The sequence below is a fragment of the Corapipo altera genome, unplaced genomic scaffold, assembly GCF_003945725.1.
Source record: "Corapipo altera isolate COAL_440 unplaced genomic scaffold, ASM394572v1 0, whole genome shotgun sequence".
In the NCBI taxonomy this organism is placed as follows: domain Eukaryota; kingdom Metazoa; phylum Chordata; class Aves; order Passeriformes; family Pipridae; genus Corapipo; species Corapipo altera.
The window spans coordinates 71,389,192-71,511,087 of record NW_020884872.1 but is presented as its reverse complement, the minus strand read 5'-3'; the positions used below and the strand labels follow the sequence as shown (position 1 = coordinate 71,511,087).

The 121,896-nt window shown below is 39.0% G+C and overlaps 2 protein-coding genes across 8 annotated transcripts; one reads left to right on the top strand and one right to left on the bottom strand.

Annotated features, from left to right (window-relative positions):
* Positions 1 to 1,096: 1,096 nt before the first annotated feature.
* Positions 1,097 to 69,173, top strand: WASF3 (WAS protein family member 3). 6 transcript variants are annotated; one of them, XM_027652012.1, is made up of 10 exons: positions 1,097 to 1,194; positions 20,913 to 21,004; positions 43,308 to 43,450; positions 50,337 to 50,471; positions 53,822 to 53,975; positions 54,842 to 54,959; positions 62,820 to 62,986; positions 63,661 to 63,924; positions 65,543 to 65,913; positions 66,614 to 69,173. In XM_027652012.1, exons 3-10 carry the CDS (start codon positions 43,318 to 43,320, stop codon positions 66,769 to 66,771), a joined length of 1,500 nt encoding a protein of 499 aa, XP_027507813.1. In that variant the 5' UTR covers positions 1,097 to 1,194; positions 20,913 to 21,004; positions 43,308 to 43,317; the 3' UTR covers positions 66,772 to 69,173. The 6 variants fall into 6 exon arrangements, with proteins under 6 accessions (XP_027507813.1, XP_027507776.1, XP_027507785.1 ...); XM_027651975.1 differs by lacking the exon at positions 62,820 to 62,986 and adding an exon at positions 60,846 to 61,021; XM_027651984.1 differs by lacking the exons at positions 1,097 to 1,194; positions 62,820 to 62,986 and adding exons at positions 1,929 to 1,993; positions 60,846 to 61,021.
* A 22,026-nt stretch (positions 69,174 to 91,199) lies between these two features.
* On the bottom strand, positions 91,200 to 102,539 carry GPR12 (G protein-coupled receptor 12). 2 transcript variants are annotated; one of them, XM_027651952.1, is made up of 2 exons: positions 102,443 to 102,539; positions 91,200 to 101,816 (listed from the first exon to the last, which is right to left on the bottom strand). In XM_027651952.1, the coding sequence occupies exon 2, from the start codon at positions 101,802 to 101,804 to the stop codon at positions 100,800 to 100,802; it is 1,005 nt and encodes a 334-aa protein (XP_027507753.1). In that variant the 5' UTR covers positions 101,805 to 101,816; positions 102,443 to 102,539; the 3' UTR covers positions 91,200 to 100,799. The 2 variants fall into 2 exon arrangements, with proteins under 2 accessions (XP_027507753.1, XP_027507763.1); XM_027651962.1 differs by having other exon boundaries at positions 102,426 to 102,525.
* Between the last annotated feature and the right edge of the window lie 19,357 nt (positions 102,540 to 121,896).

Here is a 121,896-nt window from a genome sequence, read left to right as displayed (position 1 = left end):
AAGCCATGATCACTGTGGAGCTCCTGAGCTGTCTGTTCCAAATAAAGGCCAAGCAAGCCTCCATTGATCTGGACAGCCTGCTGACCTGGGCAGGGCAGCTGGTCATGATCTCTGTGAACTTGCTGGATTTGGGGGTATTTCGTTTGTTATCATTATTTATTGGAGCAGCCCGAGCCATTAAAGTTCGCTTGGCAATTGTCCTACCAACCCTGCCCCTCCAAAATCTCATTCACATGATAAAGTCTCACTTACTTTTTTTTTCTAAAGGCTTTGCAGAAAATAACAAAAGCCCCCCTGCCACGGGGATAACCACAAAGGATGCGAACCCGCGCCAAGCAGGAAAGGGCACATTGTTGGGGCTGGGTCAGCAGCTGCAGCCCTCGCCAAGCACCTGCCCTGCGGTAGGGTGCCTGTCGGTATAAACGTGAATGTCTCGGGGGCCTGGATGACCGGGAGTTGGATTCAGCAGGAATTGGGTCGCAAGGGCAAGCAAAGGGCAACGGGGGGGGGGATGCCTGTGGAATGAGGGCAGAGGTGTCTCTTCTTGCGAGCAGAAAAGGGGCCGGGAGGTGGCTGGGTGAGAGCACAGACCCCACGAGCAACGTGGGGGAGACGCCAGATGGCCCTGGGGGCTGCGCGGGACCGGGCACCGCTGTCCTGCCGCCGGGGCCGGGCGGGGAAGGGGCAGCTGTGGCGCCGGGGAAAGAGGTGGCTGCTCCCGAGAGGAACGTGGGTCTCGGGAGCCCGAGGACAGCCCCCGCACAACGGCGTCTCGGGCCACCGAGCGGCGACAGCCAAGCCAACGCTGGGCTGGGCTGGAGGGGAGGAACGACGGGCACGGCCGAGCGACCAGCGGGAGGGAGGAATGAGGGCAGGAGCGAACTGCCCTCCCCGGCGCTCGGCCGCTCGCGAGCCCCAGGTAGGGCTCACTGATTGACAGATGTCCCCGCCCTCCCGGCGTTCCCATTGGACACTGTTCACGTCAATCAGCGAGCGGCGCGGCCGAATCCTGGTTCCCATTGGCGGATCTCGCCCCGCCCCCCGCGGTACGGGCCATAAGGGCTGTGAGGGGGCGGGGCCCGGGGCTGGTGGGGGCGGAGCGGCGGCGGCTTAGCCCGCGAAGGCGGTGGCGGCCGAGGCGGCGGAGCGGCAGCGGCTGGAGCGGGATCGGGATGGGACGGAGCGCGGTGCCAGGTGGGTGCGGGGCTCTGCTCCCGCGGCCGCCGCAGAGGGAGGGAGGGAGGAAGGAAGGAAGGAAGGGCAGCCGGCGTCTTTCGGAGGGTCTTTTCCCCGCCCGGGAGGGGCGCGGACGGGGAGCAGCCGCTTTTTAGCGGTCTCCCGCCCGCGGGGATAATCCCGGCGCTGCCCTGCGGGAAACCCCTTTCTCCTGCCGGCCGCGGCGGGGGCGGCGGTGGGTCGCTCCGGGGCTGCAGGCTGTGCTCCGCTGGCCGGGCTGGGCTGCCCGTCCTGGGGCCCTCCCGCCTCAGCTTTGTTCGAGCCCTCCCGCCGGCCTCGGCCCCTCGCCGGAGCCGCGGGGCGCGTCCCTCTTCCCCCGCTGGTCGGGGTGGAGGAGGCTGTGGAGCCCCCTGTGCGTGGGGCCGGGGACAGGCCCCCGGACTGCGCCCCGCAACCTCGGGGCGCTCCGGCCGGGCTGGAGCGGGAACACGGCGCCCGTTCCCGGGAGCCGCCAGCCGGGGGCTCGTTCCCCGCTCGTGTTCGCCCCCCACGAGTGGCCTCGTGACATCGGCAGGGCTTTCTGATATCCAGCGGTCTTCAAGTGCTTAGAAATAATCGTCTTTGGCTTTGAAGGGCGCTGGGAGTCCTTGACAGCTCGGGAACTTTTAAACCCTTCCCCTCCCACCCCCGGTGGTTTTTTGTGTGTTAATTGTTGAAGTAAATGTGTCGCTGAGAAGAAGCTAGGAGTCTGAGTGAGTGCAGGCGTGTGAAGACAGGGATTTATCTCGGCTGAATGTCTAACACTGACCTAAAAGCAGTTAAGAAATGCTTTATTTATTCTTTTTCTTCTCGTTTCTGATTCAGTTCAGTAATTGCAGATAACTTAACAGGAGAAGGGCTGATAGTTTTAGGTTGAGCAGCAGTCTGTGAAGTGGGGCCAGTAGTTGAGTGATAGGTTATTGGATGCAGTTGTGAGGTTCCTTGATAGAAAACACTTCAAAGCACAAATGGTTTAGTTTGTGTGCTGCTTGTGCAGGAATGGGAAAATGCTGTCTAGCTGTGGTTCTTTTGCCTCTTTTGTAAACTGCAGGGAATAAGGGGAACATATTCTTATTAGAAAAAGATGGGGACAAATTGTGAAAGCAGCCAGGAACTTGAAGAGACTTTAAATCCGGGGACGAGGAGGTTTGTTTTGTCTTGCCTATTGTGCAAGACTGGCCCATTTTTTTTTTTGTCCTTCTTTTTAAAACTTTACATAAGGAATCAAAAAATGTTACATTTATAGCAGACTGTTGTTTTGACTTTGCCTGATACAGTATTTTCCATAAGCTAATGAGTGTACTTGAAGAAAGGAATGAAGTAATGGAATAAGACTGCAGTTCTTATCCTCCAGCATGCTGTGCCACACCACAGTGATCTGTAGTTCAGGTGGTAAATTATTGGCCTCCAATATATGGAGGCTGACGTGATATGGAATAATTATATTAGACTAGTGCTCAATTTGTAAACATGTTAGATTGAAGTTACAGTTTAGAGTACTTGCAAACTTAAAGGATTCAAGATTCAACCCTGTATTTGAGCCATGGAATTGAGCTTTGTTGTTATGTTACAGCTTTTTGCCTTTAAGTTCTCATCAGAAGAAAATATGCTAAGATGGAAGGACAGTTATCTGCTCACAAGCCCTAAGTCATTCTTACTCAGTAAGAATGCGGCTTTCACTAAGTCCTTCAGAAAGAATTAGGATGTTTTATCTGTAGCTCTCCAGTTGAGACCAGGACCAGACTATGTTCCCTTGAATGGTGTGGGAACTGGATTTGTTTCCAGCTGAATTTTAGGGATGAGTTGTGCAAAGCAAACTTTTTCTGTCCCTTGCTGGAAGATTGCTTTTGTGTTTATATAGCTAGCAGCAGTATGAATGGAGTTATTAGGCAGTGAACACAGAGGTTTTGTTGTACATGAAATAATATATAATTGAGCCAGCGCTCTTCTCATTTTCCATGGCTATTTTCTTCAAATAAAGAGAAAATATAAAACATTTTTATAATCAGATACTGAAACAATAGTCTTGATTATACACAATAGTTACTGAAATTGAATGGTCTTTGTTAATCTTCCCATTTGTCCATGCAAGTATTAAAAAATGAGTTTACATGTCAGAAATAGAATCAGTCGTGCTTAAAAAAGGTATTTTCATAGCAGGAATAAGTTATTGAGGCTTCTTGTTTGATTTAGATGGTACAACACATGACATTTGGTAGTTAATAACAGCATAAACCTGCTTTGTTTTTCAGTGTATGCCTTGTCTGTACAACATGCCTCAAAGGATTATGATTTTAGGAGTAGCAATATAAACTCCTTAAGGATCAGCTGCTCTTTGGTATCCCTACTTCATCTTAGGTTTATTTGCATTATTCTTCAGTGAGAAGGTACATGCCATATATTTTTCTGAAATAAGAATAATAGTGTGTGTGTAATATTCCTGTATGGAGGAAAGAGGAAGAAAAGCCATAGTGTGACATATGATAGGAGTACTGTTTTGGAGTTTATCATACAGCAATTACAAGGACAGAGTTTCTGAGAACCTAACCAAACTAGAGCAGATACTTTGGTGAAGAATTCTAGAAGAGCTAATGGTAGCTGAGTGTTTCAGTCACTGTATCAGTCTCACCTGGACGGTGAATTAGCTTTCATGCCTTTGCAAGTCTTCCTTTTTTGATTAAACTTCCTGCATGGATAGTCACATCTTAGTGGACTCTTTGTTCTTTTCAGCAGCCTTCTAGAGCTCTCTTGACTGCTTTTCCTGAGGAAGGAGCAAGAAATATTGCTGTGGTTAATTGCAGTCTGCTCTTGCAGGCCTGTCTTTACTTGGTGTGTATTTAATGTTTCTTGTAACTGAGCTTGAATCTGATACAGGTTGTATAATGCAGCCCTTTTTGGACTTTTTAATTCAAATGTGATGTGTTATCTTCCTGATTCATGTGTGGCTCCAGTTAAAATTTTTGGACTTGTAGTCATTACTGTGACTTATCTTTATATTTTATTTTTGCTTGCATTGGATGCTGAGCTACAGGCTGTGTATCGTGAATTACACTACTGGTGTAAGTTACTGAATAGGCTGTGTGTGTCCAGTGGGTTATGATATGAAGTTTTGTTAATTACTTCAGTAATGGAAAGATAGTAGTATACAGTACTGATGGGGAGCAATTGGTTTTATCAAGCTCATTTCATAGTTCTCTAACGTTAATGCCCTTCAGTATATGGAGATCATTGAGAGGATCAGATTACAAATGTCTTCCACGGTTGTATATAACTGTACTTTGCCTTCAGAAACTCCCCTGTACAAGGAATATGATGGGTCACAGGCTGACTGCTTATTCTCTTAAAAGAAAAGATAAAAAGGTACAGGGTGAATGATAACTTCTGCATATGGAATACTCACATCCAGAATACCTGTAATCTAAGAAAAATCAGTGTCTCGACTAAGAATTAAATTGAGGCATCTTGAGCCTTAGTACTTACATTCTCTTCTGAGGATTTAGTCTGCCTTTAGAGGTAATAATGAAAATAACCTGAAGCTATGCCAGGTTTATTTGTTCAGCTTCAACCAAGTGCTTTCCTTCACATTTAACTGTTATTTAGATCTAAGTGTTCAGAAGCCAACCTGTGGTAAAAGCTGTTGAAATATTGCACTGGGATGTGGGGTTTTTTACCTGGAAAAGTGCTGTTGTTTTTCACCCCTCTTTTGAAAACTTGAATAACTGAAATATTTTCAGCTACTGACAGATGTAATTTCTTCTTCTGCCAAAAGGGGACACAAAATATTTGGGAAGAAATTAAGCAATTTGTTTGTAGAAACAGCTGGAGCTCAAAATGGAAGTATTTGTTCTGATTTAGGCTGTAAACTTGGAGTTCATCTTGTTTGATTTCTTTATTTTTGGCAGGTGAGATAGTTGAAGGCTTGTTGGTATGGTGAGCATTTGTTAGCTTTGCTTGGTTGTTCTTTTTTGAAAAAATCTGACTTTGTGTTGAGGATTTATAGGTGTCTTGAATTTCAACACATTGTGAATTAGTTTTTTCTTTCACATACTGAAGTATTCTGCCATTAAGCTGAGGTTAATTTCTGGGTTTAAAATTGATCCAGAATGTTTGGTGGTTTTTTTTTTTTTTGGTGGACCTCTCTGTTTAGCAATATTTTAGTTACTCCTTTTCAAGATTCTTGGAAGTCCTTCCTACCTGTTAGTGATGAATATAATGTCTTTATTCTAATGGAGTGTCAGTATCTGTTCAGAATTCATGTTTTACAGTCATCATGATTGATATAAATAGAAGTAGCCTATGCTAAGGCAGTTGTACCTTCCATTAATTTGTTAAAAGTGAGTTTTAGGTTGACTTAAATGTATTTTTCTTCAGGAGAAGAAAACACCTGAAATTTTAAAATGTTGTGCACAGAATTACAGGCTGGCTTTTTTTCTCTCTAGTTCCACAGATCAAAAATCCATTTTACTGTTTCGTTGTCATGACCTTTTATTCTGCATCCCTATTGTGGAAATATGCCTGTTGCAGAAACTATAGAAAAATTTCTTGAGCTAAAACTCTATCAAGCAATGTTTACCCAGCAGCATGCACAAATAAATTTACATAAAGTAAAAATATTTATTACCTTGAAGTTCAAAGGTAATAAATAGGCAGGGGTTATGTTTCCTCTTACACTGGTATAAAAGCAGAGGAAGTTCAGGTTGGGTGTTAGGAGAAAAGTTCTTCACCAAGAGTGGTGGTAAAACACAGGGAAGTGGTTCTGACCCTAAACCTGTCATGGTTTGAGAAGCATTCAGACTAGTTTCTTAGGTACCTGGCTTAACCTTTAGGTTGCCTTATGTGGAGTCAGGAGTTGAACTTGATGATAGTCATGGGTCTCTTCCAACTCAGGATAATCTATAATTCTGTAACAGATAAAAGATATAATATGATAGTATTTTAGAGGGCTTGAGTTTTCACTGACTGTTTAGAAAATAGCATATGAAAAATATTTCCTTTTGCTCTTGATACACTCATAGAAACTAAAAGTGAAAAAACACCTCATCGGTGAAGACTGAAAAGCATGTATAATCTCATAAAAAGTGTTTTATTCAAGCGTGGTTGCCAGGGCCAAAAGAACATAATGTTAAGGCTGTGTGTAAAGGACAGTGAGTATAAGTTGTGAATTACTGGAACTCTGCCCTATTTATAAATGGAGAACATTATACAAAATGTGACCATCAGGACTTTTTCCATGGATTGGTTAACCGGTTGTCTGCTTGTCACTTGCTGTGGAGCGAGATACAGTTGACAAAGCTTTTGGTAGGATCTGGGGTTCAAATTAAATCTGGAGGTGAAGTTTGTTTCAGTGCTGAGGACTGTAATGGCCATCTTAGTCTGAGTATTCTCTTATTTGAGGGTTTATAGTTAATATATGCAGTGATAGCTGATATATGCAGCTGTTGCCCGCTCCTCTCTCTCCAGCAGCTTTTTCTTAGACCTAGCATTGCTGTTCTTGTTGCAGAGCCTTCCTCTTTGTCTTTTCTGTTGTGCTTCTGATGTCCTGTAAGGTAAGGACAGTGGTGTTTGGGTCACTGTTTTGTACCTGAGCGGAGAGGCTGGTTAGAGCAAGTGAGGAGTATATAACCCTTGGATCTGTGTATCACTCCATAAAAAAAGGTTGGTAAAGGTGCAAACAGATTCTCTTCTGCATGCCAGTGACTTGGAAGATGAAATGGCATTAGGACATGGACTTTCCTCGTAGCCAAAGACCTTAATACTTCAGCTGATGGATCCCATGTTTCTTGTGCATCTTCACAGTGGCAATCACTTTGCTCATAATAAGTAACAGTTGGAGAGCTTGTGTGTGTAATTGGTGATAGGCATAATACACCAAAACATGTTAATAGTATCCAGTGAACGTTGGAATTGACATCTTGATGTTTGTTTTGAAATCTCATAGTTGAAAAGGTCAGTATCTAGTGATGCTGAGAAAAACCATTCATCTGCTGTGGACTTGGTTTTGTCCTAACAGAGCAGCAGGCGGCTGTGGGGATAAAGTGCTAAAAGACGAGGCCTGCAAAACTTGTTTTATTTTGGAGCTTCAGGCAGCCTTTGGAAACACTTCTTTGAGAAGTTCTTCTGCCTCATTAAATGTGAATGAAGAAATGAAGTTTGAACTTCTGAATTAGAAGGGGGCTTTAGTGGAAATTTGGCTTTTTAGTTTGTTTTTCTGCAGTGGTTAGAACTTGCCAATGAATTTTCTATAGAATGTTGAAATTCTCTGGAACTTATATCAGCACAGGTTTACTGTAGAGTTATTTCCTGGGAAAGTAATGTTTTTCTTTTAAAGCGTGGCTGCTGCTCTGAATGCTTAAACAGCTGCAAACATGGACAAGAATACATCACTTCAAATGAAGCCTTTGATTTTATGCTGAATTTGAAGACACTTTTGTGTGTGTATCAATGTTTTTTGCACACAGTTGGAATATTGAAGTTTCCTCTAACCTCTGCATGCCAATTTAGGAGCTGGAGTGGGGCTGCAGTTTTATCTTAAGTTGTGTTTAAAGAGGATGTCTTGCTACAGTTATACAAGTAGTTTGGTTGCAGTTTCAGGTTATCTAACTGAATAGTAGGAGAAGGCTGTTTACATTGCCAGACAAGCAGATGTGCAAGCCATGTGCTTTCTATCCACCCTTCTTCTGGCAGAAAGAACCAGGAACTAACATTTGAGTACCTTTTTTTTTTTTCCCCTAGATGGAGGAGATCCTGTCTCCTTCTGCTCAGTCAGCTTGCTTCTCTTGAAGCTTTCTGTTTTTCAAATCCTACCGGTCTTGTACATCTTCACTGTAGCAATTGCTGTGTATTTATAGCAAGTCAAGAGTTGTAGAGCTTGTGCATGGTAAGCATGAAATACCTGAATGTTGAACTGATGAGTTACAAATGCCTTCAAGAGCAGTGTCTGAGAATGCACTGAGTATAGCCTTCCAGCCCTCAAAGGAAATGTTGCTATTGTAGCATTTGCCTCTGTCATCAAACACTGCTCATACTCTTGTAGACTATCTTGAAATTTCAAATATCCTTTGATTCAGGTTGAGTAACTGTACACAATCATAGGGATAAAGTGAGGAGCAACATCTAGTTATAGCTCAAGATAATAATGCTGTAAAAACAGGCCTTGATGTCTAGCTACTGAATTTTTGTGCTGGATTTGCACTGCTAATGACAGGAAAAGCTTCCATGTTGCTGGACTAATAAGTTGTTGAGTTTTTAACCTTAAGGACTTTTATTATCCTGAATTAGCTGCATCTGAAATACTCATCATCATGGCTAGGCCTCGCGAACAAAGATTTGGGATCTGAAATACTACTGTAACATCATTGGGATTCTGATCCTACTTTTCTAAAATACTTGCTATTCTACTGGAGAAGGTACATGCTTTGTGAAAGGTTTTTCTGGTTGCCATACTAACAAATTTGAGGCCCTTGAAGTTTGTATGGATCTGCAGCTTGCGGTCATGCTTGGTCACTCAGCTGGTTTGATGCTGGAGCAGGTTTAGCAGTCTTCAGTAATTTCTGTATCTTGGAGGGTGATGGAAAGATTCTGTGCAATGGGATTTTTAACTCTACATGCAAAAACTGGGAAATGGCAGGTAAAACTCAACAACTGGGGAAAATTTCAGAACTTGTTGTTGTAGATATTTTAAGTGGACTAAACATTTTACATTATTCAGTAAATTGGTCCAGTTACTATTTTTGTGAGTTATTAATGAAGGACAAAGTCAAATATTGTAGCATATCGGACCTTTGTCTTAAAATTGTGGCTTTCTGAAATGTACAGAAATAAGTCTTATGAAGTATATAGTCCAGTTTATATGTTTCTGTTACTTGTCTTGTCTTTTAATCTGAAACTATTGAGGCAGCAGTGAAATAACTACCTTTGTTGGGGGGGTAGTATTGCTGCCTGTGACAACAGCAGCTGAAACCCCAAATCCATTGCTTTCTGTCTCTGTCCCATGTTTTGAGATGAAGCTGTTAATGCTCTTTGTGTGCTACTTCCTCATTTGCATTTTCTGTTCCACTTCCTCCTGCTGCAAACTCTCTCTAGTGCATTTCTTCTGAAGTCTTCTTTTACTTCCCTTTGAAACTGTCTTCTATATCCTAGTATTTCCTGTAAAAAAGAAAAACATTGTGATGAATTTCTGCTTCATGCCATTTCTAGTAAAACCCACAGATTCCTTTTTTTTGAGAGTGAAATACTTGGAGATGTAAAAAAACCAAACCACAACAAAAACCCTTCCTACTGCCACATCCATCCTTGAAGAAATCTAAAATGGAGGGAAGTAGATGCAACACATGAAGTGTAAATCCTTGCCAAATGCAAATCCTTCCTCCCTTAACCGAGTGAACTGCTTACTATCAAATTTCTTGAAGCCACAGAATGTTATTTTTGGCAGGAACATCAGAAAGAGTATTCTTTCTTTTAAACAGTTGTTGTTTGGAAAATAAGCATATGTTTGGCATCATCATGGATTTCTAAAAGAGGAAAAAGTGGTTTTATTTTCAAAACTTGTAGTAGAACTGTATTTTCAGCCGAATCAAATGTTAAATGCTTCTGGAATCTTAAATACAGTAATGTGTCCGTACAGTTGGTTCTCAAAGTTGAAACAACAAGCAGTTAGCCCTGAAGCTGCTAAATGCTTATCAAAGCTTGACAAAAGTTTCCCTCAGCCAAGTTAGCTGAGGAAGTTAGAGAAGCTCATAAGGAGCCTATAATAATTAAGTTTTGTAAAGCTAAATTAAATGTTGAGGTTCAGGTATATAAAAAAATACGGATTAATTTTATACTTATGGTAATGGTGATGTTCATTGGAAGATCTGTGGCTGTAAATTGGTAGTTTGAGTATCTTGTTCATCTTGGTTGGAATTATGGCTGTTAATGCCTTTGAATATGAAGCATTAGAAAATATATTAAATTATGTTTTATTAACCTAAGGGATGCCAGTTTAAACTGTGAACAGCTTTGACTTGTTGGTCAAAGATAACTTTCTTTGTTGCCTGATCGCAGAACAATAAACATGGCATAGAACAGTCAGAGTTACTCAAAGAAGTTGGTCTAGGTTTGTCCTTCAGGGATAGGCTAAAAAAGGAGAAAAATCATGTGCTTTAGCACTGAGTGGGAAACATTAGGGAGATTTAACTGTGAGGGTAGGAAGTATGGGTGTTGAATCTAGGGGAATAAAACCAGTGAATTTGAGAGTTACTGAAAGTTGTTATATTCTCTTTAAGATCTTCAACCTGATATTTTAGAACTAAAATATGGAGGAAACTGTCAAACAAAAGCCTGTCTGAAATACAAAGCTTGAACGACAAGTGTTCTTTTGTCAGAAGTGTATTTTTGAGCTTTCTAAATCCATTTTGAACAAAATACTGAAATAAATGTAACTGTAGGAAGATAAGACTGTAGAAATAATTGAATTCCACTGTGGATTACTTAATTTGCATTATATTAGTAGTGTTCTATAAAATACGCCTTACATACATTTTTTTTTTCTTATTTCTACAGGTGTATAATGAAGTGTTAATCCTCTTTTCTTTTTCAAAGCATACAGAGCTTGCTGATTTAAATCAGATTTCCTATTGGGTATTTAAAGAAGTATAAACTTGACCAAAGTTTATACTTGAGCAGTATGTTTTTCTGCAGGCTTGAAACAGCTTTTGGTGATTCTGAGTATAAAAGAACATGACCTATGGAACAGCTGCCCATAAATAGTAGTTTTGGTGCAGAACATAGTTATTTACATGTTAACCTGGTAACAGACCACTCCTAAATAAACGCCTCTCTCAAGGGCAAAGCATCTCTGTACTATTGTTATACTTGAAAATGAGGTAGTTGTGAAAATATAGGATCTTAAAAGGGTTGGGGGCAATAACCTCTTTAAAAAAAAGGTGATTCCCATGGTAATCTGCAGCAAGAGTTTCTAAAATAAGAAAGCCAGTATACGTCTATGCTGTGCTGAAAAAAAAATTATATTATTTGGGATCAGGCAATAGTTTTAAGTGCTATCTCATAAAGGAGACTTTGAAAAGAAAACCCCAAACACCAACAAAAACAATCCCCAAAACAAACATGGTTCCATGGCATTTTGGATGATCTGTTTTAGTTCATTGTACTTGATGCAGAATTTGCCAGGGATTTCATAACCTGTAACAACCTGAATGGTCAGCTCAGATTATTGTGGTGCTTCTACCACCTCACCACTTGTTGGTCTTAGAGGTCATGTCTGAAGAGTTACAGGAGGATTTCAAACCAAGGTCATATGTAGTAGAAGAGTAAAGTTTTTGATCTGGTGTGGCTTTGCTTGTAAGCCTCCACGCATCTGCAGTACATGTGCTGGTGAGCAAAAGCTGAAGGCACTGAATATGAGAAGTTCTCAAACTTTTAACTGAACCTCTCTTTTTGGTTATATTTTATTCCTCTACTGCTCTTTTGCCATCCCCAAGCAACTGTTAAGCGAAGAGGGCAAGAGGAAGCCATGTGTCACAGCTGTGCAGCCCTGCCCTCTGGGAGGTGGAGCTGGTACCACAAAGCATTGTGTAGCTTCTGCTTTTTTAATATGGAGGTGGGAAGAGGTGGATTTGAAGCTGTCCCAGGTTCCCCGGCGTCCCGGGTTCCCTGGCGTCCCTTCTCTTTCTTTCCAACCCAGAGCAAAGTGGTCAGTAACAGCCAAAATACCTGGTTGCTTCCGTTTCCAAGTGTAAGCTGCACATTGCTTTGGAGCTGTCAGCTGCTGCCTGAGCAGACATGGTGCCTTGAGACGTGGCATACCTCCTTTCCTGTGGTACATTCTGTGCCTCCACTCCTGCCTACACACGGTTAAAGAGAATAGCTGTTGCTCTTCAAATGAAAAAAACCCTGCAATTTTTTGGCAGCCCTTGCCTTTCAGCAATCAAATGCCACTATTTCAAAACATTTAATTTTTTTTTTCCCCCGAAGTCAAGTTACTTTGCATCTTACATGATGTAAATCTTTAATTGTTGGAAATCTAAATTATTTGTAGTTTTTGAAAAGTAGAGGAAGGCAAAGGGAGCAGGACTGGACAATGTAGTTGAAATGGGTATTTTCTGGTTGTCGGAAGACTGAAGAAGGGATGCAGGCAAGAAACAAGTACAGAGTAGGACCATATACCTGCAATCACATTATTATGGACAGTCAGGAGAGATCTGAGATATATATTGTATGTATGCATTAAGTAATTTAGGTTTTCTTAGACTTTGTGGTCAGATCATGATCTTTGTTATTGTTTCAAAATCTCTTAATGGAAATTACTTTGTAAGATGCTACAATTGTGGCAGCTGACTGCCTCTTCTCCCTTCCCCCAGTAGAAAGTACTGAACATGGCTGTGAAAGTCATAGTGAAATAATCTGAAAAATAGGATTTGTTGAATTTGAGAATATTTAGTGGGAATAGGCAAATCTATTCTCTTCAGTTAATATCAACTGCTTGGTGTTGAATCTGATAGTAAAGAAGTAGATAACCTGGACGGGTAACATGATTAGGATAATGATGTTGATACTTTTCATTACCCATATTAAATAGTGTTTTAAAATTCCCTTTTATGAAAACAGGTCTTAATTAAAACCATAAAAATCTAATGGTAACAGCAGACATGATGATTTTAAGCCATTTCGACCTTCTTTTCAAAAGAAAGAGTGGACTTTATTTCACATGCTTTTGGATTTCTATGATTTGTTTGATGTTCTTAAACTGCTAAGCTCCTCTACATTGAGCGAGATTTGAGGTCACAGATCCATACAAAACTGCTTTAGTTTAACTGGCTTATAAGTAAAAATGTTAATAACAAAAAAGACCCAGAAGAAACAAACAAAACTGCCTGTCTCATCTGGCCTTTTAAAAATAGGAGGAGAGTGAGAAAAAAATAACCTTGAGAAAGTGGGATAAACTTGAACCATGTGGTTAATACTAAAGTATGCCAGTCTCTTTCAAGAGCAGCTTTCCAACTGGTTTGTAAAATGGAATAATTAAATACATAAGTTTCACCTGTTAAAATGCTATAATTTCTCTCCCTCCCTTCTTATCCTCCTTATTTCTTTATCTGCTAGTGTCCTTAATTGAACCCCGTAGGTCATCTCTAAGGAGTCACTAACTATTTAACTCCCTTGGGTTTTAATTTTATAAATGGTGGCTCTTTAATCTTTGATACTTACATCTGTCTAAAAACAATTGATATGCTTTCTGAGACTTTCAAATTGAAGGAAACCCCACACTTGTCACAAATATCTTCCAGTCTGTGTCCTACTGGTAAAATATACTGGTTTAATGTATATGGAGATATCTGTATCTATAGATACAAAAGGCTTTATAAATAGTGAGAGCTAAACTGCAGTATTAATTACCTAAGTATGTATATATGAGAGAGAGCTGTTTATAAGAATAGAATTTTAGTTGAAAGAGATCTATGGTGTTTGCCTAGTCCAACTTCCTGACCACTTCAGGGCTGACCGAAAGTTAAAGCATGTTATTAAGAGCATTGGTCAGACTGCCTCTCAAACGCTGATAGGCTTAGGGAATTGACCACCTCACCAGGAAGCCTGTTCCAATGTTCGATCATCCCCTCAGTAAAGAAATACTTTCTACTATCCAGTCAGAACCTCCCCTGGTGCAGCTTTAAGTAATTCCCAGGTATCCATCCTGTGACTAGATCCCAGGGAGAAGAACTCAGCGCCTCCCTCTCCGCATCCTCTCCTCAGGAAGCTGTGGAGAGCAATGAGGTTTCCCCTCAGGCTGTGTTTCTTCAAACTAGACAAACCCCAAATCCTCAGTCTCTCCTCACAGGACTTTCCTACCAACCGTTTCTCCAGCTTTGTTGCCCTCCTTTGGACACATTCAAGGACCTTCACAACCTTCTTAAATTGTGGGGCCCAGAACTGCACACAGTGGTCAAAGTTAGTCCATACCAGCATTGAATACAGCAGGACAGTCCCCTCTTTTTCCTGGCTGATGATGCTGTTTGACGCACCCTAGGGTAGGATTTTCCCTCCTGGCTGCCAGGGCTCACTGCTGACTGACTTGCATTGGGCTGCTGCCCACCAGCACCCCCTGATCCCCTCTCTCTGCAGGGCTGCTCTCTAGCCACTCCTTTCCTGGTGTCTGGCATTACTCTGTCCTGGGTGCAGAATCCAGTATTTGGACTTGTAAATTTTATCCCATTTATTATAGCCCAATGTTCCAATATATGTAGATCCCTCTTCAAAGCTCCCTGTTCCTCAAGAAAGCCAGAAGCACCTCCCAGTTTGGTATCACCAGCAAACTCACTAATGGTGCACTGAACTCCCGCATCCAGATTGTTGATAAGTTTATTGAACAGGACTGACCCTAAAACTGAGCCCTGAGAAGCAACACTGGGGACCAGTTGCCGGATGGACATAGCCCTATTCACTGTAACCCTTTGAGCTTTGCCTTTCAGCCAGTTCGTCACCCAGTGCATCATGAACCCCTTCATCCTGCAGTTGGACAACTTGTCCAGAAGGATGCTGCAAGGATACTGACTTAGTATCTTACTAAAAATCCAGAAAAAGTCCGTCCACTGCCTTCCCTTCATCCACTAGGTGTGTGACTTTATCAGAAGAGGTTGTCAAATTATTAGTGTAGTGGAAGTGGAAGGTGTCCCTGCCCATGGCAAGGGGATTGGAACTAGATTATCACTGAAATTCCTTCCAACCTAAGACACAATATAGTTCTATGAAAAAAAAGCACTGAATACCATTGTTTTTAGTTCACCCCTTTTAGTCACATGACTATCTTCAACAAATATTAGTCCAGTGTTTTCTCTAGACCTTCTCTTACTATTCATGTACTTTAAAAAACCTTTTAAGGGATCATATTGCAATCGGACATGTCTATCTCGTATTGGCCTTATTAGCCACCAGCATGCTTGGTTCGCGAAGCCTAGCCATGATGATGATGATAAGGGATCATAAAGCATTTCACAAAGGAAGCAAGCTTCATATCTCAGATGGGGTTTTGAACAAAGGACGTGGCCTCCCTTCAGGACATAATTACAGGGAAGGTGAAATTTTTTCCATGTGCTCAGCTCTATACCACAAAGCATCGTTCTGTCTGCTAGGGTGAAGGATGTGCCTTCTATTCTCAAACATTAAATCTGAATGCTCTTACACTTTTTTATTTCTCTTTCAACACCAAGCTATAGGGGAATTAGCCATAGAGTGATGTGAGTAGTTGCTTTCAGCTAGATCCAGATGTAAAAATGTGCCTTGCCCCTAAATGGGGTGTGGTAGAGAGAGCAGCTGCTTACTTGATCCAGCCTGTGTCTATCTGCATAATTCTGATTCCATGGAATTGAAGCTGGCTGTCAGCTATTGCAGTGCTGAGTTTAGTATGACCTTGTTGCTGCCTCCTTCTCTCTTGCACTTTATAGATGTGATATTTTTTCCCCTTTTTAAAAATTATGTCAATTCTGTTTAATTTGCCTTTTGTTCTTAGACATTCTGAAGCCTACTAGGTTTCATTTATCTGTCTTAATAGTTAGGTGTTTCATTTTAGTGGTTTGTATGTGTACATGTGATATTTTTGACTAACACTTTTCAGTAGGCTTCTGTGTCCTGTACTTCCCTAATTCTGCCACTTCTCTCTAATGTCATGACACAGTAGGGTACAAACTGGGTGACTCTACTATTTATGGAGAAGTATTAGCTAAAGAAAATCTTAAGTTTTTTTCAGGACAAGGTGAAGTCTGCTTTTTGCTTTGAATGTTGACTGTTAACTATCTGACAATATTTTTCTGTTGCTCATATCACCATATTCAGTCTCAGTAAAGCATTTAACTTGAAAACCTTTACCTCTGTCTTTCCCATCATCTAACCTTGGACTAATCCCTTTAATGAGCCCTCACAGGTTATCTGTCTGGGTACTTATACAAAGCATGCCTAGGTGTTCATGCTTTTTAGCATTGTCTGCTAACCACAATAAATGAGGTTGAATGAAAATAGAATTTAAGGGACCTTTTTTTTTTAAGAAACATGTCCTTAAATCCTTGTAACTGAAAAACTCTGCTATATAATGCTGGGTGGGTAACAAAATTACAGAGCCTCAGTCTGCTGAGGATGACCCATTTTTAGTGTTGTTACATCAAAATGGGGATCCACTTGAGTAAAGGCTTCAGTATTGCTTTATGTAAAGCATTAGGGAGATATCTCTGGACACTGGGAGTGGAGCTGGGAGGGAGCTCTTTGCCATTCTGTAAAGATGTAGACCCCAAACAAAAATGCAGGACTATACTGGGAGAAGGAGCAAGCTGGTAGTACAGAAGACTTGTACAGGGAGATTAGGTTTGTTACCTGTGAAGATTTAAACTTGGTAAATGGTGCCAACAAACCTTTTCAGGTGTTTGAAAACATTTTAATACTGACATCCCATCTGAAATTTGTTCCTTCTCAAAACTATTGGACATTTATCTTTGCTGGTGATGGGAGAACCCTTTCTTTTTTGGATCAAAGATGAGAGCTACTTCCTGTCTGTTGTGGTTGGTACTAGTAATTTGTGGTGTAATCTTTGGCTTAACTTGCAGTAAAGAGTCACTGTTGATCATTAAGAAGAGAGTGTAGTTCTGGGCAAGCCTCTTGCTGTTGAGGTACTGAAGAGGAGATAGGTGTGGGGGTCTGGTCAATGCTTCTTATTAGCCAAGAATGTGTGATAAACCAGTGCTGTTGCCGTCTGGCTCATAGGCTTGACAGGCTGTATTTTGTAGATTGTAAAATCTCTGAAGATCAAGTGTTTAACTTGAGATAAATTCCACGAGATGTTTAGAATTTTTCGAGCCTGCAGTTTAGATGGATCTCCTCTGCCCAGTACTGAAGGACTGCTATACTCAGTCAAGCAGTGAATATTTGTACCATAATCCAGTGAGTGAAAAGGAATAAAAGATACCAGGTACTCCACACAGGTCAGATATTTTTAGTTTATCTGCCTGTGCTTGAAAGAAAAACTTCAAGAGCTTGAATGTATTTGGAAGGAATCAGTGGTAAAGGACACACTGGGTACTGTGACCAAGTCTAACCATCAAAGTGCTTCTCAAAAAGAAACTAAGTATGAAACCATCCCTTGAGGTCTTGTCAGGGGGCAGATTGCTCTCCACACTCCAAGTACAGTGTATGTCCCAACTAATTCTACATTTCTGGATGTTTGTGGAGACTCAGAGTTCAGGCTAGACAACAGCAAGTGAATCTTAAATTAAAGACCACTGGAAAATGTAAGCTGCTGTGTCTTTATGCTGCCCCTGTTCTGTGCCCAAATTTAAGAGTGGGATCTGGATGACTTCATGAAGCCTAGTTTAAAAATAAGAAATGTTTGAGTTGTCTGGATCAATCTCATGAAAACTGCTTATGATGGGCCCCTGAGAGGCCCTTAGTTCTAAGTAATGGATTGTATGGCTCTTCACAGAAAAGCTCCCCATCCCACTGTAGAAGCACTTAAGACCAAGTGGCACCTAACTGCTAATTGATACGTGGTTTTACTCTTTGAAGACTTAAGAACATGTCAGGGTTTTCCAAATGTCTGTTGCAGAGTTACAGTAGTTGCCAAGATTGCTTCATGCTTCTAAGATTGAATTCACACAGGAAGTTAACAAGGCAAACCAGTACTGAAGATTTAAGTCACTTCCTTTTTTGTGTGTATACACTGGTAAAGCAGTTACTTAAATTCAAACTGCAGTAGTAAGCTTTGGATCTCCATATATGACAGCATGTTTTAAAACCCTCCCCCCACCCCAGAAAGCAGACTTTAAAATAAAATCCTTTTTTCACCATTTTGATGATGACCTGCCATTTGGATACTTTTAATCCTCAATCTGTGTAAAAGTTATGTCTTGCATTAAATCCTTTCTGGTTTTTTTTTTTCCCCCCTGTGGATTTTTGAAGTAATCCTCTGTGTACCATATAACTTGTTCTTCAAATTGCTTATCTACAATCTCTTCATTTCTAGGAGTCCTGTTTAGAAAGCTTTAAAATATTCATTGATTTTAAACAAAATTCAGCTGGATATACATTTCTGATCAGAATTTTGTGTTACACATTTGGCATCTATATATTCTTATCCCATTGAAACTTTCTGTTTAGTACTTTCTGTAATTTAGTCAGTGAATGAGTCAAATGGGGCACTTGGCAGAGAAGTCAGTGATGTACTCGGTAATGAGTAAGAATCTTTTTATAATGGCTTTCATTGGATTTTTTTTTCCCTCTTGAGGATTTTGTGGGAGAAGGAGTCGGTTCAAAAGGGAGTGTGTGTATTTTTGTAATTGTGGCAGTGGATAGATATTGCTGGACTGTTAGTGGTGTACCAAAATATATTTTCCTTTCTGTATCTTACGTTGCGAACATTTGACACATTTTTTTTGTCATAACTATGTGCCTTAAATGTAGAACACATAGTGAGAGAGTCCAACATTTCTTCTTTGGCTTACCCTGGGTCTTTCTCTACTTGAAAAGAAAAATAAACAACCAAAAAAATCTGATTTAAAAAAAAATCTAAAACTGCTTAACACTGGCTATGCCTTGATGTCTTTATTTAACCATGTAAGGATTTGTAGCAACCCCTGGAATATATGTCAGAATAGTTGATTTGCTTTCATTTCATTGTGAAAGCTGAGTCTCATCCTCACTTTTGGGTGGTAATTCTCAGCTCCCTTCTTATCCCTACATAGGTCACACATATTGTTGACTTGAGTGAGGAGTTCTTTTATCACAGGATGGATTCAGTGATCCTGTTTGTGTAGTGCAGCACTGCAAATGGTGTGTTGATGTAACTGGTGGCAGTGGTAAACTGCAATGTGTACACAGGGTCGTGTAGCTGATGTGTGCAACTGAGAACTTTGTAAGGTGCTTTTGCTGCTGAGGCTAATGCAATGTTTAAGTACATTCTCAGTCACCCTGACAGTACTAGAGGGTTTAAGTTCTATATAAAGTTTCGGTCACCTTTTCTTACAAGTGTTCTATGATGTCTGTTCTGTAGTGTTTTTAATGTAGTGCTAATAGCTCTAAAGCAGATTTACTGTTTTCTGAACCACAGGTATATCACTGTTGGTTGAGGTCACAGAATCATAGAACGGACTGGGTTGGATGAGACCTTTAAAGAACATCATAGAATGGACTGGGTTGGATGAGACCTTTAAAGAACATCTAGACCTTTGAAGAACATCTAGTTCCAACTAGATGCCGTGGGCAGGAACACCTTGCACTAGGCCAGGCTGCTCAAAGCCCCATCCAACCTGGCCTTGAACACTTCCATAACTTCTCTGGGCAACCTGTTCCAGTGTCTCACCATTCTCACAGTGGAGAATTATCTCATATGTAATCTAAACTTACTCTCTTTCAGTTTAAAGCCATTCCCCCTTGTCCTATCACTACGTGCCCTTGCAAAAACCCCTCCTCTAGCTTCCTTGTTGACCTCTTTTAGTGACTAGAAGGTGCTATGAGGTCTCCCCAGAGCCTTCTCTTTTCCAGGCTCCCATCTTCATAGGAGAGGTGCTCCAACCCCTGTTATAATCATTGTGACCCTTCTGGAATCCCTTCAGTAGGTCCATGTATGTTAACTTAAGTTCATAGGATCCTGTGTGATGTAAATGTAGTTGAGATTGTGAAGCTGTGTTTGGAAGCACTTTTTCCCCTTGTAGTACACCTATCCTGGTAATGAGAATGAGAATTACTTACATGTACATGAGTCTTTTCTAATGTGTAGCTTCAGAACAGTTCTTTCTCTAAGCACATAAATGTTTAAGTGAGGATTGAGATCTTGGCCAGCTGGTAGATTTTGTTAGCAAGTTAATTAGAGGGCAATATTATATCTGGAATAGGTGGTTATTGCACCAGTGCTTACTGGAATTGAGTTTTTGGGTACCATGATGCTAAAGCTCTACTAATATTTTGCTTTTTTAGATGCTTCGGCTTTCTTATAAATCCTGTTTTATAATTGTATTCTTCAAAATTTTTTTCTCTTGTGAATTTTAATTGTCTAAAATATTTAAGCACGTTCATTGAGAAATGCATAGCAGAAGCCTTTAAAAATATGGCTGTAATATTAGTCTCCTAGAGCAAGTGATCTAGTTTAAAGATTGCTTTTGTGCAGTTCTTTTAGAAAGGGCATTTATATCTTAACCACAAAAAACTTTTATTCATACACTAAATTTTTATAAATTAATGTTAATCTATAATTCAGAATATTCTCTTGATGCTAGGAACTGTAATAGTTTTATGGAAACCTCTCAATACTTAATTTTTGCAAGAGATTCTGATTGCTTTTTTAGTCTGTTTATTTTAGTGGGTTTGTGTTTAGTTATATTTAATTTGCTGTGAAATATCTCAGAGGGACTCAAACCTGCTGTTTTATTGTGCTTTACTATAGACCATTATCTCATTTTTCCATCCCCACAGTCTTCGAGTGGGTAAATGTTACCTCTGCTGCAGATGTTTCCAGTTATAAAATAACACAAGCTATTTTCTTACCTTGAAAAAAATTAAACTGTAACACAAAATGTTTAGCACAAAACAGTTAAAATTTTCTATGTTATACTCATGCATGTTTTACTAAGTTTTTTTTATCTGATCACTGAACTGAAATCCATTTTTAATGCATACCTTTTATTATTCTATTACTGGAAGACTAAGTTCAAATTTGTCTTTGTTTGCAGAGAAAGCCACCTGAGTGGGCTAGCAAGTTACAGAACACTGTCTCCTAAAACGTGTAAACAGTGAAGATATTCTGAGTATTCCTTTTTAAATGGTAAGTTGTTCAAGAGAGCTCTTACTGAACATTCCTTGTCACTTCCTTTGCGTTTGTGTGAATCTATTACAAATAGCTTTGGAGACTGTGGTAAGTCCCTTGAACTGAAGACCATGATGAATTTTGGAAACTGTTCAGAAGGTTTTGAGTTAGCCTTGGGAAGGAGGTCTATATTTTTGTGATGTTGAACATGTGCTGTATTAGGCCCTGAAACAAATGTCAAAAGCATTGCTAGGTCAGGAGACTAGTAGCAGTTAAATACTAATCTTATTGTGTAGAAAATAGAAATAAATTTGCTTTATTCGTGGTTGTTCATGAGATACTGGATTTACAAATTTGCATCTGTTAATTACTTTTACCCTGTATAATCTGTACTTTGTTGATGTATTGTCTAAGAGATTTAAACTAAATCTACTGAGGTTAAATATTTGTTTGCCTCAAAGTGCAACGGATAATAAAAGATTTATATTTATTGATATTAAACTAGCTTTGTGGGGAAATATCCCCCTCCCCCAATCTGTCTCAGCTGCCACTCAACACCGTAGACTTTTAGGTGAGGAATATCTGTTGTGTTGGTCACCATGTGACATAAGATGTGGGACACGCTGGGAGGTGCTAATGAAGGACTGCTACCAAAGTGCAGACAATTTTGTTAGAATAAGTAAAGCTGATAAGCATATATATATATATATTTATATTTATATATATATATTCTGGGGGCTGCAACATGTTGGCTTCTGCAGTGGGAAAGAGAAACGTTTTGAGCAATGGAAGAAGCTGGAGACCAGGTTTGTTGTTCTTGCTTCTATGAGGGTGAGGTTAAAACTAATATTAGCTACTTGTAGGAGAGACTGGTTTTTTCCTGCATTGCACACCACAGTGCTGCCTTTGGCAGAAACCACTGCCAGCCTTGCTTCAGGGTCTGTGAATAACAGCAAAGTGTGCAGCAGTGCTTTAGGATACTGTTGGCTTTGCCTGGAGAACTGTCTGTCTGTAACCCTGGCTATGATCCTTTGCCACACTTTGTCCCCTGAGCTGAAGTTTGCGTATGCTTATTTTAATTTTGAGTTCTGATTATATACTTGATGATATTCAAGCGCTTATCAGCATATATGTTCTGAATGACATTGCATTTCAAGTTGCGAAAAAGAAGAATTCTGGAAAATGCATGCATTCACAGTGTCAAGTAGTAAATGACACTGGAGGAATTCCTTGGAGGAATGAAGGGATCAGTAAGCAATATGATTGGTGCACACAGAAATGTGAAAGTTATGGCAACAGCCTTTGAAGAAAAAGAATGTAAAAACCTCCATTCTTTCCCCCTTTACCCCTCTCGCATTCCCCATTAAACGGTGAGGTAACTTGATGGTTATATATTGAAATGTTTGGAAAAAAGATCACTTGCTGTAAATTTCAAAAGTGGAGGAAGTGTATCAGGGGAAGTAGTCTGCAAAAAAATTGGTAAACCAGATATAAAGACCGAAAATATGCCTCACTACTAGGTTATTAGATTAACATATTACTTATTATTTAATGAAACAGTGAATGTTTCAGCACTGTTATATTTCAGTTGCATTTCATGATGCATGGAAACATCATTGCTTTTATTCGTGGGAATCTGTAGAAATTAGTTATTACAGGAATAAGAACCTAGGTTTTGGAATATTTTACCTAGGTTATATTTATTCAAAAAACTTCAAAAATTGTTTTGAGATATTTGCTGTTTATACTCAGTGTAGTATTATCAAATATTTTGTTTCTTTGTGCAGGTTAAGCACAACTTTCATGTAGAGTTTAATTGAAGTGTCTAGTCTGAAATTTAATGTAACTAAAGGGTATTTAAAGACAATGTTGAACATACTTGAAAATGATCAACCTTTCATTCTTTTTTTAAAGAAATATTGAAACCTAATTTTAGTAAACAAATTCTAATTTTTGATTGAACATTGATCATTCATGTATCACAGGCATTTTAATTGGACATACAATATGGAAGCTCTACCTGATCAATAAAATGGGAGACTTATACTTAAAATAACGGTTGATTTGTACAGAAATGTAGTATTTTTTCTTTTTAAATTTCTGCTTCAAAGAATTTCACTTACAAGTCATAATTAAAAATTTAAATGACTTAATTCACCTGTTCACTATGCATAGTAAGGCATTTTAATTTTAAATTAAGTTACTAATTTCGTCGCTTGGATTGTAATTGTGCCTTATCTTTTCTCGCTTTTCTGAATTTCCTACTGTGTTTTGCTAATATAAATGGCCCCCAAAATATTAAAGTTGCTAAAAATACTATATTAAATGCTTGCGAAAGCTTCTGATTGCTTAACATGCCATCCTGCATGAGTAGCATGCATTGGCTTTTCTAAACTTCCATTATAAACCTACAATACTACTGTACAAAAGTGTCTTTCACAAAGAAAGAGTGTGTAGTCAGGTTTTCAAGTAGGGCTTGAAAACAGACCCTGATGCTTATCAGCCCTAATAATCAATTCACTGGACTGCTGGAAGAATTCTTTTGTCATCACATACAAGCAATTCTAAGAATACACCTTTATAGTTAGTTTGGCAAATAAAAATGTTACACATTCAGTTATGTGTTTTGTAGAAAATGTTAAAATTTTTTGTGATTACTGTGTGGATAAGACTGTTCCAGTCTTTATAAATACTTTTATTGGAAAAGCAACTTAAATATTTTTAGTCAGGGTTAAACAAAATTTACCTGCAAAGACTTCTGCCCGTGCTATCTGACTCTTCAGTTATGTAATCTGTATTCTGTAACCTTTGTGGCTGGTAAATCAGAGAATGATTTAGAAACTTAAATTCTTGATTTAAAACAAGCTATTAGAAAAAGTTTCTTAGGAATTTTCTTCAGAAGACTACAGTCTCCATTTCTGTGAAGGAAAGAAGCTTTCTGGAGTATGGGAGAGTGAGTGTGAAAAGTAGGTTGGGCAGGAGGGAGAATGGTGAAAGGTTTTTAGACTACTTGGCCAGCCAAAAGCTGAAGATCAGTAATCACATAACAGTGGATGGGGGGGCATAGTAGGACAATTTTCCATATGATCTTTTGGGGAGAAAAAAAGGCTATGAGAGAAGAGAAAATATTCCAGAATTCTTGCATTACAAATGGTAAAGCCAAATAACTGGTTTGGGGAGAAACTGACTGAAAACATGACAGAGAAGTGACCACAGATTCAGATCTTGAGGTGCAAGCATTTTCTATGCGCGTGTTTTCTGATTGATTCTGATACTACATGAGGCTGAATGTTTGGGCTTAACTTTTGCCTGTCTTAGGTGAAATCCTATTCAGTAGGCACTTACTCTAGGTTTTGGACTGGACTGCATGGAGTCGAGGGGCTTTATATTTTAAATTGCAGCCTGGCAAAATAGGTTTGATGTTACTAAGCTTCTTCTTTTGTGTATTAAAACTGGCATGTGTTCTGTGAGAGCCTTAGCACTCTCATCATGTTTTCAAGAGAGTCTTATGAGCACATATATAAATATTCTTTGTTATCACTGTCTGAGACTGGGAAATTCAGTACTACTTCATTACTGCAAATAAATGCAGTCATTGGCCTGTTCTCTGAACTTTTCCTATGATTGACGTCATAATAATTTCCTTTCGGAATTATGCAGCTAGTGTGTAGGGATCTGTGTTAAGATGAGGTTTAAATCTTGGTTGCCCGTGCAATGATTAACTAAATCAGTTTCTAAATTTAACTGATGTAGTTAAATTTCTTCTTGAACTCTGTGTAGATTAGTCTCTAATGGCTTCATTTTTTTTTTTTTTATACGTGCAGCTTGTAGTCTCTGTAGATTACACTGACTATTTTGAAGTGTAGTTAAGAGCAATATAAGTATTGATAGGTTTGTTACATAAGTTAGTGGGGTGTGTAGAAGATCCATGAAATCACAGATGACTTTAAATGACAGGCTTTGAGAGCTGGAGTCAATGCATTTGTGCCTGTTGTTACCCTATCACATCACAGAAGCTCTGGTCTCCGATGCAGTCCTACAGGTCTTGCTCGCTTTGATGCGGTTCTCAGATAGTCTCAGGAAAGGCGCCAACAACCACAGTATTGCCCCCTGGAGCCTCACCACAGACTTGGCAGTAGCAGCCATCTTTTTACTCAGCAACCAGCTGGTTACAGCTGTAGTTAAGAAATCTGTTCCTCTTGGATTGTGGGACCTCATCAGCTCAATGGGTTTTAAACTAATAATTGCATTTCACAGGAGAAGATTTCTATTGCTGGTATAACAGCGACAGCAGTGCTGGGAGGGAGGCAAGTTTCTAGTAGGTTCACTTCAGAATTCTGCATCTTTCTTAGTTTAAAGAAAAACAAAAGCATCATGGACATTCCAGGATTTAACTTTTTCCCCATTGTTTTCACTTCAACATGTTCAGGTTCAAAATCTACTTACTAATGTTAAGAATGAACATCTAGGAAATTGTTTTGTTCAAAGCAATTTAATGATGAGTTAGTAGAGGAAAGCAACTGTAGGATGTGGGAAGGACACAAGTCTTCCTTGCTGTACTGGCAACTGGAGTAGAGAGTGGTGTGCTAGAGGTGAAAGAGCAGATGAAGCACTGTCAGTAGGTCTGTAAAGGAAGAAAATGACCTGTGTCTCTAAAATGTGGACAGGGCATCTTCTCAATGTAAAACTGAGCAACTTCTCTTCAGGTGTTTGGCTAATTTTGGTAGTTGGGTGTTTCTCTGCAATTAAGAAATATGAATTTGATCAGTTTAACATGTAATCTACTTGCATACTATTTTATGATTGCTGATTAAAGTAGTAGTAAACAAGTAAAGAAATGTTCTGTTCTCTATGAATAGTGAGAATTAAGATTTTTTTTTTTAGATCCAAAAAATATAGAGACTGGTTCCTTAAATTTTTTTAATGGTTTGTCCTTGATTCCATCTTACTCTCCTGCAAAAGAAGAAAGGGATCTTTGCAATTTATGAGGAGGAAAGGGTCTGCTTTTCTTGATGGCACTTTTCATCAGATTGGTGACTTGTTGTTCCTGAGACGAGAATACCAATTTTTGTCTTTGTCTTCTATCCACCCTCCTATTTCAGCATACTGTATATTTATAGAACATATATATATTTAATATTTCATGCTTTTAAAATAAATTTGGCCTTAAATATTTATGTGTATATGCTGCTTTTTTCTTTTTGTAAACAAACCACAGAAATCAATGTATACGAGGTTAGCATTTGCTAAAAGCATATTTTTCAGGAAGAGATGGAAATGATGGAACCATAAACTACTTATGTGTCGAACAAGGTAAGCAGAATCTGTAATGCATTCATGGGATGTCATAGTAAAGTCCTTGGGACATGACAGATGCCTCTCTGAGCCTGAGGAATAAATATATAAGAAATATCTGTTTTCTTCTACTCCATGAATTTTTTGTTGACCTTCTCAGAGTTTGCTGGGACTTCTACATGATTTTGGGAAATGTGGCAGCAAAAGGTGACAGAAAACTGCAAGAGCTCTGAGCTCTTTGGTGTCATAGGTTTGTGTTCCTACCAGTAAGATGGACTAGGACTGGAGGGCATGACTTTATGAGGAGCAGCTGGACATACTAGGTTTAAGCTTGGGGGAGGTACTGAGGGGTGACCTTACTGCTGTCTACAGCTTCCTTGTGAGGGAGGTGCTGATCTTGTCTGTGTCTGGTGTCCAGTGACAGGATGCAAGGAAATGACGTAAAGCTGCATCAGGGGAAATTCAGAATGGATATTTGGAAAACGTTCTTCACTGGGAGTGGTGGTCAAGCACTTGGAACAAGTTCCACAGGGAAGTGGTTGTGACCCCCAAGCATTTCAAAGTTCAAGAAGCATTTGGACAACTCTTAAGTATCTAGTTTAACTTTTGGTTCGTCCTGTGTGGAGTTAGGAGTTGGATTTGGCTATCCTCATAGGTCCCTTCCAACTCAGGATATTGTATGACTAGACTAAAATTCTTTTAATATGACAATATTGATGCCATTTCTTGTAGGAAGCAGTTTAATTACACTTTCAGGTCTTGTTATCTAGTCACTTGTGCTTAGCTTGCTGTTCACCTACACAGCTAAATATTGTAATTGGTATTTTGCATGTCTCTGTCATGTTTCTGTATGAAGTGGGAGTTTAGCTTGAATTCCTTTGTTGTTGTTTTTTTTCTTTGTGCTGAAGCAGTCACTATCACTTGTGTGCTCTCAGATATAACAGCAGTAATTCCATAAACTGCTTTGACTTCTTTCTTCCGGATTAAGTTTCTGCTGACTTCCAGTCTGATTCCAGCACTAGAACCAGCTCAGGCAGGAGCAGCAGCAATAATAGCACAAATGTTGAAACAGGGAATGGGGGAAGGAATCCATTTAATTAAATCAAGGAGTGGTTGGCTTACAGCTGTCTTAAAAAGCACAACTTCAGGTGGAGCGGATCCTAAGGCAATGACTGGGGTTTGTGTCTGAGATGGAAACATAACTCATCTTGTGGTTGAAGCATTTGTTGCTAAGTATTGATATGATCTAGGTCCAACTTCTGATCCTTCTACAGGCCTTGTGTGCTGGTCACCATCATCAAGTAGCTTTGTGCCTCTCAACCCTATTATTGAGAATACTATTTCTTGCCTTTCTCAAGTTTGGAGAGTAAATTTAATGTCTAGGTGTACATATATTGTAGGAACACAGGTATTAGGTAACCTTACTGTAATAAGCTTTTTCATGCTAACTTAGCAGTTACAACCTTGCTAGGTTTAGGCAGTCTGTTCCTCTTTCAGTGGGCGTTAACTGGCTGTATTGCCAGGAATTTGGTACGTGTTTGACTGCCAGTTAGTGAGGAAGATGAAATCTTTCCGCAAGTGTTGGGTGGCTGAGTGCATTATGGGGAGGGAGAGGACCAGTGAAACTAAGACTCTTATACATAGTGTTGTTTTATTCCCTCCTTTCCCATGGAGCCATCAATGGTAAATATTGGAGGGAGCCATAATTAAAAAATACTGTGTGACAGGTTTTCAGCTTTAGATGATTGGGGGTTTTTTAAGCAGTATTTGCCTCTTTTCTTCCACCTTGTCCTCATAAAATTAAAACCAATATATAACTGTTCTTTTTCAGACTTTACATAGTGAATTCAAACATGCTGAAACAACAGGCATTTTAGGATGCATTATGCTATAGGTTTGGCTTAGATCCGGGATTATATTTATGATGCAGATTCTTCAGATGTGGAATATATGAACTCTTTTCCTTTCTGAGGAGCCTAAAACCGAAAGGTTCTCTCTAGGAGCATATATGATGGTGTTCAGCATCTGATGGGCCATGAGACTGGGAGAATGCTAGTTTGGGACAAATATTCCTGCTTCCCTATGAAAAAAATGTACACAAGATGGACACAGGATCATCATCATGAGCTATTCTGCTCTGCAGGTGTCTGCTCCTGTTGGACCACACAACTTGCTAATGCAGTCTTAGTTACTGTTTTCCTGACTCATTTTGAAGTCTTTGAACATCTCCAGGGGTTCACAAGTGAAAAACCTCTGATGGATGGTGCTGCTCTTTCTTGTGGACTCCATATGTTTTGATCAATTGTGCTTTTATTATATGTAATACTATTTTCCTTCTGGCTCACACTTGGCATTCACCCTCATTTGGCATTGACTAAAAGAGGAGAGTTATAGACATAGGTATAAATCAGTATGATGCTTTCAAACGTTCAGTGTTTGGTTCTGAAATTTCATAGACTTGAAAAGCTAAATTTACGTTTTCAAGATGTATATACATGTATGTCGTGAAGAAAAACAGAAAGCCTTGGTTTACAAAAGGTTCCGCAGAGGATATTTAAATGCACAGATTTAAAATGCTGGAATGAAGCAGACTTTAAAAATTATTTAGTATTGTCATTGGTAACCTCTGCATCCCCAAGTAATCTCAGCTAAGATTTGATGATTTTAGCTAGGAGAAGAAGTTGCTTAAGCCTCTTTTTAGTGAATTTTTTTTTTTTATGCATGGTAAGAATGCTTTTTTCCTTGGAGCTGGTTTCTGGAGCACTTCTGCCTGGCCAGCTCCATGGAGATGTGTTGATACAATGCCAATTTTCATGGAACACAACTTTCCAGCCTTCAAGTCTTGAAAGGGGATTTTTACAGAAGACTAACTGCTGAATTCTGTCTGAGACTCGCTATGGTTTTGTAGTAGCTTATTTGTCTCACAATGGGAGTTACTGTATGTGTAACAAGGAAATCTCTTTAATGCTGCAAATAAGGTTTTGTAAGCCAATGTTACTGTATCAAAGCATGTTACTTGTACTACTACTGGACGTTGATTTTAGCTTTATTTAACACCCCCACCCCCCCAAAAAAATGCCCAATGAAACAACAAAAAACCCTGAACCCAACCAAAACCAAACCAGACAAAAATAGAAACAAGCAAAAAAACCAAAAAAGCCCAGCTCAAAACAATACCAAAACTCTAAAACAAAACAATGGCAAAAAGACCAATCTAAGACCGGGCTTGTATGTTGAATTATTAGGAAGTTAATGGTGGGCAGAATTTTGGTATCTGAATTTGTGTTCCTAGTAAGAAAGAGGATCTGTCACAAAAGAGACAGAAACACCAAGAGAAGATTATGGTTTTTATTTGGGGAGATTTAGCTACTTACAGTCTGATTGTGCTCATGTATTAGTAACATGTATATCAAGTGTGTTCAGATTTGATTTATTTTTTTACTGCAGTTTCATTTCTGTTGGATTCTGTTCTTGGTGAAAGGTATAAATAGATAACTGCCCATGTAAGTTAGTTTTAAAAAAATGTCTTCAGTATTGATAAGACCAGGAAAAGGAGTATGATCCATCTTGATTTGTGCTGGACCCTACTTGTTATGTGCTCGTGATTCAGTTGTTGGGGTATAGGGAGCTCCTATACTTCTGGTAACTGAATGTTCTGCTGTGCCATCTGTAACTGCTGCTATTTTATTTTATGAACTGAAAAACAACACACTGCTAATTTCTCATGCATCAAACAGGAATGGTTTCTGTGATTTACTTGAAGATCTTAACTGTGTGGAATACAGCAAGGAAGATTACCTGGAAGAGGGAAATAGCATCTTAGTGCTCAGGTTACCATGTGCAGGCAGATACATGTAGGAAAGCTATGAAATGCATCCCCCACCCTGGGAAAACCTCTGACCAGAGCTTGTTCCTCCTTAGGCCCCAGAGCAAAATAACCACAACACGAAAAATTGCATTAATGATGGGGGGGTGGAAGGGGGAGGCTTAATAGGGCTGTTTGTGCTTTCTGATGACTTTTTGTGTGGTGGTTTGGTTTTATGTGTTGTTTTTCTTTTACTTTTTAAATTTTTACTGCTCTCTTGAATGTTACTCTCTGTCACTTGTAGTATCTTTCTTCATTTGTACATCAATCCTTGATTGCATGGCACTTAGTTCTGTAGCTATGGTAGCTACCAAAAGATGGATTTCGTGGGAACAGATGGTGCACTTGGCTCAGAATGAAAATAGTTGGGAATTTTTAATGTTGATTCACAAAATATTTAGTTCCATTTTTCCATAAAATCACCCAAAATAAATCTGTTTTTTCCCCCATATAGACAAGTTGCCGTTTCCAGATTTCTGATATATAAGGGGAGCAAAGTGTTGGTGGTAGTGTCATAACTAGGAAAATTTGGGAAATCCTGTTTTCTGCTGAAATTTCATGGTGTGGGTGTGAAGCTTTACCTTGAGGAAATCTAGGGATGTTGCTTTATTTTGTAATAATTTAAGTCTTTATGGGCTGTCCATGTGTTTCCTGACACATGCCAGGAAATTTCTGCTGTTGCTGTGTGGTTGTTTAGGTGGACATTGAAGTTGCTCGACTGCAAGGTATTTTAAGGATTGTGATACAGTGTGATAGCCTGATAAAGGGTCATTGCAGTCGTTTCCCAGTGGGAAAGTCTCTCCTGCCTGGTGAGGAGTGGAGGAGGCATGTTAGGAGTTAAGGTGGGGAAAGATTCATATTGAATTGTCATGATATGAAGTCCTTTTCCTTTGCTGTTTGACCTATGTTATTGCTCTCTATAAAATGTGTATAAACTGTGTGTGTATGTGCATACATAAAATATATGTACATGAACTGTACTTGTGTGTATATACATGTATGATATCTGGAGGATTTCTAGTGTGGAAAAGAAGCATAAGAAAACCTGACACTACCTGAAGACATTTTAGATTTTGGATTAACTGAACTACGTGAATCTTAACACTTCCCTGTGACATTGTAGATTACCTGCTATGGAGTAAAAGAGTTTTAAGAACAGATTAATTTTTCTATCTGAAAAATGCTGTTCTAAAAGGATTTTAATGGTAAATATTAGATATGGGAAATAGGGAACACTGTGTTGCCATAAAATGGATATTACTGGACACGAAGGGGATCCTTTATCCCTTTTGTACTTTCCCCTCCAATTTAGGGTTAATTGAAGTTCTGAGAAACAAATTACTGAATTTCCTTCTGGTTTAACTTGAGGTCATTTGAGGATCTGAATGGCATGTTCTCCCTGCAGGAGGGCTCCTGAGACCTTACCAGGTGTCCTTTGTCACATGGACTGTGACCCAGACAGTTATTTCGAGCACTTTAAATCCAGTAAGGCTCTGTTAAATGGGATCAATGTAAGTCAGCAAGCCTAGCTGCAACTTAGATTTTCTTTATATAATCAAGGCATTTGCTTCTGGTAATACTTACTGTTTGTGAAGGAGGAAGGCTGGAACAAATACAGTTTAAATGGTCTTCAGGAGCTCTTGTGCCTTACTGTAGTTTAAAATGTTAAGAAAAAGCTTGTTTATAATTGCAGACTTTCAGTATTCTGTTGCGAGTTGTTCCAGCATTGTCTAAAGTAGTGTAAAAAATTATATGGTAATGATTCTTGTGTTACAGATTTTTTCTATTTCTGTAGTGTAGATAAAATGTGACTTTCCATAAAATGTAACTATCCATAACCAAACTAAACTCTTAGAAAACTGTGCATCAAATAGCCCAAACATATTTAAAGCAAGCACTGCAATATGTTTCATGCCATCATTCAAGAGACTGTATTGAAAGAGTCACACTTAAAATAGTTTCTCAGTGGTTTATTGTAAATTGGGAAATGAAAAACCACTTTTTGCCTTCTTATTTTAATTGTCAAATGTATGAAGAAGGGATTTGTGTTTGTAATGTTGCATTTTGGACTGCAGTCCAAAAATCCTGGAATGGGTGGGTGGAGAACAAGAAAGAAATTTCCTTCAGGTAGGAAATGTCCTGGTATGGTTGATTGTTAATTAAGTAACAGTGCTTATTAAATAGCAGTTCTCTTTTTTTCTTTTTCTAATTATTATTTTTTTATTTATTACCCTGTGGTCTTACTATGTTAGAATACTTCTGGGTTTTGACATAGTGGCTTGTAGACATTTTCTCAACTCTCCGGGCTGCTGAGTTTTGCTGTGGAGAGTGAGAACTGTGTGGCTCTGTCTACGTAAGAAACTCTGCTCACATCTGATTAAGATCCAAACCTGTTTCCAGATGACATCTGGAAACATTTTGACCTGCTAGTGGAGGGCTGTTCCTGACCTAATTAGCTTGGTGTTATAGCTAGCTCTCTGCTGCTTGGTGATTTTGTTCCTTTTTACTTCATCTGGTTCATACTCCTCACTGAATGTTACCATTTAGGGTACTAAAGTTTAAAACAAAATTAGATTTTACAATCTGCTGCTTTTCCGGTCAATGTTTCAGTACTTCTAAAATTTCATGTATGTAATCATTGGTTATTCAAAGTACAAAGAGTAGAATAATTCAGCAGCTGTATGGTTTGCACATGTCAAGATGATAAAAAGGAGGGGGATGATCAATCTAAGTCTTTTTTCCTGTGCTGTAGGACAAAGCACTACTTCTTCCTCTGCTTCTTCCTCTTAACTCCGTGACGAGTTTCTTCTAGTTCTGGCTGAGTGCTTCTTTTCAAGAGGTGGCATTTCTAAAGGGTAAATGTTACTTGCGAGGTAGACTGTATGCTGTATTAAGGTATTTATATTTTCATTTCTTTCAACTCTGCTTAAAAAACAAAGGCTGCCACTATTTCTTCATATGCACAAGGAAAATATTTTTTGAGTTGCTGTGCAAAACAGGTCAAATAAAATTTAAACAAGCTCCAGCAAATGCATACTGTGTATCTTTTCAGTACAGACAAATAAAACTGAAGGGAAACAAGTGGTGACTCAGTTAATTTCTGTTTGCTTGAATAGGAGAAGGGACGATAATGAATTCTTGGAGTATAATACAGATTTCAAGAAAGTTCATATGAAAGACTGTTTTCAGTGCAGCAGAAGTACTTCCTGGTTGAAACAAGTCCATTCTTAAGATAGTAAAAACTAAACAAATGCTCTTATATGGCTTGAGAAGACATTTTTTTCCTTTCCAATGTGCATGCATGTAATGTACACTGTATTTGGTGTTAGCATAGTAATGTTAGGTTGAAATAGTAAAATTGGTAGGGGCAGTAAGGTTTTTGTTGGTTTTTTTCAAATGTATGAACGCAGTGGAACAGATGTTCAGAACAGCATGGAATATTCCTTCTTCCCCATCCCACCATCCCTTTCACACCGAGCCATCTGGAAGGGACTATGAGCAGGATGAGCAGCCATCACGCTAAGAATGAGATTAACTTGTCGGCATCTTTTGTTGATACTTTAAACTGGTCACTGTTTGGTCAGCAGAAAGAAACAATGTGAGGTCTCATTATTGTGTGTGCTTAGATTATTCGTGTGGATATGGAAAGAAGGCAGAAGAGAAAATAGGTTCAGATATACGTATTTGTGAAAACACTTCTATATGTATTTTTCCAGAGTTCTTCAGTCCATGCTCTTCATGTACTTTTTTTTTACCCTGATTTTTTTTTTTTACAGCAACAAGTATACCATGTGTGGATGTCTTTCAGTTTACTCAGTTGGATTTCTTTAGTACCCTTTAGCCTTATATGTTTTGAGAGAAAGCGTAAATTAGTGTTTTGTCTTAGTGAACAAAATTTTGGTTAGAGAAAGGACAGCTTATGGACTAGAAATGAAAGACTCTAGTCATCTGTGAAGGTGCCCTGGATCATCTGTATTCTGATACAGAATGAGTAGAAAAGGGTGGGTGGATCCGATGCTGGCAAAGCGATTGGATTCAGTACAGCAAGCTATTGTATTGCGAAAATTGTGAAATTCCAGTAGATTTCAGGTATCTTAGTAACATTAGGTATATCAAGGAAGATTAAAATGTGTTTCTGAAGAAGAAATTGTAGAAAAAACTTAACACACAGCTTCAGTGGGGCCACAGTGTTTTTCTTCCATTGTTTTGTGTTTCTTTCAATGAAGAGAGTTTTAAGGAATGGAAATCTGAAATTAGATTCAGGAAGGCTATTTGAAAATGAGATACTTAAAGCCTGAAACTACTACTACTGTAGTGCTTTAAGTTATTCCAAGTGAGAAAGTAATCAGAGAAAAGTGACAAAACTCAAGATCTCCAGCTTTCAGATCTCAGTTTTCAGAGAAAGATAAGCATGAGAAAAAGAAGAGACTTTAAAACTAGGTGAGGGATATTTATAGATTTTTTGAGGAAAGCTTATCTTGTGAAGAAATAGAGTGGTGAAATAAAGTAAATATTAGTGTTTTTTAAAAAAGTACATCAACATGAAAAATATACTGTGTATATGTTTTCCTGTATTTTTATAAAACCATAAAGCCTCTTTAAAAAGTATGAAGATTTAAATGACAACTTAAAAGATCCAATGTAATTTACTGGCAAAGATTTTTGCATATTGGGCAGTGGAAGAAATTCTGTGAGTATAAATTGCAGAATGCATTAATTTGGACAGTGAGAAAACTTAATACAGGAAATTCATTCTGTATTCCCTAGGTATGTTGTAGTTGTATACCTGGAAATGGAGATAAATCAGTGCAGTAACTTCAGTTACTGTCTTCATTAGTGAGAAATACCTTTATTTCTCCCTTTAACAATGATGAAGCCATTTATTGGATGACACGTATATGATCCCTTATTTGGAGCAGGAGATGAAACTTCATAATCTGTGTGTACTTCATAATGATAAGATTTTTATTTCCTTAGAAGCTTCTGGGAAAAATACTGTGAAGTGGAAAAGTTACTCTTGGGATTGTAGCTTTGTAATATTTAATTTCTATTGAGATGAAAAAGTTAGTGCAGTAATGTTGAAGTGGTCCCCCAGTCTTGTTCACTGACTTGTTTGCTTGGCAGTAAACTGTAGATACAGGTACTTAAGTAGAAGTTAATGAGACCTTTGACACTTACAGAATGGCAGGTGCACAGAGATAATCTTGAACTACAAGCAATGCGAAGATGGGGTTGTAAAATGAAGGTAAAAAGCCCCCCAAAATACCCATCCCGGAAGTTTTGGAGAAAACAAGGCATATTTCTGACTTCAAAGTTTTTGATAGTATTTGAAAACCTCATATTACAGTCTGTACTCTCAGGGAAAGAATAGCTACTTAATTTCAGGTTAAATCATTCTCAGGACCTCCTTTTTCCTGTATTAGTGAATGTTCTCTCTTCTGTGCTTGTTTAGAGTTAATGTGAAATATTGATGAGAGCTAAATTTAAGGTACTTGTAAATGTTCAATACTGTGAAGATCAATTTGCTTTTTTCTCTCCCAGCTTTTTAATTCGTGGAATTTCTGAATTAATACCTTCACCTTTTAATGGGTCTACAAACTATTGTGATGCAGGCCCACTGTGTTAAGAAGTAGCTGTTGTTCGACCTTTTACATGCTTTTTGAAGGTGTAGAGGGTTGACTGGGAAAATATATATCCATGAAGTTTATTTAGGTTGTAAATAAATAAAACTAAACAACATCTCCCTTCTCCTGTTGTCCTTTCTCTTGTCATTGCTTAATGTCTTGATTTCCTTCATAACATCATTGGACCATAAAATCTGCCCTGAAGATCTCAGCACAGACAAAACCTCTGCCAAATAAAGAAAACAAAACAACCGCCCAAGTTGGTGAACCTTCAGAAATAGCTCATTGCAACAGACATTAAAAAGTTCTATTAAAGAAACAAAATAGCTTCAGGGATTTCTGTGCTTATTTCATCATTGCTAATACTTAAGTTGGTATGATGAGAGGGAAGATCAGAAGTGGTGATCTGACGCTATAAAGAAAAAATACCCCTGATTTCATTCCAGCCTTGACTGTCATTCCTTTCACGTAGATCTTGCAATCAGAAGGGAGATCTGTGAAAATGGCATTAATAGAATTGGCTATACATTAAATTTTAGTGGGGCACATGTTTTCTAGGCGTTTCACTTTACATGTTTTGTTGAAAGATGTGGTTTGCTGTGGATAAGAAATGTTCTTGATTTTTAGTTATCCTCAGGAAATAGCATTCTCTTAGACTTTGTGCGTACTTGTATCAAAAGTCTGCCCTTGCGTCAGCAAACTCATGTAAAAATGGGAAGAGTTGCATAAAAATTATGTAAAACTTGAAAAACTTGTATATGAACTAAAAAATACACTCCTTTAGATTGGGATAGCTCTAATAAAAGTAAAGTTGTTGGTACTTAAGGCATAATTGTTAAAGCATTCTTTTGTTTTGGTATTTGTTACATAGTAACGTGGCTGAGAGAGGAATTGCATACTTGATAGAACTAGAATAACTAGAAGATGCTATTAAAAATCACTCTTGTTTAGATGCCTTTTGATAAATATAAAATAATTCTGGGTCATTGGAGCACTGTTATAAAATATTTAACCATCAGTTATTGTATTTTTTTTTGCAGGATACAAAATATGGATTCCAATTCTTGTTAGAATGAAACCAGTTTAAAAAAAACCACAAAATTTCTGTCTAATGTCATTCATCTGCTCTTTTAGATCCTGAATTCAGTAACTTCTAGTTTATATGCTAGTTCCAGTTTATTTGTTTTTAACTTGTCATTCCTGATAAGGTAGTAAGTGACGGTACTTGATGGCAAGTAGGAAAGGTTCAAAACATCAGGTTCCCAGTCATTTAGGACAAGGAAAAACTGAAGGGGACATATGTTAATGGCATATTCATTCCTTTTCTTCCCTTAGGATGACAGGGATAGCAGTTTATCCCTGTTGCCTTTTGTGTCTTGAGAAGAATGAAGAGCCTTTGGAGAACAGGGAGATCTGAGATAACGGTGACTGGGGGATGTTGGAAAATGGGGATGAAGAGCATCTCCAAACCCAGTGCTTGGGATCTTTGATCTTCCTGCTTTTCCTTCTATTCCTGTTTAGCACATACATGAATGTGAAGGTGGATGATGGTAGGCTATCCAAAATTATGAACTTGAATAGGAAAATGAGCAATAATACCAAATTGGATGCCATTCAGAGATGGGAATTGTGTGTTGAATTGAGTTTTAGGACATTAGGTATGGGAAAACTTAGCTGTCTGCAAACATCTAAAATGTTGAAATGCCCTAGACACGGAGACTGTGATTAGAATGTAGTAACTTGAAACTTGATTGTGTGGCTTCAGGTGAGGAAACTGGCAGTATTTCTGTGGTTTTATGAGGTGAAATGCAGTTCTAGATTCACACACTGAAATTAAGGTGTGTGCATAGCAGAGCTTACACGAGGTGTTTGAGCTCACTGTGTCATTTTTGTATCTATCAAGAGATGCAGTGATTTAGTTGCTCTTTGGGCTTTTGCTGAGCTCAAATATATGTAGTCATACAAATTTAGGTGCTTAAGTTTGAATGGAATCCCATCTGGTACATTACTTATAACAAGCTGCATATTCAACCCATCTCTTGTTTTTCTTCTCCGTAGAAGGAGAATTGTGGTATGCTCTCTTTCTGTAGAGGTCTGTGAGATTCGAAAATGAAAAACTTTAAAGCTCTCTGAAATAATAGAATGTATTCATGTATTTTTTTTCATGTAAAGAAAACTCTTTTTCATGGTAAAACGTTTAACTTTCTGGTATTTTACTGGAGGATATAAGAAATCTCTGAAGGGCTTAAAAAATGGATTGAACAGTGTCTTTGAGAAAATGTAATAAGTAAACATTAACAAGTAAAGGGTCTGTTTAATGAATTGGCATTTGTTTTGTGGTATTAGTGAATATATAAAAAAACCATGAAATTCAGCTGCATATTTTTAGCACTAGTGTAAATTGCAGTACCTTTTTGGGGATGTGAAAGGACAAAAGGCAGGTGTGGGGAACAGCTAGTGCTTTGAGTTTTTTGCCAGTTGCTCAAACACTTGAAAAACCCAGCTTGTCTCTTACAATAGGCATGCTCTGCTGTTGTTTGGAAAGATTGTACATTGTGTTTGTCATCTTTCATGTTTGTTACTGTACAGCTGCTTTCTACATGATTTTTAAAAAATCTGACTTGCCAAGGCAATGTCAGATTTCTTGCGTACTGTTTAACAGCTGTTGTCCAGAGGAAGGTGGTCTGACTTGACCCTGTGAGTATTCCTATGACTGCAGGGAAAGAAAAGCAAAAATGCTTTGATTAAGTCCTTCTGTACCACACTTGCCTCTACAGCAATAATTACTGGGATAAGTGCCTTCTAATTTTAAGACAAAAGGCAGTTATGCAAGTAGTTGTTGGGAGAGGGGGGGAGAAAGAAGAAAAAGGGAGGTGAGGGTACTGAGAGACTGTGTAAAATCTGAATTTTAATGGGTTGATCTAAGCTAATTGAAGCTTCCGATGCCCTTTCCTTTCAGCATGTGTGTGGAAGTAGAGTTGCTGAAGCCTGTAGAGTTTTGAGAGTGATGTCCATTTGTACTCAAGTCAGAGTTCAGTCCAGCTAGATGTTGCATCCAATCTACGTCCAGTGAGGCACACATGGATTTAGTGAGATGTTAAGTGACATTTCACCATCTTAGTTTTCTTCTTTCTCCTTTTGACTCCTCCCATTTTTATGGTCTGATGCTAATGTCTCATTTCAACTGCAGCCAGGTGTACATATGCAATATAGCATCTTTCTAGATCCTTCATCTCTTGTGCCAGATGCACCTGCTGGTTTAAAGCCAGCTGTCAGACATGGGTGGCTCTGCACAGGGAGTGGAGTTGGACCTATTTATCCCAGTTGTAAGTCTCTGGCTTCATTGTATACTTAGCTGGGCAAAAATGTGTAAAAGAAAATAATTATAAACTTATGATGGGGACCAATCTTCTGAACTGACACAATTTTTGAAAATAATAACTTTTTTGCCTTAGATTTTTCATTTATTTGTAGATGGAAGGTGTGCTGGTTTTGGTTGGGGTAGAGTTCATTTTCTTCATAGTGGCTAGTACAGGACTCTGTTTTGGATTTGTGCCGAACAGAGGGTTGATAATATATAGCTGAGCAGGGTTTACACAGATCCAAGGCCTTTTCTACTTCTTGTACTGCCATGGTGGTGAGGAAGTTGGGGGTGTATGGGGAGGTTGGGAGGAGACACAGCTGGGACAAGTGACCCCAGCTGACCAAAGGGGTATTCTGTAGGAGGCGTGTTTTAGGGATTCTGGATGAGGCATCCTGGGAAATGAAGTCCCGAATGTACTCCCTTGCACATGGGCAGTGAGATACCCCATGGTGATTGGTCATGTGTTGCTTTGAAGTGCATATAAAAGGCGTTGTTTGCTTCCAATAAATGGATTTGGTTGATGGACCCCCAACCAGCTAGGTCTGTGTGGGTTTATTATTTATTATATTAAAAAAGCCATAGTATTCCAGACCAGATGACCTCATGCTCAGTATATAAAGCTAAGGGAAGTAGGAGGAAAGGGGGACGTTTGCAGTGATGGTGTTTGTCTTCCTAAGTCACCATTATGCATGATGAGACCCTGCTGTCCTGGAGATGGCTGAACACCTGCCTGACCGTGGGAAGCAGTGAATTAATTCCTTGTTTTACTTGTGTGCGTGGCTTTTGCTTTCCCTTCATTCCAACCCATGAGTTTTCTATCTTTTTGATTCTCTCCCTGATCCAGCTGGTGGGGGAGTGAGTGAACGGCTGTGTGGGCCTTGGTTGCTGGCTGGGGTTAAACCGTGACAGAAGGGAAGTTACTAACCTCTGTGTTGTAAAATTGAATATAATTTGCTGAATCCCAATGTGTTTAATACAGTGACATCACAATGTGTATCTTGTCTAGTAATAAACTGTGACTGAATGTGACTCAAAATAGGTGGAAGATGAATGTGGAAGGCAGTGGAACTGCCATTGCAAATTCTTGTTTTCTGCACCTAGTAACACAGTCTCCTTTGTCTGGCTGAACCTCATGAAGACCCTGTAATTCAGTGTCTTATTTTGTCTTGATTTCTTTTTTTAAACTGTTGTTACTTAGGTTTTGAAATAAATTTAACCTCACTTCTCATGAATTTTTTTTTACAAAAGATTAGGTTTATTGGTTGTATATGGTAAAGAAAAGGGTGGTAGTGCTTTTTAGTGCAAGGGCTTTTTACTTACTGATGAGTTAGTATCTGAATAGGTCTGTAAGTGCTTGATTCAGATAGGTAAAGATTTTAAATTAGAAGAAACTTCTTGCAATTGCAGAGTTTTTTTATTTTTCCTCTGATCAGGAACAGGTAATGGATTGCTTAATTTGTTGCATATATTTACTCATCAGTGTTCAGTTTACCTTGTGGAATTAAACCTCATATTGAAATGAGGTAGCTACGTAGTAATTTAAATCATGCATTCAAATATGAGAGTTGTTTATTTCCCACTGCTGTCAGCCCAGCTGTGTGGTTTAGCCTGCCTTGTAAAGAAATGTCTTGGGTTGGTCTTTCACCTCCCCTGGTAGCTCCTGAACCTATTGGACCATTTTGTAAAGAATTGATGAGAAAACGAAAAGCTCAAACAGTGGTTGTATGTTTTCTTCAAATTAGCTTTTATAGGCAAAGAAGAAAAATATGTGGAGAAGGGACTTAAATTAGAGCTCCTGGTGAAAGGCATTCTGGTTGTACTCAGTGTGGTACATGTTTCGAGAGGTAGCAAGCAATTAGCTGGGCACTGTGCAGCCAACTTCTGACTGGGCCCAGGGTGTCATGTGGGTTAGTGGGAAAAGGTGGGTGAACTGCAAAAGGTAGGAGTGGGGCCAGCTCTGAGAATGCTAGACAGAAAACCATGGGGGAAACCAGGCTTTAGTCTGGTGGCCTTCTTGTATAAAAATTTAAGTAAAATGGGTTAAAAAAATGAGAGTATGAAAAATGTAGTAAAACATATTCCCAGTAATTCTCTTGCAAAACTAACCCCCCACGAACCCCAAACCTAGTAGAATGGTTGCCTTGTTCTCCAGAGAGTTTTACTGATGAATTGCACATCAATATTAGTTCAAAGAAAGATAATTTTTTGAGATGTCAAATCACTCATCAGTATTTCAGGAATTCTATCGTCCTACTTGTAGGGAGTCTTTTACACCTTTAGTTTATATGACAGTGCTGTTCATGTTACAGAGAAAGCAAAAATTTGTAGCTTGTGAGTTGAAATAATCCTGAGATTTGGAATTGGCTGCTTTAGTGCTAATTTATGCTCCTATTAATGTATTTCTTACTAATTATGCTTTATGTGAAATGTAAGAGTGAGAGAATTCCTCCTAGTGATTTTTGTTTAGTTGCTACAGTGCACTAGCCTATTTGCAGTGTGATGCTGCTAGATGTTGCTCTTCGGTAATAGTGACTTTCCAGTTTTGATCTATTTTTGTTGAAGTTCTGAAATGTGTTTATGTTGGATATTAAGTAGTATTTTGAAATGCATCTGTTTGTAGAGGAATACAAAATCATAAAAGAGAAAGGTTTTTTTTTGGTTTTTTTTGTTTGTTTGTTTGTTTGCTTGTTTTTTGGTTTTTTTTTTTGGTCAAATATAAAATTGTTCCTCCCTTACCTCTGATGTGTTGTTAAAAATTTAGCAAACTCAGCTGGCCTTAAATTCTGATGTACTCAAATAAACTGTCTCATATCAAGAGATGTAAAATATAATTCAGCACTACTGTTTAGAAGTCATGACCTTTTTCCTTCCTGACCTGTTATGAAATAGTCTTACACTTAAATAATTTGCTTTTTGTTCATTGAAGTTATTAAGCTTTTGGAAATGTTCCTGAGAATAAAATATTTTAAACCTTTGGGGTGAAGTCATTACAAAAAGTACTATGCAACATTTGAAAAGCAAGAAGATATTTTTAATTTAGTAATGTGATTTTAATTAGAGAAATTGAAGCGCTACTTTAGTTGCTTTAGTTCAGTAAAAAAGAAATTTTCAATTAAGTCTTTTCCAAATGACCTTATGTCCTTGGTAACACTGTAACTTCTCATTCCATAAAATTTTGGTGCCACATGGTCCTTAAACAGAATATTATTCATAGGAAGTACATGGGACATTGAGTTGCTTGTGTTTAAAAAAAAAACGTAATCAAATTGACTCATAATTGTGTTAATGTCATTTTAAAGAAAACTTGTTGAGACACTTTTGTAGCATATGCTTCCCTTTTTGGGGAATTCTCTCCTACTTGGGCATCCTTGCTCTCAAAGCTGGTCTCTGCAGGATAATGTTTTCTGTGCCATTGTGCCCTTTTGTGATGCTTTCATATCTTTTTTTGTACTTGTCTTGCCCATCCTAGTCTTTTTTTTTTTTCCCAAGAAAGTTCTGACAACTTTAGTTATCTAGCATATGTCTTTCTGCATCTGGCATGTTGCCAAAAGCTGTTCAGTGTGCCCATGCCCCATTCAGAGTGTCATTCACACCACCTGTGGAAAACCAGCTTCTTCTTTGTTCTCGCTCAGCCTAATTTTGAGAGGCACTTGCCTTTATGTGTCAGATGAATTTATTATTTTTACTGAACGCTGTCTGAGCGGGAATGGGTCAGGGTCTGACGTAGTCAGAGGGCTGTAATGCACAGTCAGTCTGTTGGTGGCCAGCTTGCCCAGGCAGCAAGCCAGCTTGCTCCAGACAGCGATCTTTCCTGCCACTCCTGTGGGGACTGCCAGTTTTTTATAAATGCAAATGTGCCCTGAAGTCCAGTAATTCTTGTACTGCAGCACAAGTCTGTGTGTACAGTAAATCTTACACCAAGTCTAAGGCAAAAAACATAGATTATCCATGTGCCCTGTATCCTCTGCTGATCTGCAGTGCTTTTGTCATGTTCTGGCTTGAGTGCACAACTCCAGTGCCTTGGTAGGAATTCCATAGGAAGGCTGAGGCAAGTGCATTAGAAGAAGAAAGGTGAGTATTTTTTGTAGAAAAAACCTGAATGTATGCTACACTGATTCATAGCTCTTAATTTCATTTTTGTAAATATCATACATATTTGTTTGTAAATTCCAGGTTGTGAGCCATGCCTTTGGTGAAAAGGAACATTGAACCACGGCATCTCTGCCGAGGAGCTCTGCCAGAGGGAATTACAAGTGAACTGGAATGCGTAACAAATAGTACCCTTGCTGCTATCATACGCCAGCTAAGCAGCTTAAGTAAGTATCTGTAACTTCCTGCAAGTATTTGATTCCTGATGAAAAACTGAAGAGATGAAAGGCTTTAAGATGGCTTGTTTTAAATAGAAAAATTGCAATACCACTAATGTATTGCAATAATATTCTATTTCATTGCTTTTATGTTATTATATATTTTGAAGTTTGTTAAAGAAGAGAAAAACCCAACCCTCTCCTCCAGAAAAACATTCCAAAAACCAAACAAGCGAAAAACCACCATGGGGGAGGAGGTAACCAAAACAAACCCAAACCAACAAAAACCTACAGCATAGAAAAATCAGAAATTTTTCTAAGCCGAGAGAAATTAGTGCGAAAAACAAGACTAGCACTTGAGTTATTCTTGCCTTTTGATTCTGAAAGATGAAACTAGCAAACGCTTCTGCTTCTTGGCATTAAATGACACATTTGACTGAAATTTTAGTTTTTCTTAATGTGCTTTTATTTCTTAAACCTTCTCTTTTATATATGTGTCTGGTGAATTCATATGAATGAAATTAAACACATTGAAAAAATGGCACTTGCTGAACAAGCCTGTAGGCTCCTGTTGAGGCAAGCTAGCATCAGCTCCATACAGAGGAGCCTACACACTACACCTGTCAGGTGACACCAGCACTAGCAATTCTAGAAGCATGACTGGAGTGTTTGCAGGATGAACAATATTTTTAATTAAAGAGGGAAGAGTTGGTTTTTTTTTTTTTAGAGTGTGTTTAACAATCAGCAGCTGTTGTTTGTGCTAATAACTCTGGTTCTTGAAAAGAAATTACTGCTTCATCAGTTGCTTCAGTTTGTAAATGGAAGTGGTTTAAGAATATAAGAGTCTGCATGGAGCTTAGACTATGGGTACCACTAAGTCTGGTGTTCAGTTTGGGAGGATAGGAAAGAGCCTGCGCTTAGGGGAAGAGAACAAGAAACACAGCATTTCCTGTTTCCAGTAGTCAGTGATTTAGGGATTTTTCTGAACTGGAGGTCCATCTGAATCATCCTATGTAACAAGCATTTGTAAAAGTATCATCTGTGGCATTACTTAGAGTTGTTGAAATAGGGATTGTGCTTTTTTCTTGTCGGATGACCTGTGACAAAATGTCCCTCAGTAGAAGTTGATCTATTTCTTTCTTTTGATACCTTCTTACTCTGGTAAAATGAAAAATAATGAAAGGTGATTTCATCTTGTGTATTTCCATAAAAATTTGTGATTTTATTAATTCTTTATCGTGTTCTACTAGTGATAACCTTTCCAGGTTGGAGTGTCCTGATCTGTTAGTACTTTTTTAATAGAAACTATTTTATATTGCTGATCATTGTTATTTCTACTTTGGATATGTAAGTTAGGGTATGTTGCGGGTTTTTTAAGGTTGAGTGTTGAGGACTTCAGATCATATTCAAACCAGACTTTTTCTGTTTCATCATGATTTCCCTAAGAATTTATACAATTTTGATTGTTGCTAAACATCGTTATTTTCAGAGGAGTTTCCAAGTGATTCTCTGATCTTTCTCGAGCAGTAACTGCCAATTTAGTGGCTAATGTTATTTATGGTTAATTTGTGTTTGCATTGTCATTGTTTCCTTTACTGTTTTCTTAGGCATTTGCTTGGTGTTGACATCCGTACGTTTCAGAAAAGTGAGAAGAATGGCTACTGCTCTTAATTACATGAAAGGATACCTGATAAGACCTCATTTTGGTACTGCACAATGATTGCCCAAGTGTGGATAATACACTTGTCTGACTTGCTAGGAATGTCTAGCTTTCATTTATCCAGATTTGATTTTGGGGCTGATGTGTCTGTTACATTGTGTGTTCAGATCCTCTTATGATTGTTGCTGAGGAACTGGCTACTTATATCCATATTCTGAAGTTTTCCCTTACTGGATCTGTCGGGTCATCAGAAGTGTTTGTAGATAGGCCCTAAAGTTCTATTAGTGTTGAGTTAAAGATCTGTGCATATAAATTATATGTCCTTTGTTTTAATAGATGAATACATGGTATTTAATGAGTGAAAAGTACCACCAACCTCAGCCACAGTCTAAAATCTGTTATGTTTGCAGTTTTTTCTGCAGGCAGTGTTTGTTTTGCCTGTGTTTCAGGCCAAGTGGGAGCAAGGAAATGATCATAGAAAAAAGCTGTGCTGGAGCTGAAGCAGTATGTCCTGCTGACAGCATCAGAGCTTGTTGGTGTTCCCACAGCTTGAGGCATAAAGAGAGCAAGTACAGGTCTATCTCACAGTCACACTGTTTTTTTTAATGTTGCACTGTGAGTTCAGTGTGGATTTTAAAAACTGGCAGGTCTGTGCTGTTGCATACAAATTTGGCTTACTTCTGCCTTTGCTCTTTTCAGGAGACATGAACAAGTTCCTATCCAATGGGAATGTGCTCTCAGGAGAGCTTTTTTTCTATTATGTTTTCAGATTAGGGTTCATTTCCAGCCAGCTGGCTTGGAGCACAGACAGAGTGAGCAGCATTCTGTATGAAACTGTGCACTTTTGTATAAGGCAAAATGTTGTCTGGGGACTCACTTCCACTTGGGAGGAGAGAATCTACTGCTATAGGGAGGATTGGGAGCATTTGCAGCCTGTACCTGTAAGTACTGTGATGCTTTACCTACTAAACATAATCATGGAGCAAAGACTTGAACGCTTCCACAAAATACTCCCATGCTTTTGGCAGTGGGGTTTGGTCTGATGACTGCAAGACTTCAGCCAGTGAAAAGGCTGCTTTCTGCAACAGGATCTCTTGCAGGATGGTTTTGTTCCCGAGTTTTACGTATGTCTATATATGGGGAAGAAATAAGAAATAGCATCTGATTGTTGTTGAAGATTAAATATTAAAAACTGTATGCCCTCCTTCACTGAACTTTTCTTAATTAGACTGCAGTCTGTACATTAACAATACTCACTGTGTTTCAAGTTGCATTACCACTTGAAATAATTCCTTTCTGTGAGTCTTGAAATATTTTGTATTTTTCATGTTTTTGACTTCTCTGTTCATTCAGATGCTACCTGTCAGGTTGAAATCTTACCTACATGGATATAAAACATCTGAACATAAGTACAGAGCTACTTTCTTTGACCCATGTGCAAGTGATACCAAACGGATTTTGCTGTACAACATAAAATGGAGGAAGTGTCATCTGCAGAGACTTGGAAGACTTTTTCTTTCACTCAGAGAACAATATCCACCAGCTTGCCTCCTAGTATTTACTTGGGTAGATTGGCCACTGGCTCAGTTTCATTGGTTTTCATGCAGGCCTGAGCACACTGCATCCAGCTTTGTGTCACTGTGCTCTTTACTACTGCTGAATCAGGCTGGATTGGAAAGTTAGCTTTTTTGCCATTTAGTGTCATGCTAGAGGTACTGTGAGAAAGCAAATGAGAATCAAGACCTAGTCAGTAACAGCCTACCACTTTTGCTCATTTAAAAAAAGGAGAGGGGGAAAGCATGAGTCTAATGTTTCTAATTAATCCAGTTACAAATGGGTGGGTGGAATCACTGTCTTCTGCTCCATATTGTGATAAAATGAGCATATCCTGGATGAATTCCAGTTTGTGGAACAGCACATAGTTCTGTGGGACATTTCAGTCCTTACCTAGGACCCTGAGGAGAGCAGTAGTGCAGTGCTGGCTCCTTTTCGAGCAGCCTTAGTGTCATCTTTATTCCAGTGTCTGACAGAATCAGTTAAGCTGGAAAAAACCTTTGAGATCGAGTCCAGCCTGTGACCAAACACTGCTGTGTCAACTACACCATGGCACTAAGTGCCACATCCAGTCTTTGCTTAAATGCCTCCGGACACCAGAATGCCAAGTGAAATTACCTTCTTGCTTTCATAATGTATGTTCGTGGCGTGAAAAATGGTAACCTTTCTAATGCACTCAAAGTCTTTGTCTTGAGTGTGTTGTCCCCAGTACTTGTGTTGTGGAGCAAGGAATGCAAAGGAAAGCTGTACTTTTCAGACTCAAATTATGTGAATGGAAACTAGATAGAGTAATAAACACATTGGGTTTCCAGTTTTCAGACAAACCAGCATCATTGTTGAGTTCCTTTTATGGTACAGCACTGAGCATTTTGACTGCTGACAAAAGATACCTTTGGGGTAATGTGATCAATGTGTTACTGCATGCTTTTTTGATGCAGTATTTGAAAATCAGTTGTAATTCAGGTGATGTTTAGTCTCTGCTAGAGATGTTATATACTGGTGTGGCAAGATAATGTTTCATGTAATTACTGTAGAACTTGAATAGAGAGTATTATTTAAATTATTTGTGAAATACTGATCTGCAGAAATGTCTCTTAAAGCTTGGAAATTTATTTTGTGAGCAATGAAATATACAACTCTATGAAGACAACCTGTGAAAGTGCTAGAAAGAGGTACTTTGGTTAATTGACATTAAAAACTATGGAAAGCAGGGATTTGCTGAGGCAGAATCATGACTAAAATTTTCCTGCAACTACTTCAGTGACTGGAAGGAGTTTTAGAAAGAAAGACTGCATAATTTCTTTGGTGAATTTTTAAATTATTATATACATAAAGTTTTTAAACCACTGTCTTGTAGTACAAAAATCAACTCTTAAGTTAAAAGATACATGATTCTATTTCAGATAGGTTGGGGGTTTTTCCCTGCTTGTTTCTGTTTTGTTAAAAATCTAATTTAAAAGATGGTAACGTAAAGTAATACTTCTCAAGTGTTTTCTATTTCTAAAATTTACTGCATCAAGATAATCAGGACAGCATGTCTAATATTGCTTTACCATGTCACTGTTTTCACAGGTTGACAAGGTGTCTTTCACGTGTTTTAGGGTAATAAGTGTCAAAAAAAAATTAAATATTAACTGAAGTATGTTCCTACTTTGGTTTCTGAAAAAGAACTGATAAGCACCCATCTCCTGGACTTCTCTAGGTGATGTGTTTAATCCTAGAATGCAGCAGTCCTCCCTCAGCAGGCTAATTTCAATATATTAACATAAACTAACATCCATTAAAATTGATTGAACTCTGAATACTGGTGGCTGAAGAATGTAATAACTGCTTTATTTAGCTGAAGAGTTGAAAAGCTTATTTGTTCCTTAGCTTGGAATAACATCTTCATTTGGAGCAACTAAATCAAATGGGAATTATAATTGAATCTCAACTGGCTGCTGGGAAGCACTTAGAGAACACTTTTAGTGTGCGGTGGTTGAACACTGGCATAGGTAGTCCAGAGGAGTTGTGGAGCCTCCGTTCTTAGAAGTGTTCCAAACCCTGCTGGTCAGAGTCCTGGGCAACCTGCTCTGTCCAGTCGTGCTTTGAGCAGGGAAATGGGCTAGAAGATTTTCAACTTCAACAATGCTGTGGTTGTGTGACCTCTGTTTTGGAGGGGGAGGAGGTTAGGAACGCGTAGACAGCACACCTTGCCTATCCACCTTCCAGTGGCACATGAAGTAGAGTTTGGATACACCAGAATACCTAATGTTTTGGGTTAGTTATTGGCTGATCTTACGTTTAGTGAAGAAATCTATTACTGGGGAAGTCCTTCATTTGAAGGCAATCACATGAATTTTTTTTTTCTGTAATTCACAAACAGCGTTTTTGAACTTGTTTTAGTGTAGTTGTCATTCCTTTCCCTCCAAGGGGGAGAATGATCCAAGAAAGGGGCAGATCCTCTTGTATTCCTAAGTGTGACTATATTTTTTTTTTTCCAATGATGTTCACAGGATGGGATCTTAATTGGAATTTTCATTATATTTGTACTTTTCTTTATGAAGTATTAAAGTTGGTTATAGGACCCAACTTAAAATGTCAATAATTGCTGTTCTTTTGGAAGCCACTGTCATTTAGCTGGTTAATACGTATTCCATGTTGTTCCAAATGTTAGACAAGGTTTCACTTTCTCCCTCCCTTCCATTTCTGCTCTTTGGACTCCTCTCGATGCAGGTCATAATTAATTCAGATGTAGGGTTTTAAAATATATTTTTATTTAAAAAGCATGGTTAAATGCAAGAGACAGGATTTTCCTTTCTGCAAGGAGAAATGATGGAGTGGAGATGTCTTGAGGGATTTTGGCTACACAAGTTGTAGAGGGGGGATCTTAAAGGGAAGCAGCAGAGGAATGGGGATGCACAACGGTCTGTGGACCAAGGAGCATTGGACTTGTCATAAGGCACCTCCTCTCCACTGTAGCACTTTTAGGTTAGGACTGAAGCTGCAGATCTGGACTGGACTATCCACTCTCATAGTGACTGAGAGCATACAGCACTTGAAAGGGAGGACAAAAAGGTTGTAAACCCCACTTTTGTGGTGCATAAATTCCAGTGTGACCGTAGGTAAATGTCAGTGCCATCCTTCTATCTCAAATGACTCCCGGGACAGCGACATGCATGCAGTGAGCATTTGTAGAGGTAAGTGGGCTGCCCTGCAGGAGGATCCTGGTTTTTATCTGTTTTTGCTCAACCTTCATTTTGATGTTGGCTTGTGCTTATAATTAAATCTTAATGACTATGGATTGCAAGATTTTAATTTCAAAATTTACTTCAGAAGCTTTTATGGACAGCAGTAAGTTTGGGCCTTTTCATCACAAAGGCAGGTTTTAATGATCAGTTTTCCGACAGTTGGCAGAATCCTACATAAGGATTAAAATCTGTAAGTTTTTGTTTGTTTGTTTGTTTGTTTGTTTAAGTAGAAGACTAACCAGGGTGTCCAGGAGAATAGACTTCAGGCAGCATTTACAGTGTATTTTGAAATTTTTGTACAGATCTGTTGGCCAAAATTTTGCTGTATGACAAACTGTGCTGTTATAGTCCTATAGCTACTTTCTATTATAACTTCATGTTATTGAAGCCTTTTGTCTTGTGTTTTGTAAGCCACTAGCAAAGGGATTTCCCTGTCTGTTTTCTTATGCAGGCAAACATGCTGAAGACATATTTGGTGAATTGTTTAATGAGGCCAACAGCTTTTACATCAGAGCAAATTCCCTTCAAGACAGAATTGATCGCCTTGCTGTCAAAGTTACCCAGCTGGATTCAACGGTAGAGGAGGGTAGGTAATTGCATGAAAGCATTGAGCCAGAAGTGATGTTGACAAGACCACAGTATTTAATTACACAACAATCTCTGTCTTTTCAAAGTAATCCTGTACCAATATTTTGTCTTGTTGTCTCAGTAAAGCAAGCTGGGAAAAATCATGTTAGCAAAGCAAGAAAAAGTATTCTTGAGTCTTGTAACCGCTGTCATTAGTGTTACTTCAATAAGCCCCTGTAGTAATAGAGCCACTAAATTGCCTTTTTCACAGGGAAAACTTTTAGTTTGTGAGTATAGTAAATCCAAAATGAGTAAATCTAGTCCTTACTGGAAATAAGTCAGAATACTGGAAAAAGTTTGAGACAGTAGATCTGTTTATTTCAAGGTGGGGTAGTCACAAACTACATTAATAGTGTCTGTTCTGTGGTCATCTAAGATCTCGTAATACTTTTTATCTAAATAAGGCACTGTGTTTGCATCAACTAGGTGAAATTCTCCAATGGGTTCTAGTCACTAGAAATAGTATTTCCTTTAAAAAACTGTAATAGCTGCACTCACATGTTTTGTCATTCACTTCATAAATACTCAGTGAAAACAAAGGATTTAAGTAACACTATATTGTTTGATATCACTTATTTGGGCAGGTAAAACATGTTTATCTGTCTAGCTCTAAAAGCTGGAACGTACATCTTGCTTTCATGCTTCATGTCTGAGCCAGTCAGACATGTCATATGTTCCCTGTTAGGAGATTCCTGACATTCAGTAGAATGTACAAGCTTGTTTCATAAGGATGATAGTGCAATATTTACTCAGTAGCAGTCAATGCTACTTGTGATATATTTAATAGTACCATTTATATGGTTTATATATGGTCCTTGCCATTTATATTTGTGTAGTTTATATATTTAATACTACTGTTAGTGATGATAATAAATGTTATAGTTGGTATTTACTAGTGTAATATTTAGTCTTCCATTTTAGCTTGTTACTGTCTGAAAATTATTACATGTCTGAGTGTTTTATCTGATTTTGGAACATATTAACTGTTAGAGTATCACAGTTGATCACAGATGCCCAGAGAAGTTATGGATTCCCAATCCCTGGAAATGTTCAAGGGCGGATTGGATGGAGCTTTGAGCAACCTGGTCCAGTGAAAGGTGTGCCTGCCCATGGCAGTGGGGTTGGAACTAGATCATCTTTAATGTCCCTTCCTACCCAAACCATTCTGTGATTCTTTGATACAAACACGTTTATTTTAGGTGTCAACAGCTAGAGAGGAACATTAAGTTATTATGGAATCACTATTCAGCTTAGTTTTAAAGGCATGTTGTGATGGTAATATGAGCAAACTAGATGATATTTATATACTGTAATTGTTCTGTGCTGAGGTGGATGGTGTCAGTCTTCATGACTTTTAAGTCTACCATTTTTTTGAAACTCAGTCCTCATCAGAGGTTGTTTTTGCTCTTATTTCTTTTTTTTTAATGTCTCATTCGTGTTATGCAATACCTTCTGGCCAGTTTCCAGAGTATGGAGAATAATTAAAAGCAATCTATTGGAAGGGGAGACTAGTGTATGGACTATGAATTTAATCAGTGTTTATTTTAAATTGACAGCAGTTATTACTCTTGCATTGCTAATCATGTTTCAGATTAATAAGCTACATATACAAACTGCTGTCACTTTAATGTCAGTAGTAAATTTTATTAACTGTTTTGTAGAAGTTGAAGTCTATAACAATTCATTGCACTGTCACTAATACTCAGTATATTTCTGGATAGCTTAGGCATTTAAGTAAAATGTCAATTGCTAGATTTAGGTGCATCAGTGATTTCTTACATTCTTAGCTATAACTAACAGGGCATATATAAAAATAGAATATATATAATACTACAGTTGAGAAAAATTAAAGTAATTAAGGTTACGTTTTCAAAAACATATGAATAACTTAGGCTAAAAAGCCTCAGAAGAAGGGGATTTTTACTCTCTTGAATGTCTTCCTCTAAACAAGAATATACCAATTCAGATATATACATCTGAAAAAACTGCCTGAAATACCTTACCTTGTACTTATAGGCAGGTTTAAATAGAAAGTACTTTCAGAAATCGTTTTGATACTTTAGATGATGTGGATGGGGGAACGACTATTTGAAATGAAATATTCTGTTCTTAATTTTTTGCTATTATGAAACAATCTAAGTGGTCCCAGAGTGAGAAGCAAGACCTCAGCACAGACATCAAAAACAGTTGAGTAGAGAAGTCTGAGTGGGACTTGGTTTCCATCATGGCAAAGGATAATAGTGTCAGACTTCATGCCTCTCTGGTTTTTCAGGTCATGAGTATACTAAATTTTTGGCCAATACTGTTCAATTACCATGTGAAATTTCTCATAATTTGTTTTTGAGACTCGATAAATTAGATGAATGGGCAAGAACTATCAGATGAAATGACAATGATAATAAAAATAGAAGAAGCCAGTGCATTTTGTTTGCACTATTGCTACAGCTTACACTCTTAGAAAACAGTTACCTCAATTCAAGAAGTAGTTAATGCTGTTGTAGACAACTCAGTGAAGACTTCAGCATTCTGTTCAACTGCAGTCAAAAACCTGTATTTCAGGTTGCTTTAAAGTGGAGGATGATGTGGAGAGCTTACTGTCACTCTTAAATTGTGATTAGCATTAACTGGATCTTTTTAGCAATGGTCACTTTATCTCATGGAAACTTGTATTCAGAGTGAAAGAAAGCCTTGCTAAAAATGACAGGAACAGTTAAAAGCGACTGAAATCTTTCACTTGAAAAGAAAGGATGAAAAGGCCAATATTGTTTTCCCCAGAACTGTGTATGTGAAAAGATTAAATGGAAGTATGTAACTGGACTGTACAAAGAACATAATATTTCTCTCCATAGAGACGTGAGAAAAACTTACTATCAAGGAGTGTTCAATTATATGGAAAAACTCATAATTTAATCATATGTAGAATGGGATTGAGTGTTTATGGATACCGTGTGTAATTATTGCTGTGTCAGAGGAATACCAGACCTTGCATTTCAGTCTTGAAGCCAGGATAAAGCTTATAAAATGGAAAAATCATTGGACGTCTGCATGGGACAGCATTCTTGCATCATATTCCAAGACACAGTCCATGGTCCTGTTATTTTAAGTGAGGTTCTGGACCAAGTGGGACTTAAATCTCTTTTATTATGGCAGTTCGTACATGCCTTTAAGCTTAAATATCATGATTATCCACTAAAGAAAAATATTCTATATTTTGCAGAAAGTATTTTATATAGCTGCTGAGAAATGGATATTTTTTCATCCACTTTTGTTCATTTTGGACCTGTGGTAAATGTAATTTTTTTCTAACAGTATCCTTACAGGATATCAACATGAAAAAAGCATTCAAGAGCTCAACAATTCAAGATCAGCAGGTAGTTTCAAAGAACAGCATTCCAAACCCAGTGGCTGATATTTATAATCAGAGTGACAAACCACCACCTCTGAATATTCTTTCACCTTATAGGTAAGGAAATAGTCATTGATTACGTTCTTATACTTTGCCCTTCATCTCCTACTTGTATGCAGAGAATAATTACAGCAGAAGGGAGATGCTGTATTGATTATGGAGATCTGATTTTTCAGGGACTTTCCTGTTTATGGAAACAAAAATTGCTATTGCCACACTTAAAATCGTAAGTTGTACCTAACAAAAATCGTCATATTTCAACATAAATCTTACGTGGCAGCACAGGAACAGAGAGCAAGGGCCATTGATTATATAGGAAGTGAAAATAAAATAAATAATATACTGAACTGATTTCTTTGGTGGCTTTATCCAGAAAGCTGGATTTGTTGCTTTTGCCTTCCTGCTGTTGTACACACACAGTCTGTACCTTTTCCTGGTTACTTACTGGTGAGTAGAAGAGCAACAACTAGGACTACATTTGCTTTTTTGTTTTTCTGTTTCCTTTATATTTATTGTTGTTCATGAAATGAGTGCAATTTGTCTGCCTGAAGGGTTGTGGACAATGGGGTTTTACTGTGTTCTTCAGTTTTTGAGAGGTACTACGTTGTGAGGTGTCTGTATAAAACAGGCACTCAATCTGCTGTAAATTATTTGAATTTTTTTTGAGACTGATATATCAGAGCATTTGCAGTGTGTTTCATTTTTAAGAGCTTTTGATTGGAAGGTAAATTTGTTGGATCTATAATTGAATGATGTAGTTTCTGCTACTCTTACAGATGATGGTGGTATTTGTTTATAGGCATCCAGTTAGTAAGAGTTGTTATTGATCAGCTTGAAACTTGGACGACTGTCAAAGAAAAGTTTTGTGGGTTTAAAACATACTAATTCATGTATTCTTAGCTTTTCTTCTGCTGTCTTTCCAGGGATGATAAGAAAGATGGATTGAAGTTTTATACTGATCCTTCCTATTTTTTTGATCTTTGGAAAGAAAAAATGTTACAGGATACTGAAGATAAGCGAAAAGAAAAGAGGAGACAAAAGGTAAAAGCAGGAACATAATAGCACATGTATGCATTGCAATTTTGTGTATGGCTGTCCAGGCATAAAAATTTCCAGGTCATACTTAGTTTCTGTGCATGGAAAGACTATTCCTCTTTGTGTGTGGCTGTAGATTCACTTGGTTCCATTTTTATAGCTTATACTGTTTATTTTAAGAAGGCAGCAAATTGAATTTTAGGAGTACTGTGGCTATTGAGTCTTTTTCCAGTATCTGCTTATTAGTACTAAGCAAAATGGCCCTGTTGTGCTTCGGAAAAAGACACTATGATGGGAGGGAGAAGGAATTTGAATTATAGTTTCCTTTATTTTCACAGTTCCTTATCTAGCAGCATCAACTCCGGTAGCAAAACAAGAGCTTATCCAGAAATAAATAATTTTGTTGTTAGTAAGATGATAATATGCAGCAAAATTATTCTGTGGTTCAGCAGCAAGAGAAGATTAATTTTAGGAGTAGTATTCTTTTTTTCCTCTAAGTTTGAAAACCAGCAAAAAAGAAGCTTTTTCATAGAAAAGATTCTGATGCAATCAAGATTTTCGTAATAGATTTTAGTTGTGAATGGAGTTGCTATTCCTGCAGCTTCTTTGTGGTCAATATTTTTATCAAATTGGAGGGCTTTAAGGTTTTTGAAGATAATTCTGGGGCGAAAAAAAAGGGAAAAAGGAAAGTTTGAAGCAATGACTATTGCTTATGTTACCTGGCAGAAGGTGCTTTTATAAATAGGTTCAGTGAGAGATGAGGGATTTAAAATAAAAGGAATCTGAACAAGATATGCTGAGTGCTCAGAGGAAACAGAAGGAAGCCACTCAGTTTTCAGTACATGTGTGCATATATCCACATACATGTGTATATGTGCATATGCATCATCCATCTTAGCATACCTGTCTATACATGTCTGTATGTAAGCAGGTATCATTATATGTGTATAATCATGTATAATACATGTGTGCACAGAATGTCTAGTACATGAATATGCCTGCTAATGTATATTTGTATATATACATCACACATGTAATACAACTGTGTGTATATATATGCCAGTATATATGGTACCTGCTTAGAAATAAAATTGTAGGGCGTGACTGGGAAGCTTTGCTATTCTGTTAGAATAAATTCTATTAATTCCTTCTTCCTTTTGCTGGACAAAACTTTCTGAATACAGAATTTTTAAACAAAACCTGAAGACTTGGTTTAACTAAAAGATTTAGTGAATTCATGGCTTTAAAAATCCTGGAAGAAATAAATCAAGTCTCCCTGTTATGATTATGAGTCAAAACATTTTATGTTTTGGCAGGTGTCTCAGTATTGAAATATTGCATAGAATTGAAAAAGCTGGGTAGGCATCTTCAATAGTTATATATAGCAAAGTATTAGAAAATATTCAGTTGGTTATTTGTGTGGTTGTATAGAAATGCAATTTCTATACAATGCAAGATTATATTCCCACTATATTCTCAGTATGATTAGTCATAGAGCTGAGTGAAAGACTGGAATTAATTAAAGCAGCTCTCATTCTGTAGTTTAGTTGGTGTTTTTTTTAGATTTCATTCAGTATTTCTTTATGAAAAATATATAGAGATAATAGCAGCCTTTCCTCCTACCTTTTTCCCTCAAGTTTAGATATTTTCACTAGGGAGGGGAAGAAAAAGAAACTATCAACTGCTAGCTTTTTCATTCTGATTTACTGTTAAAAAGGAAAAAATACAAATGCTTTTGTAAAAAATTACAGTATTGCTGGATTTTTTTTTTTATTCCTTTAGAGAGATTTCTACAAAACTATATTTATAAATTTGCTCTTAGACTTTATCTAAGGCAACACATCCCATTTATCTCCATCCACGGTATATCTTTTTTTGTAGATTTTAATTGTCCTATTACAATCTACAAACCAAATGTAAATGTGCTCATTTCCAATTGTGTAGGATTATAGCCACACATCACAGAAATACGCCTTGATAAATCCTAGCTGAAGTGCTGTTTGATTTGATTAAATATATAACAAATCCGACAAAGAAGAAAGCAGCATAGATTTGAGTTTGCATGGATGGCATTTACTTCCTGAAAGGCAGAAATCTCAGTTCTGGCTTTCCAGAAGCTGCTGTGCAAAGGAGCGTTTCATCATCTGCACTCTGTAGAGAGCTAGAGGGTTTTGGTGAGATGTCTCACAGGCACACTTTGTTCTACAGGTTGCTGAATCAGCTGTCCTTTTTCTTTTGTTCTTGTTCTTATGATAACAGTGACCAGGAATGAATCCAGAGGATTTGTTAATAATCTGGTGGCTGAACTTGTATTTTGAATCTGTTAAGTGAGAATTCTTTACTCAATTCGTGCTCTACAGAAGCACAGAATTTGAAAGTTGTTGAGAAACTGTGCAAGTGAAATAAATATATATTGTTTAGCAAATTACAAACTAGACATCCAAATGCCATCCTACTCAGCTGACCAAATGTAGCTGGTTTTTAGCCTCAATTTTTCAGGTGCTCAGTGAAGTCTGAGAGTAGTCCTTGCACCAGAGAATCAGTTTTCCAATATTATTTTGGTAATTTGCTTTAATTACTTGAACTGTTGCAGCCAGAGGTTTGTGAAGAGTTTCATTTTCCTGCCTTCAAATATCATGTTTCTGTATTCAGTTTAACTGAAAAAATCTAAGAGGCTTCCTCTGATTTGGCTTCTTCAGGTGAAATTTTTTCTCTGAAAAAACCTGTAATTTAAGTTCTTTAAGTTTAAAATATGTCTAGGCTGGTTTTTTATGTTTGGTAGGTCCGTGGCTAAGACTTCAGTGTAGTTTTGACTTTTGTATATATCAGTAATATTCTGAGTTGAATTGACTGTATTAGGGGCCAGTTGTTTACTCTTGATTTACCAAAGGAAAGTTGTATTAATTTGCTTTTTATTGTTCCCCATTTTTTTCCTGAGACTAATTAGCTATTTAAACAAGTAAAAACCTTTAAATTTTGAAGGCTTGTATTTCAGAAATTGTTCTTGGTTACTTGTGTATTGATAGGATCTTATAAATTTGCGGTCTGGAAAATACTCTGTGCTTGTGCTTCCAGTTTTTTGAAAGTATTGCAAATAGTTGCTGAAGGTACTTTCTGTTACTAGCTCCAATTCTTTATTAAGACGCTTGAAATATCACTTGCTAATTCTTGATGCAAATATCAAACTTTAAAATTAACTCAACAATGTTTGAAGGCTCTAATATGCTTGTGTTTGCTGAAATAATTTCCTGCCACCAGCTGAATGATGTACCTCTTTTCTGGCTTAACCTACAGCACCCACTTGTCTGCCACAGCTTCTATTTAAAGGAAGTAACTCTTCTTAATATAACTTAACTTTCCTAATAAATATTTCTGACTGTAGTTATGTTGAAAGGCTTCAGCTCCCCTAGAACTCTGTTGTCATTGCCCTGGGTACTCAAACTAGAGCTGTCCCCATTGTTTGTCACGGTAATGAAACTGCTACTGGAACAGCTTAATACTACTGTTAGAGGTATATGTAGCTTTGTCAGCTGCTAGGAATAGGCCTACCCCACTGTTTTGTAAGAAATTAAAATGTTTGAGATGTATTTATATAATATTTAATCCAAAAATCAATACCAGTAGCGTTTAGTACTGCTTTAGAAAAAAGTATTCCAGCATATTTATTCATTAGCACACTTAGAGATGCTGGTCTGAATCAACCTATCCAACTCAGATCTGATCCAATAAAAACAAACTAAGCTTTGTGATTATTTTATGTTGTTTACACATGCATATATATATTTTACCTTTTCATAAAAAAACCACAGCGATCTCTTTTAAAACCAAACTTTTAAATAGGCAACTATGTGGAAGCAGTCATGCAAGCATTCCTGATGGTACAGGAATTGTGTCAAAATTGTCTTCTGAGTAGCATCATAGATTGGTCAAAAGGTGGATATATACTTTGCAAGAATATGTAGCTGTCACCCTTAGGTGAAGTTATTGTTCTGTAAGAAGAGAAAAACGAAGTGTTTTTGGCGAACCAAAAGACTTACTTGTACTTTCCTCTCAAATCTGGTGTGATTTAGTAAAAAATCTTAATAAATTAATCAGGATGAAAGTCACAAATTAAAAAAAAAGTAGCAGCAAATAATTGAAAAAGACAGGTGTAAAGCCTTTAACAAATATATGTTCAACCACAGCAATAAGCAAAACTTTATATATTTAAATTAAAGTATGAATGAATCTGTCTCCTTTCTGCTCCAAATCCTGTACTAGGAGAATTTGATGTGAAAAAGTGGTACTAAACATAACCTGGATAAAATAAGTGTGTGATTCTAAAAAGTTTGTGGAGGAAAAAGATTTTAGGGGAATTAATTACAAACCAAGATAATAATCTTTACTTAACATGAATCAGACAAAAAATCTGCCTACTGCAGGGATGAGCAAGTGTTGTTGTAACTTTTAGACGTTGAACTTTAAAAAGACTTTTCTCCATCATTATTAATGTTGGCAGGATCAGCAGGTCCCTCATGCAGACATGCATGAATGAAGAAGAGATTCAAAACAAGGGCAATTAATCTATTTGATAGTTTTTTGTTAGTTATGTAATGTTAAATACATTATTTCAGAATTATTTCCTCAGTGCTGTTTGACAGTTGGAGTAAAAAACCTGTGTGCATCTGTGGTGTACTTTTTGTTGAGCTAGCTTTCTGACTATTATGCCTTACTTTGGAGGTGTTGATTCCACAATAAAGGCTTGCATGTCAGTGTTTGACCAAACTCTTCTGTCAGTACAATTGATTATGACTGCGTTCTCAGGATAGCAATATGATTATTTCCTGAGAAACTATATTTCTAACAACCAAAACCCGAATACCAACTTACTAATAGATAAAACATGTTTAAGCTTTTTATGAATTAGTATTCTAAGATGTGGGATCTAGAGCTGATTAAAAAAACATCTAGGGCCTTCATAAATACTGAGAAAAGGAGTAGCACATAAGCGCCTTCTCAGTTTGGATTGAACAAACTTGTTCATTTTTTTAATTGAAGCACCAATTTGGTTTTTGTATTCATACTAATTAGTCAGAAGTAAGCGAGGACAACATTTTGGAGGTCTCAAAGCGTTGAGTCCCGATATTAGGAGATCTTATTATCAGTAAGATAAAGATAAATAAATAAGATAAATACTGACATTGGTTGAGCCTGATATAATGCTGAAAGATTTAAATAACTAAGCTGAGTGATCTATCATGAAGCTATCATGCTGTAAGATATTGCTGGCCTGAATAGCAGAGAGAATTAGTGTAATTCATTTTTATATAAGATAATGGGAAACAATGATGAGGAAAAACTAGGAAGAATTACGGTAGTTAATCAGATCTAAGAAGGGAGAGGAAGTTTAAACAAACAAAAATCCTTTCACATAGACTATGGAATAGGAAAAGGTGTCCAGTTGTTCCATACTTCCCCAGGCCCTGGTGACTGTGACCATAACAAAGAGTCAGAGTAGCCCTTAGCATATTTAACATATTCTCAGAAGTCTGATTTGCAGGAGGTGAAAATTAGAAGTGCTTCAGGATTTATAGAAATAAAAGACATGATGTCAGAAGAAGTTAAACTTTCTCGCTTTTAAAATCAGTCACATTTCTGTATTGAGAAACAAGTAGGTTGGTGTCGCTGTAGCACGTGCATCCTATGGAAGAAGGACAAATCAGCAATCTTGCTACTAATGAGGTTCAGCATAAGGAGATATTCTCATTTTCAGTGCAGGGAAATTTTATGAAGACTTGGCTTCTTCTGTAAATCTGGTCTTGTTTTCATGCAATCTAACTGCATTTTAACCAGCTTTTTTCCTTTCCTTTTTTTCTCTCTTTGCATGCTTTATTTCTTTTGTTTGAATATTAGGAGCAAAAACGTATAGATGGCACCACCCGTGAGGTGAAAAAGGTTAGAAAAGCCAGGAACAGACGCCAGGAGTGGAATATGATGGCATATGACAAAGAGCTTAGACCTGACAACAGGTTGTCTCAAAGTGTGTACCATGGAGCATCTTCCGAGGGATCACTGTCCCCAGATACTAGGTCTGTTTACAGCAAAGCTGTTTGTTATACCACAGTTGTATGTTCAGAAATACTGAGTGGAGTTAGGTGTTTTTACAGGATGGGAATAGTTAGACAAAACATACAATGCGTGTTTTTAAGTTCTTTTCAAAATTATCTTAAAGCATAAATAACGTAACAAATTCTGTAATGATATTTTTCTTCCTCAGCTTCACAGGAGCGTTTTGCCATCATAATGTTATGCGCTGCAGTGAAAGAAGTGTTTGCCGCATGCTTTATATTTGGTCTTGAGTAGCTGTAGTTAAAAAGCATTTAAGTCTGCCTCTAGTAGATAATGTCAGTACCTCTTTCTTAGTGTCTAGTTTGTTGTTTTGTGCACTGCTGATAGCTTAATAAATATTTTTCTGTGATCTATTCAGTTCAGCATACTTTTGCCTCCAACAGAATGCTTTAGTGGGAGAAGAGTTCAGCTTTATTGATGTTACATTAGTCTAAACAGCAAGCTACAAAACCAGATGCAGTGTTACTGCTTGAAATACAGAAATCTCTGCTTAGAGACACCCAGCAGAATTAATTTTCACTGACTGAGATTCCCTTTGAGCTCAGTGGGAGGTACCTTTTCTAGGTGTGCATTGAAATCTGAGTTTTTTCACTAAGCTGGTCTCACCAGAGTATTTTCCCACTTATTTTATTTCCTCTGTCTGTTGTGATTAAGTGCTAGCAGTAAAGTTAGAAAGAAATAGAGTCCACTGGAAAAAGCATGTAACAATTTAATGTTTAAATTGTTGAATGTCTAGGTTGAGGAAGCAGCTACCACTGCAAAAGTGTGGGCTGAAACCTTTAGTCCACTGTCCAGTGGAGACTAATTAAAACAAAATCTGCTTAGGACTTGGCAGATATAATGTTGTGGTCTTTGTGAAGAGTAATCAACTTGTAATTGAAATATGAAATTTAAAATAACATTGGTATTGCTGTTTTAATAATGGATTCAGAATCCCTCTCTAAAAGCCTTTGTCTTTTTTTTTTTTTTTAGTTTCTAATGCAAAAACCTTGTCTCCTGTTAGTCTTAATGAAACATTGCAGACTGACAATACTTTCTATAGGTTGATCTAGTAAAAGATGTGAATTTTTTTCATCAGGAGTTTTGTTTCACACATTTTGTATGTTTTTTTAGCCTTAACACCTTGCTTCCAGGATTCCTGAGTTTAAATCAGGATCGTATTGAAGTGATTTGTTTTTTATTTTCCAACAATGTCAATATGCACGTGGCTGTTTGCAAATATCTATAGTACTTGCCATGTGTAGGATATTTTTAAGCAGAAATTGTAGGATGCATCTCTATGTTGCATTTAGATGTTGTGGTATGACAGATATCTTGTACTTATATAAGCATTTCAGATTTTTTCAATTTATGGAGTTCTTTACATTTCAGTGAATCTGGTACCAGACATGGAATCCTGAAATCTGTTTTATATGCATGAAGGGGTAATTTGGGGAATGGTAGTGAGGTGGAGAGAAGGTTTTCTATTTTTTCATCTTGGAGTAGTCTTAAGCTATAAAAAACCCCATACATGTAAAAATAAGTACTGATGCCAGAGACATTCTTATGCTGACAGCAACTGCATGAGCAGTGTTGTGTAAGTAAGGTCCCGAAGAAGTGTATTTGGTTATATTGTCGTTCTGTTTCTAATGCCAAACTGAAAAAAATCTCTTGTGTCTTCTCATTTGCTAACTGTAAGACTTACACATTGAATGTTGACATCCAAATGTTTCGACTGTGGCCATTTACCATGTATTTGTTATACTTATTGTACTTTAGAGAGAGAAACACAAGCTGAATCCAAACAGAAACCAGCAAATTAATGTGAGAAAAGTAAGAACAAGAAAAGAAGAGTGGGAGAGAAGGAAAATGGGCATTGAGTTCATGAGTGACGCAAAGAAAATGGAACAGGCAGGAAGCATGAAAGAGGACAAAATGCCCAAAGGGTTTGTTATTTCATTTTACTCAAAGCCCTGGCTTTTTGTTGCTTACCTTGCTTCCAGTCTTATAGATAAGTGCATCAGTTTACTGTGCTCACTAAAAGCCAGGCTGCACCATTGTTCATTACTAAAACAACTATTTACAGTAATGGGACGAAGAGATCCTTTTGCTCCCTCTCTTGGGCTTATTTGACAGAGCATCCTAGACTTTGTATCTTTATGAACTCTCTGCTCAACTAATATTTACATTTCCCAGTTTCTCTAAGCTTTTCCAACAAAATTAATTGTGCAAACAAAAGAAAAAGCATCTTCTAACTTTTGAAATTTGGTTTTCTCTGCACTGGTAAAATATATTTTTCTGCATAATTGTAAATGCTTGTAGTCTTGCTTTCCTTTTTCTGCTGCCATTGTTAACTTGAGGCAGGTCTGGTAAGTATAATCACTTCAAACAACAGATTGTCAAAATCATTGACAAAAACAATAAGCTTCCTTCTGGCTACTAAAGTTCTTGTGCTTTCTTATGGACTTAAAATGGAGTGGTGTTTGATAATCAGAGTCCTGTTCCAGCAAGAAAAATAATGCTGATTGCATTCCTTTTAGTTTTTTTTCTCAGTTACTTAGATAATGCCCTGTTACTCTCACATAATCTGTTTTTCTGCATTCATTTACTTTAATTTTAGGTCCCATGCATCTGATGTTACAGATTATTCTTATCCTGCTACTCCGAATCATTCCCTCCATCAGCAGATAGCAATGCCTTCATATGGAGCAGGAGATGGTCCACAGTACATGGCAGCATCCCAAAGCCATGAGCATGAATACAGACCACCTTCCACCACTGTACGACATGCTACTTTAAACAGACCTCAGCAACCACCTCCACCTCCACCCCAACCTTCAGATGGCCAGCATAGCTCAGTACCTGTGGTACCAGCAGAATATGGGTAAATCTCCTGATTTATTCTAGTGGATTCTTGACAAAACTAGAGGGATGCATGTTTTGCATAACTGTGATAATGTGTAATGTATCACACAAAAAGATCCCAAATACATTAGTTACCTCCTTGGGCAGGACAGAAAAAATTGGTATAATTTCTATGTGTGAACTGAATTTAAATGAAATAGTGAAAGCAAAAATAATGAACTGCGTATTGAATGTAGTGAAATCAATATGCTTGTAAAATATTAAGGGTTCCTAATATAGTATTAAAAAGGGGATAATTTTTCTTTAAAGTGGAAAACAGTTACAACATAATTTGATTAATAGTTTAAACTTCAGGAAATGCATAGAAAAAGTATTGCTCATTGTGATTAATGTGGAGTCTGTTGCATCCCTGAAATGACTTTTTAAAGGAGCTTGGGCTAGAACAGGAAGGGCTCTCCTCAGACATAGTCAAATTCCCTACTGCCGCAGGACAAATGCCACTCCATAATTCAAGACAGGAATTTATCAAACTCCTGTGTAGATATTTTGCCTGAATGCATTCTGATGGAAGGCTTGCTCTAGAATACTGGCTCTCCAATAGCAAGAAAACATCTGTTTTCTAACCAGTCTGTGTCTCTTCTTTAGTGTAATTACCTTAAATTTTCAAGCTGTAACCCCAAGGAAGTTGTAGTCATTCTTGCCTTTGTCGTTCCAAACTGGGCAAGCCAAGGATGGTCAGCCTTGCTTGATGCATCCTGGGATAGCATTTGCCTGATTCACGACTGTATCATGTTGCAGATGACTCAGTTATGAGTGACTGCTTCAACCTGCCCTTTCTCTGTTATTTCCAGTGCATAACACATTACTGTGCTTAGTCCTCAGGTCCATGACCATTGTCAGAGTATTGCAATTGTCATGAACATTGACCTGTCACCGAATGTCATCAGTCACTTTCCTTCCACTCCTGTCTCCTATATCTAGTTCTTTGCCTACTTCATAGCTCTTATAGCCTCATTTTTTTTTTCTGCTTAAGATTACTTTTCATGACATGATAACAAGGCAAGTAGCTCTTACCTGTACCTCCTGTTTAAAGTATCAATCAATTGTATCAATTTAATTAAGTGGTATTTAAATTGATAAACCTAACTGAAGAAGCACATGAGACACATGATATACCTTTCGGTAAATCTTTCCATTTATACTTTCCATAGCTCTCTGTGCCTGAGTTCTCTATTATCTGTTAATATTTGTATAACATTTGGTCTTCTATTGGATTGATACATGTAGTTTGCAGTTTTCTTGGTCCCTTCATCATAGAGCTTGTACTTAATAGTCCCACAAAGGAGCTGTTTAGTAACAAACACTTTATACTGAACTAGGCAGGAGAATAAAGATAAAAAGCTCACTTTTTAGAATGCTGAAAGGATGCTGTCTTTAAAGACATCTGTCTTAAATCTTAATATATTACCAGTACTTGACAGTTCATATGTTTATAATCACTTGCATATTTAATTCACCAGTTTAAATTCTTTTTGATTTTTGTTTTAGCTGAGGTTGGATGAGAGCAGGTTAAGAGGTGATGATTCTCCAAGTCCTAACTTTCAACGCATTAAATGTTTTTGTTCTGTTTTATATAGGATGCTTCCAGCTCAGATGGTGGATTATTACAACCCTACAGGTCCTCCCCCTCCTCCTCCTCCCCCTATGATTCCTTCAGCACAAACTGCATTTGTTAGTCCCCTTCAGCTTCCCGTGCCACCTTCCCACTCTGGACTGGTGACTGGCTCTACATATGCAGCTGCTCATCCTCCTCCTTCTAGTGGGCTTGTTGTCACTGCTCCTCCTCCTCCCGGCCCACCTCCTCCCCCTCCAGGCCCTCCTGCTGCAGGTGCATCCCTCTCTTCCTCCCCAATGCACGTTCCTCCGGCGTCGGAGGCAAAGCGCCATGAACCTGCCCAGGCACCGATAAGCGATGCACGGAGCGATCTCCTTGCTGCCATTAGAATGGGTAAGTGGGCACTCAGCTCTAGGTATTACTTTTTTTCACCGAAAGCGCTGTGTTTTCTATGGATAGGAGCTCATGGCTTCTTCTGCCAGCTGAGCAGAGTGTCATTAGCCACAGGTACCACACACCTGTTCTGACATTTGTCAGCCATGACTTTGAATCTTTTTCTGATGCCTGAAGATGTACAGCTTTGTCAAGCATGCTCTACTGTTTGTGTGGATGTAATAAAAACAGCACTTGTGTTCCTAATGTAAAGTGCCAGTAGATGTACCTGACTTTTGCTTCTGCTTAGAAGAACTGAGTTACCCAACACCAGGCTTCAGCCCACTGATTTTTAACCAGTGATTCTTCCTGACTTTACTTAACAATATGGAGCTGTAGGTCTAATGGCATTTCCACATACAATTATGAAAACTTTCATCTTCAGATCAAAAGGATCTGTATAGTCTTGAATATTTATCCTTAACATATTTATGGCAGTTTTAGAAGTCCGGAAGCATTCAGTCTCTGAGAATGGATTCCGATCTCTCTCTTTTCTCTCGGAATTCCTGCTCAGAGAGTCTCTCCTTAATCAGCGGTTTCTGTTTTTTTCCCCTCCTTCTTCCGGAGCATATTCTTATAATACAACAAACTCACCAATAACAATATAAAACCTAAAATCTCTTGCATTGGAAACTTTGTCTTAGAGTAATTGTCTCTACAGGAATTCAGCTGAAGAAGGTGCAGGAGCAACGTGAGCAAGAAGCCAAGCGCGAGCCTGTTGGCAATGATGTGGCGACCATCCTTTCGAGGCGCATTGCGGTGGAATACAGCGATTCCGATGATGATTCAGAGTTTGATGAGAACGACTGGTCAGACTGAACATGGTCCAAGCCCAGTGGCAACTACATTAAATACTTGGCTTCAGTGGTTGCTCTCTTAGCAAGATGTAAAGCAGGACGTTGACATGTATTAAGGCTAGTGATGGAAGTGCTAAGATTGAATTGGTATTATTCAGAATGCTGTAGCTTAGCAACTCTGGTAATAATGATGTGATTATGCTTATGCAGATCAGAAACTTGTCTTACTTTCAGTATTTACTGCATAATACTTAAGTGCCACTAAATGTAGCAACTCATGTGCTGCGTGCAAAATATGCTGCAGTTGTTGCACTGTTACAGAACCAGCATTTTATTTTACTTTCCTGATCTTGAAGGGATAAAATATATTTTTTTGACTTTACATCTTATTCTTTTAATTATATAAGAAACTTAGGTACTTGTGAATTGGTCTGGTTGTTAGTGTTTGAGGGCAGTTAACTATATGACTGAGTGAAGTGTTAGGTTCCGTAAATGTGACTTTTAGCTTTTTAATTAGGTACTAATTATGCCCACCTTAGTCTATTTTTAACCACTTCTGGGCTTAAGTTTTTATGCATAAAGAGTTGATTTTATATTATCTTCCTTTTTATCTTAAACATGTAGCAGATGATGAAATGTATACTTTGAAAAATGAATCCACATGGTCCAAGAAGAACATTTGGCGAGCAGACTGGATATGTCTGTAACAGTACCAGCTTTAGGTTGCTGGCTGCTTGTTGGGAAGAGTGTTGGGGGAGGGGTATCTCTGCTTGGTAGCAGATATACCGTGTTACAAATAAACGTTAAAATACCTGTAGAGCTTTTTCAGTTTTATGGTAGAGATGACGTGGATGCCGGATAGACCTGATTGAAACAACATGGTTATTGGAGTGTAGAAATGCTACTGTTCTTATGAAGATTGGAACAGTCTGGATCTAGCAATCAGATACATTTCACAAGTATTAAACTTGGTCTTCATGCCTGTAGGTATAAACGTGTGTAAATAAGTTCTGTTGTTGATTTGTACATGTGTAGTCATGTAGCACATTTACTCAGAACTCTTACGTTGAATGTATTTCTCAGTACATCCCATGGATAAAACATTGGCAGTTAAAGCAGTTTTAATGGCTTTTGGGGTACTATGCCACATACATACACTTTTTTTGTTCCTTGCCTAGGGATAGTTGCTGCCATAAAGTCTGCTTTGGCTGTCTTTGTTTTCTTTAAAAATAATTCCTTTTTTTTTTTTTTTCCCCTGCAGTACAGTATTAAAATTTTTTTTGTTTGTTTCGTTTCTGCTCTCTTCTGGACTGAGAATCAGGCTGCTGCTTTGCCTAATGAGGCTTTAAAAAAATTATTCATAGGAGGGGAATAGCCCTTTCCTTACCAGATTACAGTTTTAATCTTTGTAACGGAAGTCTGTGTAATTCCAGGTTTAAAATTTGGTAAAGCTCCTTTGTTCTGTGAGGCCCTATCTGTTCTTAAAAAAAAGTATGTAAAATAAAGAGAAATGGAAGGTGATTATCTAACCTGTGTTTACACCATTAACAGTTTTAGTCCTGAGAATGTAACAGTCTAACACGATGTTTGCATGCAAACTGTTGGCTACTGCATTGCTGTTTAATCTGTGTATGACTTTACAATCCGTGGCAGCTGCCTTTATGGTAGGGGGTTGAGATGCTGCCGCAGTTTGGTGTTTAAATTTATGACAAAGTATGACCAATCTCTGCATAGTGGGGAGCAACCACAGCTCTTGGTAATCAGGGGCAGCTGAGGGTATTCATCTCCATCCCAGTTTGAGCTGCTTTTGTCTTTGCCTTAAAATGCCAAGCTAAATTCTGCTTTATTTTGTGTCCTGGAGTCTGAGGCCCGTGTGTCCACCAGAGAGGGCAAAATTTAGGTAATAGCCTGATGGTGGTTTTCATCACTGTATGAGAGATGGCTTGTCCTTACCATAGTTGTGTGCTTGCAAAATAATTCTTTGGATGGGTAGTGCAACTGGGACCTCAGTGTTACATCACTGTGTAGGTGGTGACAGTACTCTCTATTCTTTTGATACATGCTGAAATGAAACATCTCAGCAGAAAATTCTTACCAATCTCCTGAAATTTGATACAACAGAAGATATATTTTATGAGCACAAAAGTTGAGTGTGTCTGAAATTTTGTAATTTGTGCTTATTTTAAATAATAAGCATTTAACAAGCAATCAGTTGTGACCAGTTACGATAGTGTAGATTTTTCAGTCATAGTAGCCAACCTGTTTTTCTGAACCTGCAATGTTGTCATTTTCCTTTTGGTATTTTATGAACAAAATGTGAATTGAATTTAGTGATGTAAACATGATTCTAGGCTGTTTTTATCAGTTTTATCATACTTCGGGTTGTGGATAAGTAACAAATATGAATAAAATCTCACTTTTGAACCTGTCTTTCCTTAGATTAGTAAGATTTTGCTGTTAACTTATTGATATGTAACAGAAATGAAAATGTAAGGCTTCCAAATGCTGTCTGTGATGCCAGGGAACCATGATGTTCCTGGGATGAAGGCTGGAATCCACAAAACCACATTCCCTTGATGTTCTGCTGCTTCTTCAAACATGCATATGTTTTGCTTTTGCAGCCTTGATTCAAGCTCCAAGTTCAAGTTCTTGGTTGGTCTAAATAGGCATTAATTTCCCTACAGGTAGCTTTAGGGTTTTTTTTCAGTGAAATGCATTAAACATCAGCTTTGCTTCCTGAAAGAACAAGGCAGAAAATATAAGTTTTATTAGCAAGTCTCTTTCCTCACTTTCCCAGTAAGAAGGGTCTTTGTAGGTTAATGATGCCAAGCACAATACTGAAAAATGCAAACCCATGTCTACCTACTAGAAAAAATATTTTTAATTTAATCTTTTAATTGTAATCAGATTAAAGCCAGAAGAGGCTTTTAATCCTCCTGGAAAGAACTTATATAAACCAATTGTGTAATACAGTAGCCTAATTGTAAATGAAGCAGATTTGTTTATGCATCTTAGACTCAGTTGTTTCCTGGGAAAATAAATTAATCTTTACTCCATTCAACCAAAACCTCCAGACCTTCTGGCACTCAGTTCTTATTTCTCTCCAATTTTCCATTTTATGATTTGAACTTAATTCAAGTAACTTAGAGTGAAACTGAATATACAAGCTTGCTATTTTTTTGTTTCAAAGGTCCTCTTGGTGTAAAGCATTTCTGACTGCTCATCGATCAGTTGGAGTTAGGACTGATGGTCACTCAGTGTGCTGCTTCTACAGCTCTTGTGGTTGCATTTGAACATTAAACAATTTACATGGAAGTAAACTGAACTGGATCTTTAGGTATTTGAGATTTCTTTTTACCAAGATTAATTGAATAGAGGAGGAAAAAAATCTTTATTGTAAGAGGGATGCGTGTTATTGAGAACAAGCTCCAAACTGAGCTTACTTGCAGTACGCAGATGGAGTTGAGAGGAAGGGAAATGATTCCTTGGAAAACTGGTTCTTGATGTATTTTTCAGGTATGTTCTCTCTCATGCTGGGCGCTGTTTTAATAATGAAGAGATGTTCTCTTCTCCTTGAAAAAAGATACCTAAGGATACAGCAAATATGTAATTTCTAAAATTGTTTAAAATCTCCCTATAAACTAAACTGAGTATAAATCTGATAATAATGAAGACTTCATTAGAATCTTATGTCTAGAAGCTGAAGTTGCACAAATTAAATTCTGACCTGAGGTATTAGTTCCTAGCACAGGAGTAAAATAAATATTAGACCAGCTTATCCAGAGATGGTTTTGACAGTGAATTTTTTTTTTGGTGACGTGACACATTTTTTTACTTCTGAAAAACCAAATAAACAGAAATTCAACCTGATGTATTCTGCTTTGGGAAAAGGTTTTTGCCCTGTGGGAGCCTGAATTTTTAATTCTGAGTCTGAGGCATTCCTGATAGGAATGAGTACCTATATACATGGACACACATGCACACACACACACAGAAGTTCAAGGATTTTCAGCATGTTGAGGCAGATCTGCATTCAGGTACTCTAAGCATTGTCAGTGATATACAGGGAATTAAAATAAATTAGGATCCCTCCTAGAATCCCTCAGGCCCTTGTGTCAGTCACAGAATAGTCAGGAGAGACTTGAGCTTGTCACTCAACACCCTTCCGAGTTCCCTTGTACTTTAAAGGAAGTGGGGGTACTCCAGAAGGACTGTGGGTTCCCCATTGACCATCATCTTTCATTAAAGAGAAGAAGAGAAATAAACAAGTAGACTGAAAAAAATGTCCTTTAGGTACAAAACTGGAAGAAGCAATTTCATATTTTGCTTTCTCTACTAACATCAGAGGCAAAGAATGTTTTTTCATGTGCTGTCAAGTATCTGTAGGTTTCTCTGGAGAAACATGTTCTCATCTGTGGGTAGCACAGATGTGCACTTTGAATGGAAAGCAGTCTCAGGTTTGGGCTAGGCTTTTCAGCTACATAAGAAAACAACTAGCCCCTAAGATTCTTAGATAAATATAGTAGTCTCTTTGAGATTAATTCTTACTGCTGCAGATAAATAGAGAACTTCTTATCTGATTAGCCAGAGCAAGGAGGAGTACTATGCTTTCCTCTTGGCAAGGGCTCACATGCAGAGTGATTTGGAGATTAGGGCTGACGGCAACTGTTTTGAGATATCTCAGCAGCTTGTCCTACATGTATTGCCTTTCCAAGTCATTTGGCATTTTCAGTCGCGTCCTGTTGTACCACATGAAAACTGTCTGCCCTGTTCAGCAGTCACTTCTGTTGCCAGTGAAGTGTAGGTTAGAGGAAAGGAGGCCTGAGAATCTGACCGAGTTACCCTAGTGCCAGTTAATACTGAGCAGTCTGTCCCCTTTGGCAGCAACTCTAAACACGAGTCCTACCAGCTACACCAAGGGGCATGGCAGAACTCATCTGTTTTCTTTGTTCTTGAAAATCAGGTTCTCTCGATAGCTGCTAGTGCTGATGAATTCTTTAGTTAGTTTTCTGAGTCATCCTGCTATTAATATTTTATTTCTGTAATGAATTTAATTTCCTAGTCCCCAGTACCTTTCTCTGACTTGCTGAAGGCCCTGTGCCCACTCCTTGTCACCCTTCACAAACTGGATGCAGTCAGCAGCGATTGTAGAAGTGCCCTTGCTCTCTTGAACTCCTTAGCCCAGTCCTGGCTTTCACCTGAAGCCTGTTCCTCTCTGGAGGGACAAGGTTGCATCCTTCTCTCTTGACTCTCATGCTCCTGGTTTTCAATAGATAGTTTGTATGTTGCCAGCCAAGCATCATCCCATTCCCTCCTTCATCAGGATTTATGGTTTGGTTGGTTGGCCAGCCGTGGTTTCTTTCCCTTGGATAGATTCTTGTTCTGTGACTGTAGTGGTAATGGTGTTAAAAGGGGTGCTGCTTCAGGACAAGGGCTTTAATCCTCCACTGGGGAGGATGATGGCTGTACCAGGATTTTTTATCATAAGGCTTATCTTAGTGATGAACTGTGAATCTTCCTGAAGTTACTGGTCATTCCAGCCATGTGAGGCCTCACCTTAACTTTGCTTGGTTCACTCTTTTGGATTTATTTGTATTTGTTTTCTTCTGTTCTGTTTGGATTTCCTTCCAAATTTAGCATGCTTCCTAAAACTCTTCTTAGGGTGCCTTCACACAGCTGGCTAAAGTGCTTCTGATTGCCATTATGTTTTAAATATTATTTCTATCTTTGAGGAAGGAGGACTCTTGTGTGTTTCATATTCTCAGAATGATAATCAAAGTAACACTTTCTAGGCTGGCTGTGAGAGTTTCCCCATAAATTTATTTCTACCTGATTTCTATTTATGGCATATTTTGCTCTAACAAAGGTTTAGAAGTTTTGCTTACAAGCAGTTTGGTGGAGTTTTTGGATTGCTGTGAAGAACCTTTGTCTAAGTTCATCAAAATATTTATTCTGACTGTGACAAGAAAACGTTAAGGTGTGTATTGTGTGCAGGGCCAGTTGCACTGTGTATATCAAAACAACTGGTGTTCATCAACAGTTCTTTGGGGCATTAGGGATTTACTTTAAAATACATTGATCCTGCTGGTTCATTGCTTCTCTCAGTAACCAGTCACTGATTTGCCGTAACTGATCCAAACCACTATTGTTACATTTCACAAGTGTTTTAAGAAAGATAAGCAAGATTGCTGCCTTGTACCCAAATGACTGCCACCAGACAAATGCTTATCTGAAAAAAGTATCATATTTTTGATCATCCTCTGTACTCTCTTCAAAACCCTCAGTGACTATCAAGTCAACCCTTGCTTTTTAAATTTTTTAAGAGCCATCTTCATTCTTTAAGTTGACATGGTCTGCCTAGGAAACTGAATTTAGATCTACCATGTTTTAAGTAAAGGATGCTCCATTCCTTTCCTGTGGTGCCCCTCCTGACCTATATTCCTTGCTATGTTTCTAGAACTTATATGAATTATTTATATGGCTTGATAGATTTACTTCCTACTTTGCTGAAAGAGATAAGAAATCCTTACTTTAGGGATTTTCAAACCTAGTTAAAATATACCAAATGGTGAGGCAGCTGCCAACAGCTAGAATTATTTGATATAGGGGATGTGGGAGTTGTCTAGCTATAACATGGCTTCTTACTTACTGCATTAGCAGAGTAAAAGCATTTAAGTATGGTTGCCTCACTTAAATAGGAAAATAACACCACAGGTCTGTGGCATTCTTTTGTCTCCTAAATGGGAGATAGGAAAATAAAGATTTTTAGAACAGACATGAGGAAGAAGAGAAAGGTCAAGACACTTTCTGTTCTAAACAATAGGAGAAAATGTTTTGGTGAATAATTGATGATACTTCTTTGTTTTATCTCCATACAGAAGCCTCCAAATGGTGAGGCTAAGCTTTAGCCTTCTCCCTGAAGATCACCTTCCCTATTTTATTCTCCTCATCTTATCAGCTGCAGTATGCCATGACCTTTCTCTTCCATTCAGCCATCTGCCTGCTTCAGCAGATGAGACATAAGGGTACAAATGACACTGGTGGCGCTGTTGGCCTCAATACCTGATAAATAGACTTAAGCTGACATTTTAAATAGTAAACAGGTCTTTTTAAAAATTCATGACTGTAAGAATTACTAAAGGAGTCTGGTGAACTGGTAATGTTTTCTGCTCAGAAGGCAAACCATGAAATACTCAGGGTGGTAGGATATAAAAGGAATATGTGGGTAAGGCACACTTCTAAAGTGCAGCTCTATTTTAAGGCTTCCAGATGTGAGCTTTGCACAATTGCTGTAATTACCAGCCTGCTGCAGGTATGGCTTCTCTCTGGGTTTTGGGCAGCAACCATTTATTCTCACCCAACTGTCTGAATGCTAACAGGGATATCAGTGCTGTAGAAAGGATGTAGAAAAGTTTGTTGACTATGATAAGAAATATATGTGAAATGAGATGGAGAGGTAGTGGGATGGAAAGAGCAAAATTTCCCTCTGAGAACATCAGTGGTCTTGGCAGGACAGAATTAAAGATACAGGAGGCACCATTAATTTCCTAGCACAGAAGTTAAAGGAAATATAGTAGGACTTGAAAGTTCCAGGTCTTGAGATACATGACATGGGAACTGTCTCATCTCATCAGTTTTAATGCCTCATTTTTTTCCATTTGGGGCTCAAACTAGGGGCATACAGGCAAGTAGAGTCTCTGGTAGTGTTACCTTCCTTTCACTGGAACTGCCTTGAGATTCATGGATGATGAGGTATCTACTGTTAATAGGCAAAACTGCAGCATAAACATCCATGACATCAGCTAGCTGGTCAGACCGTGTCCGTGCTACTCAGAAGTGGGACTCAAAGGGAGTGAGTCTGGAGAGCAGGGCACAGTGGGTGCTGGTCAGCACTAGTGGGGCTTCAGGAATTTTGCTTCATGCAAACTAAATGACTGCTGCTGCAGTGAGAACAGGTCTCGTGCCAAGCTGCACTTGGGAGGAACCAAATTCATGTGCTACTCCATGATGGGAGTTACAGTGTGGTGAGAGGGAGTGAGCAGATTTGCTTCCAAAGAAGAGACTGGCTGATCCACAGATCCACAGATCTCTATCCACTGATAGAGATGCCAGTGCCTGAGCAATGTCTGCGCTCTATGCATGACTGCCAAACAGCCCTGTTCTCATGGATGTTTATCCTTCCTTGCCACACTTGCTCGCTCTTGGCCGCTACTGCTGTCATCCTTCAGCATCATATGTTGCTCAGCTTGGGAGATGCAAACACCCATATCTTTGTGCTGAATGTCTGGCAAAGCGTTGGCAATAGCTGAGGAAGGCTTGCTAATGAGGGGGTGTTTCTGAAAGCAGCGTGGTGCAGCACCTCTCCTACGCAGCCTGTGCAGCAGCCTAAACAGCCGTGTTTGCTGGAGCTCATCCCTGCAAACGAGCCAAGTAGAATTAACTAGATAATAAAAATCTATTGGCTGGTAATGAAACTTTAGTATTTGATTTAAATACAAGGCCAGATAATGCAGAAAGCACGAAAATGTTTCAAGATGCTCAGTCAACACTTAGGAAGCTCCTGCCCCACGAGATGCTCCCTGGGAGGGGAGCTTGACACACCTCCTGTAATGCTGCAGAGGTGGCAGGAGAGCTGCAGGAGGGCAGCAGCAGCTTTTGGATTGAGCCATCTTTTAGTATCTGGGAAAACACTACATTTGAGGTTCCTGCAGTTCTTTGTGTCACTCGGACTGGGACAGGACATGCAAGGAACGGGCTTCCTCTGGCAATGATGGGCCCACATTAGGCTTCTGTCTTCATCATGTACCTGAAGGTCTAAAATCCTGTAACAGGAAAATGCAGTGCTGCTTTAAGATTTCCATCACCTGCAAACCCACCAGGTAAGAGGGACAGTCTTTCTGTAGAAAGACACTGACCTCCAGTGGACAAATGGGGCAGTCATAAGAACTTGTTCTAATTAAAATATAAGTGTATGAGGACAGAGAGAGGAGATGAAGAAGTTCAAGTTATGGAGAAAGAGATACAATCCTCTTTGAGTAGCTGAGTGGCACTGTGGTAAAAGTGGGTGTACAGCAAAATCTTAGTGCATATGCAACTGTGCTGACTACTGGAGGTTCAGAGTCTCGGAGTCCTTGACAAAATCGGAACAAGGTGCTCTAAATGTAAAACTGCCATGAAACTAAAACCACTGGAGCAACAAGGTATGACAGCCAAGGTGCACCTTGGCTGAGCTCCCACCTGTAAATGTCCTCACAAGTCTGAGTCTGCCCTGGTTGTGAGGTGATGTGACTTTGCACAAATGAAGAGAAGGCCTACAAGGAAGTTGGTAGATGGGGGTGAATTGCAGCAGCTTCTTATTGGATGTTTTAAATTTTTCATTCACAGAATCACAGAGGGGTTGAGATGGGAAGCAACCTCTGGAGGCCATCTGATCTAGCCCCCCCACTCAAGCAGGATGACCTGTATCTGGTTGCCCAGGACTATGTCCAGATGACTTTTGAGTATCTCTGAGGAGTGAGACTCCACAGACTCTCTGGGCAACCTGTGCCAGTGTCCAGTCAGGCTCACAGTGAGTGTTTCCTGATGTTCAGAGGGAACCTCCTGTCTGTCAGTTTGTGTCCATTGCTTTCAGTTGTGAGCTTGAGCCTTAAGGGTGCTGAGCATCAGTGCATGTCAACTGTGTTGCTTTAAATGCAATGCTTGAGTCAGAAATCTTGTGAGTCCCTCTTTATACAGCAGAGACAATGTATGGCTGGCAATGGATGTGCTGTTCAGCTTCTGAGTGATGTGGTAATAAAAATCACTAAATAAAAAAAGAAGTTAGTTGCATCATTGGACTTTGGCTGTAGCTGAGCCTAAGATGAAACTAGAAAACCTTGGTTGTTCTTCTCCAGCCTTACTTGTGTGATGTACTTTGAATTTCGCCACACTGAGAGGTTTTCTAATGCTTAGCAGCAGCCTAATGAGAAATAATCTGAGAGCCTTGTTGGCGTTGATAAGGCTAATTTTTAAGGATGAGAGAGTTTTATGGCTGCCCTTTAGAAACGGACTGGAGAATCAGAGTGAGGTTTTGGCAGACCTAAGTTTTCCCGCACTCTTGTGAACAAGCACATGTTTGGATGAGGAGATAATGTGCAATTCATCCCCTAGCTAGGAAGGGAAGTACATTCAGCAATAAGAGCTAATGCTGTTTCCTTAGACTCCAGTGCCCCTCTGCGTGGTGGAAATGAGCCCTAGTTAGCAGATAGGCTTTCCTCTGCTCTTTCATAGGATCATAGGTTAATTCAGGCAGGAGGGGGCCTCAGGAGTTCTCTGGTCCAATGTCTTTCTTGCAGTAGGGTTAGACCAAGCTCTCAAGGCTTGATGTGGTCCCCGATGCCTCCCATATCTGATTCCTCCCAGGATGTTTGGTTGTTTTTCCTCCAGTGTGTGTGACAAGGACCTTCCTGATGGTAAGATTTCCCTTCCCAAAGTCCAGTGACTGAGATGTGGGTCCCACCAGTGTCTTCATTGCTCTGAAGAGGAGAAAGTAAATGCTTCCTGGTCACTAAGGGAAGCGCATAAAGGAAACACCCTCACTGTGGTATGGGGGGAGCTGTTGGCAGCACCAGCATTCCCTAGTCCCCAGATGTATGTCAGGGGAGAAGCCAGCTAGGGTGCTATGTGGAAGACCTTAGCATGTTTATGTTGCTGCTTTGCTTTCTCTTTTCTGGAACTTCTCCAACTATTTGAAGGATTTAAATAGTTGGTAGAGGGAAAACATTGCTGTCTTGCCCTGTCCTCCTCAGGTGAAAAGAAAGGTGGTAATTATTCCTCTGGGATGATGACAGTGAGTGATGCTTTTTGCAGCACTGCTGTGTATACCACTCCTTCTCTCATAATACATCCCAAAATTTCCTTATGATGTTTGAAGAGAGTCTATAGATGTGGGCATTAATGGGCAAAGGCCTAACCAGATTTTGTTAGGTGTGTTACTGCCTGGAACTTGCAGATAAGTCAGCCTGCTGGAATGACAATAAATCAAGACTTGAATGACAACTAATCTATATTGTGAAATTTATTATAGAATCTTTAATTTACATAGAGATCAAGCCTACTTATAGGGAGTGGAAATCAATAGTGGCTTTTATATCTTCCTCTGGGTGGAATATTAAGTCTGAAATTCCATAATATCTAAACTGCATCAAGAGATTACAAGCCAATAGTACTAATAGCATAAGAAGGATCATTTTATCCTTTCTTAATAAACTTGATATAACTGCAGTTTCCAGATGGGGTTTTCATTCTTTCAGAACAAGAAATGTGTTGCAGGCATTGTCAGTTTATTAGTGTTTGTGGTTATAGCCAGAAGCTTGCAACTGCTCGTGGTGTATAAACACAGAAAGAAAAAATGGTCCCAGCAGTCTAACCTGAATTTGAGGAGTAGTTGGTGGGCAGCTACATTATCTGAACAGGAGCCTGGGCTTTTTCCTGATTCAAAGCCCACCCCTGAGCAGAGAGATTTGCCATGGACCAAACTGTTCTCAATTTAAAGCTGTAATGATATCAAGCAGGGAGTGGATTCAGATCAAACCCAGCCATCTCAGCAAAGACCCTGTAGCCAGTGTGTTCCTACAGCATATGGTGTGATTCCCAGTCCAGCTTGCTCTTCTGGTCTGCATCTGCCCATAGCAAAACCACAGCATCCGTCTCTGCTGTGTCTTGGAAAGGCATTTCCACCACCTGATTTTTTTGTTGTTGTTCTTTCCTTTGAGCTGACTGGAGCCATATAACAGTCTGTTTCAGCTGTTCTGTTCTTCAGGCTCTATTTTTCTGCAATTTGCTTTGATTCTGAACAGAGGGGAAAGGTGACAATGAAAGAAAACCTTTCAATCAGAACACTGTTTCTTTCCAAAGCCATATCACAATTAAAATTGACTGAATGCCCATGGCTGGTACATAAAATCTTCCGCTGTGCAGTTTATCATAATTCACAGTAGCAGTGAACGTGATGTGCCAGAGTATTGACGCTCCCTGGCTGTTTCTCTGTAGCTTCTTAAAGTTGTGGTGCTATTTCTTCTCCAACTCCCCATGCCACCATGCTCTCTCTTCTTCTGTATGATGAATACAGCCACTGGTCCAAGATTAACTTTATTCAGATTCTTTACATCACCTCTTCTCCTCTGTTTTTAAATCAGCTTTGCACAACCAAGTTAAGTCTGTCTTAAATCTGCTGTGCTTACAAAGATGCAAAAAGAACCAGCAGGTGCAAGAGGACTGAAGTAGGGGGAGGAGGATAGGTGGCTTTTCAGGTGGGCTGTTTTAATAGCTTAAAAAATTAGCTTTTTCAGAGAACACATAATGGCTTTCAAGTAAATTACTCAAAACTGACTTCTTTAGACTAAGGTTTTCTCAGAATTTCTTAGGGAATAGAAACTAAAGTGTTGAACCAGTTTGGTTAATAATCTTCTGTAATGCAGCTGCTTTTGTGTGTACAGCAAAACCATGTACAGACAGGCTATTTTTTCTGTAAAACTGCATCTCTACTGCAGCATTTAAAGCCTGTATCTACTATGCATTCCTTATTTCCTGCTGTCATGGGGAATTAATTTTATTTTTTTGGTTGTGGCCTATCTAGGCAAATAAAATATGGAAGAAAACTTTAGATACTGCAAATTCCTTTAAATATATTGATTTTTTTATAGAAAAGAGAATAGATCCTGAAACTTATTTTTTTTTAAGACACAGCTCATTTGGTTGTTTTAATGAATTATTTCTTTCAAGGTAATTAACTTCATTTACAGTTAATTCTATTGAAATGCCTAGAGTTTTTGAGTTGTACAATTATCATATCTTTCTATCTCTGTAGATGTCTAGCCAAACCAAAAAAACAGGGCTGTTATTTTGATTTGTGTTTTCATTTCAGCTCTGCCAGATGACTGCAGTTTCTTTAAGTGAACTAGACTCAAAAAGCCCCATGTGAACAGGTGGCAAGAAATACAGCAGACAGGCTTCTTTTCGTCATTCTGTTCCTAGATTGCTTCCTCAGCAGTGAATCTTTTTTAGGATTTGATGTGTACATGCTTTGCTGCATTTTCATTTGCATCTAGTGAAGATCTGTTGTCTCTGGTGAGAGGCTGCCCCTGTGCGGGGCACCAGGTGAGCACATGTATGTGTACCATGAAGGGTGTATTTGACACATTCATAGCAACATACTTATTTTTCCTGGCCCGCTAGCATTTCTAAGAGTGGATCCAAAGAAAATCTTGTGTACACTGGAAGTTGCAAACTTCACTTATAACTGCTGAAGGCTGGAAGTTTCAGCCATGGAAGCATGGCTTAAGAAGAGACATAAACAAAAGCCAAGTCAAGAGCAATCTGAAATTATACAGTGTAACCTGTACTATTATAGCAGAGATCTGAAAAGCTCTTAGCATTCACTATCCACTGAGAAGGTAACTAGTCCTGGAAAATCTGATTTATTTCATACATTATAGAAGTGTTTGTGACTATCTTAATCTGAGCACTTGTGACAGTTGCTATATTACCAACCTATACGCATTTTGCCCTCATCATTACATTTAATTAGAAGACACTCTCATTACTCTATTACTAACTTATGGGGCATAGAGTTTTAAGGTATCTGGTCTCTGAAAGATGATTTGTTATGATACTGCTGATGCAAATATGCAACAAAGCCAAAAAAGTAACATGGCACTGGATCTGATATGAGTTATTGCTCTGGGTAGTGGCCCTGGCAAAGCCTGATGCCAAAGGAACATAGAAAGTGAACTGCTGCCTCGCTGCTGCGCCGTTCGAAGAGGAGCTGGGAATTCCAGTACTATGTTTGCTGTCAAGGTGTTTCAGGCACACATGTAACTATGGACAAAGGGTGTAGATGGTACAACTGCTATGAATTTCTTATTTCTCTATGCTGTTCAGGGCCCTGGTTTGTTCTCTGTGTGCCACCTAGTTGTGATGCTTCCTGTGTCTGCACTGATCTTTGACATCCCAGACCTACTGCATGTTCAGCATTTTTCATTTTTCATTGGTTTTTAACCATCCTGTAGACTTTCCAGGTGTTCTTTCAGCTGTCAACACTGGCTCTGCCACAGCTGCTGCTGCTAAACCATTCAGTGTGACTCTTTATGCTGCTCACTTCAGGTAGAAAAAGATCAACAGGACCAAAGAATTGCCTGTGAAATGCAAACTATCCTGCTAGGTAGAAGAGCAAAATGAAAGCAAATGAAGGTATTTTCTAATTAAATGTAATGACAAGGAGGCCAAAAAGCATCCCGTGCTAATTCCTGAATCACTTTGGCAGAGAGGAAGTAGAAAGGGAGAAGAGGATGCCTGCCACAATGGGGAAGGAAGAGAAAACTAGTACAAAAAGGGAGGTGGCACTGCAGCTTGTCCTGCATGCCCCCCATGGCTTTGGGAAGGGTACCTCTGCCCCATTGCTCACACCAGTGCTCCCTCACAGCAGCTTTGGGGTCCTTGAGCTCCTGGTGCTTGGCTTCTCCTCAAGAGTGTTACACAAGCAGTCTCTCATTGGTAGGCAAATCTTTTGGATGAGACAGCACTGTTATAGCTGCTCTGGTTTTAATCTTTTCCTAATCCTTGCAATAATATGCATGCACCTAAGATAATTTTAGTAATGTGGTTCCTCTAATTCCTTTTTATCAGTTATATAGAGCTGAGGAAAAGCCCTGATGTCCTGGGAGCTGTACTCATAAAGCCAAAAATTCTTCCTTCATTTTATTTCAATTTCTTTGTCTTTCAAGTGACAATGTGCTCTGGTGCACCCGCAGATCTGCTGCTTGGCAGGGTGAATTAGCTCATGCAAACTTTTGTGCTATACCAGAGGTATGTGGCAGGTGCCCTACACCCAGCTGATGTGCACACAGCTCTGCTGGGTGATAAAGCCATAATTCATTTTGTTGCACAGACCCCACATGGGAAAACACCAGGCTCCCCCAGGAACTCGCCTCAGCTGCTTTTCTTCCTGTCAGGGAGCAGAGTGGTGATGGATAGGCTCCACCTTCTGGATAGGTGTAAATGTGTGTGTGCTACCATTATTTTTGTTGCATCCGAATCTTTATGTTTTCTCTGTTGTTAGTCTCCATTGTGGAATACACTCCACATGGTAGGGATTCTCCACACACCTTCATTTCCAGAAGTATTCAGGGAATGATGTGAGCATAAGCCCCCCAAGTCACACTTTCTACATCTTCCCAGTGACTTCTCTCCTACACAAAGCAAAGAGGTTTGGTGACCCTAAAGTAACCCAGATCAGAGGGATCAGGTTTCAATGGCAGGGACAGTTTTTTACCGTTTTGTGTGTGTGGTGAGTTTTGTTCTATGAAAAGTTAGGAAAGAATGTTTTTCTTTTAAGGTGAAACCTGGCAGAGTTTATAACCCATATTCTCCTAAAGACAAGCCTCCCCCCATCTTCCCTCATCCCCAGGCTGAGTGATGCTGCTCACTGGCAGCCCCACACCCCTCCAAGGCCAAGTTGCTGAGGGTTTGTAGGGCAGCTTCTGTCATCTTTCAGGGTGGGCTAACATGTCACTCAGGAGTTAGTACTTGGGGTTTCCAGTGACCAACTGCAAATGAACTGGGGAAATGTTTACCTCACTGGCTGGTGGAGATGGAAGCAGCTGGGTGAGCAAGTTTTGGCTGGGCAGAATGGTGGTGGGCCCATTTTAACAGTTCCAGGTGGCTGACATGGAGATTTCCATCAGGTATTTTTGAGTGTGAAGGTTTTTTAAAAATGCATGCAATGTAAGTCAGGAACAAGTTCTTGTTGCAGGTTCAAGACTTTCGATGAAACTTTTCAACAGGACGAAAGCCTAAAAGCAGTTTGAACAGGATTCCTAGCAAGGGGGTTATACAAGTGGCTGGGACAGTGACAAACGAGCTGTTACTTCACTAACTCAGGTGGCTTGATCCACTGTCAAGATAAAGCAGGGAACAGCAATTTCTATAAACTGTGGATGTGTAGTATTTTATTCTCTTATAGCAGCAAAATTGTATTACATTTAGAGAAATAATGCCAGACATAATAATATGGAAAATAGTATTAAGGAATATATATTAGCTTAGCAAAGCACTAGCTGTCATAGAAAATGTTCATGTCATAAATGTTAGTACTTGATTAGTAATGCTGGCAGTGGCAGGATTTTTCTTCCTCACTTCCCCCCCGCCCCCCCCCCGCGCCACGACATCAGCATTGGTAGTCCTGGTGACTGGAAGGCACCAGAAATTGTGCAAGCTTTTCCTTGTGCCTCAGTTGTAGGGAAGGAAGGAAATCTTAAAGTTGCTTATTGTGTAGCTTTTCCTTGTGCCTCAATCCTACAGAGGACAGGATGTCTTTAAGTTACTTACGTGCTCTTAGTTCTTTTCCAGTCAAATGTCAAAGGAATAATGGATCAGTCACCACCAGCTAGACAGATATTTTGAGAAACAGATCGTGGTGAATTCATAACTGTGATTGATCATTCTATTTCTCTGTATTAAGCACAGGTTGTCTACAATTCTAAGGTGAGGACCAGGGTATGTTGTGACAGGTACCCTGCAGACACAAGGCCCTGCCTTAACTCTTTCAGATGATCTCACCCTGGGGACTTGAAATGTGTCTACATCTTGGGCTGGAGCTGAGTGACTGTGAGCTGTTTGGTTTGATAAAGGATATGCTTTTAATTGTCTTGGATTTTTTCCACTCTGAATCCAAACGCTAATGCTGCCTCATTCTGCAACACTGATCTTTCTGCTGTTCTGGTTTACCTGTGAGGAGACCTAAGTGTTAACTCTTTCTTTTAAACACTGTTTCTGCCTCTGATATGACATAAACACACTTTGGGCCAATGAAGACCTTTGTGTAACTTTAATTAATTTTATTTCCAAAGCTCATGCCCCAAGGCAGATCTTTCTGTATTGTTTAAAATTTTAAAATGTTTGTGTTACTTTTTGTGAGCGCCCAATGTTACGAATAACGGGGAAAATACTTAAAATTATGAAGGGCATAATGTAAAAAGTGAAAAATATGGCTAGAGACCCATCCTTTCTCTGCCCTTCCCCTAAACGTAGGCACCAAGGTTGGTTGTTACTATTTAAGGCAGCACATACCAAGAGGTAGAGGAGGAGGATCCAATACATAACATGTAGAGGTTGTGTCCATGGCTGTGCTGTTACTACAGTCATTAATTCCTATTGTTTAACACCAGAAATGTCCACTAGATCACTGAGCCATACCACCAATATTTTATAGGCCCTTTTGACAGTTGTTTATTCCTCTAGTAAGTTCAGCAGTTTGGTTCAAGCCGTCCCATCAGCAGACCTAGATGTCAGGAGATGGGGATCCCCCATTTCCTAAAGTGTGTTTTCCCATGCTTGATCTCTGCCTCCTTGTTATGAACTAGTGCTCTGCCAAGGTCTAAGCCTTCCAGACCATGGTATGGACACCCACAGGTGTGTCTCATTCTCCATGAAGATCATAGGACAATTCAGTTTGGAAGGGACCTCGGGAGGACCTCAAAGCGGGGTCAGACCAGACTTCTCAGGATTTTATCCAGTGGAGTCCTGAAAACCCTCAAGAGAGACTGCACAACCTCTCTGGCCAACCTGTGCCACTATCTGGCAGTCCTGATGGGGAAATAATTTCTCCTCATATGCAGTTTCAACCTCACTTGTTTCACTTATCTGTAGTCTCCCATCATGCACCACTGTGAAGATCCTGGATCTGTTATCTTGATAACCTCCCCACAGGCACTGCTGGGTCCTTGTGAAGCTACTTCTTCTCCAAGCCGAATGAGCCAAGCTCTCCCTGCGTCTCCTCACAAGCTGTTGCACAGCCTGCGACTTACCTGTATGGGTGTGTGTTTATAAAACAAACTCCTTAACATCAATGTGCAGTACAAGGTGATGTTAATTTGTTGAGCAGTCTGATCTCTGTTATCTTGATGACAATTTGGGTATTATAAAGCCTTTGTAGGTTAAAGCACAGGTGCCTGCATGTTTATATAAATGTCAAAGCTTCCCATCAGTTCCTCTTTAGTCATCTCATCTACTAAACTGGATTTCATATGAAAGCTTAGACATCAGGATTAAAACCCTTTCTTCTAAGATGGGTTCCTCTCAACTGCCCTGCCAGCTTCCCAGCTTCTTCTGTCTCACAGTGATCTCTAATACCATCTCCATACCTCATTAGCTACCCAGACCTCTGTTTGTCCTGATGGCGAATGAGAGGGAAAGCAGAGCTATCAAGAGGTTGTTGTGTTGCTTCCTGAATTACTTTACAATGGTCACTGTAGAGAAGATAATCTCTCACATAATACAGGCACCAGTTCATTACCCCATTTATTTCTGAAACACCATATCCTATCCATGATGCTGCGCACACAAAAGCACAGTCCTGCTCTTCTACTTCACATTTGCTCTGGTTTTATCATCAGCAACAAACCTGTAATCTCCCCTGGGCAGGATTTTGTTTCTAGTTCTGGTTCTCACAGTCAGCTGCTCCAACCCAAGGGCCATTACAGTGCTTGACAACTGCTTCCAGGTGTTTTTTAGATGGAGTTTTAAGGACTGTTTTTGACTCAGAAAACTGCAAATGGCCTGTGACCCTTCTGCAGGAAACTACCTCTGCTGCAGTTTTTTTGCAACCAATGGATGCTGGTTGCAAAATACCCCTTGGGCTCTAACTTCACCAGGGAAAAAAAGCATCTGGTAAAACTCTGCTGGAGGTGAGGCTTTTTGCACTTTCAATGGGTCAAATAAATGTTATGCCTCATAGCTTTTAACCCAATCCACTGACCAGAAACTCCCAGTTGCTGCATCTCCCCTTGGATTTTCACTGGTTCAGACTGGTAACACTTCTACAGTGTGCAAGGGGAGGAGGTGCACAGTGCTCATAGCTTCATGGAATCTGTGAAGTATCCATACCTTTCACCTACCCTGTTACTGGAGGCCTTTCAAATTACCATCTCTCTTTTACACTGCTGTTTGCTTCTGCATCAGCAGAAGGCTGAGGCAAACCTGTTTTACACTGTAAGCCTGACAACAGGGCAATTTGATGTTAAGCTTTACAACTGCTATGTGGTGATGCACTCCTACAGGTAATACAAGCTACTGTTAGGGAGACGTACAGGTACTGTGATGGAATCTAGTAGTTTGGGTTTTTTTCAGTAGCAGACATTGTTCAAAACTTTCAAGTAAATGTTAAATACACTTTAGTAATTTCTTTTAGGCATTAATCCCACAAATGCACTAATCTGCCACATCCTTACAGCAAACATTTAGGGAAGCAAGAAGGAGGAGCAGCAGATATTTGTGTTTGCCACATGCTTGATATGACCTCTTTCTGCTCATACTGCCATCTGCTGTGAAGCACTTTACATGTGTTTTTCAAGGCTTCCCTATCTTTGAAAACAATACTGTTACTTTATCATAAATGGCCTGAATTATTCTATATATGGCCCCATCTTTCCATGTATACTGATGTCTTTACAGGTACTAAGCTGCTGCTCAGGATTTTTGCTACTGATTTCCATTGTGGGGGTTGGAGCCCTGCTGACGTCTGTCTCAGAACAGCTTTCCAAAAGGAAGCGCTCTCTACAGTGATATAGTATCACGCAAGCTATTCACAGGGGAAACTTCACCTATGGCTGCCACGCAGCTGTGTCTGCTGTTAAATATGGAATCCACTGATATTTTGACAGAAGGGGAAGACCTGTGCTTGGGGAAGTCCTTTATCATATGATTAAGCTGTCACTTAAATGGTGTAAAAAATAACTTCTAAGCAGAGGAAAAAGGACAGACTTTTTTGCAAATGACTGCTGAAGGTGAGATGATTGAAAGGGACACAGAGCAGTGTTTTGTTCTGTTTTTAACTTGACTCTACCGAAGCACTGTATCATTTTGTGAAGCAGCGGAAATTATGGAGATTCTGCTGTTTAGATCTCTGGAGACAGATGCGTGTGTTTAATGACTGCTCATTAAAACAGCCTCTAATAGAATCAAGTAGAAGCAGAAAAACACAGGAGAATAGTGAAAACTACCGGGCTCTGATTAATGCTTTATCTCGTCTCTGAAGAAGAATGCAACATTGCATGGTAAGACAAATTAAGGGTAGATGTGAAGAAAAAACACTGAATTGACATGAGCTGGAAACCAACAAGCTGTTGTGGGTTTGCTGTGTGCACACCCCTACCAGCACAGCCTAGCTGCATGGCCACAGGGCAAGTCTGGTGTATGACACATACCCAGCTATGCAGGTAAATCTTCTCTCTGGGAGATGCAAAAAGGAACTCCAAGGCATCTCCTGGACAGATAAATGTCTATTCCTGAACCTGATTGCAACGTGGTATCACAAGGGGAGGAAAACCAGCCTCTCTGACTGGTGCCTGGTGCTGTCTGTCCCTGACACCCCACTCTTCACAGGCCCCAGGGATGACCACAGCAGGACCAAATAACACCCCAAGGAACACCCTCCTGGCCTCCCCTTCTGCTAAAAGGAACAGCCAATTTTAGCAAATGCTCTGTGGGGTGCAAAGGCAGGTCACTGCTGCCCTCAGCAAGGGCTGCTGCTGTTGCTCTGGGGGCAGAGGGCATCTTGTGGGTGTGGTTATGGAGCTGACATGAAGCTGCTGAATTTGAGCCACCCTGAACTACCCTGTGATGGCAGACACAGAGGTCTGCAGATCTAAGACCATACACATCTACTGGCAAGGCCGACTGTGTTTCTGTAAAGGCTGTGTGCAAGCTGTGGCTGGACAGAAGGCAAACAAACACTGTCCAGACAGAGCGTGATTAATGAAATGGATGAAACATTTAGAAGCTATGACGTTTTTCTGTGACATCTTCCAAGAAGAGGGGGAAAAACAAACCAAAACCAACCTCAGCCCAGAAAACTCCAGAGACATTAATACAGGTTGTTTAATTAAATAACAAAATCCAGATCTGTTTTATTAGTTCCCGCAGAAAGCTGTGAAGGGGGACTGGAATCCAGGACTGACAATAAATCATGGAGCCCATTTCAGCAAGAAACTGCAGAAGGAGCCAAAGCATTCAAGGGAGAGATGAGCTGCTGCTGTGTGGCCCTGGCTCTGTGTAGCATATGCTACCTTGCCAGGCAGTGAACTCAACCACCGAGTTGCAGCCTCTCCACTGCAACAGCCCCCTGCGTCTAGGTCAGTGGGAGCAAAGTGGAAGCTTGCCCTAACTTCTCTCTGAAGAGCAGTGGGGCTGTCTGATCTGCTTGGATGTCAGGGAGTGTTTTTTTGTTGGGCTAAACTGGTAAACTGCAAATGCTTCCTTCTCCTGTCTGATGCCCTTGCACATGTGTGGTTTGCATAACAGTAATTTCCACATATGCCCTTGCACTGCACCACCAGTGGCAGCACTGGGGAGGCTAGGTCTTGGAAAAAGCTTAACAGGAGCTGGAGGCTGCAGCAAAGAATGCCATGTGAGAGAGAACGGGGGGGAACATGAAGGCACCCCTTTTGCAAAGGTTAAAGGGTTAGGAATAGCCAGGGGAGCAAAGGAAATCCTGAGGTTAGTTTGAGATTTTGGAATGTTCTGCTCCCACTGAGACCTGCCGAATGCCTGAAACTGGAGTAGTAAGGGCTCTAGCTCACTTTAGTTTGCCATATCCTCTGTATTCCCCATGTAAGCTGAATGATTTGGAGTGTGTTGATCCTTGTTCTGGAAATTGTAAGAGTGTGTTTTTGAGCTTGACAGCTCAAAGTGATGATGATGGCAAACTCGATGTATCTTAGAAAATGTGTTTATATAGGCTTTCTGTCAAGCACCATTTAAACGCCATACATCATGATAAAAATGAAGGTGAAAGCAGCTCTGCTAGGCCACTACTGGGAAGATTGTGTCCTGGTTACATTAAAATATCTTTTGTTGTCAGATAAAGAATGGCTGCATGGAAAGGCCACCAGCTCTATAATAAGAACAAAATAAGGGGATGAAACACTTTGGTAGATAGGAAAAAAGAAAATCACAATAAAATCCACAAGCAGAAAATTCTCAAGAGCTGATTTGCACATAGTAACTAACTGTTGGTTGTAACATGCTGTACAGGAGTGGGGTTTGCTCAGCTCACATCTAAATCAGAGGAAGGCAAATAGTAACAACGCCATGGAGCATTATTGTTATAAGGATATTTCAATTAAAAAACATTTTAAAAATAGGTTTAAGCTGCTAATTTTGAAAGGAATTCTAGAGAAAAAAGTAATTAGAGCCACATAATTATAGGTTATTTCAAAATAACTTTAAAGGTATGTAAGTTTTTTTTTTTTAAAGTATGAATATCTGCAAATGGAGTTGTCTTTGTCATACATGCCAGATTGATGATATCTCCTGTAATGTTTTCAGCAATGAGTGTAAAATAGCCACTAACTGCACAGGGCTCACACTTTGCATAGGACAGTGGTGAGGTTGCAGATGTTCTTTGATATCCTGCTAGAAATAAGATGATTCGTAGGAATTTAGTAAGAAGGTAAGATGTGCTGCACTGTGTCCAAAAGTCCATCCAACTCAATTCTTCTCTGATATGACTTACAAACCCTTAAGTGAACCTAAGAATAGGTATGTGCATCTGGAACAACGCAGTCAAGCCTCCTTAAACTAAAAAACACCAAACTACACTTTTTAATTTCCAATTGTGTGCCTCATATAAAGAATCTTTCTTTTGCTTACAGTAGCATGGAAACTATTTCATGTCCTGACAGCTTTCAAGTACTTTATCCTTGTAAGTACACTGGCCATTTATTATTGGCCACAGAAGCTTTCTGTTGTATTTCCATTATTAATAATTCTGTTACCTTCTGCTTAGTTCCAGACTTAGCTGGCATATCTGATATTCAACCACATTGCATAAAGCGCCACACAATTGGCGGGAGGCACAAAGTACTTGCTACTGGTTGGTCTAAGCACTGCCAATGCCTAAGGTTCCCAGTTAACCCAAGACACTGTTTAAATTAGAGTGCTGTTTCCTGAGCTTGTGATACTGTGGATTGCTTCATAAGCAGGATGTTACCTGCACTAAACAAAAATGCAGCCAGGATATCTACCAGTTCTGTAACATCATTAATACTTCCACGATTTTAATAGGAATATCTTTACATTCTGGCTGATTACCATTAAGTTTTGGCAGGTTTTTACTATTTTATTTATTCATTTGGGCAGTCATTTTGCCCTCTTAATGGTAATTCCATGCATTAGGCAGATGCCAATGCTGGGAGATGTTGAAGGGGCACCAACACAGCAACACCAAGATGCTTGAACCACCCAACCCTGCTGTTCCTGCTTGTCCTGACTTTAAAAGCAGGTTAAAAATGCATTGCACAGTGAGAACAGGTTTAGTTTATTGTCCTACTTTAGGCTCCAGCCTAAAGTCCAAACTAAAGTCGTAATCAAGCCCAAACTGATCCCCTAACAGCCATGGCCACATGATTTCAATACTGGCTTCTCCATTAGGAGAAACATTTATTTCTCCTCCCTCTCTATTGCTTTTTTTCCAAGCTAATTTTTATTTCTTTACCAGTTTAACAGAGTGGATGGCTGACTGTTCCTAAGGGTCTGTATTGTGTAGTTGTGGTTCATGTTTATTGTAAGCAAAAAGCATTTATCAAATACATCCCAATCACCATTGTGCTGTAGTTCTTTCGGTGTAGTTTAACTACAGAAAAACAAACTGGGTTTCTACTCCTGCACCATGACACCAACTTCTTCTCTAGATAAAACAGATGCTGCCTCAATGTCTGATGTGAAAGGTGGAGAGGACAGCTGCGTCTAGTAGAAGTAAACATCACTAAGATCTCTTCCAGTATACATCTGAGCTGCAGGACTGTAGTCCTGCATCATGTAGAGGAAGCAGCCGCGCTCTTGGTCACTTACCTGGGTATCTGCCAGTCACTGGCCAATTCTGTACAGAAGGCACATAACAGTCAGTCTTACGGAGAGAGATGTAACTCAGCCCATCTATTTATACGCCTGGAAAATAAGCTGAGTATTCAAGAAAACCATTTAAAAGAATTAAGATATACATTTTATAAAAAATTTAATTTGGAAAATGAGATGGTCCAGCATGTTCTTTTAGCCTGTCTGTAACAGTCAAATTGGAAATACAGAACTCTGATCATGCATCTGATTTTGCAGTTACTTAATTGGAGGATTAGGACCAAAGGTCTAAAAAAAAAAAATCTAGGTTAACATAGTTTCTTGCAACTGTTACCTCTCCCAGTTAATGACTGCTAAGTCAAATCTTAAATATTTACATCCATTTAGCATTTTTTTTTCCCCCCAAAATCTGAGTGTATATAATCATAATAAACTGCAGTGTGTCAGAAGTGAGTGCAGTAGAGACAAACCAAAAAAGAAAGGACTTGGAAGGCCGCTCTGGCTTTCACTTGGAATTCCACATTCAAGAACTCCCCTTAGCTCTTCTTTCAGAGTTTTTGTACAAAACTGATACTTCCTTCTGGAGTGTTAGTAGATGCAGGGGACCTACAGAAATTGAACTGAAGTTTGGACATCTGAATTTAATTCCCCAGGTTTAGTCAGTGTTATCTGTCATCTCTTTGCACTAGAACATACTTAATTTTATATTTGTAGAAAGGATATTGTTTTGTTATTTGCAACAGAATGTGAAATTCAATGAAATGAAATGAACAATTTTTTTTTTTAGAAAGGAAAATTTATTTATGGTTACATACACCACATATAAAATTAACATTTAACTGAAACATGTATTTGTTTCCATCATTTATGACTAAACACAATGTTGACTACAAAACTGTACAGTTTATATTTAGTAACCAATTCTTACAGCATAGTGCAATTGTACCATTTTATAAAGAAAATAATTTGTGCCTTTTTTTAAATAAAGTGCATTAAATTACTATCTTGTATACAACAAGAAGCTCTGTAGTCGCAATTCAAAGCTTTAAGCTTAAGGGAAACTGAGGCCAACATGTCTCGCTTCCTTTTAAAATCACTTCATACATTGGCAAGGTATGGTTCAAACTTCAACCATGGTTAAATTAAAAAAAAACCCCTAAATTAGTATAAGAAATAACCGCAGGCCTTTATGTATGAAACCAGTAATTGGTTTTCATATAAAAAGCACAACATGCAGAATTTCAATCCATCTGGCTCCTAGTGAGATGAGAACTATCCCCCATGCAGATGCTTTTGCTAAGGCTTTTAGAATTCAGCACAGAACTACACTGCAGTCAGTAGTACCAGGTGTTTACCTGAATAATACCATGTGTCCTCAGAAAAGTTCTCTCTGAAAATTTGATGAGATGAACATGGCAAACCATGGGTTATTTTTAATTGCATTTGGCAACAAAAATGTGGGGGTCTAGTTAATAAGTCTAGGAAATTACAAGTGGTTCTACTAGCCCAGAGTATTCCAAATTTCATGGCCTGAAGTTAAAGACAGAGTTTTACAGCTTTATTTCAGAGGCACATTTATAGCATCTTATCCTAACACACAAATGAAATTTCATTTTTGAACACATTTACAAGCAATTTTTGTAGATTTTGGCTGTGACAGTAAAGCTGAGACCAAACAAAGGACGCCTTAAGCCCAAAAGAGTAAAAAGATGTAGACATCAAAATGGATAGAGGTGTAATGTGACTCTTTCTAGAAACAAAGACAAAACCAAGAATGCCCATTTCCTTTGGTTGGCTCTGGCTGAGGCCTAACAGGAAAGTCAATATTCTTGTCCTCCTCCATACATACACGGGACTGCTATTATCTTCAACATAAAATATATTTGAGCACATGCAAGTAACCCTAGAGATTGCCTGAGTATTTTGCTGCATATGTAATCTAGGCAATTTACCTGCCTCTTCAGCTGCAATAGTTATTCCACACTTTTGGCACAAATCACACATACTGTTCCTACATTCTCGAAAAGTGCATTTTCTTCCTATAGGGACTGGCCAGCATTCAGAAGCAGACTACTGTACATTCAGCTGCTCAGCTCTGGGGTAGCTGCTGTGTAAAAAGCTCCCTGCTGGAGCATGCTAACTCCCAGCCTCGATTTACTCTCCTGCTCCTAGATTAAGGAAAGTCTCTGCTTACACTGAAAGACCAATACAAAAGAAAGGAGCTCAGATTTGGCTGGAATGTGATTGAAGAAGGCTTGCTATTTTCTGTCATGTCTTCAGAAAGCTCTGTGCTGAGAGCAGAGCTCCCTTCCAAACCCAGCATGCTCTGACCTACAGTCAACCCTACAGAAAAGCCTCACCTCCACGCTCTTTTCTCATGAGCCCTCTGGGGCAAGAGGCACCACAAAGTGAACTGAGTGTTGCTCATATACTGAAGGAGTACATCGTCAGAGGGCAACCAAAGAGTGGCAAAACAAAAACTCATGAATGGGGCACAACTCCTCATACTCCATGGGGACACAACAGTATGTCCCTTTCAGGATGAGGGTACCTCAGCTTTCAAAGGGCCAGGTCATGCTGCTTTCATTTGCATACTATAAAAATATTTCTTCCCTGAAAATGGTGAAGCCAAATTCCTGATTATTTTGATGGGTTTAATCTTAGTGAACACTGAAGCAAGAGGAAAATTCTATGGGGACTGTAAGTTATCAATGCATTAAGAGCTCTGTATGTTGGCCCTAAATCTTAGAGGTCCTAGACCTTTTTCCTAGAACATCATTGAAACATATATGTATTTTACATGCCCTTTAAAAATGAATGCATAAAATTTTTTAGATACTCTGGCGTCAACCAGTGCAAAATGTGCACCTGTGTCACATAACTGTGTGGAGTGCTGTTTAGACTCATGATCTGAGCAGCCCTGTTACCAAAGCACCTATGAAAGACAGAAAAGGAGCAGGAGAGAACAGAGAACATTGTATAGGAAGATATAGCTGCTACATAGGCTCATGTTTGTGACAAATATCCTTCCTGCATTCTGCCCCACATGTGGTGATAGAACACTTTCCTGTAATCTCAAAGTGGGGTTTATCCAAATTCAAGAGAATTTGCCTCCCTTCCCAAACCTCTAGCTGGTCTTTCTTTGTTGAAATATCAATTGCCACTGAATCTTTCAGTGTTTGCAAGACTCATATAAGTTTGACAATATTTTTTTTAAAAACATATAAAACTGTCTCAGCAAAGATGTTACACTTTGACCATGTCAACACTGAAGGTATAGAGCATGAGATATACCATACCATGTATATAAAAAATAAATTAAATAATCATAATAATTATGTGTATATATATATTATATTTAAGTATGTAATTATGCTACTTAAAAGTGATAGCTCATCATACGTAATTAAGCTAATGGCATACCAAAATACTCTAAGAAACTCTCTGTTCAGCATATAATATAATTACTACTTAAACTCTTTATGTTAAATCTGAACATAGGCATTTCCCTTTAAGAATGAGTTTATACTTAAAAGAAAAATCTATTTCATTGGTACCTCTTTGCGCCTCCATTTTCTAAGGTAAATCCTTGCAGGATGCAGTCTTCAGCTTGTGCAGTTTGTACTGGCTTGCTTTTTTCTTGAGGAACTGGGACTAGGCCTGTGCTCAGACTACATGGTACATCATATGTTTGGGATCAAATGGTTTGAGGAAAAAAGAATATTAGAGTAAAAAAAATGGTAGCAGTACACTTCCCTCCAGTTTTTCTTCTCCACAGGTGAATCAGACATTTCCAGTGCAAGGCAAATGCTCATTGAAGTTGTTAAATAAAAAAGCGCTGCTATTATATTTGAAAGGGTTATAACAAACTATTAAAAAACTTTGTAAATAAGCTTTTACCTAAAAATGCACCACTGTACTTATGAGAGGCAGGTACTTAGAATCACAGAATCATTTAAGTTGAAAAAGACCTCTAGGATCATTGAATCCAACTGTAAACCAATGTTTGTCTTTAAACAAAAAGGACTGTACCAGACATCTGGGGGTGCGGTGGTGGTGGTGAGGTGAAGGATGAAAAAAAAAAAATGTAAAAAACACCCAAGCCATAATCCTACCGCCCTCAGTTGAAATACTAATACTCTACACTAGTAATTTAAGGAAGCCCCCAAATATGCATTGAAAGCCCATAACTACTCTATGCTTTTTAGAAAGGTCTATGTTACTTAGAGCTCTCAGATAATTGAATCGGGTCATTAGTTCTGGGACATAAGACTCTTCCCCCTACCTGTGAGGGGGAAACCCGTAATACTGTCTGGTTTAGTTAAATATCTAGCATGTCAGTGAGCATGTAGAAATTGCCTTGGCATATGTGGAGAGCAAAACGAAGGTTTGGGGAGGTGAGGACAATTTCCTTAAAAGCCAATTCAAGGAGTCTGTGATGGCAACTTTGATTGCTGTTCTAAAGTGAGTTTTACTCTCTCGCCTATTTGCAAAAAATCTCCACTGGAAAAATCTCCCCTTATCCTTTTGGTGGCACTGAATTAATTTGCATCATAGCAGTGGTGCACTAGTTAACTGCAGTAGGGTTTCACCTAACCTACAGTCAGGTTTCATTATTTTCCTTCTCTTCTAGAAGATGTTTGTGTAAGAGTAAATGAAATGTGCAACTCTTTCTTTTTGTGTGGCTTACAAGATCACAATAATTTTGTGAATAAACCACAGCATGAACTATTTTAGTGCAAAGGCATACTGTTTTCAAAGAAACGTTTACTGAGAAGTTACAGGCTCAGCTGCTCCTCAAAAGAAACAGAAATACCTAATGACTTGTCATAAAATAATCTGCTGGTAGTGCTACTTGTGCATTTTCAATATTTTTCCACAAAACCTCTCTTCTGATTTCAAGTGGAACCACACAAGACTATGCTAATAAGACAAGTAATAATCTGAATAAAACACGAGGTGACATTTTCAAGGAAGGGGGACTTCGCTTCTGATCATATCCCTTCCTCTCTTTTCTCTGAACACCATTCAACAGGAGCAACAATACTGCCAGCCTCAAGGATACAGGACTGCTGCAATACACCCCAGAACAAGGGCAGTCCCAGGGCCCCTCTCAGGTGCTCCATGTGCATTGGGCCAGGTTCCAAATGGACAGCTCAAAATAATGTTCTCTCAGGGGATGCATTCATTCAAGCATCCTTCCTATCCAAGCTCAAGCACTGAGTATCTGGCTGTTTCACCAAGCCATAAAGACTTCCATCTCTCATCATTTACCTAATACAAAAGCAGATATCCTTGCAGTTCACCCAGATTTCTCATGCATTAAGAGGAACTGCGAGTTCTTGGTCTGAAGAAGACAGCAGCACCCAGTTTTACGGGGTAATTTCCTTTTGCACCAAAAAAGTATTTCCAGACAGGAGACCTTTCAAGTTTATTGAGAGTCCCATCATTCTTATACTGACAAATGAGGGAGATACGCATGCCTAATTTATCTTTTGTGACCTATTGCTTATTCATGACATATAAATTACACCACTTCCTTTTAGTCTCTTCCTTTTAGTTCTCTATAAGCAGAGACTGAGAGATCTTAATTTTTCGCTATTGAACATCTCTGGACTACCACTAAGCAGAACTAGAACCACTCAGTATCTCAGATAAAGTGACAGAATAGCTAGTGGTTTTTTACATAGTGACTACTCTAATTCTTATTTTTATTTCTTTATTTATTGTACATAGAAAAACCAGACCATGTATACTTTCTTTTCATAAAAGTTGGGGCCAACATTTTGAAAATCATGTTCTGAAAGTTACAGAACCACTTTCCTTTTTTTTTTTTTTTTAAGTAATGAGTGTGTAGTTATGTTTCAGGGGCTTGATTTGTAGTGATGCTATTTTATCCCAACTTCCAGTCACCAGCAGGTTGCTTATCACCTTGGGGAAATGAAGTCTCATGCATCTTACTTTTAAAGGCTAAACAATCCCTAAGAAAATGAGGTAACAAAATAACAGCTCTTTGGGGACAGCATGGCTGCTGGTTTAAGCCAAAGTTCACTGCTGTCCATGGAGGGGCTTTAGTGACTCCAAGATGCCTCAAGGTTGGCCGCTGAACACTAAAGGATGGACACAGCTGCTTATGTTACTGAGTGTCCATGGTAGGAAGATACAGCAGTAATAGCAGGCCTTTCAGCTTGCCTCCAAATAGCCTGGGTATTGGTAGGGGTTTTCCTCACTGATACCAAAAGTAAGCTGTCTTCAGAATGGGCTAGCACCATTTATCATGTCCATCCTGATAAGCATGGCAAATTCAGTATTTTCTGCTACAACTGGAAATCCTGAACGCAATTTATCTACAGAATGCTGTGCAACTCAATGCCAAACGATGAAAAGAATAAAAATCTCCACCGTAGTATGTAATTTTTTCTTGCCAATAGCACAAATTTGGGACCCAAGAATTACAATAAAATATTATTGCTGTGTAATTCTATTCAGGAACTCAATAATTATAAGACAAATCAACCAGAAATGATGTCCCACATCGGTCTGATAGCATCTGCTTAACAAAGGAAGACTTATGCTAATTGAAAGTCCTTATGCAAGTTACTGTTTTTTGTTTAAAGTAATATTGCTTCCTCTCTATTGCTCTGAGTTTTCTCAGCAGTTTATAGTACCTGCAACATGGAGGATTTTATTGCTTTTGTGCTAAACACATATTTCCCCTTATTGCTGAAATCTTCTTGTTAGGAGAAATGGTTAAAAAAAAAAAAAAAGATGACAATCCAAAAATACCCTCTCCCAAGCTTTGAGGATGAACATATGAAAAACTGACCACAGTAAATTTTTCCCATCAAGATATAACCTGTTACTAACTTTGGGTCAAGTGTTTTAATAAATAAATGTGAACTTCAATTCTTTAAAGTAAATTACATATTAAGAAATAGAAGTCTTTTGTCATTACAATGGAGATGTGAAAGCTACTTCACTGTACACAGAATCTAACCTCCCTGGTCTTACACATGGGTGTTGTTTGATAGGACAACAAAATATCAGAATCCTGCAAGCTGGTGGGATTTCTGCCAGTTTCAGAGGGATCTTGGATGGATACCGGCACCTCACCATACTGAACTGGGGCCTATCCTGTAATTCTGAGAGGTCAGCAGAGAACTGCTTAATTCCTCAGGGTCTGGAAAGTGGCTAGGTGTCAAGCAATCCTTCCTTGCAAGTGAGGTCGGCACCTTCATACACACAGCTCTGGCCCTACTCTGAAGAGTTTGTTCACAGGTGTGTTACATAGCACCTGTCAAGTACTGCAAACCATGTTAAAGTTTGGCCTGACAGCTGCGGGCAAACCTATGTCATTGACTTCCAGTAGGATTTTCTGGCCTGTGCTGCACAGTCTTAATTTAAGAACATATTTCTGGAAGAGACAACATCCTCACTGGAGGTCACAGCAGAAGCTTGGGAGGCAGAATCATGTTTCTCATCTGTATGTGGTGAAAGGCAACCACGCACTACTCCTCAAAACAAGGGAAAATCCCATCCCTATGAGCTAGCTTTGTGGGACTGCTATAATTAATCCTTCTTTCCTCTTTGACTTGCAGTGTTCCTCAGGAGAGAAGCTTCCAATTACAAATCTCTCTGCTCTGGCACAAGGAAAAGGTTAGCTCCCCCAGCGCTCTGGAGAGCCTCTGTGGATTTGAGCAGCCTGTGGAGCAAGGAAGATGACAAGGACACTAGGTGAACCAGCATGAGAGGATGAGATTACCTCCCTCTGTGCTGTTTTTTTCGGCTTCCCCATCACACAGGTGTTGTGTGGAGAAAAATGCTAATGGCTGTGAAGTTATCCAAGAGGATGAGAACAGATCTGCATAAGCAAAACAACAGTTGCCCTCTGGACTGAATTTTGGTCGCAGTTTTAGCTATTATAATCATCATATGTTTTGCAATTTGATAAAGAAGAACAAATGCAGGAAAAAAGAAGGGAGTAAACTTTGCGTGACTAACTTAAAGTGCCATTCTACATTATTGAGCCTCCCTACATTATTCATCTCGTGACTTTTACTGCCATTAATTCCCAATACTTTGCATACTTGCAAAACTGCACACATACGTAGCACAGATTTCTACAAAGTGAGTATTTCTTACACAAAATGCAACGACTGAAGTTTCATTAGCATTCAGAAGTAGATAAAGAACACCAATATCCTACACTGAGCAGAAGTCATAGTCTTAACTCTGCTGAGCACCTGTAAATCACAGGGAAGCCAGGGGAGCTTCAAATTCACAGCTCTACTAGATCATGCCATGCAATTAATAAATGAATCAGATTACAAAGTAAGAGCCAAATATCATGAAGGTTGAACCAAGTAAACAATGGAATTTAAACCCAGCATTGCAACTAAAATTAGTTATTGCTCATAAAAATGTCTACAGAGCCTCGTTTACAGACAACTCACTCACATTTGAGATTCAGCTTTGTGTATAGCATATGATTCTTAACGTCACAGAAACTTTGCCACAAAAAGCTACAGTCATCCGAATGTCCACGTGAAAAGGACTGATTCCATTTGGAAAAATCCAGACCAGCAATGCAGTTGTCTCTACTATCTCTACTATACAGGTATATTTTTTCATTGAACTGTAAATATTGCTATTTTTACACTTGAGTTTGTTTGGGTTTTTTTTAATAGAAGGTACTGAAGCAACAATACAGTATGCTGACTTAGACATTCAAGGGAAAATAACCTCCTACTGATGCCAGGGCATGAACACATTTAGCTCCCATCAACACTAATGGAAGTGGTACTCTAAACTCCATGAACTGACATGAGGGCATACCGTAAGTTTCACAAAGACATATGTCAGGAATACTTTCTCCCTGACAATCAAGTCTTCAAATTAGAAAACAATGCTTTATTTCTCGTGCATTCTAATGTGGCTCCAGTGAAAGGTTAGAAGCAGTTTAAAATTTAACCATTCATGAAAGGAAGCTCTGCTTTTTAGACCAGAACTATCATCTTACAATGGAGTGAACTGACATGGGTACAATGCAAAGAATCATGTTCTGTAGTAGATGAAACTGCCAGAAAAGGAGAAAACACTGTTTTTGTCTCCTCTTGCAGTTCTGGTTGCATACAATTATGAACCAGATATGCTCTGAGAATTTATAAATGTCAGTATTTAAAATTACATAGGAGAACAATGAAAACAAGTGGTAATAGTTTTGACTCAAAAACAAACTTAGGAGAATCATTTCACGTAGTGCTAAATATGTGCTGCGAGCAACTTGTAGGTTATTTTATTACAGACTTTTTTAACTCTTCTGAAAAGACAAACTTGTCTGAGAAACTTAAGTGTTTGATCTATTACAAACGCATAGCCGAAAGAGGCCACGTTGCTTCATCACTTTCAGAGATTCTCCCCCCACCAATCAGTTTTGAAATTAATAGTATAGTGATCTCTGATGTCCCATATCTAAGGGAAAACATACGGTTGACTTTTGAAAAGGAAAGCAATGCATATCTTTTGGTTTAACATTCAGCCAGAACTCATGAGAAAACAGGTAACCCTTAAAAACAATTATCAACCTAATTCATACTGAGATGTAAAATAAAAAGCTGTACAAGTACTTCCTCACTTGGAGCAAATTTGTTGCACTGAGATTAAACACCAATAAGTCAGTACAATTGGCCATTATTTTGAAGTGCATTCTGATGATATACATATGCAGTACCAGGACTTGGTTGTTTTTTTTTCTTTTTAAAAAAATTAAAGAGGAAAAAAACATCCTGACAACAGATTATAACATGCAATATAACTAAATTCAATCACATAAACAATTTCAAAGGAGGTATGCTGTTTTAATCCAATTTTAATTAGAAAGATGAAGGTAAAATCATGGCAAACATGGCAAAGTCTGGGTAATATGACAAAAAGACCCTGAGCAACATTATAAATCTGTAAGAACACTGATTAATTTGATTTTGGAAATCTCCCTTAAACCACTCAATTGATTTCGGTCACTGGGGTTTTCTGTTTACAAAAAGGTCAGTCCATCCTGTGGTTTTTATCTGAACCCATCACACACCATTTAATGAATGCATCTAAACCAAAGACAGAATGTCTGGAAAGTAACGTGCTAAGGAGCGTCCTCCTGGCTGCCAATCAGACATCACTAGGTGATCTTGCTCTCTGAGACAGGTTAGAAGGAATGCAGCCACAACAGATGAGCCAAAGCGCTTTCTGTATCTCCTGGTTTCTAAAAGCATATATGACAGGATTGATAATGGAATTGTAGGTAGCTGGCAGGAGGGTGGCATAGGTGTATATAGAAGGATAGGTGTAATCTGCTATTAAAGAATAAAGTGTAAAAGGCATCCAGCAAGCAGCAAAAGTCCCCAAAATAATGGCCAAAGTAGACACTCCTTTTCGGGTGGTCACATAGTGGGAAGTGGCCAGGAAATGGTGTTGCAAGGCAATCTGATGGGCATGGCGCATCACAATTTTACAGATCTGAATGTAGAGCTGCAGCATGAGGGCAAACATAAGCAAGAAAGAGACCGAAAGGACAGCTGCATTATTTTTAGTAAGTGGTCTGATAACACTGCAGGTGGATTCATCTCTGAGGCAGTTCCAGCCCATTACAGGCAGCAGTCCAATACAGATAGATGCTCCCCAGAGCAATATAAGCATGACATAGGTAAAAGTGACAGTCCTCTCTGAATTGTAAGTCAGAGCGTAATACAGGGAGAGGTAACGATCAACAGTAATAGCCAGCAAGCTGCCAACAGATGCTGAGAAAGAGGCAACAATCAGTCCAATCGTAACCAGTTTTGTAGCTTCTGATTGCAGAAGGTAGGCAAAAACAAAATTGATGATCAATCCAATGCCCGCTAAGAGATCTGCCAGTGCCAGGCTGCCTATGAGGAGGAACATGGGGGCGCGAAGACTGGGATTATGGAAAATGATCAGAACCACAATGGCATTTTCGCAGGAGATAAGGGTCCCTGAAGTACATAAGACAATGTCCCAGGGGTTTACCAAAAGCTCTGGCTCAGGGTCTACGACAGGAACCAGGGAGGAGCCTGCAGCTGAGGCATTCTCTGTAGAGCTGGCTTCTACATGATCCTGAGGCAGCCAGCTCAAATTAACCTTCAGATCTTCATTCATTTTAACCCCTGTCTTCTTCAACAGAAAGACATTATTTTTAATGTTCAGGCACATCACTGGACACATCATCCCACCCGGAACATGCATTGCCCGAGTCAGCAACACCAACCTAATGTGCAGGCAGGCACTTGTTACATAAATGTGACAATAGAAAACAAAAACAAACAAAAAAAAGGGGGGGGGGGGGGGAGATATTTAAAACTGCCCGAGATTACCCACCAAGGGACAGACCGAGGTGCGGAGGCTGAGTGACCCGTAGGGCAGTTTCCTTCAGCTGAACGGGCACGAAGGCACGGCACGGGAGGCAGACCATGAAACAGCTGAAGCCCCCATTAAGCGCCGCAATTTTGGGTGGGGGCCGCCTGCGGGGCGGCGTAAACCCCATTATCCAGCGGCCACGATTCCAAAGCGGGATTATTATTTTTGTTCGCGGAGGGAGCGGACACGATGGACGGGGGCAGAGAGGGGAGAATATCCTTCACCGACCCCCAGTGAGGAAACCCCGCCCGAGCTGGGGGGGGGGGGGGGGGGGGGCGGAGGGAGAAGGGGGGCTTTATCTTCTCTGAGAACTTACAAACTCGACGCGGATACCACACGCACACCATCACACACTCCACGCACCCGCGGCGGCGGTTCACCTGGGCTTATCCCCCGGCGGGTCGGAGGATGGAAGGAAGGAGGAGGCACAGAGGGGTCGACGCGGTCCCTCTCCAGGCGCCAGCGGGACCGGCGCCGGGGGGGGGGGGGGGGGCGAAGGCGCAGCGCAGGTGCGCGCACCCCGCGCGCGCGCGCGCAGGGCGTGTGCCTGTGTGTGTGTGTGTGTGTGTGTGTGTGTGTGAAGGGGCGGGGGCGCGCCTCGTGCGCGCGCGCCTGCGCAGGTGCTCGCGGAGGAGGCGGGGGGGGGGGTGGGAAGAGGGCGGACACCCCCTCCTCGCTCCTCGCCGCACCCCCCGAGGTACCGCCGCGCCCACCCCTGAGGCGATCGCTCCCGTCACAACCGGCCTTACAGTGGGCAGCTGGCTTTTCCTTTGCAGCAAGAGCCTCCTGAAAATGGTTAAAATCGAAAGTGTCCGTATACTGTGAGGGTGGTCAATTACTGCTGGCATGGGCTTGCCCGGAGAGTTTGTGGTGTCTCCGCCCCCGGGGGTACTCAAAAGCTGATGACGTCACCCTCCCTGGGAGCATTCCAGGCCAGGGTGGATGGGGTCCTGAGTGACCTGATCCAGTGAGTGGCATCCATGCCCATGGCAGGGGATTTGGAACTAGATGATCTTGAAAGTCCTTTCCAACTCAAACTATTATTTGGTTCTATGATTCTATGACATGGCCCTGAATGACCTATTCTAGCTGATCGTGCTTTGAGATGTGGGGCTGGACCAGACCACCACCATAGGCACCTCAGAACCTCAACCATTCTGTGATTCTGTGGTCTATAACCATGTGAAAATGAATCACAGAATGCCAGAATCAATTAGGTTGAAAAAGACTTCTGAAATCATAGAGTCCAAGCTATGATGGAACACCACCATGCCAACTATACCATGGAACCAAGTGCTGTGCCTGGTCTTTCCTTAAATGCATCCAGGGACAGTGACTACCACCTCCCTGGGCAGTCCATCTCGATGTCTATTCACCCCTTCTGTAAAGACATTCCTCCTAGTGTCCAACCTAAACTTCCACTGGCGCAACTTAAGACTATGTCCTTTTATCCTGTCACTAGTTACATGGGAGAAGAGGCCAACCCTCCTCAGATACAACCTCCTTTCAGGTAGGTCCTGAATGACCTATTCTAAGAGACGCTGCGGGGCTGGACCAGACCACCACCAGAGTGGCTCCACCTTAGGTACTCTACCATTTTGTGAATCTGTGGTCTATAACCATATGAAAATGAAAATATGGTATAAAAGATTTAAAGGAGCAGTGTCCAGTACCAGGTCTAGAGCAGGTAGCACCTGACAGTGTGCTGAGAGCTGGGGCAGCCTGGGCAGGGGGATGCCTGCTGTCCCTGTTAGGGACACATGGCCAGATTTACGAAGCTGTTACATATTGAGTAGTGCAGGCAGGCTAGTGGGACCTGTAGTGAGTTAGAAACTGAACTTGCATATAAGCCACTGGGTCAGAGGAGCCAGACAAAACAGCTTTAGACAACGGATGCATATGTTTGTGTGCAGCAGGTAGTCTCCCAAGGTCCCCTATACAGTCAGTGGATAGAAGCTTGTCATCCAGGGCAAGTCAAAACAGTGGGATGAGCTGGTCTATAGAAAAGCCTGGGAAATTTTAGGAAAATATTCTTTTTCCTCATTTACATGACTATATACCTAAAGCACTTTGGAAAATCTGGTCCTAGGGGATGATTGGAATCTGGAGGGAAGATTTCCTTCTCCTTTCTTGAGTAATGTACTCAGTAATCACGCATGGTGCCATCCTTCATTCCAGTCAACCTCAGTCATTGTACTAAGCCTTGTGTAACTTTGTTGGATGATTCAAGATTATTCATTCATATTTCTGGTGCCCTTCCTGCTTTATAACAAGGATTAAAAATGAATATCACCTTGGTGCTGATCTCTGTCTCCCAGTTTTATCCACTGATTCCTTATATGACAATGTAATAAATACTTTCCTCTGATCTGGACTGAATATATTTAGTGTGTTTTATCTTCTGTCACTCTTCCATTTAGAACACTGGCAATAAAAATGCAAAAGCTTTTCTTCAAATGTTTTAACATTTGTTTCACAAATGGGGAAGACAAGCGTTTCAATTGAATATTTTAATTTAGGACTTTGGAGAGCTGTGTTTATTCACTTAGTTAATTTGTGAATGATTTCCATTCCAATTAAAACACATTATAAGCAAGCTAATGTTTGTATCCTATATTGCCAGTTTATCACTTTTAGTGAGATGGTGCTGTTGTCATGAGGGCAAATGGCATTGACATGGATTTCACCCTGTAGCACAACAGAATAGTTTTAATTTAGAGGAAAATCTCTGTTTAGGCATTGTGAAGATTAACAGAGGCAAAAATTAGTGACAGGTCATAGCTAAAGAGCTCTTGTACCACTGCCTTGCTACTTATCTGTATCTCTGATACAGATGATGATTGCTGACCCTCAAGCTAGCACAGAAAAGCCTAGTGCTGGAACAGGAAGCTGAGGCTGGACTGTGCTAGCTTTGAATCTGAGCTAGGATCCCTGTCTGACGCTGTGACTGCCATGGTGATGTACAAAGATATTCTGACCTAGCTCAGGTAACACAATGTGACTTTGCATAATATTGGCATATCCCGAGGCATTAAGTGTGAAGTCTAGTGCTGTTTTCTGTCTTGGGTGTAGTTTGGAAGTTACTCATCCTTCAGGCAGTCTGGGACCTGCTGGATCCAGGAGGTTTGGATAAGCCCAGGCATATGCACTTCTTTCCTTCTCATATCTGAGACTGGCAATACATGGGAACTACTCCTCTGGGGCCGTGCCTCAGCCATGTCCTGAGTGGCAAGTCTGCTTCCAGGACCATGGGCTGTGCCATGGATAGAAAGTCTCTTCATAAAGCAGAGATATGAAAAACATAACCCGCTCCAGTGACTTCCTGAACAGTAGGAGCATCAGGCTTTAGGATGCATCCTGAGTTACCCAGCAAGTAAATGTGGAGCTATCCACAGAAACAAAGCAGACCTATTCAAATAGAAAAAATAATATCCTGAAATAACACATTGACATACTGTGCTCCTGGGGCCCTACCATCTAGCAGACCTCCCTTCACGAAATCCATCTTCTCTTCTTCCTTTCTAGGCACCCTCTATTTTAATCCCTTTGTTTCAACTCCTAAACTTTAATCCATCTAACCAAAACCAGCCTGAAGAAGCCCCTAATTGAATCACAGTCCTCATTACCTGAAGTTATTTTTCCTTTGGATTTTATTTTCCCTCATACATAGTCTCATGGTAACTTAAATAAAATTAAGCAAGTTCATGTTTTAGTAACAACTCCTGCAGATAGTAATGGTTTGCTATACAAAGGAAGTGTGAAAAATGCCAATATATGACAGCAGGCTCTATGCATTTTAGAAATGGCTTTTGTTAGAATTTTATTTCAGGAGACTTCAGCTTCACATTGATTTAATCTTCAGTGTTACATGAATGTCATTTAGACACTCATGTAAAGAACCAAACTCTGCCCATGCACAAAACTGTGCAGTTATTACTGACCTTTCAGAGTCTTTGAACCGGTATACCCTGGGCACTGCACAGCCCATTTAACCTTTTTTTTTTTAAACTTTCTTTTTTCCCCTCATACATTGGTGAATTAGGTGTTGGAAGTCTTCACTCATTTTTTTTCTGAATTGCTAGGTAAAGTGAAAACAATTAGTATCATAACTAAAGTAGGGGTCATTTAGAGAATGTTTTGGGTTTATTCTAAGTTAGTCTTTGTCCATTTCCAAAGGAAAGAAAGAAAACAGAGCATAAAAAATAATTGCCAATATATATCAATTTAATAGAAAATGAGTCTTGTCACACAAACATGATATTATTACAATGGGGAGATATATTTTATTCCTCCACAGATGAAATAGATTTTTGAAAGGCACTTATCTTATCATGTATCATTATAACAGAAGTGCCAATTTTCATTAAAATACTTTTTTTCCTACAACCTCTTAAAACACTGGCTTCCAACAGAGCATGTGCCAGGCTTGTGGTTATTCAATAACCCACAGGACTACTGGCAAAGAATGGACATGTTATAAAGATAGATGGATGTAATGGTAAACAAAGAAGAAGGCACAGCATTCAGAAGGCAGGCTTGATACAGTTCAGGCCAGTGTATTTTAAAAAGGTACTAAGAAATGAGAGAGACTGCAGGAAACAGTCACAGAAATTATTCTGAAGAACTGAGAAAATGTCTTATAGTGAAGGATACTCTGATTAGTGTAAAAGAAGGTCAAGAGATACCTGGACTACAGCATACTTTCACCAGGATTTTGAAGGGCTCTCAAATCTTACAGAAGAGAGTGTAATGTCTGGAAGTTGAAGTCAGAGAAATTCAGATTCAAAATTAAGCTCAAATCTTTAATAGCAAGATAACTAGCCACTGGAACAACACATTCAGGGCAAGTAATGGCTCCATTTCCTCTTAATACCATTTTGGAAGACACCTTTATAAAAAATAAATTCTATATAGGCACATGCCAGGATAAAAACCTTACCCAAAATTAGTAATTTAAGTAGTAATTAGCAATTTAATTTTTTCCTTTTTGCAGGCTATTATGGCAAGGAGAGTTTTCTTATAACTCACAGTTTGTTCTCTTCAGATAAAAGAACATGATACTCTGATGGTCTTAGATGTTTGAAAAGAAACCCTTTTCCCTTGGGTGCTAAATGCTTTCAGTAGTCTAGGCTGCTCTGAGGAGTTGTCCTCTCCTAGTGGGCTCCCTGCCTTCATGTCTGATAAATGGCTGAGTATTCACAGTCTTCAGAATTGTATGCCTTGGGGACATGTTTCCCTGCATACCTATCTCATGCTTTTCTTGGTAGCTACTGTGTCTCTTTACTGCTTTCTTTAACACATCGTACTGTTTTTCTTTTATTTCTTCTGTATGTATACTTTAAGTAACTTTCTTCTTTCTTTTTTCTTTTTTTTTTGGCTAGATTATTCTAGAACTGAGGACAGTACGCTTTGTTTTGACTTCTGTACAGCTTTTCACTATTCACAGGTACATAAACTGCTTTCATGACAGTCCTCACTTAACTGGGAATAAAGCATGAGATGAATGTGAGAGGCACTGAGCTTTGTTAGAGCCCCACAAAGTACTTGAAGTTCTTCAGAAGACCACAGAGGACATCAGCAGTCTGCTCACTTCTCAGGGAACAGAACACAAGACAAGTGTAATTAATAAAGGTATTAAAAGGTGTATGTTGTCCTGTGAAAAGTTTGTACTACAAACCATTGTATTGACCATGCTTAAGTAGAAAGGCTGGCTTGCAGCTATATTAGGTTGCTCTGGTTGCCGGCAAAGTAATATCCCACAGTCATAAATGATTTGAGGCCCATTGATTATTCTACTTATTTTATAATGAGATAATGGGCATCACGGCTCTTAAAAGCACGGGGAGTATTTCTGAGAGTATTCTGAAAAACATGTTCAGTTATAATAGATGAGATGACCAATTTCTCTGACAGAAGGGCAAGTAATCATGTTGTTGTGACATATAAATGATCACATAAATGTTCATGCTTGCACCTTGGTGGAAATTGTGGTAACAATGCTTAAAGATATGTTATCACACTTACAAATGTCATTAAAAAATTAGTGAAGTGACATGTATGACAGTTCATGACATGGGAAACGTTAGCTGTGTAAGGAGGATGGATGGAGGGGTTGTCCAGCTAGATGTACTCCTCCTGCAGAAACATTAGCTTTATTGTCTGATGACTGCTTTGTATTACACGGGATGTTCAGTGAAAAGGGTTTAACAGTGAGTTTGGTTGGTGGCAAAATCCAAGAGTTTAACTTCCTCTTTTGTGTCAAATGAAAGTTAGTTGGGTTTTTTTGGCCAGGAACAAATCCACTGAAAGAAAAGCTTGCAGTTATACTCTGAATAACAGCACCTTTCTGAATGCTTATTTGCCAATACCAGTGTCAGAGATCCAGGGAATCCAAGTGCATAATAACACAAGTACAATTTAGGACAGGTCAGACAGAAGCTTGATTAACTATGATCATATTTAATGATGTGGAGAAGTGGGGAGTTGGAAACTATCACTGTTAGGTTTTTGTTGAAAGGAATATACTTTCAGTTAGTATAAACTCCTTAGCCAGACCTCCAAAATCTTGAATATTAACAATGGGTGCCATATATGACTGTTTATAGAGCAGAGTAGCAGAACTGTTTTTATGTTTTCTGGCAAGACTTCACAAAGACAAGTTTAAATTGGTGCTTTTCTCTCATCCAGTCATCTTCAAAAGAAGGAAATGTGTGTGTGTGTATTCATTAGGGAGTACATAAGTGAAAGAAAGGATTCTGAACAGGATCAGAAACTATTCACCTCATTTTATTAAAAAGGAACACATTTAGTAATGTTATAAAACTTCCCTACATTGGCACGGCTAGTCTCACCTCCTTACCTGATTTTCCCAGTTATTTCCTGCCTTGGTTGGTGGTCGCCATCCTACTTATATTTTAGAGATTATTCTCCAACTTGCACCTGTTTGTGTCTTTGCATTCAGACTCTATCTATGCCCTCTAGATTATGATACTGCCTTGACCACCTGCATGGTGATAGATCTTGCCTAGTCCCTCATCACTGAAGCACGATTCTATCCGAGCTCAAATGGAGCCTTCTCCAGCTGGTGTCCATCCAGAATGCTGCTTGCAGAGCTCACTTACCTAAAGGTGTGGTAACAGTTAGAAGCTGTGTTTCCTATTAACTGATCTTAATGTTCACTCTTGCTCTTCTGTTAAACAGATAGTAATGGAATAAAGTTACTATTGTACTTTTGTTGGTGTTCTGACCATAACTGTTTGAAACCCTAACCTAATGTCCTTTTTAAAATACTATGTAAGACATTTTCTTTTGTCTTGTTTGCCTATTCATAACTGGGGTTTCTTCTGTGCTGTTGTCCTTGTTTTCAACAGTCTAGACGGGGAGAGAGTCATGATCAAGTGACAGTAGTTTATCAAGTTACTCTTTGTTGGCTGAGATGCTCTAACTGCCCATGTCCCTGTTCCCATACCCAGCGGAGAAGTTACGTGACTTACTTTATCTTATGGTCAAAAAGAATTAATGGCATCATTTTGCATTTTTCATGATCCAAAACTGATTGCATGGGCAATCACAGACATTTGGTGACTTGATAATGGTAATAGTTTCTCAGAGAATCTAAGAGGTTAGAAACTCTGCAGTTAGTCACAGAATCAGATTGCCTAGAAGGGTCTTCTCAAAGCAGATCCACTGATACAGCTGGTCACCCAGGGCCATGCCCAGTTTCAGTGTCTCCAGAAAAGGAGATTCCCCTGTCTCTCTGGGCAACAAATGTATGAAGTGGATTTTCTCTAAAGTTAAACATTGAAAGAAAGTAATGAAAATCAATAAGAAATTGTAATGGGCAATACTACACATTTTTTTGATCATACTAAACAAGTAAATATTGCTGAGTTTCTTTCAGTACTTGAAAATATTTTTTGTTATTGTTCCAAGTGGTTAAAAAATGTAATAACACTGTTAGTAACTTTTGGGGATTGAGAAGAAAACAAGTTGAGTTTTGTTTTGAATAAAGGAAAACTCTTCACAGTAATACCTTTAGCACAGACTTGAAAATGCAGTGATTAAGGCTATATTCATAATGAAATTTGCTTAATGTGTGTCATGTACATTAGAAGTAAAGACAGTAAAATTTTAACTGCCTTGTTACATATTTTTATGTGTTAAACATGATTGAAATGTTAATTTATATGAGTAAATTATTTGCTTTATTGCTTGACATTCATGTTTCTTTTAATCTCTCCTGGTGCAAAACAGTTATGGGCTCATCTGCTAATAGTCATTTGGTTTGATTTTGGTTTACACCTTAATTTCTGCCTTCCTCCCATAGTCATTAACTTTGGCATTTCTGCACTATCAAAACACCCACTGATGTTTGGAGAAGAACTGTAGACCCATGGAATATATTGCTGGGCTCAAATATTTCAGAATAATTGTACTGTTAGCCATAATGATGAGGATTAACTTATACTGAATTTTCATGTGATTGCAGCAATACTGAAATTTTAAGAGCTAGGGTTGTTGATACATTTTCTTTTGGGGTGCCCACCTCAAATACTAATAAACAATTTCTTCAAAAATTTTGTAATTTACAGACAAATATTAACAAAATTGTTGAACTTGGTATTTGAACTCTATAAGGCTGCAGATGTCTCTAGAGCAATTTCTGATTCAGGATTTTTAACATCTGTAGGGCTAACTATAGCCTATCATGAATTATAAACTAGATCACAGGCTTCTAATATTTTACTATCTGGACAGTGACCCTGAACAACCTCTTTCTGTGGCCATAAAAGTGATTAATTTTCATGGCTAATTCATCCACAGAAATTTTTTCAGCTAAGATGACCAGTTTCTGTAATGAGAATGATTTTGAGTTACAGATTTCTGAAGTTCACAGAGAACATATCTATTCATAAGTCAATTATTTGTAACCACTATCAGTTCTTACTATGGCTTTTACATGCAGACATGCTAATTATAACTCACTCATATTTTTGGTTCAGTGATCATGCTTATAATTTAATTCTTTAGACTAGCAATTGTTCTCATTTAAATTCTAAGATGCTTTAAATTGGTGACTTAAATTATGTATATTATGGTTGAAATTAAGTCTTGAAAATTACATGCTTATTAGCATGTATTGTCTAAAAATTAGGGTATGGTCATATCTTGGAGGAATTGTTATAATGCTGGTGTTTCCCTAAATGTCAAATGCATTATACATCTGACATTTAGAAACCGTGAAAGGAAGAGGAATGGTAAAATATGTGAGCATAGAGCTGATAATTGAAAAGTGGCCTTAAAAAGCCAGGTCTGTAGGGCTGCTATCCTAGTCATAGATGCAGGAAGTTATGTGATTAAGTATATGAACCTGTGAAGATTTATAAGATTTATAAGAACAATCATTATTCACAGCAGTCACATGAATAAAAAATAGTACTAGAAAGAAGGATTGAGGATCAGGAGGAAAAATGTGGTGAGCAGAGCTGGTGGTTCATCATGATTTTATTTACATGACTGTAAATCTGTAACTGCTCGATGTCACCTCTACATATTTGGGTTCAGTGGCTGACTGGTATTTAATTATCCCACAGTTCTGGTAGGGAACTCAGGCTGAGATAGCAATGGCATAAACAGCATAAATGTACAGCTGCTGTACACATGTAACTGAGACCACTGGGCTGCCTTGGCTTACCCTAACGGAACAGCAAATACATACTCAGTAAATATAACCACTGTTTCTATTGCAATAAAGTGTAGAAGGAACTCCTGGATACAGCATGTATTTCGAGTCCTTCAGAGACCTCTGTCCCTTGCCTTTAAGAGGAATGAATATTCAAGGAATTCCTGAGATGAAATAGTTGTGAGAATGATGCTTGATTATGATGAAGATTCTATCCTTCAGTGTGATGGTTCGCAGTGTAATTTTATCTGCTCATTCTGTTAAAAATTGCTCACTGGGGAAATTACAACCACTAAAAGCGTTTGGGGACTTCAAGCCTGGTAGAATGATTTTTCTCTCATTTTTCTCTCTCTGGCAGGGGTGGAAATATAGCACTTCTTCCCAGGGTTGAGAGGGAAGGGAGGGTGGGACAAAAACCATTGGAAGCTGTTCTCCTGGGAGTCTTCCCTGGGGAAAGCACCACTTTTGAATCTAAAATAATGCCGTTCCAGTACCTTTGTGTAAAATTAGCCCATATTCATAGCTTAACAGTCTGTAGTAAACTCATTCACAGCACTGAAGAATCTAGCCTTGCTTTTTGTGTCTTTTCACTTTGTTTAGCTCTGTTTTTAATAATCTTGCTACAAGGGCTACTATAATCCTTCAGGTTTCAGCTGAATCCAGGAGAACTGCTTTATGTGCCAATAACCACCCCAGAAATGGCCCGAACAGAAGCTATAATAATCCTCTGTCCTCATTTATGGATAAAATGACTGCTACAATTCTTCTTTCCATCTTTCTTTCTGAAGCTCTGTGGCACAGTGATGGTTTATAGTGCACAAAACAGGACAGAAAACAGCTAAGTGGCCAGACAAAGGGGTACAATGCTGACCAACTGTAAGATGAGAAGGTTCTGAATTCCTGTGAGGTGGCCGTTGTATAGAAAAAGTAAATGTACCTTTGCTTATGTCCTTGCAACTCCAAAGTTCCTGTAGCAGAAATGCTGCAAGCCATGAACTGGAAGCATTCTAGCTTAAGTATTTCTTTCTCTTAGATGTTTTTGATTAATTCTATGGATATTCATTGTCAGCTTGAAAACAGCCTTTCTTTACATCATTACCTTGTGTGCTAAGCAGGACAAGTTGTGAGTACAGGAGCTGGCAAACTCTGAGATGTAGACATGTAATATATCTGTATCCATTTTGAGTAATGAATCCAGTGGCAGGACCTTGAAGTTGTTATTGCCTCTACTTGTCACAGCCCTCTTAAAATTCAGATAGGCATGTTGCAGAAGACTACATTTTTTAGGGGTTAGAATCTTTGTAATGTTTTGGCTGAAGTATTTTGGTATAAGAGAAGCTTTTGGGGAAATTTGAGGTAAAATGGGTTTAGCATGTCACTGAGTCAGGTCTCAGTGACCTACGACAGGTTTCAAAAAAGCTGTGGTTTTATATGTTTGCTGAGTACACAAGACAGGGAGCTTGGATCCACCATCTGGCAAACATGAGGCATGTATGCTGGTCTGAAAGGTGCCCTGATTATGACTGTAATTAGCTGCTTGAAATGGGTACTTGGAAATGTGACAAGCGTTGTGAGACAAGAAGATATAGCAAGTGCATTATTAAGCAAAGCAGTGAGTTAAAGAGCACATGCTAATCCCTGATAGTAGGCTGATAATGAATAGGAAAATGTATGATATGATGTAAAGAGGAAATAAATACATATACAATAGAAGCTGGAATGTGCCATTGTTGGTATCAGACTGTTGAAGGTTTCCAAGTCTCAATCTCCATTTTGATTCCCAAATTGCTACACTTTTGTGTATTCTTCTATAAGTGATTAATCTGATCTTAATTTTAGTCTTTGTTTCAGAATTCAGATCTGTGGGGAAAATTCTGGACCACTCAGTAGCTAGACAAGAGTTGGTAAGCACCCTGTTTATGAGAGAAAGAGATCTATCAACCAGTAACTGACCCAGTATATTTTTCACTTATGCCTGGAATGTGTTTACTTGATTTTTATTTTTCTGGTGGTTTTGTTTGTTTGCTTGTTTGTTTTGCTAAGTGCAACCTTCTAGATATGTATATGAAAAAAAGAGGAACCTTATAGAAATCATCGGTACTCTTGTGTCATTGTTTAACCCCAGCTGGCAACTAACTAATCACACCGCTGGTCCCTCACTCCCTGCCCCTGCAACAGGAGGTGTGGAACAGAATTGGAAGGGTAAATTTAGTAATGGAAATAAAATAAAATAATAATATTAGTATGTATAAGTTGTAATGAAAAGGAAGATAATAATAATTAAAAAAAAGACAAATAAAACCCAAGAAGGAGAAATGATGCAAAATGAAAAACAACTGCTCACAAGCAGTGACCAATGCCAGTTCCCGAGCACCAATCTTCAGCCAAGTTTACCCCTAGTTTATGTGCTCAACATGACACCATATGGTCTGGAATACCCCTCTGGTCAGCTGGGGTCAGCTGTCCCAGCTGTGCCCCCTCACAACTCCTTGTGTGCCCCCAGCCCACTCGCCAGTGGGGTGATGTGAGAGGCAGAAGAGTCCTTGACTCTGAGTGAGTGCTGCTAAGCAGAAACTGAAACATCCCTATGCTGTCAACTGTTTCCAGCACAAATCCAAAACACAGCCCCACACCAGCTTCTGTGAAGAAATTAACTCTGTCCCAGCCCAAACCAGCAGATCTTGATACAAATGGATAAAATGCACTTCATCCATTTTCAAGATACAAATGTTGCCCACTACAGTGAAACCTCCAAGGATACTCCCACTGGCTTGTACTATTTATGAGATATGTATTATTTATTTGACCTAAATATTCTTGTATGCCTTTCCATCATGTAAAAAAAAGCATGAGAGATTGTACGGCCAGTGTATTGACAAGATGCCTGGAACTACTCATCTAAACCATAGGAACACTGTGCTATGATTCTTTTTTTTTTTTTTTTTCTGTTCTGTAGCTGCCATGGTGTAGTTGTGATCAATTCCACAGACTGATTTCTTTTTTTTCTGGTCTTTTGTTTCAGTGCTTTGTACAGCATGTAAACTATTGTTACCAGGGTGAAGCAAAGTTTGGAATGTATTTATTTTAAAGCATTTCAGTTCCTGTTTAAATTAGTAGATGTATGAGCAGGCTTATTAGAAGTGAGTCAATCTGAATTATTTCAGAATAAATACAAATGTTGAAAACCAGCCAGGTTTGACAAAGAAAAGAAAGGACTCTTCCTCATAGGTTTCTCTGCTATGCCACTTCTCAGCTATGTATGTTTCTCAACATACAAAAAAAAGCCCAGCAGGAATCAGAACTTTGTCTGAAATTTGTAATTGATTACCTGGGTTATTGTCAAACAGTTGTAAAAGTGAAATAAATAAAATCACTCACTATGTTAAACCCAAAACACTTTGGCTGCAACTTGGTTTCCAAAATGTGGAATTCATTTAATACTAGTTTGAATAGCCCTATGGTTTGGCCACTCCATTTCATTCTGTTCTAAACACCTGTTTTCATTTAGCTGTACAAGACGGACCTCAATTCTGCACTTAGCTTTACACTCTGAACGGTTCCACTGAAATCAGCGATAGCAGTTGATTTTGAACACAATCCATAGTATCACACTTCATTTCTTCTGGAAAAAAATATTAGGGAAAAACTACAGTATAACTAGCCAAACTGATGTGAATTTTACAAGATTACTGTAACGCACTTAAAACTCAAGTGTGCTCTTGTAGCTTCATTCTCTCCTTTCTCTTTGGATTCTAGCTCATTTCTCCTGCCCTTGTGTTACTTGAAAGCTGACACATTTCATGCAGAAGCTCCAGGAAAGATTTGTGACAGGGCAATATTTCAAGGAAATAGAAGCAAAGTAAAGGAAAACAAGTAAAATGTCCAGATGGTTCCTTAAATATGCATTATTAGTTGATTTGTTGGTACATTTTAGTCCAAAAATCCAGGCTGTTTTTTGACCTTACTTTTTCATTTTCTATTCTAGTGTATTTAAAAGAAAAAACAGCTCTATGACCCATCTATATGTCTGATGGCTTGCTGCATGCAATTTTAAAACATTGTTTGTAGTATTCAACCTTGTCACTAGTTTTACCATTCATATATGTAATAATTTTTTCATACATCATTTTACCTATCAAACATTTTCAAACAAGGTACTTTGGTCTGCATCTGTAATATTATATTGTTATTGTGTTATAGAATTAGTGATAAATTCATTTTGTAATTTCTTTATTGCATCAAATCCATCAAAGAAGATTTTTAGCAAATGCTTATTTTAATGTCTTGTCCACTATTTTATGTTACTCAGTAGTTAAGATGTGAGCTTCACTTTTGAGAAATACAAGCTCAAAATCATGTTCTGCTCATACTTTCTTTGTAATTTAAGTCCCCATGCATGGGAACAAAGTTAGTGTCCTGTATCCTCCAGTTCGTCTCTCTATATAGTTTAGGGTTAGATAATCCCTGAGTGTAATTTCAATTTGCTTAGTTTAGGAAGGACCAGTAACTTTGAAAGTGCATGCTTTCTCTTTCTCTTCTGGGGGGAGCCGAGATCACTGCTTTAGATCAAGAAACTTAAAGACCATTGAGGTGAACCTCAGTCTTTCAGTGTTTCAGCTCCTCCTCTGTGAAGCAGACATAGCAGCGTTACCATTCCTCAGGAAGCTGCCATAAGGATATTAATAATTATGACATATTAATGAATCATAATAGAAGTTATATGAATATGAACACTTATCTCATGAGAAAAGGAGAGCTTCTATCTCCATCCAGTTGGGACTTCCTTGTAATTTTGCATTGTACCAAATATATTTTTGCTACGATTTGGTATTAGAAAGATTTTTGTATAGAGAATATGGGAAATATGAATTTTTATGTATTTTGTACAGGCTTATTTAAAACCCAAAATGTAATGGTATGTATTTTACCAGGACTGCTAAGGAAAGGACAGGCCCTTAACTTGTCTTACTGCACCTTAAAAAACAGTCAGCAATCCATCTTACAGGCATCCCTGTGAAAAGTTCCAGTATGAGGGGCCACAGCAAAGAGACTTGCTAAATACTGTGTGAAAGTTTTGCTCTTGACTGTGTAGTCTGAAGGGCATCTTGCATTCTGGAGTTCCATTTCCAGCAGTGAATGTAGTAAAACATGGGCAGCTTGAATGGACCATGGTGACCTCACATCACCTCACAACAAAGACAGGAAGCTGCATAATCAAAAGTGTGTTAAGCTGGAGGGAGTTACTTCAGAAAACTTTCCTAAGTGTATCTGATCTCTTTTTCCTATTGCTAAGACAGTGCATGGAAGATGATTCAATGAAATGTCTCAGTATGAATCATTATAGCCAAGGAAAATAATACATGAAGTGGCAAAACCCATGGTAACCTCCCAAGTCTTTCTAATGGGATGTGTTGCTGTTCCACATAACTTTCTCTTTGTGTATGTAGGAGTGGATCTGTGGTAAAGTTGGGCTCTCTGAAGCTGGTTCTTCCTCAAAGTGAATAGCCCAGGCTGTGAGTAGGGGGTGAATATTGGTGTGGTGTGCTTCAGGGGTGAGTGCACTCCTGCATATGCTACAGCATTCCTAGTGTTATGTCAATTAATATTATGTCACTCCTTGCTCTTTTTTGTCTTATTGCAGCTCAAGTTCAGAATTAATGCGCAGCAGTAACTCCCCATGGAGCAGATATTTAAGGCCAGTATTTCAATATCAGAATCCCACAGGCACAAATTAAAGCCAATCTCTCCTTGCAAGATTTACAGCTCTCTTTCTTATTAGGAAGAGCCAGACATTGTTTCCTGGAATGTCAGTATTATTACAGTTCAGTAATGGATGTGACACTAATTAAAGAAAGCAGAGGAGACAAAAGCATTTGTGTTGTAACTTTAGCAAAGCTGCAGGTAGATATGTATTTGACCCTAGGAGTTGCATTTTGGATACCAGCACAGAGTAATACTTTTATCTGTACCAATAGTTTGTAGAGCAACTCACTTCTCTTGTGAGTACTCTCTTTTGTATTAGGCACCTATTGGCGATGCAGAAGCATTTGCTCCTTTTTCCATGGAACAAGCTGTGTGGTTCAGGGAAAGCACATTTTATTTCATGTGCATTTTCTTATAGAGCAATCTGCTCTTCTGTCTTTACAATGAGAATGAAAGAAGCAAGAAAAAATTAAGTGAGAGTCATGGTTCATAAGAAAATTAGTGGAAATCTCTAATACAAATGGGATAGAATAAATGAGAAAGAAAGTGTTAAAAGGCTGCTTGTCCTCGCTAATCAGAAGGAAATGGTCTGTATTGTAGCATTTCATGAAGGGAGCATTCAATTTCTTTATAACTGGCTACAAACTTGGAAATAACCAGGACTTTGAGAGAAGGTCCTGACCCACCTAGCTTCTCTTGGTCTGCAGCACTGACCTGACAGCTGGAGCTGTCAAGATGTAAACTGAACTTCAAAAAGTGCCAGTAGCTCTGTATGAAAAATGTAAACATCTATCAAAAAATTGCTGTAAGGGAAAATTCACCCCGTCCTTGGAGTCTGAAGGCCCTTTGTTTTATTTCCTCTCTTTATATTGTTTTGAGCAGGTTTGCTTACTTGGCAACTTGGCTATGTAATGTACACTCGACTGGGAAGATGGAGAAAGGCAGGTGGTTCTCCAGTTCTTTATGCTGAGGTAATTACCTGTGTGAACATATTTTAATACATATCTGTGCAAACATGCCTTCGTGCATGACTTACAAGGGACACTCTTCCACTTGCTAGAGAAGGAACCAAACCCTTCAGTCTTTAAACACAGTTCCCTTCCTGTCATACTCTGCACACCCAAAGTGGGCACTGTTCTAGTCCAGCCCTGTGCAGCTGCATGGGGTCCTGCTTTCAGTGAGCACTTGGATGTGGGTCCAATGCTATGCTATGGGTAGAGAGAATGCAGGGTTAAATATTTTGTTCACTTCAACTCTACTGTAGTGTTTTTCAGATTGTCTCCAGGCTGGTGTCATTACTGGTTGTCACAGCATGCTTATTACAGCATTGCAGGGAGCTGTCACCACTACAGAGCAAAAGCAAGCCTGTCTGCTGCTACCTACCAAGAGGTCAGTGCTTTACTGATTAGTGCAGGGAAGATACACTGCTGTGCAAATAAAACTGTCCAGCGCTGTCTGTAACGGCAGAAATGGTTAATTGTGCCATGAATAAAAATCCTGAATACATAAAATGCTGCAATAGCAGCCTTGTTTCCTTTAGGTAAGTGTGTTCAGCTGGTTCAGGTAAAAATTGTACTGGGCCAGGGTCCTGTTATTATTCCACTATTGCTAACTTTATTAATACCTCAGTGCTGACAGGAATCATTTTGTGCTAGTTACTATACAATAATGGATCTTAGGGCTTACCAGTGAAGACAGTGGAAGGTGTAACAGATGGTTGGGGGAAAAAACACCCAAAACCAGATGGGCCAGGGAACAGGTGGTGTGTGTGAGAAGGGATGAGATGACACTGCAGCAGGTTTTTATAAACCTGATCATTAGTTCTGTTCATGTGGCTGTGTACTAGGTATGCTCAGCTAGACTATGTAACAGAGCTCAATCTGGAGGCATTTAAGGCCACAGTGGCTGGGTAAGGGAGAACTCAGGTCACATACGAAGGGCAGAATCTGAGAAAGTCCTGACAGGAGGGAGAATTAAGCTTTTGGGCAGATTTTACTCTGTGAATTTTTGAGATGTATTAGAGTAGCAAGGAGGCAGTGAAAATAACCTTTTTCTTAGCTGATCAGGGAGGTTACCCTCACTCACTGAGTTGGTGAGTTGGCCTCTTGGATCTTTTGTTACTTGACAATCCAGCTGGCAGCTTTTAGTCTTCCGTTTTAATGTTTAATTCATTCCATATATATTTCATATGGACATTAATTACACAGCTTGACTCTAAGTTTGAGTTACTTTTTTTTCAGTCCTCTCTTCCCCACAGTGATCTGGAACAAAGTACATCTTATCTCCTCATAACTATACAGCAGCTCACAAGACACAGTGTTACATAGCAAAGGTAAAAAGGGAAAAGTGAAGAGAACAAGGGGATTATGAAAAAAATGCATTAGGATCCTTTTCCTGTATCCAAGTCCTAAAATGAAGAAATGTTCCTCTTTTGTTTAACCAATTGAAACTTCCTGAGGGGTAAGAAGCAAACAATTCTCACCATAAATGAGCTATGAGTTATATTTCAAATAACATTTTTGATTATGCTTTGCACATCTGATCCTCCTGCTGGTGGGAGCCCAGGAGCCTGTAAAACAGAAACCAAGCAGTTCAATGTTCATTGAGTGTTTATTGTCTGTTGTTTCAGGTTACACTGGTAGTTTGTTTAGGCATTATCTAACAGTAAATGAAAAAGGTGAGAAGTTTACTGATTCGTACTTTCAAATGTACAGATTTTAAGAATGTAGTTCTTGACATATATCAGAATAAAATAAAGAAGTCTGTCAGTGATGAAACTGCTGCCCTACTCAGACAGCAGTAAAAAATGCAGGGAGAAATCCTGCAACTCTAAATGTTTGAAACCATGACTCACACATCTAAAGCTCATAAGATTAACTTTCATAATGCAAGGTGATTTTTTTTTAATTTAGTAATAAATTGTGATTGTCTTGTTTGCCCTCTGTCTTTGAGCCATTAGGATTCACAGGAACACCCAGCCCATGTTTGTAACTTATTTGCTCTGTTTTCCACATAAAACAGTGTTAAATTATGTCTCTAAAAGTGCTGAAATTATGTCTCTGTTGAAGTCTCTAAAAGTATGTAGCTATTTAAGTGTTTCACTATCACTTTTTTCCATGGTAGATACATGACTAAGAATTCTAAGCCCAACTGACATTATTTTAAAGGTGATGAACTGAGGCAGAGAGACAAAGACCATGATTCTCTTCCTTTTTCTCATTAGCTATAGTTGTGACTGTAAGCTGTATGATGCAGAGGACTGTCTTCAACTATATTACACTGTGTATAATACAATGCCACTGGGATATAAACAGTAAACGATGATATACAAATTCAGATAACTAAGCAGCTGCCTCTACCTTTGCTGTTTTGAGAATGTGAGATCTTGTCTTTAGTAGTGGAATAAGGCAGACACATAAAAATTGAATCCTTTTTTTTGTTTTTCTGAAAGGAAACTATGTAAATTATGTTTGAAAGATATTGTGATTATTAATTTCAGGAGAAATTAAATTGTGCATAGCTAAATTTGAAAAATTGCTTCTTTAGCCATCCAGAGCACCAGTGCCAATTCCAGAAATTTTTTTGGTGTTTGGGGAAGTAAGGCAAGCAAGCAGAAAATTCCAACTTGTATTGTAAAAAACCCAGGAGACAAAAAGAAAAAAAAAGGAAAACAACCTAAATCTCAGATATACAGAAGATCCATAAGCTGCTACAGAAACAACCTATTTAAAGTGATCACATTTTATAAATAATCCAGCAAATTCTGGAGTGTGCGTTTCCCTGTCTATTGTTCCCATTAGACTTAGCTTGCTTTGATCTCTGCTGTTGTATGTAGTCAACTTGAGTAAGATAGTGCCAGTGTTTCTATTGAAATCCTGTGGTACCAGCCAGCAAGATCCAGCATTTTTAAGAAAGAAGGACATTTTAATTTGTGAAAGGCATGTCCCAATCACTTAAAACATTACAGTGAAAAAAATCCAAAGCTTTAATCCAAACAGCTAAATAACAAAAGCAAAGTGCTGGACCTTGAGCTGGATGTCATTTGTTGCAGATTTGTTGAACCCTCATGCTGGTTGCCAGGATAAAAATGTGATGCATGTTTCTGTTTATGTCTCTGATTTTATTTGGTTCTCTCTATGTTTTTCCCTCTGGGAGAGTTGTTCTTTAACCTAAACATTTTTCAAATGGAAGCAAATATCTGCAATAGTTATTTTCTTGCTGAAATAATTTATTTTCTTCTTACTGAAAACATTAACTAGATATATATGGTGCACAGCCTCTGATCCAGCACAGGCTCAGATGGGAATTGTAACCAGGTAATACTGTAAGCTTTGAAATAAGCTGTTTTAAAACACCGAGTAGTTGTAGAAAGAGGTGTAGCAGGTGTAGAAAGTGTCATAGCAGTAAAATATGTTTGAACTTTAGTCTTGAAGTTAATTCACAGGTTGT

What these genes read in the sequence shown, in the direction of transcription:
- GPR12 (XM_027651952.1), bottom strand. Translation starts at nt 101,804, where the DNA reads ATGAATGAAGATCTGAAGGTTAATTTGAGCTGGCTGCCTCAGGATCAT.
- WASF3 (XM_027651975.1), top strand. Translation starts at nt 43,318, where the DNA reads ATGCCTTTGGTGAAAAGGAACATTGAACCACGGCATCTCTGCCGAGGA. An exon ending in ACGCCAGCTAAGCAGCTTAA is followed by an intron (nt 43,451 to 50,336) that starts GTAAGTATCTGT and finishes TTTCTTATGCAG; the next exon opens with GCAAACATGCTGAAGACATA. An exon ending in AAGAAAAGAGGAGACAAAAG is followed by an intron (nt 54,960 to 60,845) that starts GTAAAAGCAGGA and finishes TTTGAATATTAG; the next exon opens with GAGCAAAAACGTATAGATGG.